At 37.5% G+C, this 144,179-nt stretch overlaps 1 protein-coding gene across 6 annotated transcripts; it reads left to right on the top strand.

The window, feature by feature from the left end:
* Positions 1 to 43,241: 43,241 nt before the first annotated feature.
* On the top strand, positions 43,242 to 137,811 carry Shprh (SNF2 histone linker PHD RING helicase). Of its 6 annotated transcripts, none has more exons than XM_060380279.1 (30): positions 43,242 to 43,361; positions 46,037 to 46,692; positions 48,799 to 48,928; positions 52,835 to 53,053; positions 56,966 to 57,044; positions 58,145 to 58,295; positions 59,610 to 59,718; positions 67,492 to 67,748; positions 69,100 to 69,759; positions 71,961 to 72,212; positions 73,192 to 73,270; positions 82,632 to 82,795; positions 82,899 to 83,155; positions 84,604 to 84,725; positions 92,200 to 92,288; positions 93,828 to 93,920; positions 95,990 to 96,097; positions 97,310 to 97,452; positions 98,217 to 98,390; positions 98,642 to 98,704; positions 99,749 to 99,974; positions 101,657 to 101,800; positions 102,874 to 102,975; positions 104,366 to 104,437; positions 106,649 to 106,837; positions 127,127 to 127,219; positions 127,884 to 127,970; positions 130,057 to 130,235; positions 134,988 to 135,068; positions 135,878 to 137,811. In XM_060380279.1, exons 2-30 carry the CDS (start codon positions 46,075 to 46,077, stop codon positions 135,972 to 135,974), a joined length of 5,037 nt encoding a protein of 1,678 aa, XP_060236262.1. In that variant the 5' UTR covers positions 43,242 to 43,361; positions 46,037 to 46,074; the 3' UTR covers positions 135,975 to 137,811. The 6 variants fall into 6 exon arrangements, with proteins under 6 accessions (XP_060236262.1, XP_060236264.1, XP_060236261.1 ...); XM_060380281.1 differs by lacking the exon at positions 43,242 to 43,361 and adding an exon at positions 43,366 to 43,425; XM_060380278.1 differs by lacking the exon at positions 43,242 to 43,361 and adding an exon at positions 43,442 to 43,693.
* Positions 137,812 to 144,179: the final 6,368 nt, after the last annotated feature.

Here is a 144,179-nt window from a genome sequence, read left to right as displayed (position 1 = left end):
TTAAAAATTCACAAGAGAGCTCCATAGCAGAGTGAAAAGACAGTAAAAGCCATCAGCAAACTTCAAAATAGATCACTTGAAATAATGAAGTTTTAGAATACAAAGTAAGACTGAACATTAATGAAAAATGTTTCATAAACTTATTGAATTCTACCCAATGTGTGATCTTATAAATAATGGGCAATAGACAGAGGAGAAATAAAGAAGCATAAAAATAAAAACGAGGATCTACCCCATGAAACAGAATTAGACAGCCAATAGTCAAGATAGTGGAATGATTGAAAGCAGAAAAATGGAAATGAAACTTAATTCAAAAAAGAATCCCTGAGACATTAAAAATCAATTTTTAATGTCAAATCAATTTCTAATAGGAGTTGAAGCTGCTTCCAAATGAAGGAATGGCATAGTTTAAAGGACAGAATGGATACAAACAGAATTTATAGGAATGCTTTAATCAACGAAATGGAAAGCATAAATACTGAGAGGTAAAACATACTGCTAAAAGAAATTCAATCTAAACTAGTCAGAGAGACACCTTTTACTGTCTTGGAGGGTTGGCAATGTAACCCTAAGCAGTGTGCACCTTTAATAAGATCACTACTAAAATCCAACAGACTTCTTCCTCCAACTGAAATTTTAAAGAAGAAATTTGAAATTGAATTAAAAGAGGTCCCAAACAGAAAAAACAATATTGAAAAATGAGGGCAAACTTCATGCCATACAAAGCTGTGGGGCAGATAGAAAGACCTGGAGGGGACAGAACCTTCACAAGGAGAGCAAAATATCTGGGCCCAGGGGTCTTTTTGGAGATTGATACTCCAACCAAGGACCATGCAGATTCAAGATAACCTAGAACCCCTCCACAGATGTAACCCATGGCAGCTCAGTCTCCAAGTGGGTTCCCTAGTAAGGGGAACAGGGACTGTCTCTGACATGAACTCAGTGGCTAACTCTTTGATCACCTACCCCTGAGGGGGGAGCAGCCTTACCAGGCCACAGAGAAAGACAATGCAGCCAGTCCTGATGAGACCTGATAGGCTAGGGTCAGAAGGAAGGGGAGAAGGACCTCCCCTATCAGTGGGCTTGGGGAGGAGCATGGGAGAAGATGAGGAAGGAAGGGTGAGTAGGACTGGGAAGGAAATTAGGGAGAGGGCTACAGAGGAAATACAAAGTGAATAAACTGTAATTAATAAAATAAATAAGTCTTAAAAAGAAGAAATTTTTAAAATGTGAGACATTAAAAAAATATATGGGTGATGACTCAAAGACAGGCCTCCGAATTAATGGGATAGAGTCAATAATCTAGAAATAAGTCCAAATACCTGGACCTAAACAATTTTCAGAAATAATACAAAAAAATACGTCTGTCTGACACAAAATACTGAGACAGCTGGATGTCCTTCACAAAAGATGAAATTGAATCATCTACCTCACAGTGAATGCAAAAGTCATTCAGATGGATCACAGACTTGAACCACAAGGGGTAAAACTATAAAAGAAAACATAGGAAAAAGAAAAAGAAAACATAGGAGCAAATCCTCTTCACCTTGGATTTCACATTGGATTCTTAGAAATAATAACACAAAAGACATAAATAATAACATAGGAAAATCTGACTTGATTAAAATTAGAAGTGTATGAGCACTGATACACAACTACCTATAGAATGATAGAAAACATTGGCCAATTATATATGTACTTAGTATCTTTTATTCAAACCTATTATAAAAACGCATAACTCAACAACAAGACAAAACAGCTGTCAAAAAGTAGGCAGAGATGGGGCCTAGAAAGACAGCTCTACAGTTAACAGCACTAGCTGTCTTTCCAAAAAACATTAGTTCAACTCCAAGCACCCACATGGCAGCTCACAACTGTTTGTAACTCCATGGAGACCTGACAACTTCACACATACATGCAGGCAGAACACCCAATGTAATATGTGTGTGTGTGTGAGAGAGAGAGAGAGAGAGAGAGAGAGAGAGAGAAGATCTGAATTTTTAAAAAAGACAAAAGACATGCTAATAGTCAAAAAGCACATGAAAAATGTTCAAATCTAATAGTCATTGGGTGACATGTACATTTTAAACTGTAAAATACCATTTTCTATCTTGTAAGATGATTTTTGTCAAATAAAAAACAATGATTGGTGAAAATGTGAAATGGGAACCTTCCAGAATTGTTGGCAAGAACATAAAATAGGATGGCCACTATGGAAAGCAATCTGGCAAGTACTCAGGAAGCTAAACATAAATTACCATATGACCCAGCCATTCCACTACTAGAAAATTATCCAAAAGTATTAAAATTATCAGCATGAATATTCATAGTACAGCTATTCTCGGTAGCAATTTCTTTCCTTTCCTCCTGCCCAAAAAGTAAAAAGAGACAACAAAACAGAAGAAAATGAAACCAGAAGAGATAATTATAGGTTCTATTGCTGAATCTAATCAATTAATAGCCAATAATGGTCTGAAAATAATACACGGTAGGTGATTGTGGTTGAGCATATTGTTGAATGGTAGCAGAAGGCATAGGAGGAGGCCACAAGAAAGCTGAAGTACTGCCAAAACAAGCACATGCATAAGAGGCAGAACAAGGATCTAATGGAGGGTGGGGTCTGAACAAGCTGTGGGAGCATTCCAGGTCTTAACAATGCAAGTGGAAGTTCTGAAAAAGAAAATAGCAACTGGATAGAACAGGTGCAAAAATAAATTATTTTATTACTGGAGCCGCCCAGGATAGAGATGGAAACAAAAATCAAGGTTCAAATCTTTAGCAGAGATAAAAAGATTAAACATATATAACTGACTGTTTAAATGATTATCTGTACATTTTAAAGCTTCAAAGGGAGGAAAAGTGCCCTCAACAAGAAATAAACTTTCTTAAAAATTAGGAACATATAGGAAAATATCCCACCTTTAATTCTTATGCATATAGGACCTGTCTAAGATCAAGGGTAAACCAAAAGAACCTAAAAGATAATTACTCTCCTGAGCCTCATGTGGGCAGAAACAGTGCTCAGCTGCTGCGGGGAGCAGCATGGAAAAAGACCTTGTCAAAGGTAAGGGTGTCTAGGGTGTGCTGAAAGCTGAAGGTGCAGTAGAAATAGAAAGAAAAAATGCTCCTTTATTCTATACCTTCCCGTAAGCACGAAGCGACTGTGATCCTCAGTCAGTAATATGAAGGATGCAGTAGACTAACAGCCCACCACGGTGGACATCCAAATGTAATTGGCTCGACTAAATGAACTCAGCCTTCTGGTGGTAAAACAATAATGTTTCTATTTCTCAGTTTCTTTCATTCTGTTTATTTACTTGTTTTTGAGACAATATCTGCCTGTGTAGCTCAGATGCCACAGAATTCTCAGCAATCTTCCTGCCTCTGCCTAACTATGTGGTGGGATTGCAGGCATGTGCCACATCTGGCTTCTTTCGTTATTGTATATATAAGGTTAAGTGTTCAATGAAGAAGTACTGAAAACACAAGCCTACTCCAATTTTTAAAAAAGTTTTGTTTTGTTTAAAAAAGAATGACTAATGTCTAGCGATAAAATGGAAATTATATGCTATGCCTTAAAGATGGAGCTGGTTTCCGCCTTCCACCTTCCCGATGGTGAGTGCTCTCTGTCACGAACAATTCCACATTTGGCTAAGGCTGAGGATCTGGCTTGCTTCCATGTATGTGGACCTATCTGCATTGCCCACGTGGCACGCCTGGGTTGGCTACCCAGAGGCTATTTAAGCTGTGGGCTGGCTTTCCCCAGGGTCCGAGGATTGTTCAAGGTTCCTGAACAAACTGCATTGAAAAAAAAATGGAAATTATAGAGTTATTTCTTAAGTTAAAGCTTTTAAAGCTATAGTCTAATATCTAACACAAGAAAGGTGCTTGTCAGAAGGGGAAGACAAGCACAAAGTATGGGAAAGTTCAGTGGAGATATAGAAAGTATAAAATTAAATGGAAACATCCTAGAAAATCAAATAGCCTAGTTGATGGATCACTTCTTTGTCATCTCAAAGTTATTTTTGAGGTTGCTAGAATTGACTCATGATGATTGTCAAATGCCCACATGGTTCTGAGAGAGCAGCACTGTTGGAAAATGTGAACCCATTGAGAGTGGGACCTAGTAGAAGTATCTGGACCTTGAAGGAGGCATGCCCTTGTAAATGATTATGGTTCCTTCTCCTCTCTCTCTCTCTCTCTCTCTCTCTCTCTGCCTCTCTCTCTCTCTCTCTCTCTCTCTCTCTCTCTCTCTCTCTTCTTTGTCAATTTACTACAAAATGGACCTCTACCATGATGTGCTATCTTACCTAAGGTCCAAAAACACTCAGCCATTGATTAACCACCTCCAAAACTATAGGCCATGATAATAAGCCTTTTCTTCTTAAAAGTTAATTGTACCAGGTTTTGTGTTATAGTTCTAGAAAGCTAAAAAGAGTTCTATTAAAAACTTTTAAGAATCTTAAAATGTGGGGTCATAGCTAGTGTTCTAGTTAGAACACTAGAGCACTTGCCTGGTATTCACAAAGCCCAGGATTCAACCCACATTGCCAAAAATTGAATTAAAAAACATGAGACTATCACTATGAATGATGTTTTACTAAAGCTCTCAGGATTGAAATAACTCCCAGAAAAGAATGACACCTAGGAAAGAATTTAGGGCAAAATGAATCATTCAGAGACGACTTAAGGGAGAAAGTGAAATAAACATTTATTAGCAAATTATATGAGAAGAGCCTTCCAGAAGAAACATTTAAGGGCAAAGTCCATCACCAATTGGGAAAGAGTAGCTAAGGAGAAAGGAGGACTCAGACTGGGGAATAAAATCACAGAGTTTGTATGGTTAGGCAGGCTCACATGTACTGCCTGCTATTTCCCAAAATGTTTATCCCTGAGCAGCACAATTTAGTTTTGTTTGCTTGTTTTCAGGATTCTCAAGTCTCAGTTTCAAGTCTGATAGCCTACTGCAAGGTAAAATGAAAGTCTCCAAGGTACTGGAGAGCAGCAACTGGCTGCATTTTCCCTATGCATGTAATTTTGATCTGCTTGTTCTTGCTAATTATACATTTAAACACAGAAACAACACAGGAAAGAAAATCACATCAGTATCTGTATTGTTCTTAATGACTCGCTACTAAGTATTTTCAGTTCTTAATTTGGGGTCAGGTCCTTGTGTAATTATTGATTTCAGACTAGGGCTCTTCACTTGTAAACCCATGCAGCAGCCATGCTATTTAAAACTGTTATCCTATAAGCTACTTTCATAGCATTGTGATAATATTGATAGCACTCTCTCTCTCTCTCTGAAGTATACATTTTATCTCAATATATGGCATTATCATAAGGCATAATCTAAGTGTTAGATCATTAAAGCAAATACGACCCATTCATTTATTGAAAATGTATTTATTTAAAGTCTACTTTTATATATAATCGTAGCTCTTTTCCAATAATCAATGAGTCCCCAACTATGTTTTTATGTTATAATCATCTGAACTTAGTGAACTAAAAATAGCAAGTTGGCATTTAACTCCAAATAAAAGCAGCAAATCGGCATCACTTCCTAAATTAGATTGCATCTTGAGTAAATAGCACACATTTCTCTCCTTCAAAGGAAAAAACTATTACAGAGAAGTGCCAGTTTGCTTGTGACTTCATTAATAATCCTGTCATTCAATTGCAAAACTAGGAGTCATGAAAAAATCTTGTGTTTTCCCCCAACTAAAAAAAAAAAAAGTTTGTGACAAGTGATAGATTTGTTGCCCTAATCTAAATGCTGCTGGCTTCATATCTCTCTTTTTGTTATTGAGCTTCTGGACATTGATCACTACCTCCTGTACAGGACTGGTGATCAGAATGTTGTCTATAATAGTCCCTTTGGGGTCACTCAGGAGAAAACTGTCAGTTTAATGAAAACCATATTTTTGAGAAAGTTTTGTGACACCTTGATAACAAAGCTAAGTTTATGTGTGTTCACCTGGCTGGCTGGCGACACCTGATGACATCATCATGGGTTACTAGGTAACCCAAAAGCAAGTTGTGTTCCAAAATACTAACAAGAAGCTTGAGTTTCATATCTGATCCAAAGACCATATGTTCTTGCACAAACTTGGATGATGGCTGCAGCTCTAAAGTCAAGAGATAATTTGTAACTTGTCCTTTACTACTATGTGGGTTCTTCTTTTTCCTTACTTCTCCACCTTTTCTTCCACCCTTTCAATCCCCTAACACTAGATAAGAAAAAAAAAAAAAGAATAAAGAGGACAGGGGTCAGAGAGGGGGTGACATTAACATTAGACTACTTCCTGCTGGTTAGGAGGCTTTGAGTTTCCTGGGGTAGATTTGCCCTTTACCATCAGGAGACTAATTTTTTCTTATTGTTGTTTCTTCTGTGTGATCAACTACTTAACAAACTGCAACCAACAACAACGAACAACAACAACCAACAACCAACCAACAACCCACCCCATGTCTCAGGGTCCTAGCATTTATATACCCTCTGAAAAGTCTCCAGAATTGCAAATGGCACACAATTGCAGAAACTGTTTGCAACTGGCAAAATTATGCCTGTGCTAGAGCACAAAGCAAATAAATCACAGTCAGCTCCTGCAAAGCAGCCCCACATCTTCACACCTTGGATTAAAATGAAAACATATTCTTATAATATTTCTGTATTTTTAAAAAACAAAAAATTCAGAATTATCACTACAATAATTATTTTCCAAAACATTTTCCCTTATCTTTTTCTTTTCTCTATGCTTATTCTTTGATTACTAAACATGATGGAACCATCTGAAGAAATGGAGAAAAATATACTAGGATTGCAGCTTAGGGCTGAGTCAAGATGAAACCCAATTCTTTGTACCAAGAAATTATTGAAGTTTGTGTGGTAATTAGGAATGTGATTCAATTTTACTATGCTATTGTTTCTTAAACATATATTATATATAGGAAACCCAGGAAAAGGATAAGAGATAATGTGTGTATATCTGAGTCCCCAGCTAAAATGCTATCAAAATAACTCCAAATTTAATCACCATTGACTCCTTTACTTCCCAAAATAACTATTAATCATTGCTTGATACAAAAATTACTTATGAACATTTATTCTGAGACAACAAAAAAAATTACAGTATGACAAGTACTTTCTATGAATTCTTTGGATGACTTGTCTTTATGATACTGAATGTAAATGGAAATCCTTCAAGAAAGTCAGCTTCAATCCTCTTCTTACACATTTCACAACCTTCCTGTAATTCTCTAGATGAAGAGCTACAAGCAACCAATAATGGCAGAGAGAGAGAATTAGTCTACTCCAGGAGCAATCCCTCCACATCCAATTGGTTATCAAATACCAAGTGGTGAGCCTTAGAAATACATTCATGCACATGTTGAAAGGACTCACCAGGTTGTTTTTATGTTTATTCATTTATACATAAATAATAACAATGACTTTTTAAGGAAGTTTTGAATTTTGGGAAAGAACTGGGTGGAGATGGACATGGGAGAGGTAAAAAAGAGGAAGATAAAGGAGTTATGCAATTATATTTAATTAAAGAAAAATTAGTATTAAAATAACTACTAAATAATTTATTGATGAGTTATTAAATATCTAATTCCTATGCTTGAAGATACAAGTTCAATTTTAAATGATATGAAGATTACTACAAATTGAACTATTAGAGTTTCATTAACTTTTAGAGTTAGAAGTGAGCAAAATATATAAAAATAATCTTATAATTTAGACATCTGCTTTTGCAGAGATTTGAATAGTAAAACATTGGGAGAAATCACTGTATGTCTCTAATTTCTTCGTTAAAAAAATTTGCTCTTCAGATAATTTCAGTCCAGTCTTTTAGAATAGTTTATAACAACAGTTTTATGTTATCTATATTTTTCAAGGGAAAGCATTATTAAAACTAAATTGAGTTTGTAGTGATGACAAAAAGAATAGAGTTAGTAATTCACTACTGTAATACAGTTTAGGCTGAGTTCTTTCTCACTTTTATTGAGTGTTGTCATTAGTACTCCACATCTTTCTAACAAACTGCTCTCTTCTATCTTCAGATTTATTTTGTACAAAATGAAGTGACATTTTCCTATGTTCTGATACCTCATTAATCTTACATTAACAATACATAACAGCCATGAAATAGGGCTTTATTTCCTTTTATTATAATGATTAAATATAACAGACATCTACAGGTATAATTTCTAGAACACAGTGTTCTCTCTCTCTACCCATGGGAGCTATCCCACTTGTCTAGTCACTTCACAGTCTACTCTAGTTATTGTGCTGGAAGGAAATGGTTATACTCTAGTTGGGCATTCTGTCTCTCTAGGGAGAAATAAAATACATGATTGTTGATGTAAGTTCAAGCTCTTTTGTATCCCATAGGTATTGGAGACAGATATTTCTCAATCCTATTATTTTCAGCCTAAATTTGATGATATTTCAAAAAACATAATTGGAATTTTCTTTCTGTTACCTCTAAGGAATAATTAGGTTATATACCACAAACAAAATGAGCACATTTAAAAGAAAAGCTCCAGTCTTCCATTTATTGTTATTCTCAGAATGGTTGCTAAATGATATTTTCTTTTTTGTATGCTCAATATGTAATTGACATATATTCAAATTCCCTTTTTGTCTACTCAATGCAAAAATGACATATATTCAATTTTTTTCTGTTTCTTAACTGGCATCTTAAGCAACCAAGCACAATAAACTGTAATCATAATGCTTCAAATATGAGTGGAATTGTCAGTTAGACAATGTTCACTTTTATTCATCTTTTAGCACATCTCTGAAAATATTCTTGCCATTTTCTGTAGCCAGGACTAGCAAGTGCTTAATCTTAGAGCTGTTCCTCACACAAATAGCTGGATTCTTTTGACTTTGTTTACCAATATTGATACATTTTCCCTTAGACTCTGCTTGAATGCTCACATCATTCTGGATGACATTAGTTACATTAGGTCTTCTCCTTCCTCCAGCCACTTCCATATTTCTTACATTTTTTAAAAAAAAAAAACAAGCAAATGTGTTTTTAAGGCCCTGCATTGCTATGCAAATATAAGTGGTAGCTGACATGATTATTATTATTATCATCATTCACTAATAAAAACTGAGTATGCATATATGCCAGGCACTTTTCTAAGACTGGGATTCAACAGTAAACAGATTACATAAAAATGTTTAGTTTCTTTGTGTTAGGAAGAAACAGAAAATAAACACTAACCACAGTAGTGAAGCATATAATATATCAGAGTTCCTCTGGGATAAGCAGCCCTGGAGGTAAGAAAATAACTAAAGAGTGGGAAGCATTTTTTTTTAAATCAGTGGGCTTTCTTGAGAGAGTGACATTTGAACAGAGACCTTACAGAGATAAGAGAAGTTTCCTTGAGAATGTGTGTTTAGAGTAACCTGCAGAGGGAACCTACACTCAAAAGCCCTATGGTTTTGAGGGCCCTCGTGTGATGGAAAACACACCAGGACATCATCTTGTCTGGAATACAGTCAATGAGAGAGAGAGCGGCAGGGGTAGTAGGAGCAGAAAGAAATCAGAGAATTAGTTTATATAAGCCATGTAGCTTGGAGAAGTGTGTTTTATACTGCATAACATGAAATGATATTGGAACATTCTGTGTAGTAGAGAGACACAGTCTGACCTATGGTTTAGTATGATGAGTCTGGCTGTTGAGAAGACTATGCAATAGGGAAACAGGGATGGAAATAGTAATAGTATTTAAAAGTGTTGAAATAATCCAAAGAAAGCATAATTGTGGCTGAGTTAGAGCTGGCTAGCAGCTAGAGGTGATGACTGATCAATCACTGCATGCATTCTATGAATAGACACAAGATAATCTTCTGAAGGAGTGAATGTCAGGTAAATTTTGACAAATTAATAATGAAGATAACTCCATGACTTTTGGCTTGATAAGGAATTTTTGGAAGATTGTAACTGTCAGAAATGATCACTATTGGAGGGATTTTTTAAAATTGCGTCATTTCCAGATCTGATGAATTTTAACTCATTCTTATCTTACTTCTTATCTCCAATGATATAACAACAGAAAGCCAGTCCTTTAAACACATTAAAAAAATATACTTAAGTTAAACATTCTGGGAAACCCAGAAGGAAGAAGCTCTACCTTCTGTTTTACCAAGAATCAAGAGTCATGACTTTTCTGTCTTTTTTTTTCTTTTATTTTTTTATTTTGATTTTGCCTTGTTTTATTATTTTTGCTTGGTTGGTTGGTTGGTTAGTTTTGGTTTAGGGTTTGGGTTTGAGACAAGGTCTATGTATCTCACGCTAGTTTATCCTCCTACCTCTCAAGTTAGATTACCAACTTGTACCACTATGCTTTTTAGAACATTTCTTTAAGATCCCAACTAGTATTACAACTTCCATGACCTAAAAACATGTCTTTTAAGCTAGTATGAGTTAACAGCCATGTCAACACTTCAGAATAGCTGAAGAAACACAGAAAGATACAGCTAGAAAGAACTTACTCAACTGTTGTTTAAAAACTAGTAACTCAAGAGTCATGGAAACTAGAGCTTTGCCCAGGATTGTAAGAATCACTGCGATAAGAAATGACACTAGGATTCATGTTTTCTGACTCCTAGACCACTGTTTGTTTTAGGCATATCCACCCAAGCACACTTCATGGGACAACAATGATGCTAAAGACAGAAATAGACTTCAGTCCCACAGATAAGAATCAAGTTGGACCAATTTACATTCCCACCAGCAATGAAGGGGGTTTCCCCTTTCTCCACAACTTCTCCAGCATATGTTGTCACTTGAGTTTTTCATCTTGGCCATTCTGCTGGGTGTAAGGTGAAATCTCAGGGTCATTTTGATTTGCATTTCTGTGATGGCTAATGACGTTGATCATTTCTTTAAGTGTTTCTCTGCAACTTGATATTCCTCTATGGAGAATTCTCTGTTTAGCTCTGTTCCCCATTTTTTTAATTGGATTACTTGGTTTGTTGCTTTTCAGCTTCTTGAGTTTTTATATATACTGGATATTAGCCCTCTGTCAGATAAAGTGTTGGTGAAGATCCTTTGCCAATCTGTAGGCATTCATTTTGTTTTGATGACAGTGTATTTTGCTTTACAGAAGCTTTTCAGTTTCATTAGGTCCCATTTATTGATTGTTGCTCTTAGAGCCTATGCTGTTGGTGTACTGTTCAGGAAGTTGTCTCCTGTACCAATGAGTTCTAGGGTCTTCCCCACTTTTTCTTCTAACTGATTTAATGTGTCTGGTTTTATGTTGAGGTCTTTGATCCATTCGGACTTTAGTTTTGTGCAGGGTGACAAGTACGGATTTATTTTCATTTTTCTACATGTAGACATCCAGTTAGACCAGCACCATTTGTTGAAGATGCTATCTTTTCTCCATTGTATGGTTTTGGCATCTTTGTCAAAGATCAGGTGTCCATAAGTGTGTGGTTTTATTTCTGGGTCTTCTATTCAGTTCCATTGATCCACCATTTTATTTCTATGCCAGTACCATGCAGTTTTTTGTTACTGTTGCTCTATAGCACAGCTTGAGATCAGGGATGGAGATACCTCCAGAAGATCTTTTATTGTAGAGGATTGTTTTAGCAATTCTGGGTTTCTTGTTATTCCATATGAAGTTGAGAATTTTTCTTTCCAGGTCTGTAAAGAATTGTGTTGGTAATTTGATGGGAATTGCATTGAATCTGTGGATTGCTTTTGGTAAGATGGCCATTTTTACTATGTTAATCCTGCTAAGCCATGAGCATGGTAGATCTTTCTATCTTCTGATATCTTCTAATTCTTTCTTCAGAGACTTGGAATGTAAACTGGTACAACCACTCTGGAAATCAATCTGGTGCTTTCTCAGACAATAAGGAATAGCACTTCCTCAAGATCCAGCTATACCACTCCTAGGCATATACTCAAAAAAGGCTCAAGTACACAATAAGGACATTTGCTCAACCATGTTTGTAGTAGCTTTATTTGTAATAGCCAGAAGCTGGAAACAACCCAGTTGCCCCTCAACTGAAGAATTGATACAGAAATTGTGGTACATCTACACAATGGAGTATTACTCAGCAATGAAAAACAAGGAAATCATGAAATTTGCAGGTAAATGGTGGGATCTGGAAAGGATCATCCTGAGTAAGCTCTCCCAGAAGCAGAAAGACACACACGGTATATACTCACTCCTATAGACATATAATATAGGATAAACCTACCAAAATCTGTACACCTAAAGAAACTAATCAAGAGGGAAGACTCTGGCTAAAATGTCAATCCCCTTGAAGAGGCAAAGAGGATGGACAACAGAAGAAGAAGAAAACAGGAAACAAGTTAGGAGCCTCCCACAGAGGGCCTCTGAAAGGCTCTGCCCTGCAGATTATCAAAGCAGATGTTGAGACTTATGGCCAAACTTTGGGCAAAATGCAGGGAATCTTATGAAAGAAGTGGGAAATAATAGTAAGAGCTGGAGAGGACAAGGAGAGCAACAGAACCAAAAATTTGAGTACAAGGGGTCTTTCCTGAGACTCATACTCCAACCAAGTACCATGCATGGAGATAACCTAGAACCCCTACAAAGATGTAGCCCATGGCAGTTCAGTGTCCAAATGGGTTCTATAGTAATGGGAACAGGGACTGCTTCTGACATGAATTGATTGGCCTGCTCTTTGATCACCTCCCCCTGAGGGGGGAGCAGCCTCACCAGGCCACAAAGGAAGACAATGCACCCACTCCTGATGAGACCTAACAGAATAGGATCAGAAGGAAGAAAAAGAAACCCTCCCCTACCAGTGGACTTGGGGAGGGGAGTGTGTGGAGAAGAGGGGGGAAGGGAGGGATTGGAAGCGGAGGAGGGAGGGAACTAGAGGGGGAATCAAAGTAAATAAAATATAATTAAAAATAAAAAAGAATAAAAGAATTGGAAAGAAAATAAAGAATCAAGTTGGTATGGTGATACACACTTACAATATATAGCACTCAGAAAACTGAGCCAAATAGATCACAAGGCAAACAGAGCAAGACCCTTCCCACCCCTGCCCAAAAAGGGGGTGAGGAGAAAGAAAAAACAAAAATATAATAAGGGGACAATCCCACTCGAAGGTACCGTCTGTGCATTCTCACCTTGTTAGCAGAAGAACTTCTCTCTCATTTTTAACTTCTCTAGTGCAGTTACCTCTGAGCATCTTCTAACAGCCATTCTCAAGATTCTTTCATCTGAAAAAGAAACAGTGTTTCTGCAATTGACCCTAGATCTTTTCTACTTTTCCTGCTTCTCCCTATAACAATTGTGATCAACTCCACATTGTACCATTCTTTGTCATCTACTCCATGCCTCACTCTTCTGCAAACAAATTTCCTTCATCCCTAGTTTCTTCACTTTTAACCTCTCACAAGCATTTAATTGATTTCTGAGGTTTTATTATTTCTGGGTTTATTATCCTACCACTCAGTCCACATTTCTTAGTCCTCCTTTCAACATTTGAACTTTAATTAGTGCTGTTTTCTAAGATTCAAATTGCACTCTTTGGAGGGGGGGTCTTGGTCTGGTGCTATGTATTTTAATGCTAATTACTGGCCCACAAGATCTGGCTGCTACCCAGATCATTGCATTCTCATGTACACCAAGAGACAAGAGAATTGTGTAAACTTCACTCATCAATATTCTCTGGCTGGTTAAATAAAGTAGCTGACAGTTTATAGCTGGGCAGAAAAGAAGTAGGCAGGCTTAGGTCCCCAAGCTTGGAGCAGATGGGGAGCATGAGGCATGAAAGATAAACAGAAGGAGAAAGGAAGTTGCTATGAGGCAGAATGGACCATGAACACATGGCCATAAGGTCCTGATAGAACAGAAGCGGTCCAGGAAGGAACAATTAATGCAAGTAACTTGGGATGTGTAGCTGTGAAATAGCCTCGAGGGTTGATATCTACCCAGTTATTATGCCTTAAAGCTTCTATTAATCTAAAAGAACTCTGTCTCCATTATTTGGGAAGTAGCTGGGGTACAGAAGCCCTCTAGAGTCTAATAGCCCTTCCACAACAGTATTCCTCATGATTTTTTTGCATCACTACTTATGTCTGAATTATTTATTTTCATTTCTTCTAATTTCAGTTCTTAGTATCTCAATCTCCAACATGGAAGTTATTTCTATTCCTAGTCTCATTTGGTTGCTAGTGGTTTCAAGTGTGTGAATGACCATTCACAAGCACCTACACCTCAGTATCATCTTTCCCTGCACAATGTATGCCTTACCTGTAACTAGTGATTCCAATCTGAAATGTCCCCACAGAATCATGTGTTTGATCACTTGGCTCTCAGCTTATAGTATTGTCTTAGCAGGTCAAGGAAGCTTTAGAAATTGGAGGAAGTGCTAGAGAGGAACAGGTCTTAAGGTTTTATAGTCTAGCCCCATTTCTTGCCCACTTTCTAATTCAATAAGAGCAGCTGGCTTCTGGCTCCTGCTGCCATGACTTCCCCACTATGATGAAATAATTCCTTCCAACTGTAAAAAGTATATACTGTTACTTATGTTGCTTTCTCAAGGTATTTTATTACAACAAGAAAAGTCACTGTAAAAGGCACTACCTATCTTTCAGTTGCTCCCATGTCCTCCACTGCTCACACTGTTGTTTTGGTTCCTATTTCCATATCTAAATTCACTAGCTACAAAGAGGTTCCAAAGTTCCCTCTTTCTGAAGATTCTCTTCACCCTGCCCATCTTTCATTGAATAACTAGAATTATCTGGGAAATAAATAAGACCTCCAATTTTGGTAGTTTTCTGTCTCTCATATTAATAACAAAATGAATTCCAACTTTCTTAACAAGTGTTTCCTATAACACCAGAGTTATACTCCCACTCTATTTCATTTCTTGTAGAGGGCTCACTATCTCTTCATGTTCTACTGTCATTCCACCTGAGTCCTATAGTCTGAATTTCCTCGGGGAATACAACTGGATTCATAGCTCTGTGTCTTCCATGTTTTAGAAGCTCTTCATCTAAGACACTTTAGGTCCTTATTGACTGGGATTGTTGCTAGTAATCCTTCAATTCCAACCAATATTCCTTCTATGATTCACTCTCTAAAGGTCCTCTAAAGGAACAGTATCACTGTTCCTTATTCTCTCCTTTATACTTTCCCAATGTTCTGTTTTTTATCATAATGCATAAATAGTTCATTAAACTGCTAAACATATTTATTATTTCTTACTAAGAAGGAAACTAATAATGATGCTATCTCATCCAACTCTGCATTCCTCTCAGTTTCTACAGTGTGTACAGAATTGCACTCACAACTCTGGAAACTATTTACTAAACAGAATATATCATATAGCAAATAAAATGGAGGGGGTTGGGACATAGGATACCTAACTCCAAATAAATAAATAAATGATACTGTATATAATGGTGTGTTAACACAACAGCAGCTGTGAGGGCACACTTTAAAGACAGAGATACAAAGGCAGGTTCCTTGTACCTTGTAGGTGGCTTTCACACCACTGGTGCCCACTTTCACACCATGTGACCACTTCCAATGATTTTCCTTTGCTTTATATTATCACTCAGTTGGTAGGAGGTGAAAGGCTTCACAGGATTTGATCTTGTAGGTTTAAATTTCTTCTCAGTGTGATTTAAAACCTCTTGTAACAAGCAATCAGTATCCCAGGAAGACACATCATGTTTCTCCAAAATGTGTAGAATTTTCCTCTTTGAGAATTGATCACAAACATCAACATACCCACATTTCCTCAATAAACTGAAGTATACTAAATTGCAGATGCAAAGTTAGACTAAATTAGGAAACGCATCTACATTGAGAATTTGCTATCTTTTACAAGTGAAATAAACAAGGCAGTGGTGGTACATGTCTTTAATCCCAGCACTCAGGAGGCAGAGGCAGGTGGATCTTTGTAAGTTCAAGGCCAGCCTAGTTTACAGAATGAGTTCCACGATAACCTGTACTACACCAAGATACCCAGTCTCAAAGAGAAAAACACAAGATCAAAAAAATCCTCTGAAATATCAGAGAACCATAAAACAAAGAACTTTTTTTCTTTTCATGAAATTGTCCTCCTTTTTAGTTAGAAAAAAGCATATGACACCAAAAAAAGCTATGTATAAGATTTATTTACATCTAGAAACAGAAGGATTTTTTTTTCTTTTTTGAAGTAAGATCTCACCATGTAGTTCTGGCTGTCTTAAACCTTCCTATGTAGAACATGATGACTTCAAAATCACAGAGATCCACCTGCCTCTTCCTCCAGAGTGCTGGTATTAAAGGCATGCACAACCATGCTTAACCAAATGTGCAGATTTTTCCACTGTTAATTTAGAAATTTAAAATTTACAAAGTACTTTGCTGATCTTGTAACCCAGTAGTCACTACAGCAATATTCTATTAAGTCACCTTTAAACTTACATCATAAAAGAGAGGCCATAGAGTCCAAGATGGCACGAACCATATCTGAGAGGCACAGGATCCAAAACTCTGAAATTGGTGAGTGGAGGGGCAGCTGAAACCAGAACATCAACATTGAGGCTTTCTGGGCCAGAGCAGACAACCAATGAGCTAGGACATTTTGGATCCAGGTCACCCATGGATGTCTCTGGGGACTGAGAGTGGCAAATATTTGACCCCCCCTGCAGTTCCCCTTGCCCCAAGCATGAGCCTCTATGCTCAGTGAGTGAGACAGCAGAGGCAGCAGCAGTACAGGCCTCCCAGCTGCTAGCCCAAGCAAGAGCCTCTGTGCTCAGTGACTGAGAAGGCAGAGGTAGTTGCCCCAGGTATGAGTCTCCCTGCCCAGCGGTCAAATAGTGGACACAACTGAGCTGAAAGATCTCCTACACTTTTATTTGCCCCTGAGAGCCCAAATCTCAGAGTAGAGAACAGGGGAAACCCCTGTACTTTCCAATTAGGCCTGCAAGCAAATGTGTGTGCCTTCAAGTGAGTGCATGCAGAGCCCCAGATCCAGGGTCCCTTTACGCTAGCAGCCAGACATCGGATCCCTTTCATCCACACCCCCACTGTAGGCAAAATAGGGATCCTTGGTACAGCATTCTCAATATTGAAATCTCTGTTCTGTGGGTCTCCCAGTGGAGTCCAGGCAAACATTTCCTGGGGCCCAAACAGATCTGAATAATGGGAGGATAGTATGACAGACCTGTAGGCCACTGAGGCATTCAGGGCACCTGAACATGTGCATTGCACCCACCTGAGCTTTTGCTTCACCCTTCCAGGGATCTACATGCTCTAACACCCTATCCTTCAAGACAAAGTTCCACACACACTCCCGTACTTGCATGCATGCACTTTCGACCTTCCTCCTTTAGCTACTGTTGAAACACCAACATCCAGTCTCAAACTGGTGGAGCTCTCTCATCTTCCTGAAAACTACTCCAGATACCAGAGACAGATGAACCCAGTCTGAAGTACAAACTCCAGGAACAAACAACCAAGGTTACAGAAAAGCAAATGGCTAGAGGTTGACATAAGAACACATCAACAAAAATAAGGGCAGCATGGCTTCACCAGCAACTTCAAAACTCAATGGATATTTGAATTCATTGGAAACACAGGAAAATGATCTCAAATCTATGCTTACCCAGTTATTATAGGCACAAAAAAAAAAGAAAATGAACAAAGGTCTCAAAGAAATAGAGACAAATACAATCAAACAAATAGAGGCACTTGTACAGATATGAGTAGTGGCATACAGAGAGGAAACAGACAAAAAAATAGAGGCCATCATGGAAAGACAGGAATCCACATTCAAACAGATGAAGGAAATGATACAAGACATATAAATAGAATTAGAATCAATAAAGAAAACACAAACAAAGAAAACTCTGGAGCTGAAGAACTTGGAGAAAAGATAATCACAAAGGAATCACCAAGGTAAGCATCACCAACAGAATACAAGATATGAAAGAAGGAATCTCGGGAGCTGAAGAAACAATTGCAGAAATTAATATAGCTCTTAAGAAAAAGTAAAATTGGAAAAGTTCCAAACACAAAACATCCAAGAAATCAAGGATGCCATAAAATGACAAAATATAAGAATAATAGGAATAGATTAAAAAGAAGATTCCAGGCTCCAAGGTCCAGAAAATATTTTCAAGAAAATCATATAAGAAAATTTTCCCAACTTAAAAAAGGAGATATCTATAAGCATACAAGAGGCCTACAGAACACCAAATAGACTAGACCAGAAAAAAAACTCCACATGTCACATCATAGTCAAAACACTAAATCTACAGAGCAAAGAAAAAAAAATTAAAAGCAATAAGGAAAAAAAGGCCAAATGATATATAAAGGTAGACCTATCAGAATAACACCAGACTTCTCAACAGAAACTATGAAATCCAGAGGGCCTGGGCAGGTGTCATGCAGACTATAAGAGACCACAGATGCCAACCCAGACTATTATACCCAGCAAAGCTTTCAGTCAACATAGATGGAGAAAACAAAATATTCCATGACAAAACTAAACTTAAACAATATCTACTCAGCAACCCAGCTCTACAGAAGATACTAGAAGGAAAACTCCAATCTAATGAAAACAACTATACCCAAGAAAACACAGGATGTAGATAACTTCACAACAAAAAAATTAAAAGAAAACAAGCATAGAAACTCAGTAACACCACCGCCTCCACAATAAAAGGAACTAACATGTATTGGTCACTATTATCTGTCCACATCAAGAGATTCAACTCGCCAATAAAAAGACACAGACTAAGAAGATGGTTGTATAATGCCAGGTTCATGGGACCCTCAGAGACCACCAGGAGACCACTCAATGCAATTGCAAGAGAGCTTTATTACGAGAGCAATCAAACTCGGGACCCAAATCTCACTGACGCAGCAGTAGAGAAGTAGGACCTTGAGCTCTGAGTGAGCAGCGTTTTTAAAGGGAAAGTCTGTGATCAGGGGGTTTCCATGACAGCAAGCGGGGGGGGGGAGCACATATTTCCATGACACCAAACAGGAGGGCACATGTCTTGTCGTCACAGGATTATGTAAAAGTAAGAGGGGCGAGGTGACCTTCTCTGAATCACAATTACCTAAGGCATATGCCTCTCTGAGGCACAATTGCCTAAGACATATGATCACAATGGCTATTCTTTTAAACTATATCTGAAACATTGGGGAGAATTTTCCCACCTGATTCTTAACCGATTCTCATTGATTATTGTCAGGGAGATTGTCTCTATTTTCTATCAAGTATTTATTCTGTGATATTTCCTGGAGGCTGTTGCTAGGAGAGTTAACTTCGTTCTCTGCTAAGTGTACATTCTGCGATATTTCCTGGTACCTGAATTCAGCTCCCAGTTAAGATGGCTCTTTATTTCAAAATGGAGTTATACTCAGGCAAGCTATACCCCAGGCTAACTTAAACTCTTCAGTTGCAGAAACAGGATCCAACATACTGCTGCATCCAAGAAACACATTTCTGCAATAAAGATAAACACTACCTTAGAGTAAAGGGCTGGGAAAAGGTTTTTCAAGCAAATGGACCCAAAAAACAAGCTGGGGTAGCTGTCCTAATATCTTAATAAAATAGACTTTTGAAGAGTTTAAGTTAGCCTGGGTGACTCCATTTTGAAAAAAAAAAAGAGGGAACAAATCAGGAGCCTGACACAGAAGACCTCTGAAAAGCTCTGCCCTACAGGCTATCAATGTAGATGCTGAGACTAATGGGCAACCTTTGGGCAGAGTGCAGGGAATCTTAGGAAAGAAGTGGGAAACAGTAAGATCTGGAGAGGACAGGAGGTCCACAAGGAGAGCAACAGAACCAAAAAATCTGAGCACAGGGATCTTTCCTGAGACTGATACTCCAACCAAAGACTATGCATAGAGATAACCTAAGACCCCTGCACGGATGTAGCCCATGGCAGTTCAGTATCCAAGTGGGTAATAGGAACAGGGACATGAACTGATTGGCCTGCTCTTTAATTACCTCCCCCTGAGGGGAAAGCAGCATTACCAGGCCACAGAAAAGGACAATGCAGCCACTCCTGATGAGACCTAATTGACTAGGATCAGAAGGAAAGAAAAAAAGTGGACTTGAGGAGGGGCATGCATGCAGAGGGTGGAGGAAGGGAGGAATTGGGACGGGAGGAGGGAGGGAACCACATGGGGGATACAAAGTGAATAAAGTGTAATTAATAAAGAAAAAAATCCTTAAAAAAAAAACTCTCAAATGTCATGCGGTTAAAATCTGTTCCACTTCTTTAGCCCATTGTAGTAATCAGGGTTCTCTATGGAAACAGAACCAATAAAATAAATGTATATTAAAAGGGTATATATCCGACTACATGATTCCACAACATCTGTCTTCCCACTGGATAAAAAGAGGATCAGTAACTTCTCAGTACGACCTCCATAGTTCAGATCTGGGTGCTGGAGTTCTGGAGGGTTTTTGGAGGCTGCTGGCCTTCAGTTTACATTAAACAGCTGAAGACAGTGGGTTCTGATGTCAGTGGCAGATAGCAGCAGAAACAACAGCAGTGGAAAAAAGAGGGAAGATTAATTCACAAAAAGAGATGAGCTGATGAGACATAAGTGAAGGCCTGTTGATAGAAAGCAAATTTGTCTCTTGGTCATTCTTGTAACTGGGACAAGGCTGCTAGAAATTGACACCCACAATCACTTCACTTAACAAATCAAGAAAATACTTCGCAGGCATGCTCAGAAATTATTCTAACAGTGACAGTTTTTCACAGGTGTGCTCCGGGGTTTATGTTCTACATGGTTCAAGTCCTTATCAATAGTAACCATCAAACTCATTACTTGTCAGACATATTTATACCTCTTCTGTACCTTTTTCCCTAGAACCACTTAATTTTTGTCTAAGAAATGCTACAGTACATCTTGCCTTAGAATTTTGTTTGTATATTGCTCCTTGAAAACTTGCAGCTCTTTTGTGGTTCTTAACCTGCCTGGGGAGCCGTTTCCCACCATCCCATGAAGGCAAGTGGGGCAGAAGACAAGGCAAAGGACTTAGAAGGCCAGCAAGCATGACAAGATCAGACACTCTTGGGACCACTTCAGGGAGCTAGTTCAACTTTAATTCCAGAGAACAAAGACTATATACCCCTTAGGGGAATTTGTGGTGGTCTCCATGGATAGGTGGACATAATTGATTGGAACTAGGCACTTTAAGAATGCTTGATTTGCGTTACACAGCACGCTCCTATCATATGAACAGAACACAATACCTAATTATCCTATAGGGGCAGGGAGGGGAGAGCTAGCAGAGAGCTGTGTCAAAGGCCATATACCAAATGTGGTTAGGGGTATCTATGTCTTAGAGACACTCTCCAGACAAAGATAGGCAGAAAGCAGGAGAATCTGCTGCAGAGAGGAAGTCCTACACCTTAACGCTGTGCTCAGAATGGCTATCCAGACTGGGAAGCAAAGAGCAGGATCCTTTCAAAACTCTTTATCAACATTTATGTTCACTCCTTATACTGATTTCTCTAGAAACACTTATCAGTGGTCTTCATGGAGAGAATCACGTTATCTTATCTCCGTGTCCCAGATTCTAATTGGAAAACATTTGTAGTCTTGATGTGTTAGTTAGGGTTTTTAAGTAAATATATACCATGTGTGATCAATCTACAACCAGTGTCTTTCTGCTTTCAGGTCACCTCACTCAGGATGATCTTTTCTAGTTCTTCCATTTACCTGAAAATTTCATGATTTCCTTCCTTTTAATTGCTGAGTAGTATTCCACTGTGTAGACGTACCACAATTTTTGTATCTATTCTTCAGACATCAAGGTTGTTTCTGGATTCTGGATTCTTTTGCTTAGGGTATAAAGGTACCCACCATCAAAGGATCTTCCTACTTCAATTAATATAATGTAGGTAATCAGACACGTCTGCAGGTCAACCTTATCTAGGAAATTCCTCTGAGGAAGTGAGTGGCACACAACTCTGCATAAACTCAGTACATGCCTTCCTTCCTTTCTGCTTGCTCACCATGGATGCAATGTGACTGGCTATCTTGAGCTCCTATTGCTATGACCTATGGGGATAGAATGCAGCCTGGAAGTATAAGCTAGAACAAATTCTCTGTAGCCTACATTGCTTTCTATAGAAGTATTTTATCACAGCAATAAAAAGGAAAGAAAGACAAAGTTCGTATCAAGAACAAGTGTCATTATTATGACCATTTCGACCACTTGGCTTTCAGATGTATGGAACTATTTGTAGGAGAAAAGTGGAAAGCTGAAAAGATGAGCTAGAAAACCTGTTGAATTCTAGAAGCCTCTGGATACTTTAGTGAATACATAGAGGATAAGAATGCTGTGGAAAAGACAGTAGAGGCTCATGAAGTTTCAGGGGTAGACAGAAACTGACAGACAAACTCCTGTTCCTGACTCTATCAGAAACTGAGCTGACAGTGAGTCACATGGTGTTTTGGCTAAGAATATGGTTTCATTCTACTCCTGTCCTTGGGAAGGTGAGTGAAACTGAATTTAAAGATAATGAACTGATTTGTTTGGCAGAGAAAATTTCAATGTGGTATGGTATTTGTGCAGTGCTGAAAAAAGCAGCTTTAATTGATAAAGAGAAACCTCCTGCACTACACTGTGGCTGAAAGAAAGGTGTCTTGAGGACAAAGCCCCAGCTCTTGTAGGCTCCATCTTATAGACTATCCAAATTAATTTAAAAGAAGAAAGTCTGATAGTGTTTCTTCAAAGTGAGTACACAGAATCTGACTCAGCTGTGGTCCAAGCGGGGCAGGCTACATCTCAAGCTGGCAACAGACCTTGCAGTATTGTGTTTCCTAAGGAACAATAGTTTTGAAGGCATGAAAGATACAAGACTGAGGGAGTCATAGAGAGTAGCTAAGGTCAGGTACTGAGTCGCAGAATTGGAATTTCTATAGCAGAGACAATTTTAAGAGGCCATTATATAAAGCTGTGAAGGTGATGCCTCAGTTTCAGTCGACATGCCAGGAAATTGGAGATGCCAGCATCTCCAATGAGACATCCAAGGAGAACTGCACTTATTGATATGTGTTCTGACTAAGAGAGAGTCTGTGTGTGTTGCAAATGGTGGAGCTACTCAAGTTTGTCAGAATCCAGTTGATTACATTACAGGCACTAGATGCTGGATATGGAGCTTTAGAATCTGAAGTTTGCCCTGTTGGATTTAGGCCTGGGTTTGGTCATTTCTCACAATGCCCTGACTCTGCAAGTTTGGAATAGCAGTTTATTCTTTGTATGTTGGAAATGCATAACTTGTTTTGGGTTTTTTGTTTGTTTGTTTGTTTTGTAGGAACTTGAATTTAAGAGACTATTAAGTTTTGGAATTTTAAAAGATTATGGTGACTTTTAAAGGTTGACTATTCTACATTATTAGATAAATATAAGACTTGGAGGATGAAAGGGGCATAAAATTGTAGCTTAAAATGGTACATATCTGTATCTAGTTGAAAAAATATGGAGTTGTGATGGCTAGGTTTTTAAAAACATTTTTAACTGTGTCTACCAGACTGTATATTGTGTTGCACTAGCTTTTAAACTTTTTATTTGGGGTATTTACACCTCTACCTCCCTTCCACCAACTCTTCAACTCTAGGTAATAAAGAGAAGGTTAGTGGGGAAAGGGGGCACAGACCCCTTTACTTCTCCTGGCTGTTTAGGGTTGATAGGTTCTTTTGGGGCAACACCAAGCTCCATCAACAGCAAACACAGCAAGCTGTCTCCTCCAAGCTCCTGCATTGAAACATTTCTCTCTTTTTCCTCCAAGCTGCCACACCCTCTGTCTCTGGTCTCTCAAAACTGCCACACCTTCTCTTTCTGGGCTCTCATATTTAAATCCCTCAGAGTCCTAGACAACATCCCTCTCCATGCTGCACAAGGCAGGCCCTTACCAGCTGGCAAAGACCATGCCCCACAGGAGGCAATTATCAGCTGTGGACAAACTAAACCCTTAATTAGAAGCCCATACTTGGGATTAAAACAAAAATATATGTATATAACATAACAGAGTTTTTAAAGAAATCAAAACTTCCATTACAGTATATCTGTGCACTATGTATGTCCAGGGGCCCTTGGAGGTGAGAAACATTGTGTTCCTTAGAAATGGAGTTATAGATGGTAGTAAGCCATGATACAGGTGCTGGGATCTGAACCCAGATCTTCCTGTGCTCTTAACTGCAGAGACATCACTCCAGACCACATGATGGTTAGCTAAAATTCCCAACTTGACACAATATAGAATCACCTAGAGAGAGAGTCTAACTGAAGGATTGCCTTGATCAGATTGACCTGCAGCCATGTCTGTGGAGGACTGTCTTGATTAGGTTAACTTAAGGAGAATGACCCTCTTATTGTAGGTAGTACTATTTTCTGAACCATGTAAGAGTGGAGAAATCAGGCTAAGCACAAGTACACTGTGAGTCCAGGCAAGGAAGCTTAGCTGGCCAGGTAGGTCCAAGTATTCCAGTCTATCAGGGAATGCCCAGAGAAAGCCTTCTCCAAAACAGCCCTTTCAGTGTTACAACCTTTCAGCTGAGAGCTCTCCCAGTGATTCAGCAGTTCTGAGGTGATATGCAATGAAACAGCTTGTACATTTTTTTTCAGGGTAGACAAGGGCTATATAAACCTTGGGGAGTAGGAAGGGGTTTTTAGGGTGGCTGTATATCATTGGCTGGAGCTGAGATAATGGGAATGCTTTATTTGCTTGAAGAGAAATTCCAGGTGGGAGTCAAAAGTCTAACTGTGCAGGAGCTTGCAGGCACAGAATGAGGAGGGAGCCATCCTTACTTCTTGCCAGTCTCAAGATTGAGATTTTTCAGGGACACCTCACTACAACTCCCTGGTGGCAAGTCCATATTTTCTCCTTTCTGGATTTTTACTAAGGATTTTTACTTGAGACGAGTTATCTCAAGTTCCTGCTATGTGAGGGTCTGTAACCTGGAGCTGTGAGCTAAGGTAAACAATTTCTTCTCTGAGGCACTTTTATCAGGGTATTTTTTATCACTGCAACAAAAATAAAACTAAGACAGTTGGTTGTATAATAATTGAAATTAAATGATAGGTGGTACAGTGGTTTGAATGAGAACAGCCCTCATAGGGCTTGGTCTCCAGTTGGTGGAACTGGTTGGGAGGGATTAGGAGGTCTGACTTTGATAGAGGAAGCATATCACTAGGGGAGGGCTTTGATGTGCCAAAAGCTTACAGCTTTCCCAATTTATCTCACACTGTCCTCTGATTCATGCTTGTGGATCAAGACGTATGTTATTACCTACTGCTTCTGTGGCATGCCTGCCTGCCTCCTGCCATGCTCTCCACCATGGCAGTGATGGCCTCTTACCCTCTGAAAGCATGAGCACCAAATTTCTTTATGTATTGCCTTGGTTAGTGTCTTAATCATAGCAAGGAAAAAGTAAGTAAGAGAAGTAGTATCTATTTATTTTTTTCTGATAAGCCTACAGTCTATTAAGGAAGAAAATAATAAATAGCAGCCCATTCCAGCATAGTATTAAGATGTCATGCTAAACATCTAGACCAAGTACTCAGACAAAAAGTAGAACAAAGTGACTCATACTGAAAAAGTCATAGTATGTTATTCTGAAGTGGTACCTACTTGAGTTTGGAAAAATAAACATGTGAGCTAATTGGATCTGGGAATGCTATTCTAGAGAGATGAGATATGTACGTGGAAAGAGAGAAGTGGTGATTAGGGAGCTGCATGTAGCCCAGATGTTTTCAGTTTAGGATTCAAAAATGGTGATGAGTGTTAAGAAAAGATGGAGAAAAAAAAAGGTCAGAAGTCATATCTCTTTCTATTTTGTTTTGTTATTAGGACAGAGTTTCTCTGAGTACCCCAGACTGAACCGAAATTAATATCAGTCCTTGTGCTTCAGAGTTCTGAGGGCTGCAACAACAAATGTGAGCCACCATGGCCCACATATATATGTACATGTATACATTTGGTTTTTTGAGACAGGATTTGTCTGTGTATCCTTGACTGCCCTGGACTTGCTTTGTAGATCAGGCTGACCTTGAACTCACAGAGGTCCACATGCCTCTGCCTCCTCATAAAAACATATTTCTTATGCTAAAATTTAGACTTCATTCTGAAAAAATATAGGAAACTATTGTGCAGCACCACAAATAATTTAATGAAATGTTTTTTAAGAAAGATAATATTAACAATGTGGGGTGAATTTGGGGCAGTGTGACTCTTTAAGGTTTGCAGTACAATGCTGGGGATTTGAACTACAGTAATATGAGCTTTCATGGTGAAAGTAAGTATGAAGTTTCATAGAGTTCAGTGATCAATAGAATATTGTAATGGATTGAATCAAATGTCAAGAGTGGAACAATGCTGGAAACCAACAAGTATTTACTGTGCTCCTTGCACATATAACAAGGTGAAGACTCTGTAAATATGTTATTATCAAATTTCTAGAATTGACTCAGAGACTCAAGCAAGGACAAAAAAGCTTGATAGCTAATTCTATAACTTTGGATGCCATTCCATATTGCATTAGATTTATTGTTACATAAATAAAAGTCTGTTAATAATTAACAACCCGTGATATTTTCACATCATTTTGATACTCATAAATTGTCAGTGTGTCCTTTTTCAGATCCAGGTTAACAAAATCTACTTACAGTTCTTGTACCTAATTTATAATGTTCCAGGTTTTTTAATTCTGAATTAATTATTGAACATTCCTCTGTCAATATAAAAATTACCATGAATAAAACCTCTATTAATTTAATAAACTGCCTTCTTTATAAAATTTTAAGTTGCCACAATATATGAAAAAAGATCTACAAATAAGGTCATGTAACATAATTGAAGTTACATAAAAACTTAACACACTCTACAGATTATTATTGGTATTGGCTAAGATACAACAAATGATTCATCTCAGTATCTGTCATACAATGTAGTCAATAAATATGAATCACAAAAACCATGCAAAGGAAGCACAAGAAGATTAAATAAACTGATTTCATAAACTGATCTCATTTATCAAGTGCATTACTTGACTGAATTCCATTATTTACAAAAGGTATGATTTGGATGTATTTTATTTATATTAGGAGAGACATGCAAATAGATCTGAATGTAATATCACAGCCAAACATAGGAGTCTGAAAGTCCATATGCCTTTTTGTGGTATTTATTGGCCAAAATATACAAAATAATCTACATAGGTATAAATGTTTAAGATAAAAATGTAAAGAAAGAAGGGGAGTTAGTCTGATGGGGAAAGGATAGGAGCTACACAAGGACCAAATATATCTGGGCAGAGGGTCTTTTCTGAGACTGACATTCAACCAAGGACCATGTATGGATATAACCTAGAACCTCCGCTCAGATGTAGCCTGTGGTAGCTCAGTAACCAATTGGTTTCCCAAAGTGAGGGGAACAAGGACTATTTCTAACAGGAACTCAATGACTGACTCTTTGGCCTCCCCACCCCCCAAGGGAGGAGCAGTCCTGTTAGGCCATAGAGGAGGGCTTTGCAGCCAGTCCTGAAGACCTGAAGATACCTGATAAAACAGGATCAGATGAATGGGGAGAAGGTCCCCCCCATCAATGGACTTGGAAAGGGGCACGGTGGAGATGAGGGAGGGAGGGAGGGAGGGACTGGGAGGGAATGAGGGATCAGGACATGGCTGGGATACAGAGTTAATAAAATGTAACTGATAAAAAAAATAAATTTCAAAAAAAAGATAAAAATGTATTAAATATCTAATGTCTATAAGGTAATTTGATAAATGACAATGATTCAGAAACAGAACACAGGGATGATGATGGTGGTGAGGTATGTGTGTATGCATGTGTGTGTATATGTGTGTTTGTGTGTGTGTATGTACAGATGTGAGTGGACCAGACCCTTATGTGTGGCATGTGGTAGCCCGAGTATGCTTCTATATTTCTGTATCTTCCTCTAGCACTCCTCACCAAATTTCTTTGAGATAGGGTTTCTCACTGGAGCTTGCTGCTTTGGCCTAGGCTATGGCCAGCAAGTCACAGCAATCCTCTTGTCTCTGCTTACCGACCCTTCACACACACACACACACACACACACACACACACACACACACCAACCCTATCACCCCCTGGTGCTGAACTTAGAGGAATAAAGAACCACCCTCAGCTTGTTTTTACATTGATCATTTAGGCATCTAAATTCAAGTCTTCACAGTTATGAACAAGGCACACTTACCCACAAGTCATCTCCCCAGCCTCCTTTTCTAGCAGAAGTAAAAAATGTGCCTCTGAGAAGACCTGGCAGTATCTGGGAAGACTGATTCTTGTTAAGACTATAATGTGAATATTGCTGCTGGCATTTCATGGGTAGTGACTAGGAATGATCCAAATTGTGTTGCAAGGCCCAGAACAGCTCCTCACAACCAATTGTTTTACCTTAGATGTCAATAATACAAAGATTGAAAAGTACTGATCACCAGGTATAGCTTCATTTTAACTTTTCTTAGCTTCAGTTTTGAAAAAGTGTTATGTATTATATCACAATCAAATGTGTATATGGTGAATCATACTCATAGAGTGAGTGTAGTATTTTAAAACTGTGGTTCACAGAGATGGAAGTGTTGCTCACGAACACACAGTAGAACAAAATTAGATTGAAGATTTCAACTTCTGTAGCCTGATTCATTTAATTATCAATTTAAGAAATGTACCCTTCTGTGTTGATGTCTGTGGCCTCTGCTGCCACTGGAGGCCATGTAGTTGTTTGTGATCTGTGCTGCATCAGGGGTCCAGATTGATGTCCATGATCCACAGTGCTACTGGCTGTTATGCACAAGAAAGTTTCTGGTGCAGTGTTATCAATGCCTCCAGACTTGTATTGAAAATGAGAGACTTGTGCAACAATCTCCTACCTCACCCCTCCAAAAAAAAAAAAAAAAAAAAAAGAAAAGAAAAGAAAAAAGGAAAAAAAAGGAAAGAAAAAGAAACAGTACAGACAGGAAGCCATTGAAGAGAGTCCTTAAGCACTGTGATAAAGATGCTAAAGTGTAACTTTTCACAGTTGAAAAGTTGATAGCTTCTGGAAAAGGGTTGGGAAAGGACTAAGTTATCTTTAAGGGCCTGGACACTGAAAGTTTAACCATGCTCTAATTTGCATATGGGCAACACAAATTGCCCTTGGTGTGTTTTTATTTATTTATGTATTTAGTTATGAATTTATTTATTTATTTAGGTAGGTAGGTAGGTGGATAGTTATTGGTGGGAGAGGGCACAGGATTGGAGAGTGGACCTGGGAGGAATGGAAAGTGAGTTTAATCTGGGTGCATTGAGTTAAATACCCAAGTAATCAATAAAAATATCATGTAGGAACCCTCCTCCCAAAAACAAAACAAAGAAGAAAACACAAAAGAAGAAAAGAAGGAGAAAAAGAAGAAGAAGAAGAAGAAGAAGAAGAAGTAATATGCTCTTAGCTAGAAAATATCCATCATGTATTATAAACTGATAACATTTATGTTTTCTCCAAGAGGCTTCTTCTGTTTTACTTATCCAGTTGTAAGAGAAAAAGAGCCATAAAATAATGATACTGCTGAGAAAATTACTTTGACTTCTATTTCTTAAACTCATTTTTAGTTCTTTAACTCATTTCCAGCCACTATATTTACAGAAGCCACAGAGAAGAGGAGGAAAATTCAGGTACACAATCATTTAAAAAATATTTATTGTTGTTATTATTGTTGTTGTTGTTATTGTTATTATTATTGAAAATAGTAAATGTCACCCTGTCTGACTCAGCCAGAAAGGTAGATCCCATTAGTTGTGCCAGGCTGCTTCCCTGTGACTGCACTACATACCCAGTTCAACTAACTTACTGATGTCCTTTCTTGTCCTCAATAGTTGAACTCATTGGAATACTATATTTAATTTCTTGGGTTTTTTTTTCTTGACTCTATTATTTTTTCCCTCCAGTAGAAATACTGTTTCAAAATTGGCATTTTTCCTGTTTTATGGATAAAGATGACTTTTAAGTAGTGAGAAACTCATTGACAAATTCATAATTGAAAGAATGATGTGGCTGAAGATACTTCCTCTATGGTTGTTAATAGGTGAGAGAATGGAAAATTCCATAATAGCTCTATTTACAAATGACTAAAACTTTAAAGATAGTTAATTCAGATTCAGTATGCACTATCATTTCCTAGTAATTTTCATAGGAACTGCATATTTTATGCATTTGTGTCTGAATACATTAAAAACAATCTACCTTGTGGTGAGGGTGGTTATATCATATGAATAATACAGAATCTGCGGTATATGTCAGAAAGATATTATTAACCTCATATTTCAGAAGAAAAAGTAACTGTGGGAATAAATAGTTTGTACACTTCATAAAAAGGCAGAGTGGGAACTTAAGCTGAGTTCCTGTCAGAGTAATAAATGAAAGACAATGGGGTCACAGTCATTGCTTATGCAGCTGTTGGTTTCCTGTTGTATTGTTGTGCCAGTATAGAACTCATACAGACTGTGGAAATTAAAGAAGGCAGCATGCAGAATTTTCTTCCTAATATCTCCTCCACCATCCCTTAAACTAAGTCCATGGCTATCTCATAGTTACAGTCAATGGAACCAATAGCTGCTAGTATGCAACAGAGATTTAGCAACCCTCATATTAATGCATTTAGCTCAGGCAATCATTGTGTTATGACACCAATAATATAGTTGTTCTTTCCTTAGCACTTAACATTTCCTGGCTTCCAGAGACCTATGCAATATATGGTGACTTAGACGTCTCTGAATCTTCTGATAATTTATTTAAAAAGTTGTTGTTTTTTCTTTTGTTTTGTTTTAAGAAGATAATCATTTTAGGAGAATTATCAAAACACAAACTTTTTTTTTTAAACTTCTTTTAACTAGTCCAGACACTTTGGACATTTACAAAGAACTTTCTGAGATGTAGGGTTTGAGAGACAACCATCCCTGGAGGATCATATATTCACTACCTGGTCCCAGTTGGTGGCACTGTTCAAGGTCACAGAACCCTTAGAAGGTGAAACCTTGCTGGAGGAAGTGTGTCACTGTGGGTGGGTAGACTTTTGGGCATTATGAAAGCCTTGCCCTAGTTCCTGCTCACTCTACTTTCATGTGTATGGATGAAATATGATCAGCCAGCTACCTGCGCCTGCACCCCAGGCCAAGCCTTCACCACCCTTGACATCAGGAGCCATAGGTTTATAAACTCTCTTAAGTTGTTTTTTGTCATGTTGTTTTTATCACAGCAACAGAAAATTAATTAATACAGTGTATTTATGTCCTATGTTCTTTTTTATTTAATTTCATACTGATTTTGGCAAGAGTATAAATTAATTTTAAGGACTGGAGCCTTTCTTTATAACTTTGTGGCCATTGAAAGTAAGGATTTGACTTATGCAAGTGTGTTTGTAGGCTTCACAGGACTGTGGCAAAATGCCTGAGATAAAGTAGAAAGAGGAATGGTATATTTTGACTCACAGTTCCAGAGGTTTTGGCCTGCGGTCTCTAGGCCTTGTTGCTTTGGGCTTGTGACAATAAGGTACAATACAGCAGAATGGCATGGTGGAATTGGCCTGTTCACATTATAGTTGCCAGGAAGCAAACAGGAAAGAGGTGGAATTCCAATTTCAAGGGCATGCTCCATAATCTTAACTTCAGAAATTCTACCATCCCCTGTTGGCAGCAACTGAGGATAAAGCTTTTACTGCACAGGCCTTTGTGAAATATTTAAGATGCAAACTATAGCAACAAGCTTGCTTTTTAGCCATTCTGGAATAAATTAGAATATAAATAGGAGATTATCTGCCTAAATGACTCTCAGTATTTGTCTCTGAATTATCTTTAGTAGAATTACCTGGGATAATTGGATGGCTGATTTATTTTTATTTCATCCCTGTCAATCAATAAATAGCAAGGTGGGTAGCTAGAGGCAATAGGAACAAGCTACACTAGCTTCACTCTGTCTGTGCAAAGTAGGCATTTGCTGTGAAAGAATCTATGGTGTGAAGGTAGATCTGTACCCTGTTTGCAAACACTCCTAAAGTCATGATGTGAGCACACCTTAGAGTCTGTGTACTTTGTACACTCAGGGAACACAGCTGTTTTGTATGCATTTAGCTGGCCACGGGACCCTTATGCCAATCTTCAGAAAATATCTACCACTCTGTGCTCCAAATCATTATAATGCTAAATGCTACTACAAAGAGGTAATTGTACATTTCACAGATAGTTTATTTTTTAAATGATATCTATGAGTAATGCTTCCATACAATGGGCAAACATTGTACGATGTTTAAATCAGGTTAACTATCTATCTCCTCAAACATGTCTCATTGCTTGATCCAAAAGATGCTCAAGTATACAACAAGGACATTTGCTCAGCCATGTTTGTAGTAGCTTTATTCATAATCGCCAGAACCTGGAAATAGCGCAGATGTCCCTCAGTTGAGGAATGGATACAGAAATTGTGGTAATTTTACAAAATGGAATACTACTCAGAAATAAAAAAAATGAGAAAATCATGAAATTTGCAGGCAAATGGTGGGACCTAGAAATGATCATATTCAGTGAGGTATCCCAAAAGCAGAAAGACACACATGGTATATACTCACTTATATAGACCTATAAGATAGGATAAATATACTGAAACCTAAAGAAGATAAACAAGAAAGAGGACCTGGGGTAAGATGATCAATCCTCACTTAGACAAATGGGATGGACATTGGATGTAGGAGAAAACAAGTAACAGGACAGGAGCCTATCACAGAGGGCCTATGAAAGACTCTACCTAGCAGTGTGTCAAAGCAGATATTAAGACTCATAACCAAACATTTGGCAGAGTGCAGGGAATCATATGAAAGAAGAGGGAGTTAGTAAGACCTGGAGAGTACAGGAGGCTCCCCAAGGACCAAATATATCAGGGCACAGGGGTCTTATATGAGACTGTTTCTCCAACCAAGGACCATGTATGGACATAATCTAGAACCTCTGCTCAGATGTAGCCCACGGTAGGTCAGTAACCAACTGGTTTTTACCCTAGAAATAGTCAGGGACTATTTCTGACATGAACTAGCTAGCTCTTTGACTCCCCTGCCCCCGAGGGAGGGGCAGCCTTGCTAGGCCACAGAAGAGGACCTAGCAGCCAGTCCTAAAGAGACCTGATAAGCTAGGGTCAGATGGAAGGGGAGGAGGTCCTCCCCTATCAGTGACTTGGAAAGGGGCAGGGAGGAGATGAGGGAGGGAGGGTGGGATTGGGAGGAAATTAGGGAGGGGGCTATGGCTGGGATACAAAGTAAATAATCTGTGATTAATATAAAAAAATTATTATAAAAAAAGAACATTCAAAAACCATTTCTTCCTGGTCCTTCACATATATAGAATACTATCATTATCTGTAGTTGCCTTTCTGTGAAATAACACACCTGAGATTTCTGCACTTATCTAAAGATAATTCATCAATTCATTACTTTTCAACAACCACTTTCTCTCATCCTCCCTGAACTCTAAGAACTGCTGTTTTACTCTTCGGTTGTATGAGATTAACTCTTTGTATTCTATTCTACCTGTAAATGAGATCATGCAATGTTTGTCCTTCTGCACCTGATTTAGTTCATTTAACAATGATCTGAAAATCATTTTGTCTATGTTACTATCGATGACAGGGTCTTTCTTTGTATGCTTGAATAGTATTTCAGTGTAATTCTGCTTTATTAATTCAGTCACTCATGCTACCCAGGTTATTATCAATTCTTGACCTCTTTGAATAATGCTACAATAAACATAGGGAGTACAGACCTCTCCTCAGGCCATGCTATATACTGATAGTTCACTGCTGTGTCACATGCTTATTCTACTTTTGATACTGGTTTTTTTTTATACTGACTGAGCTGATTTACATTTAGTTGAATGGAATACACATTATTCTTCTTTTCCACATCCTTAAAAGTATTTTCTAATTTAAATTTTTTTAAAGTTGCTATTTTGTTATTATAACCTATTTGTGTCATGAAGGGCTTGATTTTTATTTTCTGAGTGATTAGTGTTTTTGATCAGTCGTTGTTTTAAATTTTTAATTTTTGTATGCATGTGTGTCTGTGTCTATGAGTGCAGTACCCATAGAACCCTGAAGCATCGGAGTCCCTATGCTAAAGCTATAAGCAGTTGTGAGCCACTAATTTTGAATGCTGGGAATGGAACAAGGGGTCCTCTGCAAGAGCAGTTCATTCTTTTAACTGCTAAGTCATCTCTCCAGCTCCTAGAGCATTTGTTGTTATTGTTTCATATACTATAATATGTTATAATATATTTCCTAATATTTAGGCACATTTTCTAAGATATCCTTTTAGGTTTAATGCATGTTTTAAAACTGGGTTATGGTTTTTGTTGTTTTGGTGTTTTTTTGTTTTTGTTTTGTTGTTTGTGGTGGTTTGTTTTGTTGTGGTTTATTTTGTTTTGTTTTGTTTTGTTTTGTTTTTGGTAGGAGGGCCATGAGTTCTAGGTCAACCTGAGCTCCATGTTGGGATGAAGGAACAAACTAAAATGAACCTCCTTTACATAGCTATCAGGGTTTTAACACTTTGCGTTAGCGTTTAACTTTTGAGCTATCTTCTGAATTTGGGTGGAATCTTTCAAAATAATTTTTATATTTTGAAATTGTATCATTAACCCCTTTCTTTTCCTCCCTCCACCTCCTCTCTTCTCTCTTTCAAACTGATGGCCTCTCTTTTCATTTATTGTCATTATGTGTGTGTGTGCGTGTAAAACAGTTTTAAATATAAACTGCTCAGTCTATATAAAGTTATTTGTATGAACTTTTAGGGTTGACCATTTGGTATTAAGTAACTAAGTTGGTGTGCTCTTCCTTGGGGAGGACTCTTTCTCCTCTTAGCATTCCTTAGTTACCTGATAGCTCTTTGTATAGTCCATGAGCTTTCCCTCATCCATGTTAGCATGTCCATTGGTATTGCCCTTGTTTAGCTCACGTTTAGGCAGTCATGCTGTTGAGACTTTATAATTATAGCTTCTAACATTTCTAGGAGACACAGCAAACTTTCTCTTCTCTTGGCTTTTGCAATCTTTTAGCTAACTCTTCTAAAATAGTTACTGCTATTATAGAGTTATAAGCAGTTGTGGAGCAGGAGTTGTGCTGTAAATGTATCATTTAGCGCTGGAATCCACAACTCTGTATTTTGATTGGTTATGAATCTCTGTAATGGTTTCTGTCTTTTACAGTGAGAAGCTTCCTTGATGAGGAGTAGACTACACTTATCTTGAGAATAAGGATAAATATTCAGAATATAGTGACAGATTATACTCGTGTATAAAGTGGGAGTTTCAGGCTCTCCTTTAAGATCCATGAATTCATTATCCCCAGTTGACTGGGTTTTCAGAACCAGTCTTGATTTCCCTCTTGTGGAAGGAGGGGAGTGTCATAAGTCCAAAACAGAGCTATTGATTACCACCAAGATACATGTGCCACTATTCCATCCTTAGGGTTATTGTGACATGCTGGTCATTACTGTGGTTCATCGGTGACGTAGCTGGTAGGACTTTTGGTTGTTTCACTCCTTTCCTTTGGAATCTTGCATGGCATCTTCTGGTACCACGAAGGTTAGTTCTCAGAGAGGAGGCTTTCAAGTCAGTTCCAGCTCAGGTACTTCTGGACCCTGTTTCTGAAGTGCATGGTATCTTCAACAATAGGAACTTAACTTCCACCTGTTGCAGACAACCAACAGTAACAGCAATATCCTATAATGTTTTGGGAGTCTTCTAGACAACTTTTACCAACAATTCAAAAGAGGGCTTCTCATGCCTGGTATTGGGGGTTTTGTTACATAGTCTTTGGCTCTTGGAGGAAATAATGTTAACCCCAACGAGAAAATTTCATTTAATCTACATATGTATATTTATACATAGAATTACACATATTATATGTATTTTTAGGTGGATAGCTAATAGTATTATTCCTTATAAACTTTTCAGAAATCCTGTTACTTTACCCTCCTTTCTCCTCCCATTCCATAATTATAGTTCTTCCTTTCCCCACTTCCCCTTTCAGATCACATGTAGCTTGCTGTTCCCTTCTCTATTGCTCCCCCACCCTCCAATTAGCCCACTTTTACTTTCTTGTTTTCTGCAGTTACTCCAGTATATGTACTCAAAATTAAAGATTTGGATCCTCCGATGAGAGATAACATGTGGCATTTGTCTTTCTAGGTCTCAGTTACTCCAAGAAATATAGTTTCTAGTTCCATCCATTAAGCTGCAAAGTTCATAATTTCATTTTTCTTTACAGCTGAATCCTATTTCATAGTGTATATGTACCACATTTTTTTAATCCATTCGTTAGCTGAAGGACATTTAGGTTTTTACCATTTCCTAGCTATTGCGACTACAGCAGGGATGAACATGGCTGCAAAAGTATATGAGTCCTTGGCATACATGCCAAGCACTGGCACCTGAGTCATCTGGGATATTACTGTTTAGCTTTTGAGTGTTCTTTACATTGATTTTCAAAATAGCTGCCCCAGTCTGCAATCTCAGCAACTGTGAGTAAAGATCCCCTTGTCTCCCATATCCTTATCAATTGTTTGTTGACCTTTGCTATTTTAGCTTAGGTAACAGGAACTCAAAATTTGTTTTGATTTGAATGTCTTTAATTGCTTGTCATGATGTACATTTTTTTCGAGAGATTTCTTAGCCAGTTGTTGTTGCTGTTTTATGAACTTTGTTGAGAACTCTCTGTTCAGGTCCCAGGCCCATTATTTTGAATGGGTCATTTGGGGGTTTTATTTTGAGGGTGGGTATCTTGTTTTGACTCTATCTTTTTTAATTCTTTATATGTTCTGGAAATTAATTTCTGTCAGATGTATAGTTAGCAACAATTCTCACCCATTCTGCGCCCATCGTCTTCACTCAAATGTTTGTTTCCTCAGCTGTACAGTAGTTTCTTAGTTTTATAAAATTCTGTTTGGTAATTTTTGGTCTTAGTTCTTGACTAAATGGAGTCCTGTTCAGAAAGTTCTTTCCTGTACCTGTATCTTCTAGGATACTACTTTTTTGCCTAGCATTTTCAGTGTTTTAGGTTTCACATCTAGGCCTTTTATTTGGAGTTAGTTTGATGCAAGGTTATAGATATGGATCTAATCTGATTCTTCTGCATGAGTATATACAGTTTTCCTAGAAGATAATTAAGGATGCTTTGATTGTTGTCTGTGGGTTTTGTTGTTGCTTGTGGGTTTTGATGTTGGTTTTGGTACTGAGTTATTTTCATTCTCTTATATGTATTCTGGGCATTAACCTCTTGTCAGAGTCCTAGTTGACAATTGTCTTTTCCCATAATCATTATAGTATAATGTATTTCTTATTCTATTGGTTGTTTCATTTTGTTGAGCAGAAATTTTTTAATATAATGTAATCTCACTGGTTTATTTGTGCCGTTATTTTCCACTTTGGAGGTCTTGCGTAGGACAAACAACCTTTCCAGTTTTAGTGTACTGAAGTATTTCTCCTAGTAGTTTCATAGTTTTCAATTTTGTTTAAAAATAACTCTCAGGAGCTTAGATCCTGAATTGAGGTGTTATGATATACAGATATAATTGGTAATCAGATACTACTGTTGTGTATTGTTTTAGGCTGTTAGGTATTTAATCTTATTTAAGAACCTACTGAGGAGCCCAGAAACTTGGCAGGACATAAAAGAAATAAAGCTAATATTTAATTTTGCTATTGCCCCAGGGAACTGACTTAACAACACACCAGTGCTAGAGTCAGCACACGTGGCTATCCTGCTGAATGGTGACTTTGGGAAGGCTCTTCATTGCCTGGCAAGCACCAGTTTCTGCCAACTCTACTGTTATAATGCTTCTTTGAGATTTCATATTCACTCTGGAAGTGTTATGTCCCTATTTTTGTATGTATAAATGTCATGCTTGAAATTTTTAGAATAGATTAAGAATATTTTACTTGTAGCTTCCAAATAAACACAATAAATATTATTCATTTGTAGGCATCAGAAATTTATCTACAACACTCCTATTGCTTAAAGTTCTGAGGTAGTTGGGACAATATACCTTAGGAGGAAAAGGAGTGGTTGGACAAGGAGGGTTAGAAAAGTGTGAATGGCTTGGTAGTCACAGTTCATCTTACCTTTGTACACTCTTTTCTTTCATGAAAACTCCCCATTTTACCTTCTCTGTTTTTACCTACTTTAAAGAATTGCTTTTTTACTCTCAAAACTAATAAATGATATATCATTTATGTGCCAATAATTCATGTTCAACTGCAGCATTTTATATACAAATTATAAAAATTGCTTTACACATAATGACAAGCAGAAGGAACACACAGTTCAAGTTTCAGTTTTCAGGTTAATCTTGCAGCAAAAGATGGTGAAAAAAAATAAACCAAAACACAGATTTTGAAATACAAGTGACCTACAGATCACCAAGAAAAAAAAAAAAAAACACAAAAAAAACTCAAGAGGTAAAACTTAAACCTATTCAGGCTTATCCTAAGGAAAAACTGTGAAATTTTGAACATGAAAATTTAGTTCACATACCCCTTGATCATATTAGAAGTATAGCTAAACCTTGATACCACTGTTATTCTGTGACTGACCTACTACTGGTCATTTTGGGAGAGCTGATGACCCCTGCAAGCACCAATTTTCTAAGAGCATATTTCCTCATCATACTCTGTTAGTACTATCCACATTTTACAGTGGACCTGGAAATTGCAATTCCCTCTGAAATAGTGATATTGACCCTAAAACTTTCATTATAGCTGAAGAACGAAAAGCAATTTCAAGACAAGTTGGTAGGAGGAGAATTGGCAAGGAGTTATCTTTGGCAACTGTCAATCACATTTTGCAGCCCCCTAGAGAATAAGCAAAAAGGGAATGTGGAATAAATTTTGCTAACAGCCTTTCTGTTGAGGAGGAAGGGGAACTGGCCCAGCATTACTCTTGCTGAAATACATAGCTCGGAGTCATTAAAAAAAAAAAAATCATGTCTCTTGCCTGCATTTTGCCTGTATTAAATTACTAAGTTTAATGGATAATTGTTTAACATTGTTAAGCCATATGGTTCAGTAATAAAGCAACAGCTTAAGTAGAGGACACAAGCAATGGTCTAGCTTATTGGTTCTCAACCTGTGGGTTGTGACCCTGTGAACAACCCTTTCACAGGGGTCACTACTGGCACTTCACAGCAGGGAAGCCCTTCCAGACTCCCTTTGTTTACTTTGCATACTTTGTAAACTTTGTATACTTTGCAGGAGAGTGTCTAGGTCCAGGCTGAGTTGCTCCAGCAGCCAACTTAGGCTGCTTCAAGTTTTGCCTCTGGCCTTACCCTACATCTTTTCCTGGGTACCCCATCTTCAGCTCTCCTGGGTGCCACCCACTGTGGTGTCTTAAAAGGGTTGCTTAGATATTCTGACTGTAAGGCTGGCCTCTCTACACCTCCAAACAGCAAAACCTCAGGACTCCAGAGCATCTGGCACAAAATCTCCACAGCCCCAGTACCTGAGATCAGACTCAGAAGAAAGTGAGAAGTTGAAGTCACAGAGAAAGCAGCAGCACCCGAGGCCTCAGTTAAGGCTACTGATGACAGGGAGCTCAGTGGAAGGGAGGCATGTTTAAATGGAGCTAGTCTGTGAGCTCTGGCAGTGCCATCTTTGTGGCAACAAAGCTTTACAAGGTCTGCCACTGTCAGCCAGGGACCAGAACAAGAAATCTGATAGCCTAGTATAAGTTTATAGTTTAGTTTAAGAGTTCAAGTCTGTGTAAACTCCTTAGGGGGTGAGTTAATAGGCCCCTCCCCCACACCTCTTCAACTGTCAAACTGGCAGTTCTAGCCTCTGCAGCCATCCCCAGCCCCTCAGTAGGATCCCCCCAGATTTATGGTAATTTTAGATGAAAAGGCTGAGCAAAAACCCACCAATCCCTAAGCTCCTCAGGAAATCTCTGTCCTATTTAAAGGCTGTGTTTGTCCAGTTCACTGCTGTTTTCTCCAGGGAGCAGAGGCAGCCATTCTGCATTTGTCCCTCCTCTCTTCAATTCATCTCTCCAATAAATCTCTTTTAAGAGATTTACTGCCTGGTCTGAGTCACTTGTTGGAAGAAGCAATGAAGAAGAAACCAAGAAAGAAGAGAGAAGCTGGAATGGAGCTTACCATGAGAATGAAAATACCTTAGGGTCCTCAAAAGGAAATGGACTTATCATCACATTAGCCATTGAGAAGATATGAGGGAACAAGCGGTCTGACCGCCTTCACATTTACAGACATACCTCATCTTACTCCACTCTTTCAGTATTTGTTTTCAAAGGGATTATTTGTGGCAACCTTGCATTCAGCAAAGTCTACTGCTGCCATTTTCCCAACAGCATATGGGCACTTTGTGTCTGTGACAAATACCAATATTGGTCATTCTCATACTATTTCAAACTTTATAATCACCATTTGTAATGATACTTTTTGTTTGGTGATCTTTTATTATAGTGTGGTAATTGATTTTTGATGCAATAAAAGTGACTTTAATAAAAGTATGTGATCTGACTATATCACCAACTAGATGTTTCCCATTTCTTCACCTCCCCTGAGCCACTTTATTATTTAAAACAACAATCTTGAGGTTGGGATAACTAGAAATCATGCCACATGCCTCTCACTTCCAAGTAAAAACTAGAAGTAATTAAGTTAAAATTGTGATAGGCTGAAAACTAGGTGTCCTGCAAGAAATTATCACGGTAAAAGAAAAATTCTTGAAGGAAATTACGTGGCTATTTGATGACAAAAACTGCAAAAAACTATTTCAGCAAGCACAAGAACCATAACAAAGAGAAGTAACTCCATTACTAATACGGAAATCTGATAGAAGATCAAGCCAACCACATTTTCATATGTCAAAGTCCAATGCAAAGCAAAGTCCTAACTCACTTCTACTTTATAAAGGCTAGGAGATATGGAGCTTGAAGCTTTCAAAGAGTTTGTTCATGCAGCTTAAGGAAGAAAAAAGCATCTTTATAAAAGTGCAAACTGAAACAGCAAATGATGTAGAAGAAACTGCAGAGATTGATCGAAAGAAATGTAGCCATTATTATTGATGGGGTGGTATGCCCAGCAGTGTAGACTGAGCAACCCTCTTGTGGAAGAACATGCCATCTAGTACTTTCATGGGTAAAGAAAGTGCATTGCTTCAAAAGTTAGTAGAGTATAACTTTCCTTTCAGGGGGTAATTCAGCTGGTGACTTTAGGTTGGAATTAAGTATTCATTTATTGCTCTGAATGTCCTATGGCTCTTAAGAATTGTATTAAAACCTCTGATGGCAGATTATCTGCTTATTAAAGGTTTTTACTGAATATTTCAAGCTCACTGTTAAAAATTAAAAATACATTCTTTTCAAACTATTGCTTCTTATTGTATCTAGCTACCACCAAAGCTTCAGTGTAGATGTATGATGTATTCTTTTCATGCCTGCCAACACATCATCAGGCTTCCAGCCCATGAAGGAAGAAGTAATTTTGATTTAATCTTATTAAGATCTACAACTGGGCAGTGGTGGAAGGCAGAGGCAGGTGGATCTCTTTGATTTTGAGGCCAGCCTGGTCTACAGACTGTTTCAGGACAGCCAGGGCTAAAACAGAGAAATCCTGTCTTAAAAAACAAAAAACAAAAAAAAAAAAAAACAAAGCAAAGAAATACAAGTGGGGTGTGGTGGCACACCCCTTTAATGCCAACACTCAGGGAGGCAGAGGCAGGTGGATCACTGTGAGACCAGCCTGGTCTAGTAAGCGAGTCTAGGACAGCCAAGGCTACACAGTGAAACCCTGTCTTAAACTGACCCTCTAAAAAGGAAAGATGGAAGGAACGAAAGAAAAAAAAGAAAAAAAAAACATTCTGGGGTGCTGGAGAGATATAGCTCAGGGGTTAATGACACCCTCTTCTCTTGCAAAAGACCTGAGTTCAGGCACACATATCAATCAGCTCACAGTTTTGCCTTGTCAGATGGAGTGGTGATCTCTTTCTTTGCAACCCTTACCTTATTTTTAATTTTAATAAAATTCTACAGCCACTTCTACCACTACCAACCACCAACTTGAGCCCGCACCCATCAGCTTCAAAGCAAATCCTATGTCAGGAAAGAGGTAATGTGTTGAAAGTTCATATGGTCCTTACCATTTTTAGCAGTAAAATATTTTTAAATTTTGATATACTCTATTTAGATATGTTTTTGTATACTTACTGGACCACAACACAAAGTAAACAATAACTTTTTATGTACATTGAAAAAACAGAAAAAATTTGAGGTTCTCTTTATTGCTAGGTTTGGACTAGATTAGACATGATACAACATACCTGGACTATTTCAAAACAAGGTAGTTGAAGTATATGAAAAATGGAGGTTCACTGCTAAGATCTTCGTGTGTCTAATAAGTTGATTCTCATGTGAGTACTATCATTAGATTATTTACTGTCTAGTAAGTGTTAGGACTCGGTATCTTTATGAACACGTGTCTCACGCTACGGGTCTTCCAGAAAACCAAATAGTAAAAGAACCTCTTTCCCCAACTCCGCCATAATTAGCTGTGGTGATTACAAAATCCAAAAACATTACTCCACTAGAAAAATTTCAAAAGATATACAAAGCGCTTGGTAACACACAGTTGAAGTGCTCAGAAGGGAGAATTTTGTTTATGTCTACTGAAGGTAGAATTCTCCCTTCTGAAAAGAAACTAGGAGGCCAGCTTCAGCATAGTTGTATAATTTCTTTCTCTTAAAATGTTTAAACATTTAAAGCCTTAGTTTTTTGTTTTGTTTTGGGCCAGAATAAATTTCTCTCAGACCTCTTCACTCTGAGCAGCTTTTGGAAACAACTTCTCTGCATTTTTTTCCTCGTTAAATCAAATTCTTTTGGTTTGGTGGTTTAATTCCTAACTTGTAAACTTATTTGGGTTATTATAATTGCTCAGCATCCTGCATTCCGTTTTACTTAAGTTTGTGCCTGTTTTTATTAAAATCGCATCACAACATCCCGCCCCTTCTGACGCAAAGCCCAATCCCTCTTTCGGTTCCCGCCCATCCTACATTTGCTGTTGCAACGGGAGGGGGGAGTAGGAGAGGGGTACAACCATCGCGAGATCTTAACGGTTTTCTCATGGGAGGGGTCAAAGATGGGACATGCGCAGATGTGCCCTTTGAAGCCAAGCGAGAGAGAAAGGGGCGGGGCGTCCGTCTTGTCCTGCGCGTTCGCGTGCACCCGACGCTTGGGGCTGTTTTCAGCCGGCGCTGTGGCTTCCGGCACGGGCGTCCATATAGCACTCCGCGCGTGCGCAGCTCCGGCAGGTGTGTGTGCTTGTGTATTTGGCGTCTGTCCACCTGCAGCGTACGGGGATAGCCCGGCGCTTAGGTACCAGCTGAGGTGGGCCGGGGTGGATACTGGGTCAGGGGTTAGAGGTCGCGGAGGGAAGCTGGCTCTGTGGCCTCAGGGGAATACCGAGGGCTCCTGTGAAGCTCCTGGGTGCTCGCTGCCTACGCTCTCGTACTGAGGCCTTGTGGCGAGCGGTCCCTCCAAGGAGCTTGAGCATCGGGCGCTGACAGCCTGCTTCTTTCTTGAGGATTACGGAAGGGGACCCTCCTGTACCTGCAACGTGCCCGCAGGATCTGGCGCCGTTCAGGTGCCTAAGCTGGTGGGGCGTGGGACTGCAGGTAGCTGAAAGGGATGCAGAGACCCGGAAGTTAGGCTGGCAAGTTCTCAGTTACCTTCAGAGAAAGATTAAGTACATTCGCTTGCTAAACCGCCGTGGCGCCTGTGTAGTTTGACTCTGCAAGTAGCCCTAGGGTCTTGATTGAAGATGTTGATTTACGGTTAAGGTACTCCGACAGAGGTACAATATTGTTGAACACTGTCTATTTAAACTTGGTCAAACCTTTTAATCTAAATGGCTTGAATTTATCATGGGAAGTCTTCTTTTGCTCTGACATGTTTTTCTTTGTCTTCTTTGCTCCTTTTTGCCCATGTTGCCTTATTCTTTATCTAAGCTGTCACTCTTACTCTTTTTGATCTGTTAATCCATAAAATCATTGTGTGCGTCTATAGTTTTTTTTTTCTCTTTGAAAAAAATATTTCTAAGGATTTTAAACTATATAAGGGTCAAGCGAAGTTTTGTTAATGTTTTGGGATTGTAAAGCACATTGGAATTATACAGCAGTGGTGTGGGTTTAAATCTAACTAACACGTGAGACAGGTATTTATTTCTGGCTTTATGAGAAGTTTGTATAGAGGAATTTTAATTCAGAACATGGCTGCTCTGACAAAGAGATCACATCCAAAGACCTTCCAGGGCTGTATGATCTGGCTTGAATACAAACACACCTTTAATCCAGGAGACAGAGACAAGTGGATCTGATTTCAAGGCCAGCCTGCATAAGTTTCAAGTAAAGAAAAGCTTAGGTCCAGGCATGGTGGTACATACCTTTATTTCCAAACTATGAAGGTAAAGTTAATTTGTAAAAGAAAGCATCCAAGTTTGAAAGTGATGTCTAATTGAATGACAGAAAAAGTGGTGAATCAGAAAGATTTGACCGAATAGGATATGCTGAACTCTTAAGAAGAGAGGAAAGGGAAGCTACTTAAGGGACAATGCAGTTTTACCTCAACAATAATAGACAGGTTGAAGAGAGAGAACTCATGTGAAGATCAAATGAGGAGGAGCCAGGAGAGTGGTGCAGATTGCTGGAGTTAATTTGGGGCCAAGCAGAGTGTTCCATGGGCTAAAAGAGAAGCCAGATTGAATAAGTCAGTTGGCATAGGAGTTTGAGCCAGAACTGCTGAGTTGAACCAGCCAGCCCAGAGCTCAGTAAGTACAAGAAAGGGTGAATTTATTAAGCAGTAAGTCTTAGAGGCTGAAAACGTTCTAGGCCTAACTTAGATTGTACAGAGGCTAGAAACTTCCAGGACTAGACCACAGACAGAGGTAGTAATCCTCTGAGACAACAATTGAAACAGGTGAATCAAAGTTCATCTTACAAATTTTTCTTCCTATCAGGTTTGTTGCCCATCAGGTGTAGTTTTTTAATTTGTTTTCTTTTATGCAATTGATTGTGTTTTAACTAAATTTTTTTCTAAATTTGAGTGAAATTTTTACAACGTTTAATACATGAGATCATTGTTAATGTGTTTGTTACCTGTTAGTGTTCTCAAGAAAATGCCAGACAAGAGGCAACTACAGGGAGTTGAAAAGACAACCCATTTTGATGGGGAAGACATAGTGAGGGTGGGAGTGCTTCTTAGTGGCAGCAGGCAGGTAAAGTTGCTCACATCTAGCTAGGTAAGAAAACTGACAGGACAGGAAACAAGGTTGATCTTCCAGGCTCAGCAGTCAGCATCACATTCCGTACACCTAGGTCCTATCTCAAGTTTCCAGAATTTCACAGAATAGGAGTACCAGCCAGGGATCAGTTGTGACATGTAATCTATGGGGAGCTTTTACGGCCATACCATAGCAGCTGTTACTTCACTTTAATCTTCTTACAAATTTACCCATTCTTTTCTATATATGTCTCTGAAGTTTTCACAATATATAACATTTCAAATTTTCTGTAACGGCTGCTAAGGAATGTGCTTGATATCACAGGGTTATCTTAAAGATAACTGGGCTAAAATGCAGGAAATGGGTTATCTTGACTGTCAATGGAAACTATAGTCTTGGGTGTGAGATTCCTAGAAAATATCTAGGAGAGGAGTGAGGCCCAGCTGAGGTCTTGTGCATTTGGGCAGTAAGCCTTAATATTGCAATGTTGATGTTTTTGTTTGAAAGTATTTCTTCATAAAAGATACATTATCTCTGTCTTGGTAATCTTCACAGCAAATGCATGTTGTTAATTGTGCTGGAGTCTGGATTTCAACTGACCAGAGGCTTTAACCAGACTCCAGAGTATGGTCCATTCTCTTCCCATGTTGCCATACTTTTGTTGTCTCTCTATTCTGCCTCATGTCCACTGTTCCATTTGTCATTTAGAATCTACATGTACTAACCAAGAAAGTGAGAGTGTGAAGATGAGCAGCCGAAGGAAGCGTGTTCCCCCAGTGAAGGTGAATGAAGAAAGGCAACAGCAGCTTCACTGGGACATGTATGAAAACTTGAGGAATGAGCCACTCACCTTTACTGTTGAGGAGCAGCCCTGCTCAGGTGCAGACTCCTCTTCCGATTGCATCATCATAGATGATGACCCTCCTGAAGGTGCAGTTCACAGAGATAAGAAGAGGCGGTCAGAGGCTGTGAGCACCTTAGAATCCACCAAAAAAGAGACCACTTTGTCTGTGACGATGAATGTTAAGATTTCTCCCTATCATGCAGACCATTCTTGGAAAGCGTTTCTGGGAGATTTTGCTCTTCAGCTTCTCCCTGAAGAGAGTTTAGTTGAACATTTCTCTGAAAGGAGTTTTACACTGATAAGTTCAGAGTCAAGCAATGAGTTCCTGATCTATGCTCATTCAGAATGTAAAGATGTAGAGAAACAAGAAGATGTACTCAAAGAGTCAGCCCATGTTTGTGGTAAGGGTGTTCGAGTGGAATCCTCCTTCACTAGTGACATGTTACAGGATTTGGCCTGGCTGCAGATGAAAAAAGGAATAAAACTCTATCAGAGACCAGAAGGAAATCATACGATCAAGGTACTCAGTGTCTGTGGTGTTTTTTAAAGTTCTGCACTGGTAATTCATTGATACTAGCTTAGACTCAAAACCTAGCAATAAGCCTCTCATTATTAAGTCTCAAAAAATGCTTTATATGGGGCTTTAAACAACTCTTAACATTGTGTCTTCCTGCCAATCATTTTTAGCCAGGTTGCACTTTCAAATTCTTTTTCTACATTGTTTCAGAAATACAGTATTTTAAATATGAATTAATTTCCTGATTGTAGAACTTACGTATAACCGTCCAATTCTTACATATATTTTTTTGTCATTGTTTTTTAATCTGGCTGTTGAAATTACAAATTAACTTGTTTCCCCAACATATTCTGTCTGTCTGTGCATTTCTTGGTTCCCTCTTTACCTTCTCTTCTAACTGTATGTCACTTTCTGATAGTATTTTTCAGAAAGAATCTAATGCATGGAGAACTTTTCTTAAGCCCAACGGTGGTACTGCATGTCCTTGCCCTGAGTAATATTTTTGTTTTTATTTTATCTTATTTTTAATTGTGCTTAAAGCACAATTACATTTCCTGCTTTCTAAACTGAAATCTTTATCCACTACCTGTGAAAGTGCCAGTTACTTAACAATATCAGTAAATCTAATTTATTGCAAGATCTACATTCAGTAAGTTGTATAAATATGTACAAATTACACAAATGTTTTACTACACTTTTGTATGAACCTTAAACATGAATTCTTTCATGATTTTGCTAAAATCAGATGACATAAATAGATATACTTTGTAAAAGAGATAATATGCTTTCATGCTAAGGCTTGAAAGAAAAATTCTAAGATGTTCTTTCATCCTTGTGTCATTGAAACGATTTTCTTACACATTTCTCAAATTAAAAGCAATTGTATCAGTAGGCCTAATTGTTATTTCTGGGGAGATCTGTTGTGTTTAGGGTGGGATAGAGGACATTTGGGAGCATTATGTAGCAATTACCTTTTCCCCGGAGAGTGAAACTCACCCATGCTTTTCCCTGTCTACTGATTTTAAGGGCTAGAATTTTGCTGAGTGATGGCAGGAATGTAAGAATTCATGGCTTATGTGTCTGTATCCTAACATTAAAATTAAATCTTAATCTCTTCCATTTTCCCTAACCTTGATTTGTATAAATATGTCAATATTTATTGCTGCTGAGGTAAGCCATCTCCAGATGAACAAAAGGCAAATACATACAATCCTGAACTGTAATCTTTGTCACTTGTTACAGTTTAATATTGCTGGATTCTTATATTTCAGCAGACTAAATAAAGGCTTTTACTCATTAGGGAGTTAGGCCCAGAAGAAATGGAAAAAAAAATGCATTGTCTGCTGTAAGAAACCTTAAAAATTAAACCCTTTAGGTTACCTATATAGACTTCAATTTTGAAATTGAGAACATTTGAGTCTAAGCAAAAGATATATTTTCTAGATTTCTTTTATTTCAAAATATCATTGTTTATACTCAGATTTGACTTATCTCACCTCTTATGATTCAACAGTTACATTGTTTTACAAGTTAAGATACCTAAAATAGTCAAGGTCAGTTTTCTTCTATCTTTTATTCATATTTGATCCAGTAATAAGGATTTCTAAACCTAACCACAAAAGTGTTTAGTTTTCTAGGAAATACTTCCTTGTAACATGCTTCACTGATTGTTGTGATACTCATTGGGTTTAGGAACTAGTGTCTTGGTGAATAGAATTGAGTATTTCATCACATTCTCCTGTGTTTAGTCCCATTTAAGGAAGTCTTTTTTCTAATAAATAATACTTCATAGACATTTACCGAATGAACTATGAAATTAAAAATATATCTTGTGTCTGTGGAGCAAACATTGTTAAAACCTTTAAAAATAGTGAATCTGGGTACTGGAGAACTGGCTCCTGTACCAGTTCTCCAGAACAAGAACAAGAGCACTCCTGTTCTTGCAGAGGACCTGGGTTCAGTTCCCAGAACCCACATGTCATCTAACAGTCATCTGTAACTCCTATCCCTGGAGATCCACTGTCCATAGTGAAAGTGACTCTGAAAAAGGTTGTCTTTGTACTTATAGAGTATATTCCCAGCAAAACTTCATGTGTTAATTCTTTGTAGGTTGGAATTTATATCTTGGAAGCTGGCCTAACAAGACTAGATTTTATGAGTGATGCAAGTTCAAGAATGAAAAAGTTCAATCAGCTTATGAAGAGAGTGATGGAAAAGTTACATAATTTTATTATTCCAGGTAATTATTAAAGTAAGCTTTAAAATTGCCTTTTGGGATTGTCAGTTTTCTCTCAACTCTTACATATAACAACCTGAAAAATAAATAATAAAAATGAAGAAACTTGAATGATCTTTATACAGTACTGTATGACAAATCCAGAATACCCTTACTGATATTATTTGCTTGGTATTGTGCCCAGCATTCAAGAAATTTTGCAAAATCAACATACAAAGTCAATTCGTGCCTAAACTAGCAGAATCTCTGTCTCTCTTTCTACGTACCTATCTAGTCTTAACTCTTCTGCAGATTTTTAATAGCCAGAGACTGTTGCTGGCCTTTAGTCTACTCTACTTTTCAGTCTGATAAAGACTCTCAAAAGTCAGGTTCCTATAAAGAGCAGATGACTTTGTTGTTTGTTGGTAAGACATGGAATTTTTTGTTAGCATGTAGCTAAGGGTTTATGAATATTAGAGAAGCTAGCTTAGTGGTAGAAAAAAACAGAAACAAAAAACACTGTTGGTTGAGCACTGCCACTGGTAGACATGGGCAGTGTCTTGGGGTACACCCAGCTATGGTGCTGGCGAAACAGCTTGGATTCTCCAGATTACAGTGGAGAATTTGAATGGCGTATTTTTTTCAGGTGCAGTTTGTAGGATATTCTTTCCCCTCCTTTTATTTTCTTTTTCTTTTTTTCCTTATGTGCTTGATGCCAAACCCAGAACTGCACACATACTAGGCAAGTGTTGTACTTCTGAGCTGTATATAGCCTCAGCCCTATAGAACATTTCCTTGTTAGAATGTTTTGGAAAGCTGTTTTGAACATAGTGTGTAAATTGATGCCATAGCTCATTCTTCCAAAGGTTTACAATACTACTACTAATAAGTGATTTTGCAAGTTAGAGATTTACAGAAAAGAAGATATCTTGCTTCAGAATTAGAAATGCTATAAAATATATTAGTGGCTATCAAATATATTAGTGGGTTTTTTTTGTTGTTTTGTTTTTTGTTTTTTTTTTCAGTTATAATATAATTCAGTTATAATTATAATATAATTCAGTTATAATTTTAGCTAGCTATGGTAGAGCATGCTTAAAGTGCCAACGCCAGGGAGGGAAAGCCTAAAGCTTAGCTATCAATACAAGATTATATAATTTGTTGTAATGGTATGAAATAAGTGCATAACCATATACTGTATGGTTATGAAAATCTATATGGCTTTTTTGTATTGAAAATAATTTATAGATTCAGTACAGTCTTAGTTATTGAGCATAGTAGGACTGTTATGTAAAACCATGTAGCTTAACAGTATGTTCTTTGAGAACTGTTTGGAAATAAAAATGGCTCATTTCTTCATATTGAAGGACTAATTCAAGGTTTTTATTTTGTTCAAGTTTCAGTGTGAGTCTTCTATAGGGCATTGTGTTCTTTCAGTGAAATGTAACAGCCTCGCAAACTTACATTAAAGGTTTCAGCATATCTCATTAGTTGCTGCAACCAAAGGCCCGTCCTTTCTTCTTAGCCTGAAAAATTTATGAAAATCATTGTCTTAATAAGCATGAAAAGTATGAGGAATTTTTTCTAATGTTAGGGTGTAAAAGTGATGAAATAAGTTAATTTATAAATCACAGATGAAATTCATATTTAGTTCCTCATAGTTACTATATCCATATGAGAACAGAATATGTCAGTCTTTCTGAGGAAGTGGGACAAGTACCCATAGGTGATTGAAAAAGCAAATAGATCACCACACATAGTCCTGGCCAAAGTATAAAATGGCACATGAACACTGAGGAAAACATTGTTGCCATGCAATGTAGGCATACTTTTAAAAACACACACACACAAAACCTTTTATTTACATTTCTTTTATCTTTTTCTCCCTAATCCACCCAAATCCTTTCTAACACCTCAAAACCAGGTAGGAGAGAGAAAGGGTTATTGGGAGAAGGGGCACAGTTCTCTCAGTTGTTTCCTGCTGTTTAGGGTCATCAGGTTCTTTGGAGCTAGTCCAGTCCTTGTTTCAGGAGGCTTCCAACTTGTCTCACAACAGCAACCAGGAACAGTAAGGAGGGAGCAGGAATAGCATTGTTTTTTCTCTGCACTCTACATTCTCTGGGCTCTGGCATTTATTCTCTCTCCAGAGTCCTCAGATTTAAACTGTCTGCAGCTGGTAAAGCACTTGCTCCTCTTGGAGCCCACATGAAGCACATAGTCTGTTATTGTGGACCATCTGAATCAGTCACACATCCCATACCTAGGACCAAAACAAAAACATGTTTATATCCACAACATTTTACCCCCGTTCTTTAAAAAACAAAAACAAAACAAAAAAGCTTTTCTTTTAATATAAACAAAACTTGATCTTGCTTTCTTAAGAGGAGATAATCAAGGAACCAAACCCTTTTGGATCAATAATTTTTTAACCTGATGACTTTCAGCTGCTTTTGTATGACTATATTTTTTTGCTCTTGAGCCCCGATCTAGGTGCCTAATGATCACAAATTACCCAGATGTTCTTGCAGAGAAGCCAGTGCTCATTCGCTTCTCTGACAGAACCTGCCTTATTTCTGAGTTAACAGACCAGCCATTTTAAGCTCTCAGGCAGCATTGAGTATTTCGCTATCTAAAACTTTTGGCAGCTAATGGGAAAGCTAATGGTGTAAATTTCTTAACTTGAGGTTACTCTTCCGATAGCTCAGTTTGCTCAAGATTAACTTTTTTCTTGAAACAGGCTTTTTGCCTTTAACCTTTTGGGCCTGTAGAGCTTTCTGCTCCTCCCAGCTCCCCAACCTACCCAGAGGCTCTGGGAACTTGACAACTAAAGTGCGCAGAGCAGGGCTAGGTGGCAAAGTAGAGAATTCAGGCCCTTAGTTACCAAGTATTTTTCTTTTACTAATGACACTTTTTGCTTTCCAAGCATTTCAGCCTCTACCAGCAAATTTTCTAGTTGCATTGCCAACCCTGCAATCCTTTTCTAATTATTCAATCATTCTCGTAACCTTTTTTAAAAATGGAATGCAGAAAGACAATGAAACAAAACCAGAGAATCACCTCTGGTATTAAAGCGGGAATAGAACCAGCAGTAGCTTCAGTAAACCTTTTGCTTGTATCCTGAAATGGTATATTCATCTGTCCATACCCTGTTGTTGCCTGTGTGACATTAGCCATTATTTTAAGCTGGAAAAACAAACAGACTTAAGTACATTTCTTTTATCTTTTTCTCCCCACTCCATGCCGGTCCCTTCCAACACCAGGTAGGAGAGAGAAAAAGGGTTAGTGGGATAGGGGCCACAGTTCTCTTAACTGCTTCCTGCCAATTAGGGTCATCAGGTTCCTTGGAGCCCGTCTAGTCCTTGTTTTAGCATATCTCCAACTTCTCTTCTCACAACAGGTACCAGGAGCAACATTGTTGTTTCTCTGCACTCCACATTTTCTAGGCTCCGCATTCAGTCTCTCCAGAGTCCTCAGATTTAAGCTATTTGCACCTGGCAAAGAGCTCCTCTCAGAGCCCACACAAAGTGAATGGTCTGCTGCTGTGGACCATCTGAATTAGTCCCACAGCCCATACCTGGGACCAAAACAAGAACATGTTTATCCACAACAGTGCAGCATTTGAACTCTCTTAAAGAATACGTACGTAGATACTGAGGAGAGATTTCCAGTCCCAGAATACACAGAGCAGGACTATGGAGATGGATAGGTGCATGGGGCTTCCTGGGATAAGGACTAGTGGTTAGCAGGTCTTGGAGCAACATTTCCAGCCCTCAGAAGACTAAGCCAGGAGGATTTTGGGTGTGAGGTCAATCCAAAAGGTATTGCAAAATATCTAAAAGTACACAAGAGTAGGAAGAGATGAGCTTAGAAAGAAAAATTGCTTGTGACTAATAATGCAGATCCTGTTTTGAATATCTTTGTTGGATCCAGATATCCTTGAAGATGATAATGAGGATTCAGAGAGTGAGACAGAGGGTCAAGACATTGATGAGCTCTATCACTTTGTGAAGCAAAAACACCTGCAAGAAACACAGTCAGTGCAAGTGGATGTCCAGCACCCTGCATTGATTCCGGTGCTGAGACCTTACCAGAGAGAGGCAGTCAACTGGATGCTTCAGCAAGAGCATTTCAGAAGCGTTCCTGCTGCTGGCAAGTATAAGATACTTAAAGAAGGTCTCGAAGGTCTCATTGATTCGGGGGGCGAGGGGTGAGATAATGCTGGAGGAGATAGTTAATAGTGGAACATGCTTTGGGGTCAATGCTGAAAAATCATACAAAAAAAAAAGAGTATAATATTCCAAGAAGTCTTTCAAAATAGTTATCAGAAAAATTAATGTGACTTTCCTTATTTGTAGAAGTTTTAACTTGAAGTTTTTTCTTCAGCCTTTAGGGGAATGTAGTAAAAGTAAGAAATAAGTTTAAATCATGGTCTCTATTTGTGATCCTGTTTTGGAAGCTAGTGTCAGGAAGATAAAGAATTCAAATCAGTCCGAGCTATAATGTGGATTCTTGGCCACCCAGGGCTACATGCCATGGTATCTGAATAACAACAGCAATAACAACAAAGAAAGAGAGAGAATCGTGATTTGTCAACAAAGGATTCCTTTTAGAACATTATTAGCTATGTGTAAGAGCTTCCTAACTTAACAATAAATGTTAGCAACAGATAGCAGATTTACAAACGTGACTAATTTTCTTATATTTATATCTTTTGCTTGCCTAACACAATCAATAAAACAAATTTATTGGAGGGATGTACTTTAATAATAATTTTTGTTTGTTTGTTTGTTTTGAGACAGGATCTTTGTATAGTTCTGTCCATCTTAGAACTCACTATGTAGACCAGGCTGAGTTCAGGTTCTAATTAGAATTCATGTTTCTGCCTCCCAGGCACTGGGCTTAAAGGTGTGTACCACCATGCCAGCACTGTTTCTAATGAATAGACAAATTTTAAGATTTTTAAAATTCTGTAAAATGAGTTATTAACTAGTTCTGATTCTTTCTGTATCTATTTAGTTTGGTTAATGGCAGATATTATTTATTTCACCCAAGTAATCCAGCAACTTTTTTTTTCTTTTTTGTTTTTTTTTTTTTAAGTTTTCTTTTTTGGAAGTATCAATTGATAGGCAGTAGTATTTCTTTTTAACTCCAGGTCCAATTAATGTCAATAAATTTTTCCCCAAATACCTTCCTCATCTCTTTTTTTTTTTATCTCCCAATATTCTCATTCGTTCATATTTTTTCACATTCTCTTCTCCTGTCCTGGAACCAACATCCAACTCTGGAGTTGGATGCTCTTGGTTAAGTTTCATAATCTGTATCTTTCACTGCCTAATCGCATTCAGTCTTTTCCTTTTTGATTATTTGTGTGGGGAATTTTCAGTTATATAAAGTTCCATATAGGCCATATTATTTTTTTCTCTAAAATGAAACTGTTTTGTTTTAAATAAGTAATTTCAGTAAGGTATAGCTTACATACAAGAAAACTCTTTGATCTTAAAGGTAAAGTTTGAGGCATTTTAACAAAGCTGTATCTTCAAGTCAAGTAACATGTTTCATCAGCCCTCTACCACAGTGACAGAGGATCTGAGAAAATCATCTCCAAAGAATCAGGGTTTAGTGCAAGGATGGCTAGTCTGATATCTTTGGACGTAAGGAAAGATTAGGTCTTTACAAGGTCAAAATACCTTGTTTCAGGAATGATAACATTCCTCTAATTTATCTAAAATTTTTTAAAATTATAAGAATTTTAGCCAGCTATGGTGGAGCACATTTGAGCTACCAGGGCTTGGGAAGGAAAAATTCAAGTTTAGATATCAATAGTTTATTACATAATTATTGAGTTGTAATGGTATAAAATGAAAATCCTGTATGGTATTTTGTACTGATAATAGTGCATATATGATTCAGTGCAGTTTTAGTGATGTGTTCACCATTTTTACATCATGGCAGTGGCACACAAGCTGAAGAGCTCTTCATCTCACTGTCGCCTGGAAGCAGAGAATATGTTATGAAGGGATCAGGGTTAGATACAGTCCCCAAGAGGAGTTCCAGTCAGGACCAACTCTTTAATTTGGTCTTATCTCCAAAGTTTTTACTGGTTTTCAGTAAGACCTCAAATCAATTAATCTACCAATGAACCAGTCCATTCATGATGTCAGTGCCATCATGTCCAATCACTTTCCCAGGTCCCCATCTCCAAGCATTGCTGCGATGGCAACAGTGCCCTCAACACATGAGCCTTTGAGGAACATTTCAGATACAAACCATAACACCATCTAACACAGAACTAGAGTTGTACCAAAGTAAGTACTAGCTTTGTATGGTTCTCGAGAGCTGAAATATGACCCTCCAAATTAAAATCTGCTGAGAGTTTAAAATATACACTGGATTTCATATAGTGCTATAAAAAGGAAACAAGGTAAAACCTTTAAGTTTTTATATTGGTTACGTATCTTAGTTGTCAGGATAAAGTATACTGTTGAAATTATTTGACTTGTTTCTTATTTTTTGTACAGTAGTGGCACAGAACATTTCATTGCCCTACGACTTACTTATGGCCCAGTCAGCTCTGGCTCTAACCCTGCAGGAGGCTGCCATTGCCACAATAGCTTGACCTGTTTGGGGAAAATGAATCATTTTACACACACAATTTGAACAAGGATTTTATTTCATTTTATATGACATTTTTGAGGTGTGTCTATACTGTATATATCAGAAACTCATTTTTTTTTCTATGTACTAGATTTTCTGGATGACATTTAGCAGTTCTTCTGCCCTCTGTGGTTTCCATTAATTATTTTTTTTTTATTTTACAAACTGTATCTTTTCTATGTCATTTATTACTTTCTTAGAAATTATTTTCACTCACTGGTGGATAGAGACCAACTTCCTGTTTGGCAAATTAAAAGATTAAAGAGAAAGACCAGAGTAGGTTTAGATAAATGCAATACTTAAATATTACAGTTTGAGCTTTCTTTTTCTTAAATGAAGTAAGCCTTTTTTCTCACTCTCTACTCCACATAACAGGTCAGCTTCAATGAAGGTAAATGTTGGAGCCAAGCTACGTAGGTCTTTTGAGTTATTTTAAAGTTGCCCATGATCCTCCTGTCTTCACCTCCTTCAGCAAATCCTGTTGGTAGGGGCGACCATAACCCTGCTTTATAAATGATAAGCCACCCATGACCCTGAATCTTCATGCTTTACTCACTGAGCCAGCTGGGTGTCTCTAACCCAGAAGCTATTTCCAGTTGTGCAAATGAAAAATCAGTTTTCTCCAACTGAGTCTCACTAGTTATACAAACCACTCTTAAAGACAGGCCCTTTGTCTAGTAGTAGATGGCCAGCACAAAAATGAATTCAGTGGCATTTTTGGAGATTCTTTATCTCATAATACTTAATGCTTTCTCAGAGCCATTTCTCCCCTTATAGGACCTTTACATATACATTATAGTTTCTGGTTTTGCGCTTTTATGGGATGTCTGCATTTGATAAGCATCTCTGTGTCTCTATGTACTTACTGTGCTTTTTCTTTGTTCTTGTTTTTAATAGTGTTTTTTTTTTTTAATTTTTAGATGGTTGTCTATATTCTGAGAGTGAGAAAGAAAGGGTATAGGTCTGGGTGGGTGGGGAGGATCTGGGAGGAGTTTGGAGAATGGAAACCCTAATCAACATATTGTATGAAAAAAAAAAATCCATTTTCAAGAAAAAAAAAAAAGTTGTCCATGTCTTAGATAACCTCTGGTTGGGATTGGTGCTTTGTATTAGCATTCCTAGTGATCCTCAGCTGTTTGTTATGCTTTGCTCTTCTGTGTTATTTCTTGCTTATATGGATTTGTGCCAGAGCAAAGAAAGCTGGAAAATAATATTAGAGAAATATTTTAAAAAGAGATCTGGAGAGAACCATGGTCTTTTACCCTTGTGTTAAGTGAAGAGCGAATATGTGGCTTCTCAAGGATATGGGTCTCCTAAATTAGTATCCCATGCCATTGTTTGTTTTATCTCTATATCACTATGTGACAGGAGAAAAAGAAAAACTTGTGTTCTTAAACTTTTCTTTAGATAACTCCCTGCACTTCTTATGGCGAGAAATTGTTACACCTGATGGTTTGAAACTCTACTATAATCCATACACTGGCTGGTAAGGCAAAAATCTTCTGTTTGATTTTTAAAATATATACAGTAAAAAACTATATTTTTAACACATGTTCTCAGTCTTGAAGAATACTAAAAGTCTTACTGTATTTTTCTTTTTTTTTTTTAAAGATTTATTTATTATGTATGCAGTACTCTGCCTACACATACCTGCTGGAAGAAGGTGCTAGATCTCATTATAGATGATTATAAGCCTCCATGTGGTTGCTGGGAATTGAACTCAGGAAGAGTTGGAAGAGCAGACAATGCTCTTAACCACTGAACTATCTCTCCAGCCCAACTGTATATTTCTATAGTTATGTTAAGCTCAGAATTAAAAAGCACTTGTCATTTTTCAGTGAATTCATTTATCATAATAGAAGCTTCTGAGGTAACAAGACTAATGGAGATGATTGGGTATGGTGAGACATACCTTTAATCCTAGCACTTGGGAGCTCTGAGTTGGAGGCCAGCTTGATCTACATAGAAAATTCTTGGCCAGCCAGGGATATATGGTGATATGCTATCTCAGAGAGGGAGAGAATAAAGGAGAGATAAGATTTATATCACAAGTAATTTTTTTTAATAAAGGCCAACTTTTATATTTTTCATTAAAGTATCAGTTTATTGTCTTTTATATTCTTAATCACAGATGCCTAAAGACCATAAGGGAAAATGCTTCTAAAACATTATAAAAATACAGATATTTATTTAGTTTGTATCCAGGGATGGAGGAGTGGCTTGGTATACCCATGAAGGCGGAGGGCAGCTTGTAGTCTTGCCTTTTATTGTGTTTGTCGTAAGGCTTGGTAGCAGTTGCCTTCTCCTGCACAGCCATTTTGCCAGGCTGTATAACATTTCTCTTTAATTATGGAAGACATAAAATGCTAAGTATGTTCTAGCACCATTCTTGTTTCTAGAGACTTGTTTGCTCAATTATTGTTAGTATTTTATTCCTGTTGTGTATGATTTGGAAATTGAATTGTTTCTTCCTAAATGAAGTTTTAATAAATTTAAATTTTTATTCATTTCTTCAGTTCTCTTTGGGAAAACTAATAAAAGACAGTTTGACTTGCACTTAAATTCTTGGATTGCATTTTGTTTTAGCATCATTCGTGATTTCCCGCATGCTGGGCCACAGTTGCTTGGTGGAATCTTAGCAGATGAGATGGGTCTCGGAAAGACCGTGGAAGTTCTGGCTCTGATTCTGACACATACTCGACAAGATGTCAGACAGGATGGTCTCACCCTTCCTGAGGTACAGAGAAATACTCCAGTGCTCTGGAGGGTGGGAACAAAGGATGTCAAGTGGCCCTCAAGTTGACCTGAACCATGCATTGTATGAAAACGGCTTGTTTTCGTAGTTGATTACCTTCCAGTGCCTGTGGAAGCTTGGACATTGGTTACCCAGCAGGATTTTCTTAAGGGTATAGACCAACTAGTAAGAGGATTTGTAGTATTAAGTTACCAATCTTCCAAATAGTCAGCAGAGAACTCCTTTACAATAAGTATGCTGTTAACTTCAGATATCTTGTCAACACATAAAGTGTTGACATATTGCCACTTAATGTCTTTAAGAACTGTCTGTTTAATTTATTAATTATTAATTAATCTATTGATTGACTGATAGCTTAATAGTAATACATTATTAGATGGAATAGATTTTGTATAAACATATGAATTTTTCAGTTTACAAAAATAATTTCTTATATCTCCCAGTAGAGAAACCTGAAGCCAGCACATTAAATCCTGCTGAATTTACCCCCTAATCAAAGGTAGAACTGTAAGAACCTTCATGAACCACCAGGCCCACAGTGTTAACGTGTATGTAATCTGTTGATGAATTCATGTACATTTAGTAAACCTTACAGGTTCCAATAATAAAAGTAAAAAAAAAATCTTCATATATATATTAAAGTGCATATATTTATATAAATTTATGTGAGTACATTTTTATAAATTTACATAAATATATACATATGATGCAGGGGTTGGTGAGGTGTCTCAGCAATTAGGAGCTCTGAGCTCTGGCTGCTCTTTTAGAGGACCCCGGTTGGATTTCCAGCATTCATCTATAGGGCAACTAACCATCTGAAACTCTAGATCCAGATGATGCCTCTATGTCTTCTGGCTTCTGTGGGCACAAAATACTTGTGCTCCGACACACATGCAGGCAAAATACCCTTACACTTAAAAGTAAATCTTGTTTTAAAAAGGACACTGTATATGACTTAAAGTATTAATTTCTTTCAGAAATTACATATTTTATTTCTCAACTCTTACTAAATTTATGTATCAATTTTATTTTCAAATGTTTCTTTAAAAGTTACTTTCAGAAATTCCCTACATTTAGGTAATTTAAATAGTGTACACAAATTTAAAAATGATAGCTAGCTGTAAGCTCCAAAGTGAAATAAATTTTATATAGTAATCTCTTTCATGGTTGTTTATGACTATTTCTATATACGTACTCTAACTATGTATATAACACTTCTTTAATAGAAGGGTTAATTATAATAACTGAGAGTACTGAACACAAAATATTTCAACTAACAAATATTACATGTTTCAGGGGAAAGTGGTGAATTATTTCATCCCATCTCATTGTCCTAAAGGAAAGGTGAAAAATAGAGAAATCCAGGATACAGAATATGAACCGAAAGAGAAAATTCACTGCCCCCGTAAGTGGCTTTTTATAGTGATTTTTCACCATAGTTTTATGATACCCTTAGAAAGAGCTTAATCATAAAAACTAGTTGTTGGTTTTTTGGGTTTTTGATTGTATTCAACATAAGAGCATGGTTACAGTTACAATATCAAAAATAAAGAGTTGGTCTCAGTACTACTAGTTAAGTATATTATATTTAAATTTCTGTTTTGTTTATTTTCAAGTGTAGTTATTACAGTTTTTTTTTTAGCAGATGAACTTTTAAGAAATGGTAGCATAGCATATACTTTGACATCAGAAATTTTATTTTATAATTTGAATGATTGTTGTTTTGTCAAACTAACAAATTAGCCTAATATTTCTATGTATAATTATTTCTACTACAGTAATTTTTTCTTAATTCAAGCTAAATTTTTATTACATATTCTTTAGAATGATTCTAGACTGCATTAAGTCCTATATTTGTTTTCTTTTTTTTTTTTTTTTTTTTTTTTTTATTTTTTATTTATTTATTTATTTATTTTTATCAGTTACATTTTATTAACTCTGTATCCCAGCCATGTCCCGATCCCTCATTCCCTCCCAGTCCCTCCCTCCCTCCCTCATCTCCATCGTGCCCCTTTCCAAGTCCACTGATAGGGGGGACCTCCTCCCCATTCATCTGATCCTGTTTTATCAGGTATCTTCAGGACTGGCTGCAAAGCCCTCCTCTGTGGCCTAACAGGACTGCTCCTCCCTTCGGGGGTGGGGAGACCAAAGAGCCAGTCATTGAGTTCCTGTTAGAAATAGTCCCTGTTCCCCTCACTTTGGGAAACCAATTGGTTACTGAGCTACCACAGGCTACATCTGAGTGGAGGTTCTAGGTTATATCCATACATGGTCCTTGGTTGAATGTCAGTCTCAGAAAAGACCCTGTGCCCAGATATATTTGGTCCTTGTGGAGCTCCTATCCTTTCCCCATCAGACTAACTCCCCTTCTTTCTTATGATTCCCTGTACTCTGCCAAAGGTTTGGTCATGAGTCTTTGCTTTGAAAACACTGCTAGTTAGAGTCTTTCAGATGCGCTCAGTAGACTCCTGTCATACGTTCAATGCACATCCCATCTGTCTTTCTAAATGAGGATTGATCATCTTACCCCATGTCCACTCAATTGATTATCTTTTTTAGGTGTATAGATTTCATTATGTTTATCATATCTTATAGGTCTATATAAGTGAGTATATCCCATGTTTGTCTTTCTCCTTCTGGGATATTTCACTCAGAATGATCTTTTCTAGATCCCACCATTTGCCTGCAAATTTCATGATTTCCTCCTTTTTGATTGCTGAGTAGTATTCCATTGTATAAAAATACCACAATTTCTGTACCCATTCCAGCGTTGATGGACATCTGGGTTGTTTCCAGGTTCTGGCTATTACAAATAGAGCTGCTATAAACATGATTGAGCAAGTGTCCTTTTTGTGTACTTGAACAAACTTTGGGTATATACCTAGCAGTGGTATAGCTGGGTCTGGAGGAAGCACTATTCCTATTTGTCTTAGAAAGCGCCAGATATCTTTCCAGAGTGGTTGTACCAGTTTACATTCCCACCAGCAGTGGAGGAGGGTTCCCCTTTCTCCACATCCTCTCCAGCATGTGTTATCGCTTGAGTTTTTCATCTTGGCCATTCTGATGGGTGTAAGGTGATATCTCAGGGTCGTTTTGATTTGCATTTCCCTGATGGCTAATGAGGATGAGCATTTCTTTAAGTGTTTTTCTGCCATTCGATATTCCTCTGTCGAGAATTCTCTGTTTAGCTCTGTTCCCCATTTTTTAATTGGATTACTTGGTTTGCTGCTTTTCAGCTTCTTTAGTTCTTTGTATATACTGGATATTAGTCCTCTGTCAGATAAAGGGTTAGTGAAGATTCTTTCCCAATCTGTAGGCAGTCGTTTTGTTTTGATGATGGTATCCTTTGCTTTACAGAAACTTTTCAGTTTCATGAGGTCCCATTTATTGATTGTTGCTCTTAGAGCCTGTGCTGTTGGTGTTCTGTTCAGGAAGTTGTCTCCTGTGCCAATGAGTTCTAGGCTGTTCCCCACTTTTTTTTCCAATTGATTTAGGGTATCTGGTTTTATGTTGAGGTCCTTGATCCACTTTGACTTTAGTTTTGTGCAGGGTGATAAATATGGATCTATTTTCATTTTTCTGCATGTAGACATCCAGTTGGTCCAGCACCATTTGTTGAAGATGCTGTCTTTTTTCCATTGAATGGAATTGGCTTCTTTGTCGAATATCGAGTATTCATAGGTGTGTGGATTTAGTTCTGGGTCTTCTATGCGGTTCCATTGATCCTCCTTTCTGTTTCTATGCCAATACCATGCAGTTTTTATTACTGTTGCCCTGTAGTACAGCTTGAGATCAGGAATGGAGATACCTCCAGATGATCTGTTGTTGTACAGGATCGTTTTGGAGATTCTGGGTTTTTTGTTTCTCCATATGAAGCTGAGAATCTTTTTTTCAAGGTCTGTAAAGAATTGAGTTGGTATTTTGATGGGAATTGCATTGAATCTGTAGATTGCTTTTGGCAGTATGGCCATTTTCACAATGTTAATCCTACCAATCCATGAGCACGGGAGATCTTTCCATCTTCTGATATCTTCTTCGATTTCTTTCTTCAGAGACTTGAAGTTTTTCTCAAACAGGTCTTTCACTTGCTTGGTTAGAGTCACACCAAGGTACTTTATGTTATTAGTGGCTATTGTGAAGGGTGTTGTTTCCCTAATTTCTTTCTCAGCCTTTTTGTCTTTGGTATATAGGAGGGCTTCTGATTTTTTTGAGTTGATTTTGTATCCTGCCACTTTGCTGAAAGTGTTTATCAGCTGAAGGAGTTCTCTGGTTGAATTTTTGGGGTCGCTCATGTATACTATCATATCATCTGCAAATAGTGACACTTTGACCTCTTCCTTTCCGATTTGTATCCCCTTGATCTCCTTTAGTTGTCTTATTGCTCTGGCTAGGACTTCAAGTACTATGTTGAAGAGATATGGGGACAATGGACAGCCTTGTCTTGTCCCTGATTTCAGTGGGATTGATTTAAGTTTCTCTCCATTGAGTTTGATGTTAGCTATAGGCTTGCTATATATTGCCTTTACTATGTTTAGGTATGTGCCTTGTATCCCTGATCTCTCCAAGACTTTAAACATGAATGGGTGTTGGACTTTGTCAAATGCTTTTTCGGCGTCTAAGGAGATGATCATGTGGTTTTTCTCCTTCAGTTTGTTTATGTGGTGGATTACATTGATGGATTTCCGTATGTTGAACCACCCTTGCATGCCTGGGATGAAGCCTACTTGGTCATGGTGGATGATATCTTTGATGTGTTCTTGGATTCGGTTTGCAAGTATTTTATTAAGTATTTTTGCGTCAATGTTCATAAGAGAGATAGGCCTAAAGTTCTCTTTTTTTGTTGCGTCTTTGTGTGGTTTAGGTATTAAGGTGACTGTGGCTTCATAGAATGAGTTTGGTAGTGTTCCTTCTGTTTCTATTTTGTGGAATAGCTTGAGGAGAATTGGAGTTAGCACTTCTTTGAAGGTCTTGTAGAATTCTGTGCTGAAGCCATCTGGTCCAGGGCTTTTTTTGGAGGGGAGACTGTTAATAACTGCTTCGATTTCCTTGGGAGATATAGGGCTATTCAGTCTTTCTACCTGATCTTGACTTAGTTTTGGTAGATGGAATCTTTCAAGAAAATTATCCATTTCATTCAGATTCTCAAATTTTGTGGCATATAGGCTTTTGTAGTATGACCTAATAATTGTTTGGATTTCCTCAATGTCTGTGGTTATGTCCCCATTTTCATTTCTGATTTTGCTGATCTGGATAGTTTCTCTCTGCTTTTTAGTTAGTTTGGCTAAGGGTTTGTCTATCTTGTTGATTTTCTCAAAGAACCAGCTTTTTGTTTCATTGATTCTTTGGATAGTTTTATTTGTTTCTAGTTGATTGATTTCAGCCCTTAGTTTGATTATTTCCAGCCGTCTGCTCCTCTTGGGTGTATCTGCTTCTTTTTTTTCTAGGGTTTTCAGTTGGGCCATTAAGTTGTTTGTATGTGATGTTACGAATTTCTTCTTGCAGGCACTTAGTGCTATAAATTTTCCTCTGAGCACTGCTTTCAATGTGTCCCATAAATTTGGGTATGTTGTGCCTTCCTTTTCATTGAATTCTAGGAAGTCTTTAATTTCTTTCTTTATTTCTTCCTTAACCCAGCTGTCATTGAGTAGTAAGTTGTTCAGTTTCCATGTGCGTGTCGGCTTTTTGTTGTTTCTGTTGTTGTTGAGGTCGAGCTTTAGTCCATGGTGGTCAGATAGTATACAAGGGATTATTTCAATCCTTTTGTATCTGTTGAGGCTTGCTTTGTGGCCCACTATATGGTCTATTTTGGAAAAGGTTCCATGCGGTGCTGAAAAGAAGGTGTACTCTTTTGAGTTTGGGTGAAATGATCTGTAGACGTCTATTAGGTCCATTTGATTTAGGGATTCTGTGAGTGCTTTTATTTCCCTATTTGGTGTCTGTCTAGTTGATCTGTCCCTTGGTGAGAGCGGAGTGTTGAAGTCTCCGACTATTAAGGTATTAGGATCAATGTATGATTTAAGCTTTAATAATGTTTCATTTACGAATGTCGGTGCTCTTGTATTTGGGGCATAGATATTCAAGATTGTGATGTCCTCTTGGTGGATTTTTCCTTTGATGAGAATATAGTGGCCCTCCTTATCTTTTTTGATTAACTTGGGTTGAAAGTCTATTTTATTAGATATTAGGATGGCTACTCCAGCTTGTTTTCTGGAACCGTTTGCTTGAAAAATAGTTTTCCAGCCCTTTACTCTGAGGTAGTGTTTATCTTTGTTGCATAGGTGTGTTTCTTGGATGCAACAGAATGTTGGATCCTGTTTCCTTAACCATTCTGTTAGCCTGTGTCTTTTTATTGGTGAGTTGAGTCCATTGATATTGATAGATAATAGTGACCAATGCATGTTAGTTCCTTTTGTAATGGAGTCGATGATCTAACTCAGTTTCATTGCTTGTTTTCTTTTCATTTTTGTTGGGACATTATCTGTATGCCCTGTTTTCTTGGGTGAATTTGTTTTCATTGGATTGGAGTTTTCCTTCTAGTATCTTCTGTAGGGATGGTTTGCTGTGTAGATATTGTATAAATTTAGTTTTGTCATGGAATATTTTGTTTTCTCCATCTATGTTGATTGAAAGCTTTGCAGGGTATAGTAGTCTGGGTTGACATTTGTGATCTCTTAGAGTCTCCATGATACTTGCCCAGGCCCTTCTGGCTTTCATAGTTTCTGATGAGAAGTCCGGCGTGATTCTGATAGGTCTACCTTCATATGTTACTTGGCCTTTTTCCCTTGCTGCTTTTAATATCTTTTCTTTGTTCTGTAGATTTAGTGTTTTGACTATGATGTGACGTGATGTGTTTCTTTTCTGGTCTAGTCTATTTGGAGTTCTGTAGGCCTCTTGTATATTTATGGACATCTCTTTCTTTAAGTTGGGAAAATTTTCTTCTATGATTTTCTTGAAAATATTTTCTGGACCTTGGAGTCTGGAGTCTTCTTTTTCATGAATTCCTATTATTCTTAGATTTTGTCTTTTCATAGCATCCTTGATTTCTTGGATATTTTGTGATTGGAACTTTTCTGATTTTACTTTTTCTTTGAGAGAAGTATCCATTTCTGCAAGTGTGTCTTCAGCTCCAGAGATTCTCTCTTCCATCTCTTGTATTCTGTTGGTGATGCTTACTTTTGTGGTTCCTGATCTTTTCTCCAAGTTCTCCAGCTCAAGGGTTTTCTCATTTTGTGTTTTCTTTATTGATTCTAATTCTGTTTTCATGCCTTGCACCATTTCTTTCATGTGTTTGAATTTGGATTCCTGTCTCTCTACGATGGCCTCTATTTCTTTTTTCATTTCCTTCTTATATGCCACTAATTTTTCCTCTACTTGTGTATCTATTTGTTTGGCTATGTTTGCCTGTGTTTCTTTAAGGATATTGTCTATTTCTTCTTTCTTTGCCTCCAATTGACTGGCCATCTCTTTGAAAGACTTGTTCATTTCCTCCTTATGAGCCTCAGATAATTGGGCAAGCATGGCTTTAAAATCATTTTCCTGTGCTTCTGCTGAATTGGTGTATCCACCGATTTTGGCGTTTGCTGGTGAAGTCATGATGTCCTGATTTATGTTGGAAGTGTTCTTTCGCCTACCTCTGGCCATTGGCTTATCTGAAACCTTCCCTGTTTGTTTTTGGATTCTGCAGATCAGACTGGTGCTGTCTCTCTCTGGTGTCTGGAGAGTTCTTCAGGAAGCTGAGCACTCTTAGCGTGTGCTGAGGACTAGCTGTACCTGTGGGAGGAAAGTACGCAGGCGCAAACGGGGCAAATGCAAGCGTGTGTGTGTGTGTGTGTGCGCGCGCGCGCGCGCGCGTGCGTGTCTGTGTGTGTAAGTGTGCGTGGATGAGTTTCTCGAGGGACAGAGTGATGGCTAATGTTGAACCCTTGAGTGTGTGGGAGGGGCTCTGCACTGTATATGTCGCAGGCGCTAATGATGATCGCAGCGCAATTTCTGGCATTAACTGTCTTAGCTCCTCAATCAGGCCCACAGGGCAGGAACTTCAATGCCTCTAGTGCCCCTCTGTTTCCCAAAGTGGGTATGTGGGTGGGAGGGGGGTTCGATGCCTGGCTTCTGATTTAGAAGGACCCAGGATCTGGGGAACTGCAGATTCTCAAGGATGCACTCACTTACAGGCAGGTCTCTTGGCCGAGATCGTGGTATCCGGGGCTCTCTGCTCTCTGGTTTGGCCCTGCTTCTTTGATGTGTTCCGCCAGTTCTGTGCTGCTGTCACTGCCAGGTTCTGAGGTCTTGCTGCAGCTGGAGATTTCAGGGTGGTCACTTCAGCAGGGATGGGGTAACCAGGCTCTCTGTTCTCTGGTTTGGCCCTGGTTAGTCTTAATCTGGAGGGCTGTGGTGCCCCGCCAGTTCAGTGCTGCTCCGCCTCCACGTCCCCCTGTAACTGGAGACTGGGTTGCTAGTCCCAAAGCTTTCTGGGAAGTCCTGGGATCTCTTCGTTGTGCTCTCCAAGCTTGGGAGGCCCAGCGCCTGGTGTGTCCAGGTTGTATGACGTTTCTGCCTGGTTTTGGTGAGTATATAGCGTATTCTCTGTCACTGTGGGATTGGACGGGCCGCACCGTCAGTGATGGCGATCCTGCGGAGCTAGTATGGTGTCTAGCAGATTCGTGCCCTGGGAGGATGGCGTAGCCGCTGCGCGAATCTGGGAGTCCGGGGCACGTACTGCTGGCTTTTGTCTGCTGCTAAAGTGCTTGGGGCTCCGTCTCAGCGGCTGTATACCCCAGGCAGTTAGGTCTGTGCTGAGAAAGATGAGTCAGCTGTGCCGCTGTGCCGAGGAGGAAGGAGGTCTGGGGGAAGGGAGTGCCGCAAGAACAAAGGATCGTTTCTCTCCTTCCCCAAGCAAGTCTCCGGGTGACCGGAGGCCAAAGTTTTCACCTCCTGCGATGTTCTCTGGTGTTCAGAAAGCCTCGCTGTGGTTTTCCTGGGTTGGGGGTCCTTCCATTCTCCAACTCAGAAGATCAGGTATCCCACCGCTCAGAAACTGTGTGTGCTAGTCGCCATCTTGGCTCCGCCCCCCCTATATTTGTTTTCTTAACCCAGTCCTTAATGAAGATTAATGTTGAAATTCATTTCAGTTATTATGAATAATTAGCATATCCTTTTGTCTGTCCACTTGTACATTTAGCTACACGTGTGATGATTCTAACAGCTGTGAAAGAAATGAATGGGAAAAAAGGAGTTTCTCTTCTTTCCATCTATAAATATGTCAGCTCTATATTCAGATACGATGTTCAGCGGAACCGGAGTCTTCTGAAGCGAATGCTGAAGTGTTTAATCTTTGAAGGTCTTGTGAAGCAGATCAAAGGCCATGGTTTCTCTGGTACTTTTACACTGGGCAAGAATTACAAAGAAGAAGATATATTTGATAAAACAAAAAAGCAGGTAACACCATTTATTACTCATATTCAATGCCGTACAGAATAAATAGATAGATCTTACCTTGACACTGAAGCTTTCAAAGTTTGCAGACAAAAATCAAAACAAGTAAGGAAAAACACCATAGCATTGACTTACATTTTCTACTTTCTGAATATAAGTGCCATAAATAATAATAACTTTATTTTAGTTACTTTTGAACCCAGAGAAGTATGGTTGGCTCATTAGAGGTACTCAATGAGATCAACTCTAAAATTAGTTGGTTTAATATACGTTAAAGTTTAAGATAAGATGTCTTTTGTTATGCTGGTGTATGTAGTTACAGACTTTGCTCCCAACTTTAGAAATATTAAAGTCTCAAATTTACATATACCTACTTATATATGCTTTATGTCTTTTATATATAAAGTTATCATGTTCTCGGTGCTATCATCCTGTAAAACATTTATATTTTGGTATAAAGCTGTTCGTTGGACTAGTAATTTAAATTTGCTTTTAGGAACGAACGTAGATGCAGTACATGTAAACATCATCAAGGAAAGACTACTGACAAATATGAAAGCCTTTTCCTCCCCTTTGCTTGGCCACTGTAAGAGATGGTAGAGGAAACGGACAGACAATTCATCTCTTGGAGTAGAGAGCCAGCTTGTGCCCAAGCAAGCACAGCAGTGAGCCACCAGGAGGGGAAATCTCCAATCAGTGCCATTGTTCTTGTGTTAATATCCTGGCTCTTCTTTTTGTCCTGAGTCCTGATAACATTTTTCGGGGAGCTGTTCACCTTCCTGTTTGTCATACCCTGCTTTTATTACTTGCCCTTTGTAGGGAGTTCTATAGTGTGCCGTTACTTTTTACTATTCAGAGAGCTGTTGAGACCAGATACCAAATATACTTTTTATTTGTACCTTAGAATCTGATACAGTGCCTGGCCCAGAACTGACATTCAAACCATAATAAAATCAAAGATAGAAGTCTGTTTACTGAATGCAGGAAATGGTAGATCAGCTTTCACTTTCTTCATACCTGATGATTTTGGAATTGTATGTACTCTAATTTTCTGTTATTTGATTTCAGTAGACTTTCAATCATAAAACATTAATAACAAAGGGATAACCTCCCTGTGTCTTTCTGACATGTAAACTTACAGGGATCAAGTAGAGCTTTTGATTCTTTGAAGGTGACAGTGGGAGATCTTTTAGAGGGTCAGTTAGAATACGTTTATGAGAACAAGTCTTATTGGGTGAATGGGTGGTAAAGACACTGTTGAATTTATTTGTAAAGTGTATACATAAATTTAAGAGTTTAATTTCACAATTATAACTTTATTGGCACGTGTTAATTAAACAATTCTTTTTCATAGGCAATGGGGATTCCAAGGAAGATCCAGAAAGAGTTAAGGAAGTCAGTGAGCAAGGACACAGATTCTGAATACCTGCCATCATCCAACACTTCTGATGATGATGATGATCCTTATTATTATTACTGTAAGGCCAGAAAAAATCGTAGTAATTTGAAGAAAAAACCTGTTTTAGTCACTAAAAAGGAGAAGAGTCAGGCTTGCAGTTTGGATTCTCAAGTTCACATTCCAACTGCTGGAGACTCTGCAAGCACTGATTCTCATGTGTTGGAAAATACTAGTGTCTATGAAGATAAGCAAAACCAGAAAGCAAAAGACCATGCTGAGTCTCCAAACCCTGCTCCTGAGGACTTCCCACATTCTAACAGTGCGGGTCCCTGTGAGACCTCTGATTACCGTTTTGAGTGCATATGTGGTGAATTTGATCAGAATGGCTGCAAACCAAGAGTTCAGTGTCTGAGGTGTCACCTGTGGCAGCATGCGAAATGTGTGAATTATGAGGAGAAGAATCTGAAGGTTAAGCCTTTTTACTGCCCCCACTGCCTTGTTGCAATGGATCCAGTGTCAACAAGAGCAACTCTGATTATCTCTCCAAGCTCCATTTGCCACCAGTGGGTGGATGAAATCAACCGGCATGTGAGATCATCATCTCTTCGAGTTTTGGTAAGGCAGTGGGGTTACAGAAGGATGTAGAAACATATAAGTTTTTGCTTCATTTTGACAGTTTTCATCATGGTTTTTGTTTGGTTTTATTTATTTTTATTATTATATTTACTTGGATGGAGGATCAGGGCAGGGTTTCATGAAGCCCAGGTACCTTCAAGGATGAATTGAACTCCTGATCATTCTGCCTCTACCTCCCAAGAACTAAATTTTATTATGTATGATTTTACCTTCTTTATGCTTTTATTTTCCAAAGTTCTCTGTTAGTATTTTTATACTTTTTTTTCCCCTAGTAAGTTGACCCAAGGCCTTGACTATGTCAGACAAGTACTCTAGCACTGAGCCTCGTTACTGTCATCCTCTGCTTGTTTATTCCTAATGCTATTTTTCATGACACTGGAACTGCTGTCCCAGAACTGAAAAGGAGAAATGGAACAGTAGATTATGTTCTTTTCTGACTTGCAAATTTTAGAAGTAGAGAGTATATTAATATGAAAGCTTTTTAAAAATTCTGGTTCAAGATGAAAATGATTTGGTACAGCATTTGTAATTTCAGAGGGAGATACAGTCCTAGGGTAGCATAGTGTAATTGCAGATGCCCATTTAACCTTGTAGATCCATAACTGTCCTCTGGAGCCTCAGTTGCCTCATTAGAATGACAAGTACTCACTTTAGCAAGTATTTATTTGGTACCTGCCATTTTCCAGGAACTATGCTGAATTCTGAAAGCAGCCTCTCACAGTCTTGCTTGTTAATTAGTTGGTCAAGTACTTGACCATAGTCATTGAGTGGAATTGTTACATGGCTGCCTTCCTTTTTCCTCCCATGAAAAAGCGTAGATTTTACATAGTTAGCCATTGCCATGGACTTGGGGCAATAAATAAAACATGGTTTTTACCATTTAGAAGCTGTGTTCTGTGGGGATAATATTTTCAGTCTTAGCTCCTTTTTTTTTGTTTGTTTCACTTATAGGTAATTTTATTACATCCTTTTTTTTTCACAGTTATTTATTATTTATTTCACAGTTATTTATTGAATAACAGACATTCACAAGGTTCCCCAATTTTAAAAGCTGCAATTTGCCGCATCATCGCATCTATTTTGTTACTTTGATAGTGGCAAATGCAGGTTTTTTTGTTTTTGTTTTTTTTTATTAATTACACTTTATTCACTTTGTAGCCCCCATAAGCCCCTCCCTCTCCCCTCCCGATCCCACCTTCCCTCCCCCTTCTTCACACATGCCCCTTCCCAAGTCCACTGATAGGGGAGGTCCTCCTCTGCTTCCTTCTGATCTTAGTCTATCAGATCACATCAGGAGTGCCTGCATTGTCATCTTCTGTGCCCTGGTAAGGCTGCTCCTCCCTCAGGGGGTGGTGATCAAAGAGCAGGCCAAACAGTTTATGTCAGAGGCAGTCCCTCTTCCCTTTACTCTGTAACCCACTTGGACACTAAACTGCCATGGGCTACATCTGTGCAGGGGTTCTAGGTTATCTCCATGCATGGTACTTTTTTGGAGTATGAGTCTCTGGGAAGACCCCTGTGTTCAAATTTTCTGGTTCTGTTGCTCTCCTTGTGGAGTTCCTCTCCTCTCCAGATTTCTATTTCCCACTCTTACATAAGATTCCATGCACTCTGCCCAACAGTTGGCCATAAGTGTCAGCAATCTCCTTCTGTTTTGAGCAAGTCGCTGTTTCCGCTGTTTGGGAAAGGAGAAGCACTTAACAGTATTGGAATTTGGAGACAGTGCTTTACACAGCGTATGGACAGGATGATACCTCATAAATGATAGCTGTGATTACTCTGCTTCCCATATCAGTGTATTCCCACATCCCTAATGAGTCCATCTATGAACCCACTCATATTCTTACCCCTTTTTTTCCAGTTGAAAGAACCCTAAGCCTTGCTTCAAAATCTAACTGGAAACATTAGTTCCTCTGAGTTAACTGTTAGTTGCACAATTGGTCTTTTCACCAATGCTGTCAAAATTGCTTTGTAATGTTTCTATTTGCCTTGTTTATGTCACTTGGCTCCCACACTAAAACATAATCTTTCTCCAGACGGTTGTGCAATCTGTCTCTAGTATGTGTGGCCAAAAGCAAATTTAGAAAGGGCTCAGTTCAGTAGGGATATAAATAATTGAATACTTCTTTGGCCTTTGCCGTGGTTTTCATTAATAACTCTTGGTGCTGATTATTTCCCAGGTATACCAAGGAGTGAAGAAAGATGGCTTCTTACAGCCTCATTTTTTGGCAGAACAAGATATAGTTATCATTACCTATGATGTTCTTCGTTCAGAACTAAACTATGTCGATATCCCACATAGCAATAGTGAGGATGGCCGTCGCCTGAGGAACCAGAAGCGCTATATGGCCATTCCCAGCCCTCTGGTAGCAGTGGAGTGGTGGAGGATCTGTCTTGATGAGGCTCAGATGGTTGAATGCCCTACAGTAAAAGTAAGTCTCTGCAGCATCTTTAGTGCTGAGGAAGAAAGAGCATACATAGTCAGTAGGTTGATGTTTAGTTAACCACAGTACTGATAGTGCTTAAATGTTTGTTGCTAAACAAATAATGTACTATGAACTACATAACTTTTGAAATTATTCTAATTCTCTGAATGATGCTTCTTTATAGAATACTTAAATACTTGAATGTCGGTGTATGACACAGTTCAAAGTAAACTGTGTTTAGGGACTTTTAAATTATCTTAGTAGCCTATAGCAAACAGCTACAGAAAATGTCCCTTATATATAGAAATTTAGTATATCTCTGGGTGTGTATCAGGTCTTCCTCTGTGACTCTACCTGTTGTTTAAGATGGTTTCTAACTATACCTGGAGCTTGATGATTAGCTAGTCTGGCTGGCCTTCCAGTCCTAGTGATTCTGCTGCCTTTAATTCCCCAGTGCTAGGTTTTAACTGCTGTGCATGTTAAAGCTTTGTACTTTGGTGCTGGGGATCCAACCACAGGGCCTAGTACTGTATAGCAAGTAATTTACAGACTGAGCCATCTCCCAACTCCCATATTCTCTTTATTTCTGTCTCCAGTGACCAGTCTGTAACCTGCACTAAATTGATGAATCATCATATCTTAAAACACAAAAGCTTACCTCTATAGTAGAGACTGGTGAAGGGAGTATATTCATTCAGGATGTTTTTTCCTTCTCTGCATGTTTGAACTACCCCTACATCTCAGGGTGGCTCATGGTGAGCCTATTAATGAGAACCATTGTATTGGCTACTGGCTCATTGAGTATTACATTCAACAACAAGTGTGAAAACTATTAAATAAAAGATGTATTTTACTTGAAATGCAGCTCATTAGGAGTCTGGGAATATAGAAATACGGGAATTCAGCTGTAGTGGGACATTTGCATGAAGAAATAAATATATGCCTGATTTCATTTTAGTTCCTTTTTTTTTTTTTTTTTCATTAGGCTGCAGAAATGGCCCAGCGTTTGAGTGGAATTAATCGGTGGTGCATCAGTGGCACTCCAGTGCAGAGAGGATTGGAGGGTAATGTAGGCTTTCCTCAGTTACCATGTATGAAGAGCTTTCTTGTGGAAAGAGTACTGCTGTGATTAATTTTTGTCAAAGTCTTTATTTCACTATATGTTTAGTTAGAGTTTGCTTGTAAAAGTGTAAATGGAACTTGGGTGATTCTTCAGTATATGTAAGAACAGATACATAGTGAGGACTCCCATTGCTTTAAATTGGCCAAATATTTTACTCATTCCACAGTATAGATACAGGTCTGAATTTAACCCATGTTCCAAAGAATAAGGTTTAAAACCTGAGAAGAAAGGAAAGCATGAGAGAGAGAGACAATTAAATTTTATAGTAAGGGGTACTGGAGACAGTGACAGCTAAGTTAAAATATGCAACACTGTTAAATGAATAAGATAGGAGAAAATTCTCTGTAATAGAGGAAACAGACATTTGAAGGTAATATGGCAGCAGCAGACCTCAAAAGAGTATCAGTATAGCTAATGTACAAAGAGCTGTGGAAATGCAGACACTGGATGGGTAGGGATACAGAAAGCCAAAAAAAAAAAAAAAACCTTTTAGATAGTAACAGAGTATTTTTTAAAATTCTTTATTAATTATACTTTATTCACTTTGTATCCCCCCTGTGGTTCCCTCCCTCCTCCCATCCCAATCCCTCCCTTCCTCCATCCTCTGCATGCATGCCCCTCCCCAAGTCCACTGGTAGAGGAGGTCTCTTTTCCTTCTTTCTGATCCTAGTCAATTAGGTCTCATCAGGAGTGGCTGCATTGTCTTCTTCTGTGGCCTGGTAATGCTGCTTCCCCCTCCAGGGGAGGTAATTAAAGAGCAGGGCAATCAGTTCATGTCAGAGACAGTCCCTGTTCCTATTAAAATGGAACCGATTTGGATACTGAGCTGCTATGGTTTACATCTGTGCAGGGGTCTTAGGTTATCTCCATGCATGCTACTTGGTTGGAGTATCAGTCTCAGGAAAGACCCCTGTGCTCAGATTTTTTGGTTCTGTTGCTCTCCTTGTGGACCTCCCGTCCTCTTCAGATCTTACTGTTTCCCATGTCTTTCCTAAGATTCCCTGCACTCTGCCCAGAGGTTGCCCATAAGTCTTAGCATGTACATTGATAGTCTGCAGGGCAGAGTCTTTCAGAGTTCTTCTGTGTCAGGCTCCTGACTTGCTCCCTCCTTTCTCCTTCTTCTGATGTCCATCCTTCTTTGCCTTTCTGGATAGGAACTGAGCATTTTAGCAAGTGTCCTCACTATGATTAGTTTCTTTAGATGTACAGATTTTAGTAGGTTTATCCTATATTATATGTCTATATGAATGAGTATATATACCATGTGCATCTTTCTGCTTCTGGGATAGCTCACTCAGGATGATCTTTTCCAGATCCTACCATTTACCTGCAAATTTCATGATTTCCTTGTTTTTTATTGCTGAGTAATATTCCATTGTGTAGATTTACCACAATTTCTGTATCCATTCCTCCACTGAGGGTCATCGGGGCTGTTTCCAGCTTCTGGCTATTAAAAATAAGGCTGTTACAAACATGGTTGAGCAAATGTCCTTACTATGTACTTGAGATTCTTTTGGATATATGCCTAGGAGTGGTATAGATGGATCTTGAGGAAGCGCTATTCCTAGTTGTCTGAGGAAGCTCCAGATTGCTTTCCAGAGTGGTTGTACAAGTTTACATTCCCACCAGCAGTGGAGGAGGGTTCCCCTTCTTCCACAACCTCTCCAACATGTGTTGTCACTTGAGTTTTTCATCTTGGTCATTCTGATGGGTGTAAGGTGAAATCTAGGGTTGTTTTGATTTTCATTTCCCTTATGACTAAGGATGTTGAACATTTAAGTGTTTCTCTGCCATTCGATATTCCTCTATCGAGAATTCTCTGTTTAGCTCTGTACTCCATTTTTTTAATTGGATTTCTTGGTTTGTTGCTGTTTAACTTCTTGAGTTCTTTATATGTACTGGATATTAGTCCTCTGTCAGATATAGGGTTGGTGAAGATCCTTTCCTAATCTATAGGCAGTCATTTTGTTCGGGCGACAGTGTCCTTTGCTCTACAGAAGCTTTTCAGTGTCATGATTACCCATTTATTGATTGTTGCTCTTAGAGCCTGTGCTGTTGGTGTTCTATTCAGGAAGTTGTTTCCTATGCCAACGAGTTCAAGGCTCTTCCCCACTTTTTCTTCTAAGCGGTTTAGTGTGTCTGGTTTTATATTGAGGTCTTTGATCCACTTGTACTGTAGTTTTGTGCAGGTTGATGAATATGGATCTATTTGCATTTTTCTGCATGTAGACATCCAGTTAAACCAGAACCACTTTGTTGAAGATGCTGTATTTTTTCCATTAAATGGTTTTGGCATCTTTGTCAAAAATCAGGTGTCCATAATTGTGTGGATTTATGTTAGGGTCTTCTATTAAATTCCATTGATCCACCAGTCTTTTTCTATGCCAGTACCATGCCCATGGAGTTTTTAGTATTGTTGTTCTATAGTACAGCTTGAGATCAGGGATGGAGATACCTCCTGAAGGTCTTTTACTGTAGAGAATTGTTTTAGCAATTTTGGGTTTCTTTTTGTTCCATATGAAGGTAAGAACTTTTCTTTTAAGATGTGTAAAGAATTGTGTTGGTAATTTGATGGGAATTGTTGGTAATTTGATGGAGATTGCTTTTGGTAAGATGGCCATTTTTACTATATTAATCCTGCCAAGCCATGAGCATGGGAGATATTTCAATCTTCTAATATCTTCTACTAATTCTTTCTTTAGAGACTGGAAATTTTTTTCATACAAGTCTTTGCCTTGTTTGGATAGGTTCACACCAAGGTACTTTATGTCATTTTTGGCTTTTGTGAAGGGTGTTGTTTCCCTAATTTCTTTCTCGGCCCTTTTGTCTTTTGTATGCAGGAGGGATACTGATTTTTTTGAATTAATTTTGTATCCAGCCACTTTGCTGAATGTGTTAGTCAGCTGTAGGAGTTCCCTGGTAGAATTTTTGGGGTCACTCAGGTATACTATCATATCATCTGCAAATAGGGATAATTTGACTTTTTCCTTTTCAATTTGTATCCCCTTGATCTCCTTCAATTGTCTTATTGCTCTAGCAAGGACTTCGAGAACATGTTGAAGAGATATGGAGTGGGCAGCCTTGTCTTGTCCCTGATTTCAGTGGGATTGATTAAAGCTTTTCTCCATTTAGTTTGATGTTGGCTATAAGCTTGCTATATATTGTTTTTACTATGTTTAGATATGTGCCTTGTATCCCTGATTTCTCCAAGACTTTGAACATGAATGGATGTTGGATTTTGTGAAATGCCTTTTCAGCATCTAAGGAGATGATTATGTGGTTTTTCTCCTTCAGTTTGTTTATGTGGTGGATCACATTGATGGATTTCCATGTATTGAACCACCCCTGCATGCCTGGGATGAGGCCTACTTGGTCATAGTGGATGATATCTTTGATGTGTTCTTGGATTTGGTTTGCAAGTATTTTGTTGAGTATTTTTGCATCGATGTTCATCAGGGAGATTGGGCTGAAATTCTCTTTGTTAGGTCTTTGTGACCTAGGTACCAAGGTGGCTATGGCTTCATAGAATGAGTTTGGTAGTGTTCCTTCTGTTTCTATTTTGTGGAATAGTTTGGAGAGTATTGGTTTTAGATCTTCTTTGAAGGTCTGGTAGAATTCTGCGCTGAAACAATCTGGCCCTGGGCTTTTTTTGCATGGTAGACTTTTGATGACAGCTTCTATTTCCTTAGGGGCTATAGGACAATTTAATTGATTTACCTGGTCTTGATTCAGCTTTGTCATGTGGAATCAATCAAGAAAATTGTACATTTCATTTAGATTTTCAAATTTTGTGGCATATAGGGTTTTAAAGTAAGACCTAATGATTGTTTGGATTTTTTCAGTGTCTGTGGTTATATCCCCCTTTTCGTTTTTGATTTTGTTGATTTGGATAGTGTCTCTCTGCCTTTTAGTTAGTTTGGTTGTCAATCTTGTTGATTTTCTCAAAGAACCAGCTCTTGGTTTCATTGATTCTTTGAATTGTTTTGTTTGTTTCTAATTGATTGATTTCAGCCCTGAGTTTGATTATTTCCAGCCATCTACTTCTCTTCGGTGTGTCTGGTTTTTGTTTTTTGTTTTTTTCTAGGAATTTTAAGTGAGCCATTACGTTGCTTGCATGAGATGTTTCGAATTTCTTCTTGAAGGCACTTAGTGCTATGAACTTTCCTCTTAGCACTGCTTTCATTGTGTCCCATGAGTTTGGGTATGTTGTGCCTTCATTTTCATTGAATTCTAGGAAGTCTTTAATTTCTTTTTTTATTTCTTCCCTGATCTAACTGTCATTTAGTAGCAAGTTGTTCAGTTTCCATGTGTGTGTAGGCTTTTTGATATATTTGTCATTGAGGTCCAGCTTTATTCCATGGTGATCAGATAGGATACAAGGGATTATTTCAATCTTCTTGTATCTGTTGAGTCTTGCTTTGTGACCAACTATATGGTCTATTTTGGAGAAGGTTCCATGAGGTACTGAGAAGAAGGTAAATTCTTTTGTGTTTGGGTGAAAGGTTCTGTAGATGTCCATGAAGTCCATTTGATTCATGACCTCTGTCGGAGTTATTGTTTCTTTGTTTAATTTCTGTTTTGTTGACTGGTCCTTTGTTGAGAGCGGGATGTTGAAGTCTCTCACTATTAATGTGTGGGGGTCTATGTGTGGTTTAAGTTTTATTAAAGATTCTTCTACAAATGTGGGTGCACTTGCATTTGGGGCATAGAAGTTCAGGATTGTGATATCTTCCTGGTGGATTTTTTCCCTTTATGAGTATGAAGTGTCCTTCTCTATCTCTTTTGATTAATTTTGGTTGAATGTCTATTTTATTTTATATTAGAAAGTTACTCCAGCTTGCTTCTTGGGTCCATTTGCTTAGAAAACTGTCTTCCACCCCTTTACTCTCAGGTAATGTCTTTCTTTGTGATTTAGGTATGTTTCTTGTATGCAACAGATTGTTGGGTCTTGCTTATGCATCCATTCTGTTAGTCTGTGTCTTTTTATTGGAGAATTGAGTCCATTGATGTTGAGGGAAAATAATGACCAGTGGCTGTTAAATCCTTTGATGTTGATGTTGGCTATGGTAATGTTTTCGTGTTTTTGACTACTTTTTGTTTTGCTGTAGTGAGGTTATTTATTTCCTGTGTTTTCTTGAAAGTAGTTAGTTTTCATGGGTTGTATTTTTCCTTCTAGTATCTTCTGTAATGCTGGATTTGTGTGTAGGTATTGTTGAAATTTGTTTTTGTTGTTGAATATCTTGTTTTCTCTGTTTATGAAGACTGAGAGTTTTGCTGGGTACATTAGTGTAGGCTGACATCTGTGTTCTCTTAGGGCCTGCATGATATCCTTCCAGGCTCTTCTGGCTTTCATAGTTTCTGTTGAGAAGTCAGGTGTGATTCTGATGGGTTTGCCATTTTATGTTACTTGGCCTTTTTCCCTTGCAGCTTTTAGTATTTTTTTTTCTTTGTTCTGTATACTTACTATTTTTATTATTATGTGACGGGAGGAGTTTCTTTTCTGGTCTAATTTATTAAGTGTTCTGTAGGCCTCTTATATTCTTATAGGCCTCCCCTTTAAGTTGGAAAAATTTTCTTCAGTGATTTTTTTGAAAATATTTTCTAGGCCTTGGAGGACAGAATCTTCTTTTTCCTCTATTCCTATTATTCTTAGGTTTTGTCTTTTTATGTTGTCTTGGATTTCTTGGATGGTTTGTGTAAGGAATTTTTAGATTTATTATTTTCTTTGATGGATACATCGATTTCTTCCATTGTATATTCCACACCTGAGATTTTCTTTCGTCTCTTGTAGTCTATTGGTTAGGCTTACCTCTGTAGTTCCTGTTTTCTTTCCTAGGTTCTCCCTCTCCATGATTTCCTTCATTTGTGTTTTCTTTAATTTTTCCAGTTCTATCTTCAGATCTTGAACCGTTTTGTTGATTTCCTTCACCTGTCTGACTGTATTTTCCTTTTTTTCCCTCAATTCCTTTAGCTGTTTCTCTGAACATTCCTTTGTTGCTTTTATTTCTTTCAGTGATTTAATTATTTCCTCTCTGAATGTCACAAACTGTTTGGCTGCCTCTTCCTGTATTTCTTTACAGATGGCCATAATCTGTTTTATTATTATCTTCCCCTAATTCTTTACGCATTTTATTTGCTTCCTCCATTTACCTCTTCATAAGCATAGATGTAAGGTCATCTTCTTGAATTTCACTTATGTTAGGGTGTCCAGGGCTACTTGCCCCTGGATGGTTCTGGGGATGCTATATCGCTTTGCCTTTTGTTGGTTGTGCTTTTTCGCTGGCCTCTACTCATCTCTCTTTCTTGGGTGTTGTCTGTTAATTTCTGGTGCCTGCTGGGTCCTGGGGTGGGGAGAATCCACTTGGTGGGTTCTGAAGTTCTCCTCTGCTTTTTGGGCATGTCAACTGAATGGTGGTGCTTCTCAGGAATTGTCACAGATCACTACAGGCGTATGGACCTGTGTGGTAACTGTCATATTCAGAAAGGCTCTCCTCTCATCAGGAGAGGTCCTGGTGATGGCTGCCCTGCTGCTGGGTTTCTTGCTCTGAATTTAGTGAGCAGCAGCTATTGTTCTTAAGGTGTAATTGTTGGGTGCGGCCCTCTTGAAGAATCAGGGATTCCCACAGTTTTGTCAGTTTAGTTAGGGATAACTGGTTTAACCATGGAGTAGTATCTGAGGGCTGCTGTAATGGCGCTCTGGCTTTTGTAGGTCTGAGGATGCAGCTATGCACCCCAGTGCTCTAGCGGTACTCAATAATGGTGGATAGCATGGTCTCATGCCTACAGTAGAAGGCTAGAGCCTAGAGTCTGCGTGAATCCAGAAAGTCTTCTGGAGCTGAATGTCCTGAGCGTTGGACCTGATGATCCCTCTGCTGTGGGGTTTCCTCCTGACAGGGTCACTCAGTCTTTACTTTGGGGACAGCTGTTCTGTCTGTGCTAGTGAGTAGAACATGCAGGCACAGATTTCTGTGACTCTGCCTTTCTGTCTTTCTGGCAGTTGGGTGCCTGGGCGTCTGCCTAAACTGGGTAATTTTTCCCGGAGACCTTTTTAGGGTGGTGGTATCGGCTGAGTGCTCTGAGATCAGACCAGCCGTTCCCCTCCTTGTGGGTTTGCACCCGACAGAGAAACGCAGTCTCTGGTGCCCTAGAACCCACAGTTCTATCTGAGGCAGCGAGTCAGGCGCACGAGGACTCTGTGCCAGTGTGTGGGTTCCAGGCTCTGGCTCTGGGCTGTTTTCTGGGTGCCCACGGAACCCCGTGTCTTTTCCAGGGAATGTCTGGGTGACCTAAGGTCGGCCCCAATCGTTTCCTACATTGTGGGGTTATCTCTTGACTAGAAATCCCAGTCTCTGATTTTGTGGGGCCCAAAGTTCAGTCTTGGACAGTGATCAGAGCATGCTGGTGTGTGGCTCTGGGCTGTTGACCAAGTGCCTGGTGGAACCAGGATCTGTTCTGTGGTTTAGCTGGGTGAGTTGAGGCTGATTGAATCCCCCACCTTGGGGTATCCTCTCACCTGGGAAACACAATCACTTGTGTTTTAGGGCCGCAAGTTCTGACTGCTTGTCACTGTGCTGATCCTGCTGTGCTGCAGGTCAGAATGAGTGTTGTCCTGGCGCCGCCATCTTGCCCCAGACTTCTCTTATTTTTTTTTTTTAAATTGATTCTGAATTTTGAAAATTTGGAAAAATTTGGGAAAATTTTGAAAAAGTGGGAGCTATTAGAAGGATTTAGAAACCAATTTAAGCTCATCTTGTGGATAACTTTGTATTTCAAAAGATCACTGTCACTGTAACATAGAAAATGGTTGGGAGAGAGCAGAGTATATACTAGGATATCAGCTGTTTGACTGCAGCAGTTGATGGAGGCAGGCAGTGCTAGCATTATGGATCTGGACTAGGGCTGTCTAGAGAAATAGAGAAAGTGGATAAGGAGATTTCACAAAGTGTAGTGTGTTTGTAAATTTCTAACTCATTTCACTATAATCTGTACTAGAAGAAAAGCATCTTTGGGTAATAAAGTTGTTACTTTGTCTGCAGCAGATATAATTAGAGTATTTTAAGACCTCAGTAAGTAGAACATAAATAGTTGGACTGATGTGACCTGAACTATAAATCTGTGATTCCTGCATTAAGGATATGTTACCAACTCCCTTGTGCTATCAGAGTCACTTAATTCAGTTACAACAAGGGCCTGTCTAAAAAAATAAGTAACTTCAACCTAAAATGTTTGTTGGCTGTTTTCAAATGATGTTGTGGTTTTTCTTTTTTCATTCCTTTAGAGTCATACAATGTGTTTTGGTCATACTCACCTGCCTCCCCCATTATTCCCTAGTCTCTCACCCACTCAAGTTTGTGTCCTGTCTTTTCTTTCTTCTCCTTCTTCTTCTTCTTCTTCTTCTTCTTCTTCTTCTTCTTCTTCTTCTTCTTCTTCTTCTTCTTCTTCTTCTTCTTCTTCTTCTTTTTCCTCTTCCTCTTCTTCTTCTTCTTCTTCTTCTTCTTCTTATTTTTTTTTAAATTCCTTCAAGACCAATTTATGCTCCCAAATATGTGGTATTCCACTAGAGATTGGTTGACTTACCAAGGGCTGCACTATTAAAGGAAACACTATCCCAGAAGCTAACAAAAGCCAATAGCTCCAGGGCTTGGAGTGGGATTATGTTCCCCACCTCCCACTCCATGTTGGAACTTTCCCTGGCTTGGAATAATAGGATTTTTAAAATAATTCTTGCTCCTTTTGAGAAGATCATATATATTTTTTAAACAAATGATACATAGAAGCATAAAGACAATTACACACAGGCATGTAAAAATGGCACAATGTTAAGAGTAGTGATTTTGTTAAGTAAGTTTTCTGTGTATTTCATTATTGTCTTAGGCTAGTTCCCTAGTAATGAAATTAGGAGATGAAAGGTTGTTGGGTCAGAGCACATTCTCTGTATCACTTGAGATTAGCTCCTACTTTTTTGTTTTTTTCATGCTTTTCTATTTTGATAAGTCTTACTTTAATGCATGTGTCTTAATTAAGAAAATCTACTGAAGAAGTTGAAGGTATTGGGCTTTTAAGGGAAAGTTTGTTTCTTTTTACATCCTAAATAACTGAGTAATGAGAGGAGCTCAGTAAACTCTCAGAAATGTAAATTGATCTGGGTTAAAATGTTCAGATTCAAGAGTCTACCAGATGCATTCTACTTGATGGCGAATTCTGTATGTGCTTTGTGGATCTCTGAGTGAACTTATACAGAAGCACAATGAGGAAAAATCCAGAAGCAGTTATCCCTGGTGTCCTATGGCTTTTCTTTGCAGATCTTTTTGGACTGGTGGTCTTTCTTGGGATTGAACCTTTCTGTGTCAAACACTGGTGGATTCGACTTCTCTATCATCCATATTGCAAGAAGAATCCTCAGCACTTATTCAGTTTTATTGCCAAGATACTGTGGAGATCTGCAAAGAAAGATGTCATTGACCAAGTCAGTATGCCAAACTTTACTGAGTAAGAATATTAAAAGGAAAAAAGCTGGGATGAAAGCTAAAGTTTCAGGTTAAACTGCTGTTTGCAATTTCCCATTACAGATCCAGATTCCACCTCAGACTGAAGAAATGCACTGGCTCCATTTTTCCCCTGTGGAGAGACATTTCTATCACCGCCAGCATGAGGTGTGCTGCCAGGATGCTGTGGTAAAGCTCAGGAAGATCTCTGACTGGGCCCTGAAGCTAAGCAGCTTGGACAGAAGGACTGTCTCCTCCATCCTGTACCCACTGCTGAGGCTCAGGCAGGCATGCTGCCACCCACAGGCTGTTCGTGGGGAGTTCTTGCCACTCCAGAAGAGGTTTACCATCCACTTTTTTCTCCCTTGGGGTTTCTGCTATAATAGTAGGTGTATTTAAGCACATTTTTGACTCTCAGGTTTATTTATGGACTTCTGGATAGGTCTTATTTATTTGTTTATTTGTCTGTTTATTTATTTATTTATGTTTCATGTTTTTTTATGGAGCCTCATTTGTGGAAGAGTCATAGCAAAATTGTTTTAATCTCTTAAAATTTAACTTTATAACAGGTTTTTGTGGTTGAATTTTTGTTTTGGAGAGGGTTTTTTCCTGTACTTTTGTTCTTTTTGCTTTTCAAGACAGGGTTTCTCTTTGTAGCCCTGGCTGTCCTGGAATTTGTTCTGTAGACCAGGTTGATCTCTGCCTCCTAAATACCAGGAATATAAGTGTGCACCACCACACTTGGCAATTTTTTTTTTTTTTTTTTTTTTTTTTTTTGCTTAATATACTTATAGCTTCCCAGATGAAGGAGCAGCTGGATTACCACTAGATATTTTCTTTATAATTGTGATAGCTATGTTCTTTGATGTATCCTATTCCACAGTTCTTTTTGTAGATTGTGTTGCACCTCAAAAAGAGGCCTCTTTTTAGTACCTGGTATTATAAGAAGCTCTCTTAGCTGTCAAAGAGCTGTAAAGATGATTATATTTGGGGCTTACCTTTGAGTAGATTATAGACAGCTAGAAATAGCAAAGATGAGAAAGTCTACAATATAAGCTGAATATACTAAAAGTTTTAAGAATTACAGATTGCTATGGAAACACTTTTTATTTAAACGGTAGTTTAGACATCCCTCTAGTGGAAATAACATTTGACTCGACTGTTGGAGCATCTTTCAGTATTATCTTGTATTTTAAAAACTATAAATTATAGTAAAGCATGAAGTTAATTAATTTGAAGTAATTGGGTTCATTCTGACCCAGTCTTACATTGTGATCCCTGTACACTTTCAAATGGATTATATTGTACTTTGTACTTATGGAGCTTTGTACTTTGTACTTTTTTTTAGCTCCTTTCTAACTTGAATAAAGTACGAAACATAAAGAGGGCAGATCAGGTAGGAAAGTACTTGCTGGATTAGAAACAATTAACTAGAAACCATAACTGTAAAACTGAAAGTGAAGGGAATGGAGATGGTTCAGCACTTCAAAGCTTTTGCTGTTCTTCCAAAGGACTGAGTGCGGTTCCCATTATGCATGCCAGGTGGCTCACAGCAGCCCCTTTTCTGTCCTCAGTAAGTGTGCATGTGCATATACATACACATTTATCTTACTCAGACAGCACACACGTATATTCATAAATAAATTTTTGAAAATGGAGATGAAAACTGCTAAAGGTGTTGTGCAAACACTAAATAGTCCTACACTGTTCATCCAGCACACTGTGACCTTCCTGCTGAGATAATACTTGGAGGTTTTATTCTGGTTTTGAAAGATATCTTTTCTTTTAGCACCATGACAATGGAAGAGCTGCTGACATCTTTGCAGAAGAAATGTGCAACAGAATGTGAAGAGGCCCACCGGCAACTAGTTTGTGCCCTCAACGGCTTAGCAGGCATTCATATCATTAAAGGTAGAAGGTGATTGCTTTAGCGTGTCTGATCCTTTTAGTAAGATCAGGTTTATCACAGAGAGATGCTTGCATACTTTTGATGTGAGTTAAGTGGGTTCCATTATATAGAGAGCACTTATGCAGAACATGTCAAGAACAGTCAGTATACACGTACCTTCAGCAAACATTTTCACTTCTGAAAGTTTTGGAAATTAGAAATTTTTAGGAAATTATAATATGAACAAAGTTTATCCCATAAGATACTTAATCTTGCTTCAATGGCTGTAAAGGCCTGAATGATCATGGCTGCATCACACTGTTGTGAGACTCTAATCTTGCATATATACCACAGGCAAACAAAGGAGACCAACACCAGAAGGCCTGCTAACGCTCCCATGCCCGCCCATTCCTTCAGATGATTCATGGCTGCAGCAATCCCTGATGATAATCCTGTGGCTAGTCCTGCGTCCACTCTGGTAGAATTTCCCGTGACAATGGCCACTCTCAGCTGCTCCATCGTAGTATCGAATTCTCCAGTCCAATTACCTAAAATATAGCTAGACAATTGTTTAGACAGATTTGCAGCACAGGAAAAATTCTCATGTTATATGCTAGTGGCTCAAAGTCCAGCATATTTTCATTGACAGCCAAGTTGAGCGATTTGCCATAGGGTATCAATTTGCTCCTGCACGAGGTCAATCCTCTGATTGAACACCATCAAGCTTCCTTTTAGTTGAGCATTAATTCCTTTATGTACAACTAAGGCATGAGCTACATTGGCTAAATGATTATTCAGGGTCTGAGCAGTCTGCTCGCCCCAAGCATGGTTGGATACCATAAAAAGCTAAAATGTTACGCTCAGGATGCGAGGCTAAGCACTGCACTCAGGGTCAGCCGCTTTGGACCCAGAGAAGAGCATGTCTGATTGCATGCGGGTTGATGCCCCAGGTCCCGCCTCTGAGAAAAAGGTATCAGACGGGTCTGATGCTCTTTGGGTGGATGACACCTAAATGAACATCGGTACAAAGTCCCAATTTATTTCTAATATCAGAGATCAGACCTCTACTCTTGCCTGATGCGTCTAAAACAAAAAGGGGGAACTGTAGAGAGCTGCGGAATGCTGTGCCTTAAAGATGGAGCTGGTTTCCGCCTTCCACCTTCCCGATGGTGAGTGCTCTCTGTCACGAACAATTCCACATTTGGCTAAGGCTGAGGATCTGGCTTGCTTCCATGTATGTGGACCTATCTGCATTGCCCACGTGGCACGCCTGGGTTGGCTACCCAGAGGCTATTTAAGCTGTGGGCTGGCTTTCCCCAGGGTCAGATGATTGTTCAAGGTTCCTGAATAAACTGCATTGAAAAAAAAAAAAAAGATACTTAATCTTAGTCTTTTATAATAAAAGATTAAAAACAACCAGAATATATAGAGATAGAAAAATGATTAAATTTTAACACATTCCTGGAAGTATTGTTCATTGATTTTTAAAAGATGATATTGTACATTCATTTTTTCAAAGTCTGCCGGGAATGATTTAGAACAGATGTTGCAAAGTAAAATCTCAAATCATACATATACATGGTTACCAAATAATCATAACAAAAACTGATAGAACTGTTATGACAATAGGCAAATCTGTAATTGTAGTAGCAGGTGTCAGTAGTCAGTATCTACCTCCTAACTGCAATATAAGCAGATAACACTGTCAACACTTAACTAGTGAAACAAAGACTTGACCAAAAGTGATCTGGCCAGTGCTTACTGGGTGTTGCCCAGCCACAGAGGAGTGTGTGCTGTGCTCTTTTCAAATGTACATCTAAGGTATAAAACAAGTGAATAAATAGAAGGAGTCAAGTCTTCCAATACATGTTTTATTACCATAGTGGAATTTAGTCAGCTGTCAAGGGCTGGTGAGGTGGCTCAGTGGGTAAAGGTGCATGCTGTCAGGCCTAATCACTTGCATTCAATACGTGGTACCCACATTTTGGACAAAGAAAACCCACTAGGTATCCTCTGTATATATATGTGCATTGTGGTGTACACCACCTCCTACCCTAAAAAAGTTGATACCAGTAAAAACAACTAAAAATACTTAATGTATTTGAGGGAGTAACATTTAGTGTAAAGGATAATTCAAAAGAGAAGCTAAGAAATATTTAGAAGTTATTAAGAACAAAATTATTAAGATATGTGAGGTCCTGCACATCAGTAATTAAGGGAAATTTGAAGCACAAAAGATTTAAAAATGTATTTATTGTTGTTCTTTTACATTATCTTTTATGTTAATTTAGAAATTAAACAGGATTATGTGCATGAGAAGAAACTATACATAAGGCTCAGCATTATACACTATCAAGCATTCACTGGATGTGTCTTGGTATATATCCCCTGCTGATGAGTGGAAGTATGCTTCGTAGTGCTAGAAGTAGGGAGTCATCTTGTGGTAATAACTTTTCCTTCAGCCCTCCACATGATATAATGAGACTTTCTCCACTTTCAGAGTCTCCTGGGTCTCAGTCTTCTACAGAAACCCTCTTAAGATCTGTGTTCCTCTTCTCCCCGGCCATTAGTGATCAGCTCTTTATTAAAGCCAATCAGATACAATTCTAGATTGTCATATTACAAAATATGAGACCTGTGATGGTCCTCAGCTCTCTGCCAGTACAAAGACATGTCTTTACACAGTGCATCCCAACACCATGTAACCCTCGTCTATACCATCAAGTACCATGACAGTTACTAATATACTAGTAGTCTACTTTGGTGCATGGTCATGAGGGGTTTTACAATTGTTCTCATTTACAAACAACTTAAACATTTAAAGGGTGCTGGAGTGGTCGCTCAGTCAGTAAAGCTCCTTGCCTTTCAAGCATGAAAATCTGAGTTTGGTCCTTTAAAACATGTTTAAAAGAGCCAGTATGGTTTGTTGGTGCATGCACTCTTGTAATCCAGCACTAAAAAGACGGGGACAGTCCATCCAGCATAGCTACTGGAGAAAATCAGGCCAGTGAAGAGACCCTGTCTCCAAAAATAAAATAGACAGTACTTGAGTACTTGAGTGACTCTAGATTTTCCTTTGCCTGCAGTACTCATTTGCAAACATGTACCTGCACACACGTATACCAACAAAAAATGATTTGTTTAGAGAAATACATACTTCCTGTAGAGTACAAGATAAGCCTCTAATTAGCCTGCATTGTTCTTTGGCATGGCAGAACCATACTAGAAAGTGTTTCTTCCTTTCCAAAATGGCTTGGTAGAACTAGAGTGATCCTCACAAGTTGGATAAAAGTAGGTCATACAGGGCAGAAAGATGTTTGGCTTCTCTATACTCATAACTGAGCTAGCCTCTGACACTCAGAACATATATGTTAGTCCTTTACATCACAGTACTGAGTAGCCTGTGCTTTGCTTCCTCCAGAAGGCAGTCGTTCTTAGTATGAAGCAGAGAAACACTGAAAACTTGAGAACCAGATCTTCCTCATATTATGGATTATAATATGGAGTGATCTCGGGTTTGTAGTGATTTTACCTTGTTCACAATGTAGATTTTATTAACAATAATTAATAACAGGACAAAATCATGAGTTGTGTCTGATAAATTTTCCAGATACATCACCTACAACTTTGAGAAAAGCTTTGTTTTAGGACGGTGACAGGCTCTTTCAACAATAGTATTTACAAATTTACATTTCCTTGATTTTTAATCATTTTGATAAGCATGTCCTATAAAGAAAAGACTAAATAGATAAGCAACTCCAGTAAAGAATTTTATAGTTGTACTTTATTTTCTACCAGCTTGACTTTATTTTATACCAGCTTGGAGAGAATTAAACAAAAGTTAGGAGAATGTGTATTATATCTAATAACAGCTTGCCAGATTCATTGACTAGAGTAATTGTGATTAGAGTTGGTAGATTACATGACCACTACAAGTGAAAAATATGAGCATCCTTGAAAATGTGTGAATAATAAATGTAATATTTAAAAATACTTTGGGATCATTAAAATCTAGCATCCTGTCTGAGAAATGGTGTCCTCTAACCCCTAAGGTAGATCTCTCACTATAATCCAAGCAGGCTTTGAACTTGGCTTGGCCTTGGCTTAACTCAAACTTGTATTCCTCTTTTCTCAGCCTCCTGAGGCAAGTTGGGGTTACAGCTAGAAATGATCTTTTTCTATATGTATTTTGTTATACATGAGAGTTTTATGCCTATACACTGTTTTACTTGCATGATTGCTTGGTGATTGGGGGATTATCTCATTTTGCTTAATGAAACTTATTCATATGAACTCATTTGCTTTTTTAAGACCATGCTAATGTCTTGGTGCACAAGTCTGTTATCCCCACACTTGGGATTTAGTGGCAGCATATCTGCCACAGATTTCAGGCCAGCCTGGTTTACATTTTGTGTTCTAGTGTGAGGTTACAGACATGAACCACCCTACCTGGCTTTCTCTTATTTTATGTTGTTCTAACAAGCTTGGATAGACAATGAGTGTATTTTCCTCTCTTGCCTTTTATCTTGTCTCCCTCTCTGATTGTTTTCTTTCCCTGCCCTGATGTCAGGATTGAAGTAGAACAACTTGTCATCTTAAGCTTTTGTAGGGTGAATGTATATAGACTCCTGCACAGCAGTCTCACACTGTCACCAGACAAGCTGCATGGTACTCTTTGCATGTGGTTTTTATTGTCTCCTCTAGTTCCTTGTCTATAAGTAGGTTACAGTTGCTAATGCTGTTTACACTCTGGTTATATAAAAATCAGTCAAAAAAGATTGAGCTTTTCAAAGAAATCTACATTTTAAAATTATAGAAATACTTGCTTATAATATGGAAATGAGTGATATATAATGAATAATTTCAGATCCTCGGTGACTATGGTATTAAACTCATGGTATTATGAGTTTAAACAACATGCTTTCTATATATACTATTTCAAAGAAATGAGCTTGGAATTATCAAATCCAGTTTAGTAACTTGGAAATGTTACTGCCATCAAGTGGCCGAGAATGTGTATTTCCAAGTTTGGCGGTGGCTTAAACTTGTTGAACATAAATAATTTGTGTTTTCCTCAGACAGTTTATTTCTGTAAACATGAACCAGGGGCTATAATAAAGCATTCCTGATCAACTGCTTAGATTATGTTCTAAGCCACGATGCTTCTTTTAAATGACAATTTATTAAATGATTGTTTTTTACAAATGGTAGTATAGGTACTAATTGTGTCCATATGTCTATTGAATGGTGTTTCAGTCTCAGTACTACGAAGGCTGAAGCAGAAAAAAATGGAAATTCAAGGTTAATTGAGGCTAAATAGGGAGGTCCCTTTTCAAAAAAATAAAACAATACAAAAATACTGCATGAAGATAATTGAATAAAATAATTATTATATTAGGTGGCTATTTTTAAGAAAATAATTTCTTGGTTATTAAGCTGAGTAGAAATTAGCTGAGTCCCTAGTGTTGTGAATAGATGTATTTTAGAATGCTTTCTATTTTGTAAATGTAAATATGTTCAGCATGTGTGAAATGCATACATAATGTTCATATATATGAGCTTAGAAAGATGGGGGAAAGAAGAGAGAGAGCTGTCCCAAACTTAGGGATGTGTACATGTCCATGTGAAAAATTGATTTTGGTTATAATGGTAAACCTAAATATTAATAAAATTGCTGTAAAATTGTTTTTATTTTCAGGAAAGAATAATATATCTCTTGGCAAAGAAACAGCAACAGATCTATGCATTTTTTTATGTTTCATAACTTCTTTTGATATGCAATATTAAGTTTAATTTGTAACCTACTAGTTTTGAGATTTTCCTCAGACAGCAAATAAAAGTAGATGCTATTACTTAAGCCTACTAAACATGACTCTTCTCTCCTTTCCATCAGCATTTTTACCCTTCTCTGTAATAAGCCAGAAAGGACTTCGTAGGCTTTGTGAGCCATGGGGTGCTTCAGCATCCACTCAGTCCTGCTTTTGTAATGCACAAGCAGCTATGGACAGCACAGGAGTGAACAGAGCTGAAGGCCAATAAAACATTATTAATGGTGTTAAAGTTTTCATGTCATAAAACATCTTTTGAAGTTTAAAAATGTTTAAGATGTCTTAAAATCTAAAATTAATATTGATATGTATCTCAGTGGCAGTTTGTTCACTTGCCTGAAATACAGAGCCTGACTTTAATCCCGCATCACAAAAAATAAAAATGTAAAAGCAGTTCTAAACTGAGAAATTATATAAAATGCAGAAGGTCAGGTTTGACCCATTGTCTATTGTTTAATTCTGTGCTCTAGTAGATGTTTTTTGAATGCTTCCTGTGAGTGTGCCATGAGCATGAACTAACTGCAGTGTGTGTAGCCAGAAGTGCAAGGACTGCTAAAGTTTGTGCTTGGTTTCCGCGTATGTTTTCTCCTCCTTTTCTTGAGACAGGGATTTAGTCTAACTGGCCTGTAACTCACTGTGTTGTATAGGCTGGCCTCAAAGGCCCGGTCCTTGTCCCTTGTAGTGCTATCATTACAGACAGCTCTTGAATTTTGAAGTGTTGTTTTTAAAAATTATTTTTATCAGTTTTGATATTATAACATAATTTCACCATTCCTCCTTGCTCACTTTGAAAATCATGGCCTCTTTTTTATTGTTACATGCATATATGTATATGTTTATACAAATATATACTTAAATATAACCTACTTGGGTTGCATATATGTTCTGAGGGCTGACTATTTGGTATTGGATAAGCAATTGCTCAGCTCTTCTCTAGGGAAGAGTATTTCTCCACTCTAATCACTGCTCAGTTGCCTGTTCTTTGTGTGGGATTAAGCCTCCTAGTCTTTCCCCCCATCCAGTGTAGCCTGTTTATTGCTGTTGTTCTTTTTCAGCTTATATGTTTTTAATTGAAAATTTTTTATTCCTTAACCAGGAACAAGTACATATATCAATAAAAGTTTATTATTTTTCTGAAAATTAGGTGTAGATTGATCAGAGTATCATGAATACTTGTTTTTCACTACCAATGTCCCAAATTTGTTTTTTATTTTAAGCTGTAATGAATGCTAGTTTGCAACCTTTTTTTCTAATAACAGGAATATTATTTTTCTAAGTTTAATTAATTCATCTTTTCAATATAATTTTAAGGCATTATAAGAATACTTTATTCCAAATATATCTCTATTATTTAAAACAATTCAGTATCCTGTGAAATAAAGGAACCGCAATCATCTTTTAAAAACTGCAATAATCCTGATACAAAGTCAGATTATTCAATCAACAAAAATAGTAAGTGACAGGGTTGGGAGTGTTAGCATGGTGGTAGGGTCATTGTCCTGCATGTGCAAAACCCTTAGTTCATCCCCAGCACTACAGAATCAACAATGATAGCCATAATAAGAGTTAGAATTGTTATTTTTGTGTTACAGCCTTTTAGATTAAAGGTAAGTGGGTAACAGTGAGAGTGATGTGATTTGTGTCCTTTCAATGCATTTTAATTTCACAGGTGAGTATGCCTTGGCGGCAGAGCTATACAGAGAAGTACTACGCTCATCTGAGGAACACAAAGGAAAACTCAAAACTGACTCACTACAAGTAAGTGCAGCCTGAAAAGGTTTCAGGTATATATTGAAATTGTTTTAAACAATGATTTTTCAAAATGTTAATGTTAAATAAAGGGTAACAATGAACTGAGTCATAATTACTAGAGATAAAGCTGGAATTCCTTTTTAATATTACCTTGAATGATTTGTACATATAATAAAGTTGAAAATCACCATTGTTCTCTCTATGTAGGCTTATAGCCTACACAGGAAGATAGTTTCAGTTATTTGTCATTCAGAGAGTAGGCTAATTTTATAATTCACCATATGATATCAATGTGTTTGTTTAGTTTTCAGAAAAACAAAAGAAAATGAGCTAAACTAAGATAATGAAACTAACTAAAATAAATGTGACACTTTTGATCTGCTAAGCTAGACTTTTAGAGATCTTTTTAGGAGGATTTGTATGTTTGAATTATAGCAGTAACTGCTCTTTGCCAGTAACATTTGTTAATCTTTGCAGGCCTTGGCTTGATACCTAGTTTGTCAGACTATAGAATTTGTATATTCATGTGATACAGTGAACATTTGAAAAAGAGTATAAGAAGGGCAGAGGTCAACAAAGATCAACTAAATAACAAGGCAGGACATGGACCATAAACACATGTGTGCCTCATGGGACCTTAAACATGTACACACAGAGAAGATGAAACACATGTCTGTAGTACCATTTGTACATTTTTGCGATTAAATATGTTATTATTCTCAGTGTATGATTTAAGAAGCCATGTTGAAAAGACCTCAGACATTGGAGGTACTGTAGACTTCACAGAGACTTTTATTCTAGCTAGTAATCTCTGCCCAGATAGAATGAATCCTGAAAGTCTCAAAACACAGGTACTAAATCATGTATTTCACTAAAAGTTTCTCCTAATAATCCTCTGGTCCTGGTTATCCTCTCAGGTAAAATGTGATGTTAAGAATTAAACTATTGTAATTTCATTTCAGTCCTGCTCATTGCCTCTAACCTTTAGTCAATAGCTGACTCAGTATTGAGATGGGAAGGAGATTATGCATAATAGAAATACAGAATTTTGTCCTTTCTCTCATCTCAACTCCAACTTTGTCCCTTTTCATTCTTTAAGCTCAGTGTGTTCAGATAACAACTGTTTTTATTAGCTGTGTTTTTTTTTTCTAATCTTGGTAGACTCCTTCAGACTCATTTTCTAGAAAGGGAATCAGGTTAGAAAATCATAATTTTTGCATTACTGTGCATCCTTGAATTTTCCGCAGTTCCCTGTATAGATTATTATATTTCTACAATAGGAAAAATATTCCTATATACTCTGTAGCCTGCTAAGTACATAGCCTTACTGCAGAAAAATGTGTGTTTTTAATTGAAGAAAACTCATGTCATTATGATTGAAGACATTTGCTGTTCACTTTCCCCTGGAAAAAAAATGGTACTGCATATTTTCAGAGGAAAAGTATTTGGCAGTATAAACTTCAAATTCATGCTCTGTGTGTCATACAGTAGATTCTGTGGTGTCCATGGCATTGTATCATAGCTTCATCTTTTGCGTGTTCTCAGAGACTTCATGCCACACATAACTTAATGGAGCTGTTGGTAGCCAAACATCCAGGGATACCTCCTACCTTGAGAGATGGCAGACTTGAAGAAGAGGTGATTGTCATTCTTTTCATTCTGTTTGTAAAAGCTTATTTTTTCAAACTTTATACTAGTAGCTATTTCTATTTACATTTACGTAAATCAGCCAGCCATGTTTTCCTGTTATTTTGATGTTCCAAACTTTGCTGTGGTGACTTGGAGTGCCAGAGAAAGTTGGACTTTATATTATTTTGTTTGTCTGGTGATCTACTTGCATATATGTTACATGGGTTGTAGATACTACATAAATGATTAACAAAAGAAGATTTTGATCTCATGGTAGGATTATAAAGGGTGTAGTTTAGAAAAGAGAAAAGTAAAATTCTTTCCTTTCTATGTTTTATTTAAGACAGTAAATGAATACAAGATTTCAATGGCATTCTAAGAGGTTTCTCTTATTGAAATGAATGATAATGTAACTGTTTCACTAGAAATTCCTAATAGCTTGCTATACTAATTCTCCCCAGGATTTTTTGCCTTTTTTAAGATCAAAGGTAACAAAAATTAAAAGAGTAGATATGGTTGAAATGTAATGAACTCCAAAATAGAATTTTTATTGGAATCAGCAAGATAGAAAATGGGATTTTATAAGTACATTTAGTCCTTTGTATTTGTTAATTGAGTAATTTTTATTGACTGCATAGATTTATAATACACAAATATATAATATAATATACAAATTGATGATTTGATGTATACACAGACTGTGGAGTGGCTAACTCACCATTAATAACCTATCCCTGTTACCTCATGTCCTTAATTTTTTAAGAAAATATTTAAAATCTTCTCTCAGTAGCATAATGTAGATATAGTAATTGTTATATAAACCTTTGACCAGTATCCTCCATCTCTGCAGTCTCTAGCAACCACCATTCTCTCTATTTGTGTGAGATTTAGTTTTTAAATCCTATATCTAAATGCAGCATTTACCTTTCAATGCCTCAGTTGTTTTATTTAGTATATCCTCTGTGTTTATCTGGTATTGTTACAAATAGTAGCACATTTTCCTTTGTGTGTATGTTTTATTACCTTTTTTTTTCTCAGTTCTATATGTGGGTGGTGTACATGTGTGTGCATGAATATGGAGGTCCAAGCTTGATGTCAGGAATCATCCTTAAAAGTTCTTCTATCTTATTCTTTGAGGCCGAGTTTTTCACTCAAACCCAGAGCTCACTGATAAATCTGTCATTATTAGCCAGCTTGCTCAGGGGATCCTGGAATTAAAGGCAAGCTGTCATGCCCACCTGGCATATATGTGGGTTGTGGAGATCTGAACTCATGTACTTCTTGCTTGTGAGGCATATACAATAATCACTTAGCTATCTCCCTAGACCCATATACCATATTTTTTGTGATTATTTGTTCACTATTTAAAAAGGTAGAAGGGTAAGTAAGGATATTTTTATTCCTGGTAGTGTTAGTCCACTAGGAATATTATAAGAATACTATAATATTCTTAAATATTATAATATAATATTAAATATGGGAGGCTTAAAGAAGGTTTATTTCTTACAGTTGTAGAAGTTGAAGTCCAGGGTCAAGGTGTATTTCTCAAACCTATGGGTTTAATTTTTCCTGCTGCTCCTCTCTTGCAGAGCTGGTGTCTTCTTATGTGGCCTTTCCTTCATGCTTGTACATCCCCACTATTTATCTCATAAGTACTCCACTAAGGTATTACCCCTACGGCCTTAGTTATCTTACAGGCCTATCTCCAAGTCAGTCACTGAGGCTAGGACTTCTAAATAAAAAATTGTGCAGGAACAGGTTCAGATACATCAGATAAGTAATTCTTTAAAGTGTCTCTTGCTTTTCTTGTGAAATATTAATGCCTTTTTTATTCTATAAGGAATAAATCTATAATTATTTTCAAATTTTGTGACTTCAGCATCAATTTTGTTCTTTTCATTGTTTATCTTAGGAATTTCTAGAATTATTCTATATTTTATTTTTTATAATATGGAATTTTATGTTTAAATCAAGGAACTTTAAATGTATGGAGTGACTACACTGTTACTGAAATATCATACTACTTTATATTCAAGCCCTAAAGCGAATGTTTATATTCACTTTCTATTTCAACGTAGGCCAAGCAGCTTCGGGAACATTATATGACTAGGTGCAATACAGAAGTTGCTGAAGCCCAGCAAGCTTTGCAGCCTGTGCAGCAGTCTATACGGGAGCTCCAAAAAAAGGTACTTGTCCCCAGATACCACTTTGGATCTATTTTGTTTGAACATTTTTCTCTTCTTCAATTCTTAGCACCTAATTGAGTGCCTAGATGTAATGCAAATGTCTTAGTTACTTTTCTGTTGCTAGAACAAAACACCATGACCAAGACAACTTCTGAAAAAAAAATTGAATTGTTTAATTGGGCTGTTTGGTTTCAGCAGTTAGAGTCTATGATGGCAGAACAAACAACGGCTTGGAGGCGGAAACAGCTGAGAACTTATGTCTTGATCCACATACATGAGGCAGAGAGAAAGATGGTATACTGGAAGTGGAGGAAGTCTCACACCTCCTCCAGGCCACACCTCTTAATCCTTGCCAAATACTTCTACTAGCTGGGAACTAAGAATTCAAACATAATAAATAGCCTGGGGGTGGGGGTGGGCATTCTCACTCAGACTACCTCAATAAGTATATTTACAGTTAATGGTGTTTCTTCCTGGAGTGGACTAATACATAGATGAGCCACTTTGTTGAGATTTTGTTTTATTTCTTTTAAATTGTGGTGGCTTGCTTTTTTATGTTGAATAAATAACAGATTGTCCTTTGGAGAAATTATAAAGTCTTCTGTCGTCTCCCTTTGATCTTAGCAGTATATGTTTTATATTTAGGATCATAGGTATTATTCTTGCAGAGGAGATACTTGTCTTTTCTGAGTTTATTTTTATGCACCGGAGCAGTCTTAGAGGAGACAACACAAATACATTGGCTTTTACTTCTAATATTTTACAGTTTTTATCAGTTGTTCCACGTTATGCTTCTTAATTCATTAATTACTTAGTGTCTAGTCATAATTTTGTTATTTGGTGGAATCTAGTTCAATATTGATTAGCTCTAACCCTTTTTTGGTGTGTTGCCATTTACACTTAGAAAGTACTGCGTTTTTAATTTGATAAAATACTTTTTAATACAGCTTTGCTATACAAGTTTTATGTAAAATCTCATTCATGTAGATTATTCCAAAGAAAGCTTTCTTGCTATGAATACAAAAGAGATATTTGCCCAGTATATATACACACTTTGTGTGTCTTTCTCTGTGATATGGAGGTATAAATACAGTTTCCACATATTTATCTATAATAAGAATTTATCAGTATTTTTCAATTTTTATATCTTCTTTCTAAGTGAATGCTATGTACTAATTGATCAGTTTTGGCCTTTTTTTTTTTTTTTTCTAGATTCACTCTAATTCTCCCTGGTGGCTGAATGTAATCCATAAAGCAATGGAATTTTCTGTTGATGAGGACCTTGTTCAGCGGGTGCGAAATGAAATAATCAGTAACTACAAGCAACAAACTGACAAGCTCTCTATGTCAGAGAAGTAAGAAAATAGGACAAAAAAGAATCACTGTATAATTACAAGTGCTCAGATCATTTAGTATCTGGAAGTGCTTCAGTGTTCCAACATGTTAGGAATACCCAGGTTATACATTTTATTGAATAAACGTTTCAAACAAAAATATTAGATAAGAAGTCTGAGACAGAGATCTTTTTCCCTGTTTAGCCACTTGAAATGTTTTTTAGACTCCTTGGCGTCTATTCTCTGTTTCAGACTTATTTTTGTTGGTTTGAGACACGGTATAGTCTTGTCCTGAACTTATCATATGGACCAGACTCTCCTTCAACTCACAGAGCCACCTGCCTCTGCTAGGATTATAGGCTTGCACCACTGCACTTGGATTAGTTATGTTTTTATAACAAAAAATATGACTTTTGTCCATTTTTACTCTCAGTGTTGTTTTCCCCTGTCTCTACTCTTTCCAAATAGAAAAAGAGTGTCAGAAGAGACAGCCTGTGCTCATCTAGCCTTAGAAAACTGGAATATGCTAGTCTTGATCCTTGAGGGATGCCGGGTTCTCTTTTGTAGTTCCCAAGGATAGACCACCAACTCTTTGGCATCTTTTTGTAACAGGCAATACATGTTATTACTCTGAGTACTGGTAGGTACCACTGGGTACATCTGAAGGGGAGTCTCAGTGGAGTGTCTGAAGTTGAGTTTCTTTAACACCATGATTGACACACATTTTCTGAAGAAACTGATATTACTTTCTTTATGCTATGTACTGTGCTGCTGATGGGAATAAGGTTCCATGACTGCAGAGGTCTTCAATTCTTACTCACAACGCAAATGGAAGAGCTCCTTAAATTCCAGAAGCTAGTGAGGGAGGCTGTGAAGAAGCTAGAGAGACCTCCATCCCGTGATGTGATTGAATCTGCAACAGTCTGCCACTTGCGGCCAGTTAGACTCCCTCTCAACTGGTGGGTAACCAGTGAATTTATGCAGGGTACAGTGACTTCCGATCTCAGATAAAAAATAATTGTTCATAAATTGAACCATTTTCTATTAATTCAGACAGATATAAAGATGTATTTTTAAAAATCAAAGCTCATGTGTTTGAAAACTATGTCATTTTTTTTTAAAGTGCTCTGTTAAAAAAAATGTTGAGCTTTTTTTTTTTTTTAAGAAGTTATCTTATTGCTGGTCATATTTCTCTGGTTCTCTTTTTCAGCTGCGTCTTTTGTAAAGCTGATGAACTGTTTACAGAGTATGAATCAAAGCTATATTCTAACACGTAAGTTCACTGATATTACCCATGAGAAAAAAAGAACCATTTCAAAGGAGTGAATGTTCGACTATGTGACTGTACTTTCCATTATGACTTTTATTATATTTTTCCCCATATTAAATCAGTTTAATAGCCTTTTGGCATTTAGCATGCCCATTACCCCTAAGTGTTCATGTTCAGTTACAGACAGTCTATAATTATTGTAATGGAGGAACAATTGAGAGTAGTAGTAAGATCCCAGACTCAGTAATATGATAGGTTTGAATTCAAATCTCTTGTCGACTGACAAGAGCAAATTACCTCTCTGACCCTCATGAAATGAAGGTAATAACCTAACCTATAATTCAGTATTAAATAAGAAATTACATAGAACTGTATATAGCAAAGTGCTAGTGTGGAATAAGTAGCTAATTAAAAAAAAATAGTAGCACTTACTATTTTTTTCATCAAACACCTCATCTTTATGTTGGAATTGCTATACTTCAGGCTGTAGCCAAGGTTGTGGCCTTTGCTTTCTTACCACTTTGTCTTTTTTTCTTTGTTTTTTAATGCCTGGTAATGGTGGTGGCTCAGAATTCTTAGAATGTGATTTATAGAATGAGATTTTGAGGGTTTTTGGTTGGTTGGTTTTTTGTTTGTTTGTTTGTTTGTTTGTTTTGATTGGTTGGTTGGTTGGCTGCCTGGCTTTTGTGTTTCTGCTTTGCTCTCCTGGATTGTGCTCATGAAATACGAGACAATCTTAACCTTTGAAAGTTGGAAGAAGGATGATCAGGAGTTAAAGGCCAACCTCTGCTATGTAGTGAGTATGAGGCTAGTCTGAACTATATGAGACCCTATCTCAAAAGTATAAAACGAAACAAAAAATTAAGCACAAGACAATTTTCAGAATTGCTGTTATATTTTCAAAGACCTACAAGCATTTTTATTGACATGAAAATTGCCATAGAGTTACTGAACCTGCCTTCTGTTTGTCCTGCTGGCATCTTTTATTTGCAATGCTTGTTACACATTGGCAGCAGTTAGAATTGCTTAGTTCTGATGTCTTTTCAGAGTCAAAGGCCAGACTGCAATCTTTGAAGAAATGATAGAAGATGAAGAAGGACTTGTGGATGATAGAGTACCTACCACTACCAGAGGCCTGAGGGCAATAAGTGAGACAGAGAGATCTATGAAAGCAGTATTGTCATTTGCAAGATCACATAGGTTCGATGTTGAATATATAGATGAAGGAAGTGTTTCAATGGATCTCTTTGAGGCATGGAAGAAGGAATATAAGGTACACTATTTTTAAACTTCTGCAGTTAGAAACCCTTTTACATTAATGTTTAAATCTGCTTTGGAGACAGTATGTCATGATTTTGTTCCCTAAAATGCAGTTGGTTTTGTTGTTGTTGTTTTTTAGTTTTTTTGTTTTGGTTTGGTTTTTTGGTTTTTGAGACAGGGTTTCTCTGTGTAGACTTGGCTTTCCTGGAACTCTGTAGACTATGGTGGCCTCGAACTCACAGAGATCCGCCTGCCTCTGCTTCTCAAATGCACACCACCGCCCGGCAAAATGCAGTTATTATAATAAAGGGTAATAATACTTGGCAAATTCTCTTTATTAAATTAGTAAACAAAAATTATTATTAAAATGACTCTAGCAATTAATGTGTAAACATTTAATTATGTGTTTTATTCTAAGCTATATCTTAATGGCTGTTTTTTTGAAAGTAACATATGACTTTATTTTGATTTTCCTTGGGAATAACAACCAAATATCAGTATCAGTTTTCAATGTTGGGAACCATAGTAAATATTTTTCAGGTTGGAAATCTGGAAACTTGCAATAAGCATTAGTTGGCTTTTACTTTAGTGATTTCATTGCATTCTAACTATATATGAAATGTGCTTCTAGGATTTTTTATTAAATAATTTTTCATATTAAATTTGTTGCCTTTTGATCTTTGCATGTGAGATGTGTAAGGGGAAACAAAGTACTTTTAAATTATATCACATTTCCATATGTCATTTAAAAAATTTTAATGCAAAACAAAAGAATTTAATTGAAGAGAAGATTTATTGTCTAAAATGACAGTTCATACATTTGATAAATTAGGGAATGGTACTTTTATAAAGTTGAAATTATCATTTGGTTTATCATTTACAATAAATGTAAAACACATGAACACAGTTCATTACAGTGTATTGTGGAGAAAACAGTGTTCTGTACATTGATTCCTGCGTTGTTTTCTGTAGCCTACTCTTGCCATGTGCTCTGTAGTTAGGTGAGTGCCTCTCATGGCTCTCTTCATCTTCATGCATTTGTCCTTTATACCTTTGCACAATAAATGAAAAATGGATGAGCTACTGCTGGATCCATCAATTAGTATCTACTTCAGAATATGTTAGTGAAGAAAGCTTATCAAAATATAGTGATTGATAAAATTTCTAAAAATTTTGGAAAAGTTGTGTAAGCACTTATAATATTTTTTCCACTGAAAAGTGGAATTAATAATAATTGCCTTCTTGACTCTGAAAGAGGAAGAATAGGAAAAAATGTTAGTATTAATGCTTTGTAAGGAATTTATCTGAATAGCTCTCTTGAATCAGATTGTATATGCTCAGTTATTTCAGAAATCTCAATACCATATTTACAGATTATCTTGATTATGTAAATATAATATAAAAATAATTTAAGACAGAAACAAAGTGGTGATCACATAAATCTAGTATTGGTTTATGCAGATCTTTGTCTTGCATGAAATCTTGAGGTATTCTCTTCTTGAGAACTGTAGCAGAACTGTAGAGGGTTATTTTCCCAGATGTCCTCATCTTCAGTTAGCCCAAGGAATTGCTTTTCCTTGAATGCTTAAATGAAAACATGTAGGCCTCCTTGAAGCCTTTTGCTCAAAGCACATCTTAATGATTTTGGACACTTTTAATTCTGTTCTTGCCATTGTCTTTATCTTTCTTCTTCAGTTACTTCATGAATACTGGATGACTCTGAGAGATCGCGTGTCTGCTGTTGATGAACTTGCAATGGCTACAGAGCGACTAAGAGTACGCCATCCTAAGGAGCCAAAGCCAAACCCACCTGTCCATCACATCATTGAACCTCATGAGGTAGTTGAGAATTGGTCACAGAAAAGCGACAGCAAAAACCCAAGATGCATAGAAGACGTAAAGTCAGATCAGTAATGTCTTCTAAAAATAGTTACTCCCATAATGGTAGTCATATGAAACTGATTTTATAGGTCAAAGTGAGCAGTTTCATTCATGTGTGATACATGCTTAGTTGTCCACTGTTTGGGTACATTCATCTGTTCTTAAATATTTTCTATGCATCAAGTCCAATAGACAGTCTTGGCCACTTTTAGAAGAATTTTATAGCCTGTTTTATCAAAATTTGAAAAACATATTTCTCAAAAGTAACCAAAAGCTTCGATTTTGCAGGGTTTTTTTCCTTCTTGCTAATAGTAGATATTTACAATGTTATGCCTTAATAATTTTCATTTGTGTCAAGTTCCACCCATTTTTTTCTTATTCCATAGCAAAACTATTTATTTCCTGTAAAATTTATTTTTATTCTTTATGGGGTGTTTAATCTCTTAAACTTGGTTACTTTTTCTGAAGCATTTAGACTATGATTTAGAAAAAGTTTTAGATAATTTTTATGTTATATGCTGTCTTACTTAAGTATGAATTGGCTGTGATGTTCTTCAAATGTATGTTTTAGGCTAAATGTACAGCACTACAAACATAAGAAATAAGAAGGAAATTCCTTCTCATTTAATTTTATGTTCTGTCTGATGTATTGCAGAAGGGGAAGAAAAGCCAGAAATAGTCTTCCTAGATTTCATAAGCCACTCCCACCAAGCAGTGTATCATATCATTGTCTTCATCCCATGCATTATTGAGAAGTGGCACAGAAATAGAATTCAAATTAATTTCCTTTATATCATGAGGTTCTTTTTTGTTTTGTTTTGTTTTGTTTTTTAGGAACTTCATGGATTTTGTCTTTCGTTAAAATAAAAGAAGTCTTTTTGAAAATGTTTTCAGTATTTTGTAAAATTGATTTTTAATGTGTAAATTTTTTATAGGGCAGGGTGTGAATTTGCATTATTTAGAAGATTTATGCATGTTTAATATAGTTGAACCGCCTTTTAGAGAGAGAATAAGGGTTTGTTTGTTTCTAGGTAGAACAGAATCGTATAAAACTGGTGAATGATAAAGCCGTTGCTACATCACAGCTTCAGAAAAAACTTGGACAGCTTCTTTACCTAACAAATTTGGAGAAGGTATAGTTTTTAAAAATGTTATTTTTACGATACTATATTTCAAGAACCACTCCTACTTTCCACTTAAAATATCAGTCCTGTAATGAGTAGCCCAGGCATTTTGTTTCTGTTAGATAAGTCAAGACTAGTTTTGTCTACAGTAACTATACAGGTCCTCTGCTAAACCCTCACTTCAGCCTCTGCCCCTTCCTGACTAGCTACCCTACCAACTGCCAGGATCATGAACCTTTGTGTCTCCAGGAGCATCCAATCCCAGTCAGGCCAGCCCATCCAAAAAAGTACCCAAGTGACCTGCAAAACTATGAAAAATATGTGATTAATTATTTTAAGTCACTGTGTTGTAGGATTTGTTTTATGTGATCTGTATTAAAATGAAATAATTTCCTCAACTTTTTAAAATGACTATATAAACTAATTTTTAAATCTTTACAGGTACTGAGTTTAAGTACAGTTCAAAGTTTTGTTTTTTATTACTAACAAGTTACAGGTTTTTTTTTTTTTTAATGTTTGAGTATTTGGTTAGTGAAATCAGAAAGAAAATTTTTAGTGAATGTCTATTCAGTTTCCCATTATGTGGTACTTAGTTTAAATGCCTGTCTTGCTGATTTTCTATAACTCTTTACAATTTTATGAGAAATTTAAGGAGGTATTTAAAAATCTATTTCAGTTTGATAGAATTTCAAGGCACAGAGGTCTCAAATTAATTATATATCTGCTTTCCAGCTATTTGCCTAATGAGATGCAGCAAGAGATGCAGAGAAGCAACAACACTAATACAGAATTCTGCTAAGTGATAGCCTCTTCTCGTGTCTGTCCTTGTGCTGCACATGCATGATAAATGCATCCTTGTGCTGTGATATTTAAGAAGCTTCTTATCTCAGAGCTCTAAATTAAGTGTTTTTAAGTAATTTTTTTCCAGCAGAAGAGAGAGAAAGAAATAGTCTCATGTAGTCAGAGCTCCCTCAGGATAACCTTGAACTCCTGACTCACTTGCTGCTATCTCCAAACTGCTAGGATTACAGTTGTCTGTCACCACACCAGTTATTAATTCATATTTTTTTTACAATAAACATAGTCTAAGAATAAAGTTTCAAAAATTTAGCTATTTGTATTTTACTTTATTGCTTTTTTATTTTTATAATCACAAGTATAGTAGCATACTACTGTAAGCTTTGGTAAAAAATGGTTTCCTTTCTTTAATTGTATCCTGAATAAATGCTAGAAATGATAGTATTACATAATACATAAAATACTAAGTTGTCTCACTAGTTAGATAATTCACATTGAAATTACCAGGATATACTTGTATAAATGAATTGCAAAGCATGTATCAAGTCCTAAATGTAAAAACATAGCTAACATGTTTTGGGATTCTTCTTTTTTCCTATAGTCTCAAGATAAAACATCAGGAGGTATTAATCCAGAACCTTGTCCGATCTGTGCTCGACAGCTGGGAAAGCAGGTAAAATTCTAATGAGCATCACATGAGTTCATAGAACACCTTACTATGTGTAAGGCTTCTACATCTAGTCAATCTTACTCTGTGTCTCATGTATGAGCACAAACACATGCACTTTCTCCTAACTGTGACAGAGTATTTATTGCTTACCTTAGGGGCAGGGCCAGGGCTTAGTGCCATGCTTAAGGTTACAAATACTTGAACCATCTTTTTCCTAACAAAAACCTTAACCCTAGAACAATGTTATCTTTTTTGTTAAAGATGCATAGTTGTAAATATATTTCTAGACAATACATTGTTTTCAAGTAACTTAATTTTGCCCCGTTAACATATCTGATAGTCAATAAAATGTAATAAAACACAAGTTGAGTGGAAAGGGTAGTACAAAGGGCAATGATGTAGCTCTTAACAATAGGAAAGCCTCAGATCCCAGCTTTAAAGTACAGATAGCTCCTAGCAGATTTAAATGTCTTTTCTTTTCTTTTCTTTGAGATTCAGGAAATAATCAGTAATTATTGTTAGTGTGAAAATGCCTATGGACATGATTGTATTTCTGTCCTATTGGTTTATTTGTGCTTTGTGTGGTAAATGAGCATAAACAATAGCAGAATTTGAATTACTTTTCAGTCTTTGAAAGACAGGCCTACTCTTAAACAGTGGGTTTTTTCCTCTATGGGATTAAGTGCAAAGTTAAATATATCATTTCTGTGTTCCGATTAGCAGTAATTGGGAATAAAGAGTTTTTTAATCCAACATTTACAGAGAAATTCTCAAAAGACACTAAATCTTAAAAGGACAGTTACATGAAATATTGAGCAGAAGAATAAAAGTATATATAATAGTGTGTTATAATAATGTCTGTTTTTAAATAAAAACAACACTATTCTTCAGGGATCCGGTTGTTTAGTGGTAGTGGATGTGGTGTGTCTAGCATGTAGTTGGCCCTGGGTTCAAGTTTTAGCCCCCAAAGAAGCAGAAAAGTAGAGTTGGATCGAGTCAGAGTACTGTCTTTTTAAATCTTAGCTTTAGTGAGACTCATGTAGTTGTCTCTGAAGGTTTATTTTGTCTTATTAGAGTTTTGAAGTTTTCTTAATATGCATTATTTTACTCAACTCTAGTATTATCAAGATTTTCTGAACCTCAAATTGGATTACAAAAATAGTGATGAAACTGTTTTTGCAAATTTCCATGGTGGAGGGACAGTATATCCCTGCTGATACTGTTGGAGTTACTGCCATTTGTTCTCAGCAACAATTCAGTGAATGCCCTGTTATTCCTATGTGAATTAGTCATTATTTTTTCCTGTTATGGACCTGTCTTGCTCTGCACTTTATGAGTTTAATTTCTGTGAGTCACCAAAGTCCTGTATGTCATATAAAGTATCCAATATTTTCAGTGTCACTTGAGGTCTACAGGGTACTCAATAGTACTGCTAGGCAAAGCAAACTTGTGTGAAATAGGTCTGAAGATTCTGGTTTAAGCCCTGAAAGCATAGATGAACCTAGGAAGCAGTAAGGAAAGTGTTCCCAACTGAAATAAAATTAACTTCTTTTTCAGGAACTACTTTAAAACTGCACTATGTACTCCAGTTCGTTCTACCCCTAGTCTAAATTGTTTTCCAATGATATTCCTGGACCACTTTCAAGGTTCTGTCTGGCCCTATCAGTACATATACAGACATGTCCAAATCCTGGAAAAAAACATCACAGTTGAGAGCCTAGGAACCCATTGCCACAGAGCTGCAAACTAAGACAAAAGGTCCACAGGAAAATTTCCTGTGTCATTCACAACAAATCTGAAATCATTCACAACAAATCTGAAATAATCAACTTGTCTCATCTTCTGTGTGAATGTGTTAGCACTGAAACTCAATATATTTAATGAATTAAGTAGCAGTGAGTGTATTTTCTCAAAATTGATGTTTCCAGTTCTTCATTATCTGTTATTAGAGTGCTAAAGGAATAAATTGTAATGTTTTTTTTCGAAATCTGAAGTGAGAACACTAGCTTCTTATAAAATGATGACTATTAAGATAAACAAAGCTAAAATTATGAAAATGTATTTCTCTTAGAGTAAAATAATTTGAAAACATATTTTGCCATGAAATGCTTAGGGATTGCAGTTGTAAGTCATCTCCCTGTTTATGTGTTTATGGATAGGAAGGTCTCATTGACCTATTCTCACCAAGGCTGGTCCTGTGTATTTTCTTCTCAGTGGGCAGTACTGACCTGCGGACACTGCTTCTGTAATGAATGCACTTCTATTATAATTGAACAGTACAGTGTGGGGTCTCATCGAAGCTCCATCAAGTGTGCTATCTGCCGTCAGACTACATCACACAAAGAAGTCTCCTATGTCTTTACCTCAGAGAAAGCAAACCAAGATGATGACATCCCTGTAAAGGTATAGTAGGTCAGGAACACACAGTCAAAACGATTCCACAGCGATTAGTATCTCAAGTAAAGCATTAAAGAAAGCACTTTATATTGTAAAAGTAACTTTTATTCGCCTGTTTCAGTTGTTGTCTCAAAGGTATAACATCTGCTAAGCTAGGCCTAACCCTGCATGCTTCTAGCTTCTGTACAATCTAACCAAGGCTTAGAAGTTTTCAGCCTCTGAGACTTACAGTTAATAAGCTTCACCCTTTCTTGTTCTTGCTGAGCTTTGGGTGAACTGGTTCACTCAGTTGTTCTGGCTCAGACTTGTCCACCTTGCTTCTCTCTTGGCCCCTGAATTGCTCTGCTTGGCCTCAAACTAATTCCAGCAGTTGTTTCTAATCTTCACTGGCTCCTTGTAACTCTCTGGCTAGTTCTGTCTTCACCTGTGCCTAGTTTGTTGTCTCATTTAACCTCATTAAAACTCCCAGTAAAACTGCCTCCTCACTCATTATCTATGTTGCTCCCTTAAGTAGCTTTCCTTTCCTCTCTATTCCCGAGAGAGTAGGGCATATCCTTTTCTGTCAAATCAGTCTCTGATCATCACTTTTTCTGCCCACCCAATTAGACATCACTTTCAAACATTGTTGCTTCCTTCTACAAATTAACTTTACCTTTATTGTTTGAGATTAAAGGCCTGTACCACCATGCCTGGACCTAAGCTTTTCTTTACTTGAAACTTTTCTTTACCTGAAACTCTATATCAAGCTGGCCTTGAACTCAGAGATCTGCCTGCCTCTGTCTCCTAGACTAAAGGCATGTTTGTATTCCAGCCTCATCACACAGACCTAGAAGGTCTTTGGATATAATCTCTTACCAGAGCAGCCATGTTCTAAATTAAAATTCCCCTACAGTATACACTGCCTGGAGGCTTCAGTTTTATCCCTTCCTTGTGCAGAGAGCTCAGCACTAACTACCATGATTAGTTGTAGTCACGCCCACTAAGAGTTAAAGAACTGCACTTCTCTGTCATTTATGCTATTTCTCTTCACCAAGTCAGTTTCAGGCTGGGAGTATATTTCAATGCGGGAATACTGGAATACATAGCATGCCCAAGACCCTGGGGCCACTCTTTAGCATTGAAAAAAGTTTTGTTTTGTTTTGTTTTTAACTCAAATATTTGTTGTTTTTGTTAAAGTGTTTTGGTTTTGTTTTGTTTTAAGCTTTCTTCTTATATAGTCCAAAATAAAACAAAACAAAACAAAAAAGTAGATGGGGGCATTAGTTTACTGTCACAGGGATGATATAGTATGCTTTAAAATACTCTGGACTGACGTTTCAGAATATAGCTAAACTTGAGTCTATATTTCTTCTGTTTTATTCAGAATCAAAAATTACTAATTCAAGGTACAAATAGGATCCACTAGACTTTCTGCCCCAAGTATGTTCATTTATTAAAAGGACCTTACTAGGTGTTTTTGTTCCTCATTTTTCTTACATGTACTTTTAATTTTTTTTTCTAATCAAACTTGGTCAAAAGGCAAATTGGTATGTAAATCTAATATGCATTGGGGTTAGCTGTACAGAGTAGACAATAATAGTGCTAATGCTGAACAGAAAGTGGACCCTTTCTAATTAATTCCTTCTTCTGAGTTTTGTGTGTGTGTGTGTGTGTGTGTGTGTGTGTGTGTGTGTGTTTACCAGATCTCATTATAGATGATTGTGAGCACCATGTGGTTACTGGAAATTGAACTTAGGACCTCTGAAAGAGCAGCCAGTGCTCTTAACCTCTGAGCCATCTCTCCATTCTTCTTCTGTGTTCTTGACACTCTTATATTTTAGGAATGTGTTTTCTGAAGTGAAATTACTGACAGATTACATGTTTATTAGAATGTTCTCCTTCCTGGGAAACCTACAGTTCAATTAAAGGATTGATGATTGCTTTTCCCCCTTTGATATTTAAGTAAACTTTAAAGTGTCAATCTTACTGCTTTCTTGTGTCTCCAGTTCCCAGTGTTAGAATGAATATCCATTCATTCTTTCCATATATACTTACTAGACATACTGTATGCCTCAGGTAGTGTTCTGTTCTCATGGATTTTTATGGTTTGTAGTGAGAGTGTTGAGAAGGCATTTGAGTTATGGCAAAAGGTACAGACATTAAACAATGATGCTATTTTTATAGTTCTATAAATACTGCAAAATAAAAGCAAACATGAGCTTTTCTATGGGAATGATTGTTAAGCAGACAGGATCTAAATGATGAGTGCATTGGCCAACATGGGAAGAGGATGGAACTGATCTTGTGGAAAGGATGTTCCCAGACAGGAAAAAAAACAAAACAAAACAAAACAAACAAACAAACAAAAAAAAAAAACACCTCATAGGATATGAAAGCACCAAGACAGAAGTGCTTTAGACAGAAGTGAGTGGCTGCAAAGCAGTAGGCAAAAATGAGAATAAAATGAAAGGGCAGGCTTACACAGGCTTTAAATTTTTTCAAGATCTTCCCTGCTACAGTCTAGAAAATCAGTTCTTAGGTATAGAAAAGAGTAAAATTGGAACAAATTTAAATGAGTTGAGGAAGCCACAGAAATTGTCTAGAAACTTTAGGTTGGTGGCAATGGAGTGGGTATATTCCAGAGACACTAATGCACCAGTGTTCCAGGTATAGAATGTGAGATCCCCTAAGATTCTGATGTGCAAAATTAAGTGATTATCATTGCTGCTACAGAGGAGAAGTTTGGAAGTTTGAAAGGATGTACATTTAAATATTTCTTGTGGAGCTAGAGGTATGAGATTTAGTCAGTAGTATGAATGATCTTGAAAGTGATAGGCTGAATAAGACAAACCAAGGAAGAAATACAGAGGTTAGCATCATCAAGCCCTATATCTATAACTTTTAAATGTGACTAAAGGGCCTGGAAAAGGAGCCTAAGAAGGAACTAAAGACATGGCAGTTTGGGAGAGCACACTGTCAGCTGAGGCCAGCCAGCCAGTCGTTCAATGGAGGAGTACTTCCTGGGTATGTCAAGTGATGTTGAGAATTGATGTGAACTCATGTGATATGAGTGCCTGTGGCTGCTGGAGATGACTGAGGAGGGGCTCCCTCAGTGCAGTTAATATGAAAGAAAAAACAATAGGAAATCCGGACATGTACAGGAAATGAAGAGTGAAAATGACCAAATGTTGATAAGACCAAGACTTGTAACCAGAGACAAGGGTAGAAAGTCAATTCTCTGTTGTTTAATTGTCTTTGAGATAAGAGATTCTCAAGCATGTTTAAAGAGATAAGTCAAAGAGCTATCTCAGCAGATAAAGGCACTTGCTGCAAAGCCTGACAACCTAGGTTCTATCTTGAAACCCACATGGTGGAAGGAGAGACTAGATTCCTCATGTTGTTCTTTCATCACATGTGCACTGTGGCATGCATGTGTGGATGTGTACACTCACAAAAATAAAAGGTTAACCTAAAGATACAGGAAAGAAAGCTAAGATGTAATATTAGATTCTTGAAAAGGTAGAGTATTTTATAAAAAGTAAAAATTTCATTAAATACTAATAGTTACACTTGGGCTATTGAACAGACAAACTGTAAGGGTATATGTGTCTTTATCTGAAATGGGATAGTGTAAGTGAAGTAAGGGAAAATAATATAGAAGAGGTGAGACTTGAATGTCTATATATATAGCATACAATATCTAGATCTGAGGTTTTATAACAATTCTAAGTTAGGTACCCCAGTGTTTAACAAATGAAACATGGTCTTTAGTAAATGATAGCAAAGAACAGGGTTAAAGAGGAACTGAGCATCCTGAGGATTGCAAGAATGCAAATTTATTTGTTAGAAACCAAAGAAAGTAATGCTAATGCTCAAATGCAGAACTCTAAGGAAAATAAGCATTTTCTATTTAAAAGGACTCCCAAGGAATTCTTATGTTAGGACAGGTAGGCTCTAATAATAGTGAAAAAGAACAATGTTTCCACAGGTTAAAAAATATATATATATACCTCCATATGTGTGCAATGATGATGGTAGTGGTGTAAGGAAGTGTAAGGAAGTAAATGGGAATACACGGTTGTGAATTGGATGGACAAGTGAAGAGAGGATTGTGACCTAAGAATCATCTACTCTGTCTCTGAATTCCTTGGATAAATGTGTTTTTAAAGCATGTGTCAAGAAGTTGCAAAGTAAAGTAGGTTATTGGATCAATTCAGTGGCCAGACGTGAGGCTTTGGTGGTCACTGTTCTACTTGCTATTCCTAGAACTATTGTCCTTCCCAGTACCCTCCTACTTTGTCCACATTCCTGTATTTCTCTCCCTCTTCTAAAGATGTTGCTTTCTCCTTTTTTCAGCTGCAAGTATGCCAACAGCCACAAGTGGGATTGTTGGGTAAGAGGAGGCAGCTCACTGTAATACACAGAGAAAACATTAATCACAGCACCAGGAACCAGCATGAGGTAGAACTGCTGCCATGCTTTTACAGGGAGATTTAGGAAGAAGTTGGTCTAGCTGCCAGTAAGTTGCACAGCTGTGGCACTGAGTCATTGCGCCCATCAGACCCAAACACCTGTTCATGAATGGCAACTTTCCTACACCCAGGACAGAGGCATGTCAGTGCTGAAATACTAAGTACTCTTTCTGCTGCTTTTCTTTCATGGACATTGGTTGAACACATGAATTAAACTGTCTTATTTAGAGAACTAAAAGATTACAGACTTTAGTAAAGATAGTTTCCTCCTACCATTGACACAGATATGCTTAATTTCTTTTATTTTTTTTGTTTATTAAACATGACTAAATATTTTACATGTTACATAAATCAGTCTCATCTCCACTTTCTCACTTTAATTCTTACCACATTTGTCTTTGTTTCTCTCACCATTTGTGTCTGCCACTTCTGCTTTTTGTTACCTGTCACCTCTTTTGACTATCATATTTATACTCTGTCACTTGCTCTTTCAAGAATCTGCTCAGTCAGTATGTTTTCAGAGTTTGCCTTGCTCTTCTGCCTTGGTTCATATCACTTCTAAACTTGAAGGTTCTTGTCTTTTACATTATTGTCAAATTTTGTTACTTAATAAACAGTATAAGTAAGTTTCTATAACCTTAAGGTTTTTTTTTAATTTCAAGATTACAAGACTTTTTTTTATGTTCATAGCAGCTTTATTCTTTTTTTACTTAAATTTTTATTTTTTATATTACAGTTTATTCACTTTGTATCCCGACTGTAACCCCCTCCCCCATACCTTCCCAATCCCACCCTCTCTCCCTTATCTCCTCCCATTTCCGCCATCATTACAAGACATTTGTACATAGCAGTCATTATGACAGTATACATAGTGCTTAATCGTATAACTTGAGATCATATGTTCAGAGAATGAATACTAATAAATAGTCTTTGGCTTTTTAATTCTAATGATTTTTTGGAAATTGGAGACTTCACATTATAATGTGTCCTGTGGATTAAGCATAGAAATAAGATACTGAGTCATCAGTTTCCTTTGGTGTATGTACTTAAATAAAAACTGTATCATCTGTAGCAACACTGTGACAGTATTTCTAAGTGTCCTTGGAACTTACTAAGCATTTCACAAAGTAAACAAAATTCCCCTTGCAAGTTCTGACAACTGCAGGGAATTTTAGGTGCCTCCTGGCAGGACATAGCAGCAGCATGTGCCTTTTTCCCTGTGTCCTGTGTTTGGCGAGGTTTCATACAAAGTACTTTTGCTGGTGTAAAGCCAGCCCCAATACTAAACAAGTTTCTTAGTTCCTAAGTTTTTATTCAGTACAAACTATTATACATGGATTCAGCCACAGCCAAACAGCACCTTCCCAGCTACACGTGCACTATTAGTTCATCTTTCATTGTGAGTAGCTCATGATCTGACCATGTGCCTTTAGGAATAGTCTTTCTGGCCCCGTCTCAAGGAGTATGGAATCCCTGCAGAAAGGATGTAATCCAGAATCATCAGATTTATCAGAGTACGTCTATTAACCTTAGAAATATCTTCTGCACCTTTATATAGAAAATGCTGCATTTATATTCTAATTCCAACAATCAGTACAGCAATAAGGTGTGTAGAATTTCGGGTATAACATCCTAAGTGGTTTCTCCTCCCCTCATTGCCTCCCCACGTTTTCTTCTTCTTTTTTTTTTTTGGTATGGCTTGTTCATACTTTCCTACATGTAATTAAACATCTGGATAGAGAAAAAAATATAAAACTGTGAGTGAGTTTAAAATAAGTGTACAATAACTTGGTAATAAAATCTGCATATAATTGTATTTAAATGTACACATCTAGATATCCCTATATGAGCTATCAAATGTTATACATCAGTGTACATCAGTGTTTTTATTAAAAAGGAACATATGTAGATATAATTCTAATTGTCAAAAGAGAAAAGTTTCTATTCAATGGCCCAGTTAACAGTTGAGGTTCTGAAGTCAGTCAACCATGCCATAAAATAAATTGAACACACAATAGAGACTTTGAAGACATAAGTTATAAATTAGCTTTATTGAATTATCTCTTTGAAAAACATAGTCCTTTTTGGACCATTAACAGCATTAGAATGTAAAGGGAAGTTCATGAGTTGAGACATATAATTCTCTACTATATCCTAAGCATCTGGCATGACACCTGGCATGCAATAGGCACTCAGTAAGTATCTAGATGGATGTTATCAAATATCTCTTTGATCCAAATATGATTTTTAACTTTTTTTTACAGATAGTAACTTATGTCTGAAATAATTCTGCAAATTGTTAAAAAAAAAAAAAAACGGGATAATGATTTTGAGACCTAATGTATATATAAGATTGCCTACAACCTGGAGAGAGTTTCCATTGCACTTTGTAAAGTAAAACGTAAATGGGTGAAGAAGCCAGCACTCCTTCCTGGCATACGCTTTCGAAGTATTCCTGCATCGTGAGGTCAGTCAGACAGCTTCAAAACTTCACTGTGCTGTGTGTGTGTCGCAGCAACATGGGGTTTACCTTTGAGAGGGGGTGCAAATGAAAACAGCATGACAGCTTGGCCCCAGGAAGGAGATAGCCTTATCCCAGATGGAAAAGTACAGGATGAAAGCCAGAAAACAACAAAATAGTTTCTGACTTACTGGTGAGCAATCACCGGAGCCTTTAAACATTGCTGTACAAGTTACAAACTTCTAAGGAAACCTATAGAAAAATCTATTTCTATCCAGTACCATCCCAGTTGTTCCTATTGCTGACTAGAGAACAGGGGAAATTAAGTTGTGTAGTATGTCATCATTGGAATTACATTTCTTTGAAGAAGTTTTCAAAAACTGTAGTCTGCATGACCTTTAATTCTCATAGTGTGTTTATAAGTTTTCAAATGACTCCAAGTAATGACTACAAAAATAAAATGCTGTTTCAGATGTGAATGTCTGGCAAAGATGAGCTTATCTTCTGTGGCAGGTGCAGATTGGGCAGCCATGGACAATAAGTACTGTAGGTTCAGTGGCCTGTAGCAGGGGGTAGTGATATGATCCAGAGGCAGCTCACTGGTAAATGAACACCTACAATTACATCTCCCACTTCTTTCCCTAAAGCTCAATTTAGTTGATAAAAATGGTTGTTATATGCTTAGTAGAAACAGTCAATGAAACACAAAAAAAAGTAACTTCAAAATGCTACACAATAAAAACTGGTGTTTACCTCCATTCTCACGTTGCTATATTACTGTGAATAGTTTGATTTTAGTTCCAGGGATAGCCTGTATGACTTTCAATACATAAAAATTTTTCCTTGAGTATGAATAGTCGTCAGAATCCACTGGGTCTTACTTTTAAAATATGAAGGCATATTTTCCTTCCCCCTTCTTCCTCTTCAGTATGTTTAATTTTTATTTTATGACTTTATATCATAATATACATGATTCTTTTTCTTTTTTCTTTATGTCTCTTTCTTTAAAAATTTGTGTATTTGTTTTACATCCTGATTGCAGCCCTCATTCCTTTCCTCCCAGTTCCACCACCTCGTATGCTTCCTCCCACATTTTTCCCTTTCCTTCTCAGGGAAGGGGGAGGCACCCCATAGGTACCTGCCCTGGAGTACTAAGTCACTATAGAACTAGGCACATCCTCTTCCCCTGAGGCCAGGCAAGGCGGCCCAGTTAGGGGAATGGGAAGCAGAAGACATCTGTATCAGAAAGAGCTCCCACTCTAGTTGGGGGATGCACATGAAAACCAAGCTGTACAACTGCTGCATTTGTATAGGGGACCTAGGTTAAAAAAGAAATAAATAAATTTTTCTTTTTTTTTTTCCCCTAAGGCAACTTTACTTAATATTTACTTATTTGTGAATACTTATTAAGATTCTTCATCCTCTGTGTTAGATAGCTTCAAGAAATTTTGCCAAAAAATATGAATGACCAGTTTTAGAGTCAGCTTTTATCATGAATTTATTTTGTCTTTATTGTAAGGTTATCACCTTACAATAATATTTCTCCTGCAATAGAACTTGACTGGATGTGTTTCCTGTATAGTTCACTGTGCATTTATTTCACATACATTAAATATTTATTAGGTATAATAGATATAAAATCTCTAAAATTATGGCTTACTTATTTATGAAAGTAGTCTAAATACAAATGTTCTTTCTTCTGTTTGTTAGCAATTAGAACATGTTGGCTTTCTCTGGTATTCTTTAGAACTTTTAACCTGTAATTATATAATGCATGTCTTGCTGGGTTTGTTACCTCACTTAGGATGATATTTTCTAGCTCTATCCATTTGCCTGCAAATTTCAGGATGTTCTTTTTTTTAATGGATGAGTAATATTCCATTGTATAAATGTACCATATTTTCTTTATCTATTCTTTAGTTGAGGGACATCTAGGTTGTTTCAAGTTTCTGGCTATTACAAATAAAACTGTTATGAACATAGTTGAGCAAGTGTCCTTGTGGCATGGTGGAGCAACTTTTAGCAACTTTTATACCACTCATGTTGTAGCTATACCACAACACGAGTGGTATAGCTGGGTTTTGAGGTAGAACTATTCCCAGTTTTCTGAGATAGCACCAGATTGATTTCCACAGTGATTGTACAAGTTTGCGCTCTCCCCAACAATGGAGGAGGCTTCCCCTTTCTCTACATCCTCACCAGCACGTGCTGTCACTTGACTTTTTTGTCTGTGTATACTTATTTTTTCCCATTTTTAAAATTTATTATTATTGTTATTTACAGTTCATTCACTTTTTATCCAGGCTGTGGACCCCTGCCTGCCTCATGGACCTCCCTTATCAATGGACTAGGGGAGGGACATATGTGGGGGAAAGGGAGAATGGGTCTCTTGAGTTTTTGATCTTAGTTCTGATGAGTGTGAGATGGAATCTCAGAATTGTTTTGACTTGCATTTCCCTGATGACTAATGACGTTGACATTTTTTTAAGTGCTTCTCAACCATTCAAGATTCCTCTGTTGATAATTTTCTGTTTAACTCTGTACTCCAATTTTTAATTGGATTATTTGGGTTTTTGGTGTTTAATTTCTGAGGTTCTTTATATATTTTGTATATTAGCCCTCTGTCAGATCTGATTTTTTTTTCCCATTTTGTAGGTTGCAGTTTTATCTTATTGACATTGTCCTTTGCCTTGCAGAATCTTTTCAGTTTCATGAGGTCCCATTTATTATTGATCTTAGTGCCTGAGCTGTTGGTGTTCTGTTCAGGAAGTTGTTTCCTGTTACTATTACTGTGTAATACAGCTTGAAATCAGGGATGGTGATACCTCCAGAAGTTTTTTGTTTTGTTTTTGTACAGGAGTGTTTTAGCTATCCTGGGTTTTTTATTTTTCTATGTGAAGTTGAGAATTGCTGTTTCAAGGTCTGTAAAGAATTGTATTGGACTTTACTTTGGCGGAACTGCCTTAACAGCCTCCAGGGGAACAGGACAAGTTCAGTTCTGATGCAACTTGATGAGCTGGGGTGGATGGGAAAAGGAGCTTCTCTTTTCTGAGGAAAAGGGGCCAGGGGAGGGAAAGAGGGTAGGATTAGGAGGGGAGAAGGGAAGGAACTACAAGGATGTAAAGTGAATAAAATAAGTAATTAAGGGAGAAAATAATTGTGTTGGAATTTTGATTGGACTTATATTGAATCTCTATATTACTTTTGTTAAGATGGCCATTTTTACTGTTAATTCTATTTATCCATAAGCATGGGAGATATTTCAGCCTTCTGGTATGTCTTCAATATTTTTTCAGAGACTTGAATTTCTTGTCTTTACAGGTCTTTCACTTACTTGGTTAGAGTTACACCAAGATATTTTTATGTTGTGGCTATTGTAAAGGGTGTTGTTTCCCTAATTTCTTTCTAAGCCCATTTATCACTTGTATACAGAAGGGCTACTGATGTTTTTGAGTTAATTTTTGATCCAGCCCTTTTTTAAAGGTGTTTTCAGCTGTAGGAGTTCTCTGGTAGAATCGTGGGGGTCACTTATGTATCCTATCATATCATCTGTGAATAGAGATACTTCAACTTCTTCCTTTCCGATTTGTATTTCCTTGATCTCCTCTAGTTGTCTTATTGCTGTTACTTGAACTTCACGTACTATATAGAATAGATAATGGAGAGAGTGGGCAACCATGTCTTGTCTCTGATTTTAGTGAAATTGCTTTAAGTTTCTCCATTTAATTTGATGTTGGCTATTGGCTTGCTGTATATTGCCTTTATTGTGTTTAGGTATGCAGCTTGTATCTGATCTCTCCAAAAGGGGAAAGGAGGACCCTTACCTGGTTTCCCTGGTGGCCAGAGGCCTCTTGAAATGTAGGTAAGGCTGTGGTCTAAGAGATGGAGCCCTCAGGGGACAGGGATAGCTTATGCTGCTGGACTTGCCCAGGGGGACGCAGCAGGCAGGAAGCTGCGGGTGTAGGAGTCTCACCAGAGTGTCCTGGGTGGCAATAGGCCTCCAAGGATTCAATTTGAGCTGTGGGCTGGAAATGGGGTTCACAGAGAACATGGCGGTGCTCACTGCTGCTGATTTAGCCAGGAGGACAAGGCAGGGTGGGAATTGTGGGATTGGAGTCTCACTGGTGGTCCCTAGTGACCACAGGCCTATGAGAATGCAGGTAGAGTGTTCATGGGATAGGAGCTTGCCCAGGAGTACCCAGTAGCCAGGGAGCTGGGTTGTAGGGGTCTCACCTGTCTGTCCTACTTGGCAGCAAGCCTCCGGGGATGCAGACTGGGCTATAGGCCATGAATGGGCTCCTCCTGTTTTTCTTTTAAGTGTGATTTCCTATCCAAAAATCTAGTTTATTCTATGTTATACTTAAGAGAAAGATCTGTGTTCATTTATTTATTATTCAATATTTTAATATTTTGCCTGTTGTCTTCATCTCTTGAGTGGGAAAAAAGAAACAATATCTATACGCAGAATGTTGTTGTCTTCATTGCAATTTATTGAAGCATGAATTCATAGTAACTAAGACATAGAATCAACCCAAGTGTCCACAATACTCATGACTAGATTAAGAAAATACGGTATCTATCTAGTACTGGGGAAATGGCTCACACCACAAATGAGAACCAGAGCTCAGAACCCCAGAACCCCCATACATGCTGTGTGGGCATGGCAGCTTGCCTGGAATTCCAGCCTTGAAAGGTGGATAAAGATCCCCTGAACAAGCTGGCTAGCAACACTAGCTCTATCAGTGATCTGTGGGCTTGACTGAGAGATGTGCATACATGCTTGCACAGAGAATGTTACTAATTTTTTACTTCCATAATCTTTGTTATTTACAACATTTTCTTTTTACTTAATGAATTAGGAGTTTTTTATTATTGTTGTTTTTTTTACAATTTATTCACTTTGTGTCCTAGCTGTGATCCACTCCATTATCTCCTCCCATTCCCTGCTTCCCTCCCTCATTTCCTCCTAATCCACTGATAGTGGAGGTCCTTCTCTGCTTTCTGACTCTAGACTATCAGGAATGTCTGGATCCTCTGTGGCCTAATAAGGCCGCTTTGCAAGAGGAGGTGATCAAAGAACAGGCAACTGACTTCCTTCCAGAGACTGCCCCTACTCCCCTTGGAGACTGAGCTGCCATCTGAGCAGGGGTTCTAGGTCCTCTCCATGCATGTTCCTTCATTGATTCATCAGTCTCTGCAGGCCCCTCGGGGCCCAGATTTTTTTGGCTCTGTTGGTCTTCTTGTGTACCTCCAGGGCTTTCTATCTCCCCCTTCTTCCATAACATTCTGTGCACTCTGGCCAAAGTTTGGCCATGAGTCTCAGCATCTGCTTTGATACCCTGCTGGGTAGTCTTTCAGAGGCCATCTTGTCCTGTTCCCTGTCTTCTTCTGCTTCCAATGTCTATCCTGTTTGTCCTTCTGAATAAGGGTGAAGCACCTTCCCCCACGATCCTCATTGTTTAGCTTCTTTAGGTGTACAGATTTTAGTATATTGATCCCATATTATATGTCTAATGTCCATTTATGAGTGCATATATACCACATGTGTCTTTCTGCTTCTGGATTATCTAGTTCCCACCATTTGCCTGCAAATTTCATGATTTTCTTGTTTTTAATTGCTGAGTAGTATTCTATTGTGTACCATAATTTCTGTATTGATTCCTGAGTTGAAGGACATCTGGGTTGTTTCCAGATTTTGGCTATCACGAATAAAGCTACTACAAACATGGTTTAGCAAATGTCCTTGTATACTTGAGCATATTTTGGATATATGCAAGGGAGTGGCATAGCTGGATCTTGAGGCAGCACTATTCCTAATGTCCTGAGAAAGCACCAGATTGTTCCAAAATAGTTGTACACGTTTACATTCCCACCAGCAATGGAGGAGGGTTCCCCTTTCTCCACATCCTCTCCAGTGTATGTTTTCACTTGATTTTTTGATCTTAGCCATTTTGATGGGTGTAAGGTGAAATCTCAGGGTTTTATTGATTTACATTTCCTTGATGACTAGGGATGTTTTGCATTTCTTTATGTGTTTCTCCGCCATTTGATATTCCTCTGTCGAGAATCTCTGCTTTGGTCTGTATCCCATTTTTAATTGTATTACTTGGTTTAATACAAGTTAAACTTGGTGTTTAACTTCTTGAGGTCTTTATATATTCTGAATATTAGCCCTCTGTCATATGTAGGGTTAGTGAAGATCTTTTCCCAGTCTGTAGGCTGTCATTTGTTCTGTACACTGTGTCTTTTGCTTTACAGAAGCATTTCCGTTTCATGAGGTCCCATTTATTGATTTTTGATCTTAGAGCCTGTGCTGTTGGTGTTCTGTTCAGGAAGTTGTCTCCTGTACCAATGAGTTCCAGGCTCTTCCCCACTTTTTCTTCTAACAGATTTAGTGTGTCTGGTTTTATGTTGAGGTCTTTGATCCATTTGGACTTTAATTTTGTGCAGGGTGATAGATATGGGTCTATTTGCATTTTTCTACATGTGGACATCGAGTTAGAACAGCACCATTTGTTAAATATGCTATCTTTTTTCCATTGTTTTGGCTTCTCTGTCAAAAATCAAGTATCCGTAGGTATGTGGGTTTATTCGGTTCCATTGATCCTCCTTTCTGTTTCTATGACAGTACCATGTAATTTTTATTACTGTTGCTCTGTATTACTGCTTGAGATCAGGGATAGAGATAACTCAAGAAGATCTCTTATTGTACAGGGTTGTTTTAGCTATTCTGGGTTTTTGTTTTTCCATATGAAATTGAAAATTGTTTTTTTCAGGATTTGTAAAGAATTATGTTGTGATTTTGATAGGAATTGCATTGAATCTATAGATTACTTTTGGTAGCATGGCCATTTTCATTATCTTAATCCTAACAATCCATGAGCATGGAAGATTTTTTTCATCTTCTGATTTCTTCAATTTCTTTCTTGAGAGACTTGAAGTGTTTTTCATACAGGTCTTTCACTTGCTTTGTTAGAGTCACAACAAGGTACTTTTAAGTTATCTGTGTCTATTGTGAAGGGTGTTATTTCTCTTAATTTCTTTCTCAGCCTGTTTGTCTTTTGTATATAGGAGTGCTTCAGAATTTTTAAATTTTTTAAATATTTACTACAATTTATTTGCTTTGTATTTGCGCTATGGACCCCTCCCTAGTACCCTCCCAATCCCACCCTTCCTTCCTGTTCTCTTCCTATATCCCTCCCCTAGCCCACTGATAGGTAACATCCTCCTCCCATTCTGTCTGACCCTAGCCTATCAGTTCTCATCAGAACTGTCTGCACTGTCATCCTCTGTGGCCTGGCAAGGCTGCACTCCAGGGGGAGGTAATCACAAAACAGGCCCTGAGATCATGCCAGAGACAGTCCATGTTCCTCTTACTATAGACCCCACTTGGAGACTGAATCTATGGGCTACTTCTGCATGTATACTTTTAGGTCCTCTGCATGCATAGTCCTTGGTTGGTCTATCAGTCTCTGCAGGGCCTCCAGGGCCCAATATTTTTTGGCTATGTGTCTCCTTTTGGAGGTCCTGTCCCTTCCAAGTCTCCCTTTTCTTTCATAAAATTCCATGCACTCTGCCCAAAGTTTGGCTGTGGGTCTCAGCCTCTGCTTTGATACCTCGATCTGTAGAGTCTTTCAGAGGCTGTCTGTGGTAGGCTCCTGTCCTGTTCCCTGTATTCTCCTGCTTCCACTGTCTATCACATTTACCCTTCTGAATGAGGGGTGAGCATCTTCTCTTAGGTCTTCCTTGTTGTTTAGTTTCTTTAGGAATATAGATTTTAGTGTGTTACCCTACATTATATGTTTAATAACCACTTATGAGTGACTGTATACCATGTATGTCTTTCTGCTTGTGGGTTACCTCACTCAAGATGTTCTTTTCTAATTCCCACCATTTGCCTGCAAATTTCATGATTTCCTTGTTTTTAATAGCTGAGTAGTAGTCCATTGTGTAATTGTACCACACTTTCTGTATCCATTCCGCCGTTGAGGGACATCTAGGTTCTTTCACGATACTGGCTATTACAAATAGAGCTTCTAGGAACATGGTTGAGCAAATGTCCTTGTTGTATACTTGAGCATATTTTGGATATATGCCTAGGAGTGGTATAGCTGGATCTTGAGCTAGCACTATTCCTAATTGTCTGAGAAAGCGCCAGATTGACTTCCAAAATGGTTTTACAAGTTTACATTCCCACCAGCGATGGAAGAGGGTAGCCCTTTTTCCACATCCTCTCCAGCATGTGTTGTCATTTGAGTTTTTGATCTTAGCCATTCTAATGAGTGTAAGGTGATATCTTAAAAAGTCATCGCCTTGATGACTTAAGAACGCTGAGCATTTCCTTAAGTGTTTCTCTGCCATTCTATATTCCTCTACAGAAAATTCCTTCTTTAGCTTTGTACCCCATTTTGTAATTGGATTACTTGATTTGTTGCTGTTTAACATATTGAGTTCTTTATATATTCTGGATATTAGCACTCGGTTAGATATAGGGTTGGTAAAGATCCTTTCTCAATCTGCAGGCTGTCATTTTGTTCTGACAACCATGTCCTTTGCTTTACAGAAGCTTTTCAGTTTCATGAGGTCCCATTTATTAATTGTTGATCTTAGAGCCTGTGCTGTTGGTGTTCTGTTCAGGAAGTTGTCTCCTGTACCACTGAGTTCCAGGTTCTTCCCCACTTTTTCTTCTAACAGATTTAGTGTGTCTGGTTTTATGTTGAAGTCTTTGATACACTTGGACTTATTTTTGTGCAGGGTGATAAATATGGATTTGCATTTTTCTACATGTAGCTATCCAGTTAGACCAGCACCATTTGTTGAAGATGCTACCTTTTTTTCCATTGTGTGGTTTTGGCTTCTTTGTCAAAAATCCAGCATCAGTAGGTGTGTAGGTTTATTTCTGGGTCTTCTATTCGATTCCATTGATCCACCATTCTGTTTATATGCCAGTACCATGCAGTTTTTATTAGTGTGGCTCTATAGTACAGCTTGAGATCAGGGATGGAGATACCTCCAGATGATCTGTTATTGTACAAGATTGTTTTAGCAATTCTGGGTATTTTGTTTTTTCCATGTGAAAATGAGAATTGTTCTTTCAAGTTCTGTAAAGACTTGTATTTTATTATTGATGGTAATTGCATTGAATCTGTAGATTGGTTTTGGGAGGATGCCCATTTTCACTACCAATCCGTGAATATGGAAGATTTTTTTCATTTTCTGATTCCTTTTTCCGTTTCTTTCTTCACAAAAGACTTGAAGTTTTTTTGTTTGTTTTGTTTTGTTTTTGTTTTTGTTTTAAAATCTGTCCCAGACATTAAAATCTCTCCAAGATTTTGTCAAATGCTTTTTTGGCATCTAAGGAGATGATCATGTTGTTTTTTTCTTTCAGTTTGTTTATATGGTGGATTTCTGTGTGTTGAACCACCCCTGCATGTCTGGGATGAAGCCTACTTGGTCATGCTGGATGATATATTTGATAAGTTTTTTGAATCGATTTGTGAGTATTTTATTGAGTATTTTGTGTCAATATTCATAAGCAAGATTGGTCTGAAGTTCGCTTTCTTTGTTGGGTCTTTGTAAGGTTTAGGTATCAAGGTGACTGTGGCCTCATAGAATGAGTTTGGTAATGTTTCTTCTATTTTTTTGTTTTTAGTTTGTTTGTATGGAATAGTTTGAAGGGTATTGGTATTAGCTGTTCTTTAAAGGTCTGGAAGAATTCTGTGCTGAAACCGTCTGGATCTGGGGGTTTTTTTTTGGATGGGAGACATTTGATGTCAGCTTCTATTTTCTTAGGGGATATAGGATTATTTAATTTACTTACCTGATCTTCATTGAGCTTTGGTAAATGGAATCTATCAAGAAAATTTCCTTTAGATTTTCAAATTTTGTTGCATATAGGCTTTTAAAGTAGGACCTAGTGATTTTGGATTTCCTCAGTGTGTCATTATGTCCCCCTTTTCATGCTGATTTTGTTAATTTGGATAGAGATGGGGAGGCATACTTCATTCTCATCAAAGAAAAAATCCACCAGGAGGACATCACAATCCTGACCATCTGTGCACCAAATACAGGGCTCCTACATATGTAACAGAAACTTTATTAAAGCTTAAATCACTCATCGATCCCAACATTTAATAGTAGGAGATTTCAAAACTGCAGTCTCACCAAGGGACAAGGAACAGATCATTGAGACAGAGCTAAATTGAGAAAAATGACACTTCACAGAGGTCTTAAATCAAATGGACCCAATAGATGTGTACAGAACTTTTCACCCACACTAAAGAATATACCTTCTTCTCAGCACCTCACAGAACCTTCTCCAAAATTGATTATATAGTCGGGCACAAAGAAAGGCTCAACAGATACAAGATTGAAGTAATCCCTTGTATCATGTCAGACCACCATGGTTGAAAACTAGACTTCAACAATAAGAGAAGTAGCAAAAAAGTCTACATACACATGGAAACTGAACAACTTTATGACAGGTGGGTCAGGGAAGAAATAAGGAAAGAAATTAAAGAATTCCTAGAATTCAATGAAAATGAAGGTAGAACTTATCCAAATTTGTGGGACACAATGAAAGCAGTGCTAAGAGGAAAGTTCATAGCACTAAGTGTCTTCATAAAGAAATTTGAGGCATCTCATACACGCAACTTAACAACACACCTTAAAGAAATTTGAGGCATCTCATACAAGCAACTTAACAACACACCTGAAAGCACTAGGAAAAAAAAAGAAGAAGCAGACACTCCCAACAGGAGTGGACAGCAGAAAATATTCAAACTCATGGCTAAAATCAATATATTAGAAACAAAGAGAAAAATTCAAATAATCAAGGAAACCAACAGCTCTTGTTAAGAAAATCAACAAGATAGACAAAACCTTAGCCAAACTAACTAAAAGGCAGATATAGGACTTTTTATCAATATGTATTCACAGAGTCAATGAATTTTCAATATTCCATCTTATAATCTAAGTCAAAGGGCTAGGAATGTGGCTTATAAGTCAAGTGTCTAGTGTGCACATGCCATTGGTTAAGTCCCCAGTAGTTTTGTGAAAGCAGTTGCCACAGAGCCAGAGAATCCAGTCCTAGTTGCATAACCAAGGAAATGGAAAGCATGTTCCCATTAAAGTACCATTTATTGTAATTTATAATTTAAATGTCTAAAAGTTGTCTAAAATATGAAATGTTTCATATTTTATCTTAGGCATGCCTGTAATTGAGAGGCTGAAGCAGGAGAATTGTTGTGAGCTCAAAGTGAGCTTGGGTTGCAAGCTATGACTTTGGCTAAAATAAAATTTTAGGAATAAAATGCACAGAGCTGCATGAACATATTTCTGACAGGAAGATTTTATGCTTGCTTCTGTTTTCAAAGTTGTAGAGGGCATACACATGCAGAGCTGGAGCCATAGAGACACACATGCTGGTTCCAGACAGTCTTTTCCAGGAGTCTTTTCGCCTTGCCTCCCCTTTGGGTTCTGTTTGCTCCTGTAGCTCTTGGGAAGGTACAGCTTTTGATTTCTAGACATCTTTATTCTTAGTAATTGGAGTGGAACTCAGATGGTGTAGAACTGAGGCCTCTGGAGATTTATTTGAGAGCCAGCAATTGACCTACCAAAATTTGATAGCAGGAGAATGTGCTGATCTTTCCTTACACAGAGATAGTACCCCATTTGGAATGTTGCTTATAAAAGATTTTTTTTTTCTGTTTTCTCATGAACTTTTAGTAAGAAACAGCTCAGCAGATTAAAGGGCTTGTGTTTATCCTGTACTTTGCTTAATATCTTTATTTCTTTGGAGGGGGGGTGTTTGGGCTGGTTGGTTGGTTGGTTTTTTTTAATCAGGGTTTCTCTGTGTAGCCTTGACTGTCCTGGACTCGCTTTGTAGACCAGGCTGGCCTGGAACCCACAGAACAGAGATCCACCTGCCTATACCTCCCTGAGTGCTGTGGTTACAGGCATGCGCCACATCGCCCGACTAAAAGATATTTCTCGTTTTGTGAGTTGTATGCATGAACATGTGGAGGTAAGAGGACAACTTGTGGAAATTGATTCTTCTACCATGTAGGCTTGAAGAACAGAATCAAATTCATCAGGCTCGTTAGCTAGTGCTTTACCCACTGAGCCATCAGAAGTGGGATGTTTTCAAAAGTGACACATTTTAGGGAATATGAGTGGTTCTGTCTATATGAAGTCCTAAATTGCCTTCACTTCCTGGTTTTTCTTTGTTATTTTAAATCAGTAGAGTGAGAGAGTGTGATTTTCTTATGTTTTTTAGTCTTGTATGTGTAATTGAGAGTTTATATATTTAAAGAAATAAATATAAGGTCCTAACTTTAGAATAAAGATTTTTAACCTTTTTTCATAATCTTCTTTTGCTATTAAACTAGGGTAACTTTCATCGTTGTTAATCTGTTTGCCTTTCTATATTCTTTCAGGTACAAATAAGTGCATTGAAAGCATTGAGGAAAGGACTATTGCTGCTGTAGCAATACTTTCACATTTTAGTGTGTCTGGCCCCTTTCTCACACTGTAACTAAATGTTCATGTTTAAGATGTGAAAAGACCTTACTGATTGTTTCTTTACCAGGGTTAAATTATATCTTTTGTTCCAAGGGTTTTAAACTACTTTCCCATTGTTATATTCCTTTGGTGGACTAGTTCTGAAATACGAAAAAAAAAAAAATCACTTTTGTAAAGCAAATTTACCTCTGTGTTAGTTGACGTCATTTGTGTATCTGTCATTCATTCTCTAATGGCTATGCCGTTCATTGTAAGGAAATTTTATTCATTGGTTGAATCCTTCATTTTGCAAGGTACCTTGAGTTTTGACTTCCTGTATTTCTAATCTGATAATGTATGAAATGAATGAGAGTAGTAAGGAAGGTTTTTTAATATATATTCTGCTTTTTTACTGTAACAAAACTTAGTAACCATAAAACCTACCTAAAAACCATTTGTTACTATTACTGTATGACTTTCTAGAATGCCTCCATGTTTAGTTAACTAGAGGTAAATTCTTTTAGGAAATGCTTTTTCTTACATTTGGGGTATGGGGAGCATGTGCATGACATAGCACATGTACAGAGTCAAAGGACAGCCTGTTGGCTTTCTGCATCATAGTGCTCTGGTAATCAAATTCAGGCCATCAGGCTCAAGGATGCTTACCCACTAAGCTCTCTCTTACATACCTTGGGTATAAACTCCTTCTTCTGTACAGTTAGGCACCAAAGAAAATTCCTAGCAAACACCAATTAAAAAGACCAAGTTCATACGTATTTCCCAAGTATCTCTGTTATAGAACAAACGGTTTATACTGAGTTTCTTCCCATTCTTAACTAGGTTTTATTTGGTACTAATGTATTTTCCTCTTTGTGTTCAAAGGGTAGCCATTCTACAAAAGTTGAAGCTGTGGTCAGAACTCTGATGAAAATACAGCTTGGAGATCCAGGGGCCAAAGCACTCGTTTTTTCAACGGTATAATTAAGACTTTCTGCTTCAATCCAGTTGTTTTTTCTGCCTTTACTTAGTGTTTATCTGAGAAATATATATATTATATATATAAATGCTTACTGAAATATAGCTAAGATTCAGAATTAATCACTTTTTTATGTCTTTATATTTTTGTAATGATACTTTATGAAGGCTGTTATTACAATTACATGTTAGATTTTATATTGATATCATTTACAGATTTTGTTTTGATATTTTAAAAATAGCAATCTTTAGTCTTGAATCATTTACAAATGAATTTGCCTGTTTAAGGAAAAGTAAGTTAATGAACTATAAATAAAATATTATTTCTAAATATAATTACGTTGGAACACTACTTTTACACTTAAAAAGATAAGAAACTATATCCATTAAATATGCCATTGTTTTTGTAGTTGTATTTTAATTCTTTTCAGTGATGCTTGTGTTTTATTATATTAACTTTCAGCCAGTATTTGATGTGAAAAGAAAATGCTGTTTCCCAGCAGAACTAACGTGTTGTGGGTACTCCAGCTGAGGATTTGGGTTTGTTTTTGTTCATTTAGCTGAAGTATAAATGTTATTGTGGTTTATTTATGATTTATTCCCTTCTCAGATCTTTTACCAAAATCCGATTGTAAACACTATTGTTCTCACTTTTATGTTCTAGTGGCAAGATGTGTTAGATATTATTTCAAAAGCCCTCACAGACAACAACATGGAATTTACACAGATTAGTCGCATTAAGACATTCCAGGTGTGTCTAATTTTTTCTCGTTTTTTTAACAGATCAGATGCAAACTGAAACTGCTGTTTTTTAGCTGATTTAGTTTATTTTCTATCCTGAACCTTGTAAGAAGGCTTTGAGTTCTTGAGTAGCTATGAAATTAACATTTTAAAGGAAAGTAGAAAACTGTAGATATTTTTTTATTTATTCAGTTATGCCTAAAAAGACAATCTTTAAAAAGATATTTTGACTTAGAATTTTTTCTTTTTCTTTTAATTATTTTATTTTTTATTGATTACAGTTCATTCACTTTGTATCCCAACTATAGCCCCCTCCCTTACACTCTCCCAGTCCCACCTTCCTAACCTCATCTCCTTCCATGCACCTCCCCAAGTCCACTGATAGAGGAGGTCCTTCCCTCTGATGCTAGCCTATAAGGGCTCATCAGGACTGGCTGCATTGTCTTCCTCTGTGGCCTGGTAAGGCTGTTCCCCCACTCAGGGGGAGGTGATCAAAGAACCAGCCACTGAGTTCACATCGGGGACGGTCCCTGTTCCTATTACTAGGGAACCCACTTGGACACTGAGCTGCCATGGGCTACATCTGTGCAGGAGTTCTAGGTTATCTCCATGCATGGTCCTCCATTGCAGTATCCATCTCAGAAAAGACCCCTGTGCCCAGATTTTTTGGTTCTGTTAGCTCTTGTGGCTCTCCTGGCTCCTCCAGGGCTTTCTATCCCCCTCTTTCATAAGCTTCTCTGTCCAAAGTTTGGCTATGAGTCTCAGCATCTGCTTTGATACCCTGCGGGGTAGAGTCTTTCAGAGGCCCTCTGAGGTAGGCTCCTTTCCTGTTGCCTCTTTTCTCCCTCTTCTGATGTCTGTTGTGTTTGCCTTTCTTAGTGAGGATTGATCATCTTACCCAGGGTCCTCCTTGATTAGCTTTTTCAGATGTACAGATTTTAGTATGTTTATCCTATAATATGTGTTTAATAACCACTTTTGAGTGAGTATATACCATGTGTATCTTTCTGCTTCTGGGATACCTCACTCAGGATGGTATTTTCTAGTTTGCACCATTTGGCTGCAAATTTCATGATTTCCTTGTTTTTAATTGCTGAGTAGTATTCCATTGTGTAAATGTACCACAATTTCTGTATCCATTCCTCCGTTGAGGGGCATCTGGGTTGTTTCTAGCTTCTGGCTATCATGAATAAAGCTACTAGAAACATGACTGAGCAAATATACTTGATGAGCATATTTTGGATATTTGTGTAGGAGTGTTATAGCTTGATCCTGAGGAAGCACTATTCCTAATTTTCTGAGGAAGCGCCAGATTGATTTCCAAAGTGGTTGTACACATTTACATTCCCACCAGCAATGAAGGAGGGTTCCCCTTTCTCCACATCCATTCTAGCATGTATCAAAAACCTGAGTTTTTGATTTTAGCCATTCTGATGAGATTAAGGTGAAATCTCAGGGTTGTTTTGATTGCATTTCCCTGATGACTAAGAATGTTGAACATTTCTTTAATGGCAGTGTTTCTCTGCCATTCGGTTTTCCTCTTTTGAAAATTCTCTGTTTAGCTCTGTACCCCATTTTTAAATTGGATTACTTGATTTGTTGCTTTTTAACTTCTTGAGTTCTTTATATATTCATTAATGTAGGAAAAAATGGCCCTGTGGTAGGGATCCCTGTACCTTAGGGTTATTTTCTACACATACACACACATGTACACACAACCAGGAAAAAGAACATATAGTTAAAAATTTTTATATTAAATTCAGTAAGTCACATCCACAACCTGAGACAGTACATATAAGAATCCTATCTGACTTCACATTAACTCTCACCATATTTTTTCTTTCTCTCCCTTATTTTCCTCAATGCTCATACAATTCATTTTCCATGTCTGATGCAGTTTTCACTATATGTTATAAAACAAAAGTGTTTGTATGGTTCTCTTCTTCAAAATCAAGAAAAATAGTTTCTGAAATTGATAGATTAATGTTTATCTTGAGCCGCCGCATATCTGCTCTTTAATAGATCTAACTAGAATTAAAATGTACTTTGTTCTGTTGTTGTTGTTGTTGTTTGTTTGTTTGTTTGTTTGTTTTTAGGAGAACCTTTCAGCATTTAAACATGATCCTCAAATCAATATTTTGCTGCTGCCACTTCACACGGGCTGTAATGGGTTAACTATCATTGAAGCCACTCATGTCCTTCTGGTGGAGCCTATCCTGAACCCTGCCCATGAGCTTCAGGCCATTGGAAGGGTGCACCGAATTGGACAGACAAAGTAAGGACTAAAATTAGTACCAGTCACTTTCTTCAACTTATAGAAACGAACTCAGCACTTAAGTTCTTCATTCATTATGGCCTGTTAAAGTACAGCATCTATCTCCATTACCTGAAATGTTTGGGACCAAAAATGTTTTAGAGTTTGCTTTTTTTTTTTTTTTTCCTGTATGTTTGTTTTTTGTTTTTTACAGGTCCTGCAGTATTTATATATCTTTAAGGAGACATCTTGAGGAAGGGTGTGAGTCTAAATGTGAAATTGGCTGAAAATATTTACATATATTTGCAGTTATATATAATATATATTTGTATATGTGTATGTATTTTAGTATATATTTTAACTACAACCCATCACGTGAAGTCAGGTGTGGAAATTTCCACTTTGTCACATGTTTGCATGGCCTCGGTGGCACTTGCATGAACATACACACACAGTGAATAAACAAATAAGTCATTGTAATAAAAGATAGTTAGATTTAGTGCAGGACCTAAACCAAAAGTAATAGTGATTATTATGTGATATATGTATTTCCTTTATTCAGGTATTAGATTATATGAGTGTCTGTAACACCGCTTCCTAGTTATATTACCTCATGCATGTTAGAGGCCTTGAATGTTTGAATACATACAGACACAGAAGCACACACTGAGCACTCATTTATTAAGTATTACTGAGCACCTAAAGTATGTCAGGCATTATGGGAAATAATGAAGATCCTAATCATGTAAGACATACTCAATTCCCATCTAGCAGCATACACAGAAGGCTATTATGTAGTACCAAAAAAAAAAGATGATTTAAAGTTACATGAACAAAAACAGTATGCTTTGTGCCCCACAGAATAAAGACATGCTGAGAAATGATTAGGCCTGAAAACAGTCATAGAGAGGTACATATGTAGAAATGAAGAAGAGATAAGCTGATACTTCTGGGGATTGTGAGGAGTTTGGAACTGCTGGGTAAAGCAGAGAGAGGGAGTAGTGTAAGTACTATACATGTTGGAATCAGAAATATGGATGCTTTGAGGGCCCATACAGCTTTAAGCAGGAAAGATACAGGCTCTGCGTTTAAATTGCTTTTCTCATTTCTGTGGCAAACACCTGACAAAAGTAGCTAAGGAAGGAAGGCTTTTTGGGGGCTCACAGTTTTGAGAGTATAGTGTGAAATTCAAGGTGGCAGAAATAAGAGTTGACTAGTCATATTGCAGCCAGTTAGGAAACATCGGCAGATGAATGCTGATTCTTAGTTTACTTTGTCCTCATTCATTCTTGACCCTAGTCCATGGGACGTTGCTACCACATTCAGGGTGGGTTTCCCTTCTACACAGATGTCTTAAACCTTTGTGGAAATAGCCATACAGAGTCACGCATTGTTGTGTTTCTATGGTAATTCTAAATCTTATCAGATTGATTAAGGTAAGGCTTTGTACTCTTCAAAAAAAAAAAAAAAAAAAAAAAACCTAAATAAAATATGGCAAAGTAGCATAACTATAATTTGTTCTAAAGTACTTCCAAATATCATTTAGAGTGCAATTAAATTTAGTATATGTGTAAGTACAGGTTCATGTATGCCATGTTGTGCATTTGGAGGTCAAAAGACAACTTTCAGAAGTCAGTTTTTGCCCTCCATTTTATAGAGGCGATCTTACTTTATTTGTTTGTTTATTGCTGGTGTGTGTAGTCCCGGTTAACTGGCCTATGCTATACTGCATCTGACTTTTTTTTTTTTTAATGTGGGTGCTAGGGATCAAACTGAGGTTGTTGGTTTGCCAAATGCTTTTACTAGTTGACCCATCTCACCAGCCCTAAACAATGACTTCTTGTTATACCAGTATTTTCCTAAAACATAGATAGATTTGTCTCAGATTGAGAAGTCTAAGGCTAGTAAGGCTATTGCTTCATAGTAAATAATTTCTTTTCCTTCAAGAGGCTGCCTGAGTCTTTGTATCCTTTTCTCCCCAATGACAAGTCTTGCCTCATACAGTTCAAAGTGCCTCATCATTTGTTCCATTATGATTACTGCGTTAGTGTTCATCAGTCTCCACATTCTACTATGTGCTTTGCTTATCCTTTTGTTGACCATTTTCTGTGTGCTGTGCATAGCTTTAAGCATTTGAAATCAGCCTCATGCAGCTTATAATCTACTTGTAAGCAGTTTGGTCTAGCAATGGTATGCAACAGATATAATAAGGAAAAAGGTATGTCGTATTAGGATCTGCAAACATCAATCAGGTGGGAAGATAAAGAGCACAGATGACTTGGACCGCAGCCTTACTGAGAACGTAACATCTGAGCAAAGCATGAAAGAGATTTTAAACTTAGTCATGCTAATATCCTAAAGAATGATTAAACACACAGTAAAATCAACTTGATAAGTTGGGAGTGTTTCTGGTTTAAAAAAAAAAAATAGCAAGGAGCCACAGTTGCTAGACTGAAGGTAGAAAGTGAAGTCAGGGAACTTGGGGATCATACCGGGCCCTAACTAGGAACGTGCAAGCAGAAGAAGGACACAATCTAATTTCAACTTTGAAACAATCATTCCAAATACTGTGTTCAGGCCAGGGAGTCAGGGAGCAGGGGAAGCTATGTAGTCTTGATGACAGTAGAAGGTAGCTTGACTCTGGTGGTAGCCATGCACCAGGTGAGTAGTGGTCAGGCTCTGGATTTATTTTGGAGGTAGGATGGACAGTGTCTGTGGGCATAGTAGAGATGAGATGTGACAGTAACACCACAGGCTTCTCACAGGTTGGAGGATAAAAAGCCTTTAGCTGAATAGAGGATGTCTATGAGATAGAACAGTTTCAGTGGAAAAGACCAAAGTCTAGATATGTTTGAGATTTTATTAACTATCCAAGGTGTGTAACTTTAGAGACTGGGAGAGAAGCCAGGGCTAGAGACACACACTTAGATATCAGTAGCATGTGATGGTATTTTTAAGCCATGAGTATGAATTGGGATTATTAAAGGAGAGAAAAGAATAATGATAGGCCAGGAACTAAACTCTGGAACACCTAAATTAAAAGGCTTTAGGAAAAGGAAAAATGCCTACATGGTTAACTGTCATTTGCTGTAAATTGTCAAGATAATAATCTTACTATTGGAGTTTTGACCATTAATTTTATTTAAAAGCAGTTTAAATGGAGCTGTATAGGCAGCTGGTCGACTCTAGTTCAACAAACACAAACAGAATAGCTTGCATGATGATACAAATACATAAAAAGGTAGCAGATTCATCCCTGTTGCCTCCCTGGTTCATACTTTAACCATAGCTCCCTGTTGTTACTGTGCAGTTCATGGGAGTTGGATTTAGAGAGATTTTGTTGCAGAATAAAAGAAGAGATTAAAATTGAAAATTCTTTTCTTTTACTTTTAAATAAAAAATTAGAGAATGATTCATTTAGAAATAAAATCGGAAAACAAGATAAAGGAGTATGCTAAACGTTTTCCATGATTGGGCAAGAGGATACAGTACCTACCACTGATTGGTTTCAGGCAAGATTGTGACTCTGGTAATGGTCAATAGGACATAGTATTTGTCACATTTATTACAGTAGAAGAAAGTGTCCTTTTTTTTATCCCATTTGCCCTAAATTCTACCTTTTTTCTTATTCTCAAGACCCTTTCTCTTATAATACAGCAAATGAATGTGTCTCCATGTTACCATCTTTAAACTGACACACACCTCTTTACAGTCCACCTCCACCTCTTTGTCAGCCTTTCTATTTTGGTAGCTGCCCCTGATTGCAATACCACTGAAATGATGCTTAGAGTTTAATTGGTGGCCTACTTTTTGCCAGTGGTCCAGTGGTTCTTTTAATCTACTCTCTGTAGTTGTTAGTTCACCCACTGACAAGGCATTACGTAGCATGTGTAGGTGGGTGACTTTCACTTGTCTCTCTCTCAAACCAGAAATTACCAGCTTTATATATCCAGTCAATATCTGTACATGAATCTAGCAACTTTACATTTCCCTTTAGATATATATAGGTATTTCAAGTTTGACATGGTTAAAACAAACAAACAAGCTGCATTTGTGCTGCTCTCAGCCAGCCCAAGCTTTCCTCATATTGACATAAAACACAATCTATTTCCTCTTGCCAGGATGACTACAGATTTTATCTCTTCTCTGCCTCCACAGCAGCCAAAAGCATTTCCAAAGTATAGTCTAATGTCAGTCAAATTATGCATAATGACTGGAGCACATCCCTTTATACCTACAAAATCCAGTTTCTGGTCAAGTCCTGCAGGACCACCACTATGATATGAACCCTGCCCACCTCTAACTTCATGCTCACCTGTTTCATTTACAGCACACTTGTGCCCTGCTAGCCTATGGCTGGCCTCTGAAACTTTTTCAGCTTTGCCCAAGCATGTTCTCACCCCAATAATGTACATAAATATGCTTTGTCTTCTGTTTGCGCGCTCTTCCCATCCCTCCTGTACTTAGTGCTTAATTTCCTTCAATAATTTTACCTGGTCAAACATTATCTATGTGTGGGACTGATTTTCTCATGTGTTCTTATTTGTCTCCCCCATGAGAGTGTTAGCTCATGAAGATCATGTTGGCATTATTCACTACTGACCTGTCCCTCAGCCCATTCATAAATAACCTGCCACTACTTGTGCACCAGTGGATGAATGAATGTAGCATTTGTATTTCATTGTATTTCATTCCATTTGTATATGGAAAGCCAGTTTCTACTCATTTGTCTCAAGATGGTTTTTAAACTTTCAATTATTATTTGCCTTCTAGGCCTACTATTGTACATAGATTCTTAATTAAAGCAACAATAGAAGAGCGAATGCAGGCAATGCTGAAAACTGCTGAGAGGAGGTAGGTAACACCTTACAAGTGGAGGTTCCCTGTATTTCAGAGTTTTAGATCATCTTCAGTTGGGTGACAGCAAATGATATAAACACTAATACTTTTTAGGCAAAAAATAGCATTTTATCCAAATAATTTAATGTCCACTGGTCTATGTTTTGCTTAAGATAATTTAATAGACTGTGATATGCAGAATTAGCTGGCTTTTTATTTCCACATTAGATTACTTTTTAAATGAAATTTATTGTTCTGCCTTACCTGAACCTTGGCCTTATACATGTGAAACTAAACATGCATCGCTGCTTTATACTTTACATGTACTGGTCACAGGTAAATAGGGATGTCTGAATTGGCTGGCAATTTGTGTCAGATCCATCAGCCCAGCAGAAGATTAGTCAAGATTGAGCTGGAAATAAACCCGTACCTTTCTCCTTCCTCGTGAGACGGGTCAATTGGAAGTCATCCATGAGAGATGATAGCTCTTATTTCAGTTACTTAAAGTAATAGAAGAGCTACTGACTTCTCTGTAAATGGAAAAAGTAAATGGTGAATTTAGAACCTGTATAGCAACAGTTGTCAGATGTCTTTTTTCCTGATTTTTTGTTTTGTTTTGTTTTCTTAATTGTTCTTACAAATTATTTTCTGACAATGTGTCAGAATTTCACTGATTTTGATGAGATGTAACACTGTCTACAGTGTTCTACAGTGTCTACAGTGGAGGAGGAGTTCTCTGGCTCAGTGTCTCTGTTTATTGTCATGTATGTAGTCACTGGCGCTCCTGGCCTTGCTTTCTCACTGTGCCTCTGGAAATCTTGCAGCCACACAAGCTCATCTGGGAAGCATTCTGAAGCCTCTGTGTTGACTGTGGCCGACCTGGCAGACCTGTTTACCAAAGACACAGAAGAGCTTGAATGAAGGCCATGGAATCATTTCACGGCCTTTAATATAAGACATTCGTAGTTGTGAGTTAAAAACAAAATATTCAGTAAATGTTAGCAAGTATTTCAAGGTGAATGTTTTTTTTTTTTATTTGTACATTAGCCTAGTAATAACTGGCAATGGTTCCTTTTCAATATATTGATTTCAGAACATGTACACTGATTTTTAATTTTACATTCCTACTCAAACATTTACTTTTTGTTCCAATGAATTTTATAACTGATAAGACAGGGGAATTAAGGTCTGTATTGAGTACTTTTCCATTATTGGATAGACATTTGTAATAATAAGATAATATACAAGACAGAAGGTAAACTAGTCTAGTTTTGTATGACCTGATATATCCATCCAATGTAGATCACATTTTTGGAAGGGCCTTTAGCATTTTTAGCATATGATTAACCATTATCTTCTCAGTAACATTTTAAGATAATGGTAAACTATATTTATATGCATGAGTTTAAACTGTAACACTATCATTGGAACTTTACAGTACGTAGTACATCTCCTAGTGATAAATTGTTAGGCAGTTATTTTGCTGTTTGTGTTTTCCTACTAAAAGTTAAAATACTAAAAAAATACATTTTTCTATTAGGTGTTACAGTAGTATTATTTTTAGTGTATTAACATTTACCTTAGGATTGAACCAGGAGGAGAGAAGGGAGAGGCTATGACCAGGATATAAATTGAATAAATTAAAATTTAAAAAAAATAACATTTTCCTTATAATGATATGTTTGATTTTTTAGTAAATCTTTATGTGTTTTAAGATGGGTGTATCTGTAAATACAGCTTTTAAAAAAATCATCATTGTACTGATGTCTTAGACTGTATTTCCTTCATGTGTTCCTGTAACTAGTCATTTTAGCCAATAGTATCTAAAGTTACAAGAGTTTATTCATTTCAGTTACTCTGTCCTAGGGGGGCTAGTGTTTGATCTTGCTGCAAGAGAATGCTGTGCTCACACATGCATGTGACTAACTGTAAATGATTAAACTGTCTCTTCTTCTGTGAAGAATTAATAGATGATTTTGAAATCTTAAAATAAGTTTGTGTATTCTAGCTCTGTGATATAATATAAATGATAAATGTTCTTATTTCCTTTTCTTTAAGTTTTTGGAGATTTAAGTGACCCTCAGAATTCATTAGCTCCTACTTAACTGCCCAGAAATTGTACTAGAAACAGTCCTTGGGTCCCCTTCATCCAGGGAGCTCTGGTGCTTAAGCTAAGGTGCATTTTCCTACTCCAGGTAACAGTTCAACTGATGAAGACACATTTTGGGTGCTTACTCTTTAGTTGAAGGGAGATATGCATTGATTCTTTTAAATGAAATCAAACATAATTTTACAGCTCTTTTACATCCATGAAGAGCTTCTCTGTACATTCATGTTAACTAATATTAACATAATATTAACTAAATAGTCCCAACAATCCTGTGAAGTAGATAAAATTAATATCATTAGTATTTTAAAGGTAAAGAACTAATGATCAGAAAATAAGAAACTTACCTGGGACATGTAGCATAGGACATGGAGCTCAGGCCCGCTGGCTTCATATCTACTGTTCTTCCACCAAATCAATTCTATGCTGAGATTCAGAAGCCTTGTGGCTATAATTTAATAATGAGATTGTTTAAGTACTTTTTTTGTTTCCTAGTATTATTTCATGTGCTATGTTCTAGAGAAAACAATTTGATATGCTTCAATTAAAATGATATATAGATATCTATACTTATCAGTATTAGAAGAAAGCTACTCTCATTTATTTCAGTAACACACCTCATTTAAATAAATATTTTAGTGAAAAATGAAATTGTGGATTGTTTTTTTTCTAAGCTATAGATCATATGACTCAAATATTATCAAATTGCCAATTCTACAATATTCTATTGCATTTGTTATTTCTTCAAAACAACTGTGATAATTCTCTTAGTGATTCAAAACTAACCAGTATACATGCATAATCCCATATTTTAGATTCCCTTCTCAGTCATTTTATATTCTCTGAAATACTGTACTTTTTCCTGTCTGGGCAGTACTAGCAAACCACTGAGAAAATGTGAAATGCCCGTTCCCTGTACTTTAAATGTATTTCTATCTAGGCAATTGTTTTTCAAGTAACTCTGGATAAATTTACTAGGACTGAAGGTTTTTCTATATAAATTGTAAACAACCTGTTATTTCATTCCATAGACTGGCTTCAAATCCAAGTAACTTTACTGTGTTTATTGAAATATTTCTCTTTGTATATGATCTTAAGGTAATAGACCATACTTTTTTTTTTTTCAATGCAGTTTATTCAGGAACCTTGAACAATCCTTGGACCCTGGGGATTGTGCCAGCCCACAGCTTAAATAGCCCCTGGGTAGCCAACCCAGGCGTGCCACGTGGGCAATGCAGATAGGTCCACATACATGGAAGCAAGCCAGATCCTCAGCCTTAGCCAAATGTGGAATTGTTTGTGACAGAGAACACTCACCATCGGGAAAGTGGAAGGCAGAAACCAGCTCCATCTTTAAGGCATAGCATTCCTCAGCTCTCTACAGTTCCCCCTTTTTGTTTTAGACGCATCAGGCAAGAGTAGAGGTCTGATCTCTGATATTAGAAATAAATTGGGACTTTGTACCGATGTTCATTTAGGTGTCATCCACCCAAAGAGCATCAGACCCGTCTGATACCTTTTTCTCAGAGGCGGGACCTGGGGCATCAACCCGCATGCAATCAGACATGCTCTTCTCTGGGTCCAAAGCGGCTGACCCTGAGTGCAGTGCTTAGCCTCGCATCCTGAGCATAACGTTTTAGCTTTTTATGGTATCCAACCATGCTTGGGGAGAATGTCCTGCTTCAATGGCTGTAAAGGCCTGAATGATCATGGCTGCATCACACTGTTGTGAGACTCTAATCTTGCATATATATCACAGGCAAACCAAGGAGACCAACACCAGAAGGCCTGCTAACGCTCCCATGCCCGCCCATTCCTTCAGATGATTCATGGCTGCAGCAATCCATGTTGATAATCCTGTGGCTAGTCCTGCGTCCACTCTGGTAGAATTTCCCGTGACAATGGCCACTCTCAGCTGCTCCATCGTAGTATCGAATTCTCCAGTCCAATTACCTAAAATATAGCTCGACAATTGTTTAGACAGATTTGCAAAACAGGAAAAATTCTCTTGTTATATGCTAGTGACTCAAAGTCCAGCATATTTTCATTGACAGCCAAGTTGAGTGATTTGCCATAGGGTAAATTGGTCTTTGGGGGGAATATAATTCAGTCTTTTTATATGCATTGTATACACAATACTGAATATGCAATATGCAATATATGCAATACTGAACCACACTTCCAAAAAAGTTTCCTTTCACGTCTTAGTAATATTAATAATAACATTAATAATCTTAACCCAGTGAATCAACATAGAACTACTAACACTTAACAAGCAATATTAGTTCATAACAAAAGAAACTATTTATAAAACTATCAGGACATCACCAGCTTCAAGTGATGAAAGCAAAAATGTCCTCCCTCTCTTCTGCTGTCAGTTGTTGGCCTTTTCCAGAATTCGTATGATTGAGTTGTCTCTGTTTATTACTTAGAAATGTAGAAACCACCTGTGTTAACAAATGACCACAATTCTACCTAAAGTGAAGATGAGACATTTTCAGTTTTTATACAATTAAAATCCTACTGTAATATGCCATTTTCTATATGCAGTTACTTTACTGTATCTGGGTAGTTTTCTTGTTGTCATACATTGCCTCTGCTCTCACATTGGCTCCCTGGATCCCTGAACATTGGAGGAGGTATTGTGATGAATGTCCTGTTTGGGGCATGCTAGCCTTTACTAAGAATCCCCCAGAGTCCATGTCCACATAGTCACTACAGATGCCATTATAAAGGAGTAGAACATCATAAGCAGTAAAGTTTTCTCTTGAACCTTTAGAAAACAAAATATGCTTATTTATCAGAATTTTGTTAATTACTAGTAGAATTAATTACTATTTGTTAATTACTATTAGAATAAAACACCTGGCTATATTCTGTATCTTTGTAAATGTAATGGCATTCTTACCCTACTCAAGCCCATGTCTGGAATTGTCCTACTAACTTTTTCTTCTCTCATCCCTCACACCCAAGTTAGCCCTCAAAATTCATTTATACCCCAACTAATTTTCATCATTTTCCATGCTACCACTTTGTCCCTAGTTTTTGACAGCTTCTTACAGTCTTTATTCCAAAACAGCCATCAGTGATCCTTTTAAGACACATGGCAGATAATCAGATGTCATACCTCCGCACAAAATCCCACTGTTCACTAAAGACAACCCTAAATTCTTGTAAGGACTAGAAGGCCCTGCATGATCTGTCTTTCAGTTCTACTTGTTGTCTTCCGCATGCCTACCTGTACACTCCAGCCTCAAAATATATGTTACATTGCCTTGTATGTTACATACTTCCTCGAGGTCTTTTAACTAGCTGTCCTTATGCCTGTAAATCTCCCCAGATATATATGCCCTCTGCCACATTCTTTCTGGTCTCTGCCCAACATCAGCTTATCAGTGAGGCCATTTCAGTCAAACTGTAAAAACTGAATTCTTAGTAGTTTGTTTTAGTCTGATATACTCACTTTATAAATCTTTCCCGTCTTCCGGCAGAAATTAAACTAGAAAGCTAGAATGTTGTTCTCTGCTATAAATGCATCACATAGTACACAGTAGTGACTCAACAGATAAATGGTTGGAGGGAGGATTATGTTCCAAAGACTTTCAATAGTTACTACTCAAATATCCTTTATATTAAAACATAATATCTCATTTTTTCTGTAAAATGGAATGTGAGCCCAATCACTTATTCAGGTTGTTTCTAATTAAAGCTTTGTTGAATCATCAAGATGTCAGCTTCTGCATTACTTACAATTGTCATTTCTGCCTGTTTTTTCTCGTGCTCCAAACTTAGACCTTAATTTCTAATTATTTTTACTATATCTAGCACAACTAAGTTTGGAGTAAGAATGCCTAAGTCTGACCTTATTAGCAATCCTATTGTCTCTGGACCTCTTCATATGTAAAATAAGCATTGGCTTATATGAGCAACTCCATAAATTATTATCATACTTCAGTCATTTATAGGAAAGCATTCAAATTAGATAAGAACTATGGCTAACCAAAGCCTTTTCCCCGACTCTGAACAGACCTTCAGAAGAATTGAGAAAGCTAAGATGAGAAGGAAGGAAGGTTTGAATTTAAATAATAATTTTTCAAGAGGCATGTGTGCAATTAATGGAATTTAAGAAATAAGAAATAATGAGGTTTATAAAAAAACACAATCTTGAATGAAAGGGGAGGTAAGAAGACCCTTATAAGTCATTCCTCCCCCAACCTTGGATATAATTGATAGCCCCTCTATCTGCTTTTTCTATATATTTTGGGTGTTTGTTTGAATTTTCACTTTTGATATCTTATAGTGCTGCACCTTAAAACTGCATATACAGCTTTTCCAATATCATTATTTTTACTACCCCAGGAAGAAGCAGTAAGTTTTGACATAACAAATAATTCCATATAGTTCAGTTTATTATAGGCCTTAAATGTTCTCTAATTTAATTGTGGCCTTTAAAGCATGGGCATCTGATTATATAACCTTGAGCATTACTTCTTGGCCATAAACCTCATCCTTGTGAGAGGTGTCATTTGTACTTTACAAGAGCCAAAGTAACTTCTATGTTATCTTAGGAACAGGCCAAATCCTGACTCCCACAAGGATTATGTATACTCCAGTCATTGTTCCCAGACCCTTATCTTGAGTTCTGAGTCAACAACAACAACAAAATCTTATGGACAGGAGTCGGCCCATGCCTATAATCCCAGCACTCAGAGAGGCAGGGGCAGGCGGATTTCTTTGAGTTTGAGGCCAGCCTGGTCTACAAAGAGTCTAGGACAGCCAAGACTACCCAGAGAAACACTGTCTCAGAAACCAAAAGAAAGAAGTCTTTTGGATGAAGCCATACTTACTTTGTAAAGAGCTTCACTGTTAATGTACTCATGAAGCTGAGTTAATTGTTATCTGAAAACCTTTTTTCAAAATTATGCTATGCTTAAATATGACAAAAATATATGAGCTGATATCAGACTTTAAAAGTCCTGGCCCAGCACTGGTACCTAGAAATCTGAACTGAGTTTCATTCTTGTCTTTTCATGGATCATTTTCTTGCCTGCTTTGAAGCCTGAAGAGGCCCTCTCATTCAGTCTTTCCCATTGGTAAAGTACTATAGTACATTATTCCCTGCCACTCTTCTATTTAAACCTCTTCTCTGAAAGAACTTTTTCTTTTTTCAGACTCTGAAAAGAGGGCAAGAAAGAAACCAAGATGAAAGGAAAAATAAATATCTGTACTATTCCCTTTTTCTTGTATGTACCCACATTTGCATCAGACTTCCAAGGATTCAATGTCTAGCTGACTCATCATCCTTTTTCTCTCTCCCAAGAACTGGGTCTCTGATATGTACTGTCATGCCTAACTTTTTCTTGAATGCTGGGGATTTGACCTCAGGTCCTCATGTAGATGTGGCAAGAAACACTTTTTACTAACTGAAAAATCCCAGCCCCCAGAGGGACACACTGAGAATTCCTGTTCTAAAAATGCTCTAAAATGGTTTGCTTACTCTTGGTTGTAAATGCCTGAGGTAGGCCAGAGATATGATATATCAACAATCCAGTACTCCTTGAGGTTATATGATACTGAAATAAACACAGAAGTTTCATTTATTTGCCAAGCTCTTCAAAGGATCAGTACATTCATCTTTCATTGTCATCAAAATACATGTGACTTCAAAGTGTCTAAGAACTCAGCCTCAAACAGGGCTTACAAAAGGAGAGTGAGATTGGTGACACAGGTAAATACACTCTAAAGTCAAGCAAAAGTTTTCCTGACAAATCTGGGTTAGTCTACTTACAGAGTTTAATTCAAATTTCTCTCACAGCCCAGCATTTTAAAGATAGTTAAAAGAAGCAACTTCGGTATAATCTCACATGGACCAGAATGAACAGGATAGCTGTGTTTATAGAAAATTGTCAGGATACAGACAGGTACAGAGAAAGGGTTATGGGAAGACTCAGCGAAAGGATAGCAATCTACAAACTAGAAAGAGAAACCACAATAACTGATGTGGCTGACCTTGATCTAAAGCTACCAGCTTCCAATATGTAAGTCAGTTCTGTGGTTCAGCCACAGTTTGCAATACCCTATAATGGCAACACAAGCAACCATACACATTTGGCAAAGTTGTCCTTTTAGAACACAGAAGAAATTTTCTCTGGAAGGACCTATATTTGATTGTTGTCTGCTGTAACAAATAACCATGAAAGGAACTGGCTTCAAAAAACTACTATATTCTCAAAGCCAGAATTCTGATATGTTCCACTTGGGTCAAATCAGTGTGCTAGCTGTGTCCAATTCTCCCACAAGCTCTGTAGGAAAGAGCTGATGCTACTGAAATTCTTAGCCTTGAGCCATATCACACCAATTAGTGTAGGTTTTCACAGTGTCTTTCCTACTTTTGTCTCTTCTTCTTCCATTGCCCTATCACAATGGCATCTGTGAGAGCATTTACTCACTGCCAAGATCACTCTCATCTCAAATCCTGTACTTAATCTCTTATATGATTCTCTTTCTATATAACAATTATAGGTTCCATGACTAGAATTTTGTAATAGCCTATATCTGCCATGTAACAAAAGCTAAATTTTGAGCTCGGTTCTGTTGGAAGTTAGTAAAACCTTTGTCCTTGTAGGGGATCTTGGGTCACTAGGATCTTGCACTTGAAGGAGCTAGTAGAATATAGTTCCTCCTCTTTCTCTAATTGCCTGACACCCATTAGTTGAACATTTTGCTGTACCATGATTTCACCATTATATAATTCTTTGCCACAAGCCCAAAAGTAACAGGCCAACCATGTATTGAAGGCTCCAAAGCTGTGACCAAAAATAAACCTCTACCCATTAGAGGTTGATTAATATCAAATATAATCATGGAAATCAGTTTGTATTATTTTTATCACTATGACAAAAACTGAGAGAAACACTTTAATAGAAAACAAGTGTAATTTGGTGTATTCAGAGGTAGCATGCATAGCAGAGAAAGCATGACTGCTGGTCTGTGTGGTCCCAGGACAGCAAGAGCTTATA

This window comes from Meriones unguiculatus, chromosome 3, assembly GCF_030254825.1.
Source record: "Meriones unguiculatus strain TT.TT164.6M chromosome 3, Bangor_MerUng_6.1, whole genome shotgun sequence".
Classification (NCBI taxonomy): Eukaryota; Metazoa; Chordata; class Mammalia; order Rodentia; family Muridae; genus Meriones; species Meriones unguiculatus.
Note: the sequence above shows the minus strand (reverse complement) of the source record. Positions and strands in the feature narration are given on the sequence as shown.

Coding starts and splice junctions, on each gene's coding strand:
- Shprh (XM_060380279.1), top strand. CDS start 46,075: ATGAGCAGCCGAAGGAAGCGTGTTCCCCCAGTGAAGGTGAATGAAGAA. Junction 67,749..69,099: donor TTGATAAAACAAAAAAGCAG/GTAACACCATTT, acceptor TCTTTTTCATAG/GCAATGGGGATTCCAAGGAA. Junction 98,705..99,748: donor TCAAAGCTATATTCTAACAC/GTAAGTTCACTG, acceptor ATGTCTTTTCAG/AGTCAAAGGCCAGACTGCAA.